The sequence below is a fragment of the Vipera berus genome (assembly GCF_964194415.1).
Source record: "Vipera berus genome assembly, chromosome: 2".
NCBI classification, from domain to species: domain Eukaryota; kingdom Metazoa; phylum Chordata; class Lepidosauria; order Squamata; family Viperidae; genus Vipera; species Vipera berus.
Genome location: NC_138203.1, coordinates 220,522,299 through 220,666,477, shown reverse-complemented (window position 1 = coordinate 220,666,477; position 144,179 = coordinate 220,522,299). Strand labels below are relative to the sequence as shown.

Genomic DNA, 144,179 nt, shown 5'->3' with positions numbered 1-144,179 from the left:
CCGGCTTGTACAAACAGAAATGTCTTGAGATCGCGACGAAAGGAGCGAAGATCGGGCGCCATCCGGAGCTCAACCGGTAGCTGATTCCACAGCTCCGGAGCGCCCACAGAGAAGGATCTCCCCCTGGGGGCCACCAATCGGCATTCTCTGATCGGTGGCACCCTGAGGAGGCCCTCTCTGTGGGAACGCACAGGGCGCAGGGAGCTTGATGCCGGCAGCAGATGTTCCCTGAGGTACTCCGGCCCCATGCCATGGAGTGCTTTAAATACCGTTACCAGTACCTTGAATCTCACCCGGAAGACAACTGGCAACCAATGCAGCTCACGGAGCAGAGGCGTAACGTGGGAGTATCGGGAGGCTCCCAACACCACTCTCGCGGCTGCATTCTGTACCAGTTGGAGCTTCCGAGTAGTCCTCAAGGGCAGCCCCATGTAGAGAGCGTTGCAGTAGTCCAGACGAGAGGACACGAGCGCATGAGTGACCGTGCATAAATCGTCCCGGCTAAGATAGGGCCGCAACTGACGCACCAGGCGAACCTGTGCGAAGGCCCCCTAGTCACGGCTCCTATATGGTCTTCCAAAGTGAGCCGTGAATCTAGGAGGACCCCCAAGTTGCGAGCCCTATCTACGGGGGGTAATAGTTCACCCCCCATAACTAGAGGTGGAATGTCCGAATAAACCCGGGACGAAGGTATGCAAAGCCACTCAGTCTTGTCGGGGTTGAGTTGGAGTCTGTTCCTCCCCATCCAGACCCGAACCGCCTCCAGGCAACGGGACATCACGTTGAGGGCATCACTGGGGTGGTTTGGGGTCGAAAAGAAAAGTTGGGTATCATCAGCGTACTGATGATACCCAACTCCAAAGCCACGAATGATCTCACCCAGCGGCTTCATGTAGATGTTGAACAGGAGAGGCGAGAGGACCGACCCCTGAGGAACTCCACAAATGAGAGACCTCGCGGTCGACCTCTGCCCCCCTGCCAACACCGACTGCGAACGTCCCAAGAGATAGGAGGAGAACCACTGTAAAACTGTGCCTCCCACTCCCAATCCCCTGAGACGCCGCAGCAAGATACCATGGTCGATGGTATCGAAAGCCGCCGAGAGGTCTAATAGGACTAGGACAGAGGAATGCCCCCTGTCCCGAGCCCTCCAGAGATCATTCACCAGCGCGACCAATGCCGTCTCCGTGCTGTACCCGGGCCTGAAACCCGATTGGTACGGGTCTAGATAATCCGCTTCATCCAGGACCAAAGGGAGCTGATGCGCCACCACACTCTCAACAACCTTCGCAAGAAAGCGAAGGTTGGAGACAGGACGAAAGTTGTTCAATACAGCCGGGTCCAGGACAGGCTTCTTGAGGAGAGGCCTCACCACCGCCTCCTTCAAGACGGCGGGGAAGATACCCTCACTCAAAGAGGCCGATATAACTGCCTGGAACCAGCTGCGTGTCCTCTCCCGGGCTGCATAAACCAGCCAGGAAGGGCACGGGTCCAGTAAACATGTGGTGGCGCTCAGCCTCCCCATGATCCTGTCCACTTCCTCCGGAGTTACAGAATCAAACTCCTCCCAGATGGTATCGACAAGACCACCCGTGTCCTGATCGTCAGACTCTGCCCAGTCAGAGTCCAAACCGGTCCGAATCCGAGCGATTTTGTCCGACAGATGTTGGTTAAACTCCTCGGCACGTCCCTGCAAGGGATCCTCCCTCACCTCCTGATTTAGGAGGGAGCGAGTCACCCTAAACAGGGCGGCCGGGCGATTATCTGCGGACGCAATAAGGGTGGCGAAGTGGTTAGACCTCGCCTCCCTAATTGCAGCGAGATAAGACCTAATATAGGCTCTTAGTCGCAATCGGTCGGGTTCAGATCGGGTGGACCTCCAACCGCTCTCTAGGCCCCGTCTCCGACGCTTCATCTCCCGGAGCTCCGCAGAAAACCATGGAGCCCGACGGGATCTGCACCGGGTCAGGGGCCGCAAGGGTACAACTCGGTCAAGGGCCTCAGTGGCCGTCCTTTCCCAGGCCTCCACTAGGGTCTCGGCCGAGCTGTGAGTGAGGGAGGCAGGTGGGGACCCCAGCGCCGCCTGGAACCTTTGGGGATCCATTAAGCGTCTGGGGCGGTACCATTTGAGTGGTTCCAAACACCCACGGCGGGGGGTGGCAAAACGGAAGACCAGCCGCAGGAGATGATGATCGGTCCATGACAGGGGCATAATAATTGGAGAGCCCCCACCAAGATCATCTAACCACCGTCCAGACAAGAAAACAAGGTCAAGGGTGTGGCCTCCTTCATGAGTCGGTCCCGTAATTACTTGCGTCAGGTCCATGGCCGCCATGGAAGCCATGAACTCCCGAGCTAACTCAGATGATCCTCCCAGCGATGGTAGGTTGAAGTCCCCCAAAACTATAAGTTTCGGGAACTCAACCACCAGCCCCGAGAGGACATCAAGCAGCTCAGGCAGGGCTGCTGCTGCGTGACTAGGCGAAAGGTACACCAGCAGCAAGCCCAACTGCGCACCAGGGCCGCATCTCAAAAAGAGAGACTCACACCCGACTGTCTGGGGAACGGTGGCCTCCCGCGGACACAAGGTCTCCCTCACAACAACAGCCACTCCCCCACCCCTACCCTGAGCCCGAGGCCGGTGCAGCACCCGGAAACCTGGTGGGCAAAGATCAACCAGAGGAACACCGCCCTCTGGGCCCAACCAGGTCTCCGAGATGCAAGCCAGGTCAGCCTGCTCACCCTCGACCAAGTCTCGAACGAGAGGAGCCTTATTAACGACCGACCTGGCATTCAAATACACCAGCCGGAGCTCAGGAGGCTGCACATCCTCACTCCCGGGACCTCGGGGCGGAACCAGAGGGTCGGAGTGCCTCACCGCTTGTAAGCAGCGGAGAGGCCTTCCCTGAGACCGATACGGCCCTCTGTTCCTACACCTGCTGCCATTCCCTATCGTCGTGGGAATAGGCAATCCCACGACTGGCCCTGGAGCCCCAGAAGCAGCCAACCCCCGCTCCTCCCCATCGCGATCAGCCTCAGCACTAGCCTGAACAACGGTAGATGGACTGCCCCCCTCGTCCAAACAACCAAGAAAAGAACCCTCCCTCCTCCCTAACCCCCAAAAAAATTTTGACAAAAAACAAATCAAAGACCTCCTGTTGGGTCTACGTCGGAGGTCCGTAAGCGTGCCCGGCCATCTCTCAGGATCCCAATAAATGGGACCTTCCTCGAGATTATACTCGGCCGGAAAGGCGGGCCGCCTCCAGGAGGGGGGAGCACCCCTGAGGGCGAGCAAGTCTGTAGAGGAGTACCTCAAACAAGGCATAAAGCAGTCCAGATATAGGCAGTCCATAATCAATTGATTTAAGGAGGAACCAAACAGAGAACAAGTAGATGTCCCGAGCCTCCACCCAGCCACTGCCACTCAGCTGGGTGTCCCCCAAGATAGGCCAACCACCGCCCTCTCACGACAGTTGGAAAGCCTATACCAGGGGGGAATAGTCCGAAATATCCATCCTGGGTACAGCATGTCCCCTAGAGCTCTCACCTCTAGGGGCAGCAGATGTAAGTTCAGGCCACCCTCTCACTGTGGCCAGTACCCAGGGAACTCTGAATCCTTTGGGGCCGATATGTGAATGGCAATAGAGAACAGTCCAAGGCAGGGATAAAATAATATAGTACATCATCAAAGTCTGAACTACTAGGTGGCCAAATCCTTTATATTTGCTCTATCAAGGTATTTATAAATATGTTGAGTAAAGCATATAAATTTAATTATAAAATAGGGAAAATAACTAGGGCAAGATTTGAAAAAAAATGTTTCTATTGATAAATGAAAGTTTCAAAAATTAAGGTATTAAAATGCATGATTCTGCTGCATATTATTTAATATATAAATTAATGAATAATATCCTTTAGAGATTAAGTATTTCTAGATTTTAAGTATTTCTGATTTCAAGTTGTTAAGACATGCAACCTATATCTCGATTTTATTAAATGCTCTTGTATTCTGAGAAATATGTTCCTTCCTCTTTAAGTCAAGGAGAAGTCTCTACCACTGAAGAGGAAATGATCCTTAGAAATGCCTCAGTGAAGACATAATTGATAAAGTTGAACAGTTACTGAGGGCAACAGCCTCAGAATTTGTATTGTGATGTATTTACGGATTTCTTTGTCATTAGCTTTGTTTTAGTTACATACCTAGAAATATAGCTAAAGGGTAGGTAAACCATGAATACAACTTTTTCAATTCAATTCAATTCAGAATACAGATGGAAGGATCCTTGGAAGTCTTCTAGTCCAACCCCCTGCTCAAGCAGAAGAGCCTATACCAGGGGTCTTCAAACCTGGCCCTTTTATGACTTGTGGACTTCAACTCCCAGAATTCCTCAGCTGTGAAGTGAATAAAAATTTGTTAGAGCATTCTGATAGCCAGGTGCTTTCACTTTGACATCTTGATTGTTACTATTCGGGATACTTTTGCTTTGTTCATTCGATTATTTTTTTTTATTGATCAATGACCAAAATAAAGCTTTGGTCTGTCTATGAAGTGCTATTTATTGTTATGCATGAAAAAGCTGTCCATATGATTAGTATTCAGTTTTACCAGTTTGCATTTAAATCACCTGGTGACATTACTGCAGTAAGAATCTGCATTTGTTCCACCTGGGTCTAAGAGGCACAAATTAAATTGTGTTGGACCATGGTAGCTTTGTTTTGCTATGATTACAAACTTTAAAAAAATCACTGCACTTTTAATGGATGGGATTGTGCAGGAGTAGGGATTTCTGTTACATGGCATGTAATTAGCCTCTTGCAACTCATTTCTACTAAGTAAATCTGATACCTGTAACTATCCTGCAATTATAAAACCATGTAATTATAAAGTCAAAACATAAATTATATAGAATTATAGAATCAGAAGGGGTCATTTATGCCACTGAATCTAATATCCCTCCTGAATGAAGCATCCCAAAAGCATAGCCCCACAATGAACACATCCACAAAAAGGCAGCCAACTAATTCCCCTAGTAATAAATTCCACTATATGCTGCTCTTACGCTGAGGACATTCTTCTTAACATTAAACTGGAATCGGCCTTTATGTAACTTGAGACCATGATTTATTTAGGCAAGAAAAAACAAATGCACAGGTATAGTATAGGTCAGGGGTGTCAAACTGCTGGCCCGTGGGCTGGATGCATCAGAACGAAACCGCACCCACCCCATTGCCGGCAAAGGAAAAAGTTGTGATATGTCATGACATGTCACATGACATTGTGAGTTTGACCACCCCTGGTATAGGAGGTACCTTGCTCAATAGTAGCAACTGTGAGAGGGATCTTGGAGTCCTAGTGGACAGTCACTTAAATATGAGCCAGCAGTGTGCTGTAGCTGCCAAAAAAGCCAACATAGTGCTAGGCTGCATTAACACAGGGATAGAATCAAGATCACATGAAGTGTTAATGCCACTTTACAATGCCTTGGTAAGGCCACACTTGGAATACTGCATCCAGTTTTGGTCACCACGATGTAAAAGAGATGTTGAGACTCTAGAAAGAGTACAGAGAAGAGCAACAAAGATAATTAGGGCACTGGAGACTAAAACGTATAGGGAACGGTTGCTGGAATTGGCTATGTCTAGTTTAATAAAGAGAAGGACGAGGGGTGACATGATAGCAGTGTTCCAATATCTCAGGGATTGCCACAAAGAAGAGGGAGTCAAGCTATTCTCCAAAGCACCTGAAGGCAGGACAAGAAGCAACGGATGGAAACTAACCAAAGCAATTAGAGCCCTAGTAGTCTAATAGTGTCTAAAATGTAGCCTGGATTTCTCTTGAATAGAATTGTGAGTTGAGTAGCTGGAAAGAACATCCTTGCCAAAGAACAAGCTGGCTTTGGACAGAGAACTAGAACTAAGGAGAAATTTCCTGACAGTTAGAACAATTAATCAGTGGAACAACCTGCCTCCAGAAGCTGTGAATGCTCCAACACTGGAAGTTTTTAAGAAAAGACTGGACAGCCATTTGTCTGAAATGGTAAAGGGTTTCCCTGCCTGAGCAGGGGGTTGGACTAGATGACCTCTAAGGTCCCTTCCAAGTTTATTATTATTATTGCTGTTGCTGCTGCTGCTGCTGATGATGATGATGATTATTTCCTTAGTTTTGGGATGTGTCAGGCTGGAATAATCTCTGTAGTATTATTTCAGGTATTAAAGAAAAGTGCCATCATATCGTCTTCATTTGTCTTTCCACAAGTTAAATATACCTAAGGAAGTCCATAGTAAACAGACTTTATTAAAATGATGAAAAGTGTATTGTTATATATTTGCACGCAATCTTGCAGTCTAAATATAAGAGGAAGAGCTTGTGTCATGACACCACAATGTATGTTTTGAATGCTCCCATGATGCATGTAGAAATAGTTCATAATTTGCAACATTTCTTGTGGTTTTCTCAGAAACTGAAATACCCACATGTAATTAGGTACCCCAAATCTCTAGAACCAGAACAGCATATAAACAGATGAAATTGCATATGTACATAAATGACACATTCTTCCGTAATGTAATACATTCTCATGTTAGGAAAGGAAGGAGTCTGACTATGGCATGCAATTATATGGTGCAATTATATGGGGGGGGGGGAGGGATTTGCATGACTTCCCTGTACGTGTGTCATCGTTCTGCTACTGTTGTTTCTGTATGACTCACAGCTTGGGTGAACTTACCATGAGGCTCAGGTTTATAGGTAAATATATGTATATATATGAATTTGTATAATTCTATAATAATAATAATAATAATAATAATAATAATAATAATAATAATAATGATGATGATGATGATGATGATGATGATGATGATGATGATGATGATGTTGGAAGGGACCTTGGAGGTCATCTAGTCCAACCCCCTGTTCAGGCAGGAAACCCTATACCATTTCAGACAAATGGCTGTCCAGTCTCTTCTTAAAAACTTCCAGTGTTGGAGTATTCACAGCTTCTGGAGGCAGATTGTTCCACTGATTAATTGTTCTAACTGTCAGGAAATTTCTCCTAGTTCTCTGTCCAAAGCCAGCTTGTTCTTTGGCAAGGATGTTCTTTCCAGCTACTCAACTCACAATTCTATTCAAGAGAAATCCGGCCTACATTTTAGAGTTCCCCATCTATCCCCTCATCCAAATCATTGATGAAGATGTTGAAGCGCACTGAGCCCAGAACTTAGTTTAACACAGCTCTTCCTAGCAATATCCTTCACCTTCTTTTACAATTTTCTTTTTCACAATTTTCTTTTCACAATTTTCAACTTAATAAAAAATTATATTGACAATACAAGCTGATTTATAAAGGCCAAAGTAGCAACAGAAATTGAAAGTTAATAAAAGATGGAAAATACCATTTTGATGAACACATTATAAAATAATTTTCCACTGAGAGCCTAATCCAGGCTACAAACACATTGTGGGTAATATTGCAATTGTAATTCCCCCCCCCCATAGGTTTACCTATGACATGACGTATATATAGGACTCTGCTGTTAGTAAAAATTATATTTTTATGCAGAAGTTTTCCAGGCACCAGCTCAACCCGGGCAAGACTGAGTGGCTTTACGTACCGGCATCTCGACTTGTCCAAGAGGTTCCATCTTTGGTTATGGGAGGAGAGGTGTTGCCTCCCGTTGATAGGGCATGCAATTTAGGCATCCTCCTGGACTCACGACTCAGTTTTGAGATCATATTGGAGTCGTGGCCAGGGGGGCATTTGCCCAGGTTCGCCTGGTGCGCCAGTTGCGCCCCTATCTGGACCGAGATGCCCTACGTACGGTCACTCATGCACTCGTTACCTCTCGGATAGATTACTGCAATGCTCTCTACATGGGGCTGCCCTTGAAGACCACCCGGAGGCTTCAGCTGGTGCAGAATGCGGCCGCGTGGGTAGTGATGGGAGCATCCCGATACTCCCATATTACACCCCTCCTGCGTGAGCTGCATTGGCTACCAGTTGTCTTCCGGGTGAGATTTAAGGTGCTGGTACTTACCTTTAAAGCCCTACATGGCTTAGGCCCGGGATATTTGCAGGACTGTCTGCTACCGGGGACGACTTCCCATCGCCCAGTGCGCTCACACAGAGAGGGCCTCCTCAGGGTGCCGTCGGCCAGACAATGTCGGCTGGCAACCCCCAGGGGGAGGGCCTTCTCTGTGGGAGCACCAGCCCTTTGGAACCAATTCCCCCTTGAGCTTCGGATGGCCCCGGACGTCTGGTCCTTTCGCCGCGACCTCAAAACTTTTTTCTTCCATCAGGCTGACCTGGATTGATGATGGGTTTTTAAATATGTTTTAATTTTTAATTTTTTAACTGTGTAGTTAATTTATTTTGGGGCTGTTATTTAATTCTTTTTTAATTTTTGTATTGTTGTTTTTTATTGTTGTTAGCCGCCCTGAGTCCTTTGGGAGATAGGGCGGCATATAAGTCCCAAAAATAAATAAATAAATAAATTTCCAGCCTTAGCATCTGTAGGCTGGGGAAAATCTGTCTACTGCCACTTTATATTAAAAAATTCCAACTTAGTGCCTTATAAATGAGTTAAGAGTATGTCTCCTAGGATTCTATTAACCATGCTAATTCAGAATTTTAATTGCAACTATACTTCCCTAAGAAACTGGAGGAGACTAGCACAGCTCATATCAAACATAGGATGGACAACTTAGTACAGAGGTCCCCAACCTTTTGGGCACCAGGGACCAGTTTCGTCAAGATTTTTCCACGGACCGCAGGGTGCATGGTTTTATGTGCTTTCTGCACCTCGCAGATGGGACTTTGCTTGTTTATGTGGACTGGTTGCTGGCATGCCGCGGCCCGGTACTGGTCCACGGACCCAGAGTTGGGGACCCCTTAGTACATGTAGTCCTCATTTAGCAACCACAAATGGGACCACCACTACACTGATATTACCTAGAGCAGGTGGATAATGAAATGTCTGCAAGCAAACAACCAAAGAGCACCAAGGACTCCCTATTTTTCCTCTAGCATCTCAAGGCAGCCCACATAGTATTTCCTTCTTCCATTTTCTTGAGACAACAAAACAGCCCTGTAAGGAAGCTTTGAATGCAAAGATGGCTCCAAAACTATCCAGGGTGTCTTTATCGATGGAAGGTGGATTTGAACTCGTGGTAGGCTCTTAAACCAAGCAACAGTATTATACCTCAGGTTAAAAGAATCGCTACAAACTTGGATGAGGTACGCATGTGAACGACCGCGTTCTCCTTCCGCCATTTAAAAATCCTTCGTTTTGTTCCTCCTCATACCCGCCCCGCCTTTATTATTTAAGTCTACTTTAAATTGTGTGTATCAGGGGTCTTCAAACTTGGCCCTTTTATGACTTGTGGACTTCAACTCCCAGAATTCCTCAGCCAGACATGCTGGCTGAGGAATTCTGGGAGTTGAAGTCCACAAGTCATAAAAGGGCCAAGTTTGAAGACCTCTGGTGTGTATGGAGAGAGAGAGAGAGAGAGAGAGAGAGAGAGAGAGAGAGAGAGAGAGAGAGAGAGAGAGAGTGTGTGTGAGAGAGAGAGAGAGAGAGAGAGTGCATAGACAACATTATTGGTCCCGCCCTTTCGTTGAGGGGAACGTGCTGCATTTGCGTGCAGGCTCTAAGATTAATGCCGTTCTTGACTGAACAGAGCCCGGCACCCGAGTTCACCTCTTCTTGAGCTTGGCAGTCGAGCGGCGTCATATATTAACCTGACAGATACCCCCTTTCCAAGTCCCGTGGCAGTTAACTCTCTCCCCCGCCCCGCCCCCTTCTTCCTCCTCGCCGGTTTCCCACACTTTCCCTGCGGAAAGGAGTAGGGAAATGAATCATCTGTACGCCAAGCCCGTCCTCGTCTCTCTCCCAGCGCGGCCCCTCCTCGCGCTGCCGGGGTTCTCGTCTTCAGACGCTCTAAGGTCACGGCGAGAGCGCGCCTGCCTGTTGCATTCCACAGAAGGAGCCAGAGGATTCCCAGAAGTGCCGCTCCAAGCCCAAGCAGCCACGCTTCCAAGAACTGGAATCGACAGCTGCTGACTCCACAACCCTTTTCCTAGAAAAGCTGGGCCTGTAATTGCCTCGGGGAGGGCGGGCAAGGAGAGAGAGAGAGAAACCCTTGTCTCGAGCAAACGAGAGTTCACGGGCGGGGCTTCCTAATTAGAGGAAGAAAAACACTCCGAATTGGCTCTACAGTAGTATACTGTATGTGTTTCTTCCTTTTGTATTTAGTTCAGACCCAAATGAAACCAATTTCTTCCCTTTTCGCATTCAAGTCAGTTTTGAGAAACTGTTCATGTTCAGAAGCTGAAAACAGTGGATTCATTGGAAAGATTTTTTTAAAAAATGATACTTTTCTTCACAATTGGAGTGGCATATGAGAGTATTCTAGTGTAGGACCATAATACTGTTACATTCAGACTCTAAGAATACCTAGTTGCATCACCACATACTGGATTGTCACTAACTTCCATAGAAGCGTGAGCTAGTAACAGTCGGTGACTCAGTCCCATAGCGGATTTTGCAAGATATTCCGCTAGTAAAGCCTTTTCAGAATTCTTTTTACTGGAGACGAGTTTTCAGAAAGGAGAACTAGTAGTGACAATCCAGTATGTGGTGATGCAACTAGGTATTCTTAGAGTCTGAATGTAACAGTATTATGGTCCTACACTAGAATACTCTCATATGCCACTCCAATTGTGAAGAAAAGTATTATGTTATTTTTTTTAATCTTTCCAATGAATCCACTCTTTTCAGCTTCTGAACAGTTTCTCAAAACTTACTTGAACTGTAACATTCTAGGTCAATAAAATAATATTTGCCTTAGCACTGGGTCAAGAAAAGGATTATAGTAGCCATCCTTTATGTGTTAAGAGATACTTTTCTCTGTTCCACTTCTAAACTTGTTTTCTGGGAAAAGTAAAATAGATTTCAGTGAAACGTATTAATTTAAATGGCTTTAAATCACAGCCTGAAAATGTCTTAAAGCATGATGCCAACATAGATGCTTTCTTAACTTTTGTAAATAATGCAAATTAGATACAGGGTGGGACAATGTTGATCCGTATCTGGGTACTTCTTGGTGCTTGGTGTACTTTCCCATTTGACTTTAGCTTTTTTTTTTAAGAACAGTTCACTCAAGGCGCCATATGCCTATAAAACATAGATCAGCTTATTAGGTGAACATAGCCTAGATATTAGGAATTTGGGGATCTAAGCAGTTTTAGGGTGAGTAGACACGGAAGGTTTGGGGATCATTCATTTCAGGAAGCCAAAAAATTGAAAATAATCCAACTTCTTTTTCTCCATTTTGTTTATCCGAAAATCTCAATGAAATGTAATTAATGAAATGAAGGATCTGGAACTGTGCTGTAACTCCACCTTGTTCTCTATGTTTTGTAGTACTGTACTAGATGATTGATGCATCACAAAGGTGCCCACAGCAGGAATATTGTAGGCTGCTTTACTCGGATGAAATTATTAATTAGAAGACAGCGTGGGTGAAAATCAGATGAGACATCATTTGTATAAGTCATGGTTCTCTTATAAAAAGTTCACCTTAAATGAACAGATGCTACATAAATTGTATTGATGCTATTGCTGATGCTTGTTCTGGAAGCCTAAAATTTGATTACTATTCTTCTGTACTTTCGCTTTTTATTTTTTCTTAGGGAGAAATAAAGGTAGCTGTGTTGACCATAAGAGAAATAAAGATTTTTATGTTCTGAAGAGAAATTATAAAAAAGAATAGAAGAATAGAATAGAGCTGGAAGGGACCTTGGAGGTCTTCTAGTCCAGCCCGCCGCTCAAGCAGGAGAACCTATGCCATCTCAGACAAGTGACTATCCAGTCTCTTCTTAAAAACCTCCAGTGATGGAGTGCCCACGATTTCTGGAGGCAAGCTGTTCCACTGGTTAATTGTCCTTAATTCCTTAATTAATTCCTTAATTCCAGGTTGTTTCTCTCTTTGATCAGTTTCCAACCATTGTTTCTTGTCCTGCCCTCTGGTGCTTTGGAGAATAATTTCACACACACACACACCCTTGTCTTTGTGGCAGCCCCTCAAATACTGGAATATTGCTATCATGTCTCCCCTATTTCTTCTTTTCTTTAGACTAGCCAAACCCAAATCCTGCAGCCATTCTTCATATGTTTTAGTCTCCAGGCCTTTGGTCATCTTAGTTGCTCTTCTCTGAACTTTTTCCAAGGTCTCAACATCTTTTTTGTAGTATGGTGATCAAAATCGGTTGCAGTGACCAAAATTGGTTGCAATAGTGTTATTATTCTGCATTCTCTTTTAAGATTCAAGCTAGATACAAATCCTATGCCTTAAATACAGTATAAGATACATTTGTCAGTTCATTTTTAAGTTCACTCTTAATTATGCATATTTGTTTTGCAAGCACAGTAGTAGTTATTGATCCACCAAATAACCAGAAAGGTTTTTCTGAAGGTTAAACTTATTCTTATTTTTCAGCAAAGCAACCAATTTCCCAATTCATATTTTTTCCCTTTTGCCTCAGTATGCCTTAGAACAGTTTATTGATGATGTTAACCAAATTGGTCACAAATAGCCTGAGTTATGATTCTTTTCTAAAAATCCTATAATAATGTTATTGAAAGGGTCTCTTAGAAGAACTAAATCTTGGAACAGTATTTCATCATGTTGCCAAGTTCAGCTGAAAGCCTGTGGGAACATTTGGGCGAAATGTTAAGGTCAAAATACCCCAGAACATATTACCTAACAGTCATTTTTGGAAAAAACACACACACAAACTACGTGTGATACAGCAAATTGGGTGAAAATACTGAATCCTATGGAGATGGTTGAAAATGTAGATAACTGAATCCATTGATAACAATTTCAAAACCCAAGGTTTTGGTTTAATTTTAATTTTCCTCTGAACTTTGTAGGGTTTTTAAAAGGGTATTTGTAGTTTTCTATCATTCAGTAAAATCATTTCTCTGAATTTGATTTTTAGAATGTATTACTATGCATTTTAGAATATTCTAGTGTAAAGCTTAAATATTTGAATTTAGAAAACTTTGCTGCACTGCTGTTTACAGCTGTTCTGGAACCTTGAAAAGATCTGAAAAAAATATGGCCATCTTATTTATTTATTTACAAACATGTAAGCGGTTTGGAACCGCTCAGGGTCCATAAGGCGTCTAGGGCGGAACCATCTTGTTGGCTCAGCAACCCCACGACAGGGAGTGGCAAAACGGAAGACCATCCGCAGGAGATGATGATCGGTCCATGACAGGGGTGAAATAATTGGAGAACCCCCCCCCAAGATCATCTAACCACCGTCCGGATAGAAAAACCAAATCGAGCGTGTGCCCCCCCCGTGAGTTGGGCCCAGAATAACCTGCTTCAGGTCCATGGCCCTCATGGAAGCCATGAACTCCCGAGCTAACTCAGATGATCCCCCCAGGGATGGTAGGTTGAAGTCACCCAAAACTATAAGTTTGGGGAACTCAACCACCAACCCTGAGAGGATATCGAGAAGCTCAGGCAGGGCTGCTGCCACGTGTCTAGGTGAAACATACACCAGCAGCAAGCCCAACTGAGCTCTGGGACCACATCTCAGGAGGAGGGACTCACACCCGACTATCTGGACCATGGTGGCCTCCCGCGGACATAAGGTCTCCCTTGCAACTACTGCCACTCCACCACCCCTACCCTGAGCCCGAGGCTGGTGCAGCACCCAGAAGCCTGATGGGCAAAGATCAACCAGGGGGACCCCGCCCTCTGGGCCCAACCAGGTCTCCGTAATGCAAGCCAGGTCCGCATGCTCCTCCTCAATCAACTCCTGAATGAGAGGAGCCTTATTCATTATGGACCTGGCGTTGAAATACACGAGCCTGAGCTCAGGTGGCTGCTCATCCTCGCTCCCGGTACCACGAGCCGAAATCAGAGGGTCGGAGCGCATCACCGCTTGAAGACAGCGGGGACGCACTCCCGGGTATTGATACGGCCCTCTGTTCATACACCTGCGGCCATTCCCTACCGCCGTGGGAATAGGCAATCCCACACCCCGCTCCGGGGCCCCGTAGGCCCCCAACCCAAGCCCCACCGCGACGCGAGCAATCCCCGGCCTGGTCTGAGAAACGGTTGGTGGAACCCCCCCAGTCTCCAACCGAACCTTTTTAGAACCCTCCCCTCTCCCTAACCCCATAAAAAATTGAGATAAAAAATGCACCAGGGGCCTCTTATTAAATTTGTGATGGAGGCTCCTGTCCTTGCCCTTGCCCAACCATCTCTCAGGGTCCCAGTAATTGGGCCCGTCATCAAGAGGATAGGTTGAAATGAAGGCGGGTCGCACCCAGGAAGGGGGGGCACCCCTGAGCGCGAGTAAGTCCGTGTCAGAATAGCGTAAGTTGAATTCTGAATGCATATTTTTTCTTTCTTTCAGCATTGCATATTTTGTATCTGATTGATTATGCTTTTTAGAAAAATCCTGACAGCAACAGAGAACAAGGTGATTATTTCTGGTAGAGATAGTCCTCTACTTACAACTATTTGAAGTTACAACTGCACTGGAAACCATTTGAAGTTACAACTGCACTGGAAAAGTGACTTATAACCATTTCTCACTTTTATGGTCGTTGCAGCATCCCCATGGTCACGTGATCAAAATTTAGGTGCTTGGCAACTGGCATGTATTTATAACACTTGCGCTGTCCCAGGTTATGTAATCACCATTTGTAACCTTCCCAGCCAGCTCCGACAAGCAAAGTCAAAGGGGGAAGCCAGATTCACTTAAGAACCACATGATTTACTTAACAACTGCAGTGATTTGCTTAATAACTATGGCAAAAATAGGTTATGAAATGGGGCAAAACTCAACAACTGCCTTGCTTAGCAATGAAAATTTTGGGCTCAGTTATGATTGTAAGTCAAGGACTACCCATACGTAAAGCAGCAACCACTCTTAGCACCAAGCTGGCTGAGATAAGTATGAGTTGGAAAGTCTTAGGGGGCAATGTGGGAATGACCTTGGGAGAATGACCTTAAAAACTTCCAGTGTTGGAGCATTCACCACTTCTGGAGGCAGGTTGTTCCACTGGTTAGTTGTTCTAACTGTCAGGAAGTTTCTCCTTAGTTCTAGGTTGCTTCTCTCCTTGACTAGTTTCCATCCATTGCTTCTTGTCCTGCTTTCAGGTGCCTTGGAGAATAGCTTGGCTCCCTCTTCTTTGTGGCGGCCCCTGAGATATTGGAACACTGCTATCATGTCACCCCTCACCCTTCTCTTCATTAAACTACACATACCCAATTCCAGCAACCGTTCCCTATATGTTTTAGCCTCCAGTCCCCCAATCATCTTTGTTGCTCTTCTCTGTACTCTTTCTAGAGTCTCGACATCTTTTTTACATCGTGGTGACCAAAACTGGATGCAGTATTCCAGGTGTGGCCTTACCAAGGCATTGTAAAGTGGTATTAGTACTTCACGTGATCTTTATTCTATTCCTCTGTTAATGCAGCCTAGCACTGTGTTGGCTTTTTTGGCAGCTGCAGCACACTGCTGGCTCATATTTAAGTGATTGTCCACTAGGACTCCGAGATCCCTCTCACAGTTACTACTATTGAGAATGGTACCACCTATACTATACCTTGTGCATTTGATTTTTCCTGCCTAAATGCAGAACCTTACTTTTTTCACAATTGAATTTCATTTTGTTAGATAGTGCCCAGTGTTCGAGTCTGTCCAGATCCTCCTGTATCTTAAGCCTATCTTCTGGAGTATTGGCTATTCCTGCCAGATATAAAGAATAAATTGACAAACTTAAACAGCAACCTATTTCTGACAAAACGTGGCAACCCACTCCAGTATCTTTGCCATGAAAACCCCATGGACAGTACCAAAAGGCAAAAAGATATGTCGCTGGAAGATGAGCCCTTCAGGTCAGAAGGCGTCCAATATGCTAGTGGGGAAGAGCAGAGGGCTAGTACTAGTAGTGCCAGAAAGAATGAAGTGACTGGGCCAAAGCCAAAAGGATGCTCAGCTGTGGATGTATCTGGTGGTGAAAGAAAAGTCCGATGCTGTAAATATTTTTTCTCCATAGGAACCTGGAATGTAAGATCCATGAATCAAGGAAAGCTGGACGTGGTCAAACAAGAGATGACAAGACTGAACATCGACATCTTAGGAATCAGTGAACTAAAATGAACAGGAATGGGTGAATTTAATTCAGATGACCATCAGGTATACTACTGCGGGCAAGAATCCCTCAGAAGAAATGGAGTAGCCTTCATAGTCAATAAAAGAGTAGGAAAAGCAATACTGGGATACAATCCCCAAAATGACAGAATGATCTCAGTTCGAATCCACGGCAAACCAATATCACAGTAGTCCAAGTCTATGCCGCAACCACCGGTGCTGAAGAGTCTGAAACTGACCGGTTCTGTGAAGCCCTACAGCACCTTATAAAACTAACACCAAAAAATTATGTCCTTATCATCATGGGGGATTGAAATGCTAAAGTAGGAAGCCAAAGGATAACCGGAATAACAGGCAAGTTTGGCCTTGGAGTACAAAATGAAGCAGGGCACAGGCTGACAGAATTTTGTCAAGAGAATACGATGGTCATAGCAAACACTCTTTTCCAACAACCCAAGAGATGGCTCTACACATGGATGGTCAACACAGAAATCAGATTGACTATGTGCTCTGCAGCCAAAGATGGAGAAGCTCTATACAGTCAGTAAAAACAAACCAGGAGCTGACTGTGGCTCAGACCATGAACTTCTCGTTGCAAAGTTTAGGCTTAAACTGAAGAAAGTAGGAAAAAGCACTAGGCCACTCAGGTATGAATTAAATCATATCCCTGTTGAATATACAGTAGAGGTGACAAATAGATTTAAGGAATTAGATCTGATAGACAGAGTGCCTGAAGAACTATGGACGGAGGTTCGCAACATTGTACAAGAGGTAGCAACTAAAACCATCCCAAGGAAAAAGAAATGCAAGAAAGCAAAATGGCTGTCTGAGGAAGCTTTACAAATAGCTGAGGAAAGGAGGGAAGCGAAAGGCAAGGGAGAAAAAGAAAGATACACCTAAATAAATGCAGAATTCCAGAGAATAGCTAGAAGAGGTAAGAATGCCTTCTTAAATGAAGAGTGCAAAGAAATAGAAGAAAACAATAGAATAAGGAGGACCAGAGATCTCTTCAAGAAAATTGGAGAGATGAAGGGAACATTTCATGCAAAAATTGTCATGATAAAGGACCAAAATGGCAGGGACCTAACAGAGGCAGAAGAGATTAAGAAGAGGTGGAAAAATTATACAGAAGAACGAGCTTAATGTCCCTGATAATCACAATGAGGTGGTCACTGACCTCGAGCCAGACATCCGAGAATGTGAAGTGAAGTAGGCCTTAGGAAAGCTCAGCAACAACAAAGCTAGTGGAGGTGACAGTATTCCAGCTGAGCTATTCAAAATCTTAAAAGACAATGCAGTAAAAGCGCTACACTCAATTTGCCAGCAAATTTGGAAAACTCAACAATGGCCACAGGATTGAAAAAGATCAATTTACATTCCAATTCCAAAGAAAGGCAGTGCCAAAGAATGTTCAAACTATCGCATCATTGCATTCATTTCACATGCTAGTAAAGTTATGCTTAAAATCCTACAAGCTAGACTCCAGCAGTATGTGGATCAAGAACTACCAGAAGTTCAGGCAGGATTTTGAAGAGGCAGAGGAACTAGAGATCAAATTGCCAACATACGCTGGATCATGGAGAAAGCTAGGGAGTTCCAGAAAAACATCTACTTCTGCTTCATTGACTATGCTAAAGCCTTTGATTGTGTGGATCACAACAAACTGTGGCAAGTTCTTAAAGAGATAGGAGTACCAGACCATCTTATTTGTCTCTTGAGAAACCTATATGCGGGTCAAGAAGCAACAGTGAGAACTGGACACGGAACCACTGATTGGGAAAGGAGTCTGGCAAGGCTATATACTGTCACCCTGCCTATTTAACTTATATGCAGAGCACATCATGAGAAAGGCTAGATGAATCAAAAGTTGGAATTAAGATTGCCAGGAGAAATATCAACAACCTAAGATATGCAGATGATACCACTCTAATGGCAGAAAGTGAAGAGGAACTAAAAAGCCTCTTGTTGCGGGTGAAGAAGGAGAGTACAAAAGTTGGCTTGAAACTCAACATTAAGAAAACCAAGATCATGGCGTCTGGCCCTCTCAATTCCTGGCAAATAGATGGGGAAGAAATGGAGGTAGTGACAGATTTTATTTTCCTGGGATCCAAGATCACCACAGATGGGGACTGCAGCCAAGAAATTAAAAGACGCTTGCTCCTGGGGAGGAAAGCCATGGCAAATCTAGACAGCACACTAAAAAGCAGAGACATCACCCTGCCAACAGAAGTGCGTATAGTCAAGGCTATGGTCTTCTCAGTTGCAGTGTATGGCTGTGAAAGTTGGACCATAAGAAAGGCTGAGCGCCAAAGAATTGAGGCCTTTGAACTATGGTGCTGGAGAAGACTCCTGCGAGTCCCTTGGACTGCAAGGTGATCAAACCAGTCAGTGCTAGAGGAGATCAACCCTGACTGCTCTTTAGAAGGCCAGATCCTGAAGTTGGAACTCAAATACTTTGGCCACCTAATGAGAAGGAAGGACTCACTAGAGAAGATCCTAATGCTGGCAAAGGTTGAGGTCAAGAGAAGAAGGGGACGACAGAGAATGTGGTGGCTGGCTGGAGTCACTGAAGCAGTAGGCGTGAGCTTAAATGGACTCCAGAAGATGGTAGAGGACAGGAAGGCCTGGAGGAACGCGATGGGTTGGACACGACTTTGCAACTAACAACAACAACAACAAATGGCAACAGTACTGTAAAAGCAACAATAAAAATCATAGCAGTATGAATTAAAAGATTGGAAGAAAAAATACCTTTGCTTGGCACAAAAAAGATAACAAAGACAATTCCAAATTACCTTCAGGGGCAGACCTACATATTGGGGTAATCAAAATGGGAAGTTATCAGATCATGGATTGCTGTAGTGATGCTGATTCCATCTCACTAAGACTATAGCTTTCACCAGCCTGATCTAGTGAAAGATGCTTAATGCCACAGAGGCCATTTATGATCTTGTGTGAAAAATGGATCCAGAATCACCCCCAAGCTACAAATCTGATCCTTTAGTGGGGTTGTAATCCATCTAGAACACATTGAACTCCACTCACATATACATTATTTGCCAGTTTAGATTGAACTTTAGTTTACATGGCCCTTGTTCAATCCATATTACAACCAAGCTATTTCAGGAATTCTATTGCCTCATTGGATGAAAAGGAGAAATACATATTGATGTCACTTGACTAAATCTCTAAATGACTTGCCTCAGTAGCTTCATGTAGATTATTTATTGTTTTAAAATGTTTAATTGTAGTATATATGTTTTGAATTGTAAGCCACTCAGAGTCATTGATTGAGATAGGAAGCTATAGAAATTGAATAAATAAATTCCTCTGATCCAAGGGGATCTACAGGGTTGCATGCCTCCTATCACTCTCCTAGCAAATATCAACAGGGTGATCTAAGTAGTTTCAATGTCAGAACTAAGTCTAAACTCCAGTGAAATGGATTAAGAAAGTCTCCAGAAAGAGAATTTTAGTTAACACCCTATAATTTAGATTATCTAGATCTAATGAGGTTTTTTTTCCATGAGAGATCTTTCTTCAGCCTCCTTAAGAGTGAGGAATTTATAACCTGGATCCAACTGTACACTCCCTTCCTACTAAATGTAAATAAACCCTGATGGACTAGGGTCAAGTAAACATGTGGTTGGCTTCAGCCAAGAACCTTGTGTGCCTCATTAAACCTTAAAACTGAAACCCATTAAAAAAATCTGATGGCTTCATACCCTGGACATTTGCTGAAAGTGCCGAGACTAAGTGGTTATAAATTAATCAATCCTTAAATTGTCTAGTCAGTATGTCACAGTGAGCTATCAAGTGTTGTATATAATCTTGTCAGCCCTCCCAGGTAAACCAATCAAGAAACACAACCAGATGAGCTAATTCTACTTTATTGAAGGATACTTTACCAAAATATTGCAGGTCCCATCACCATTTTTAACAACCTGATCCATTAGGATGGGTCTTTCTTAGGTTTCTTTCCCTAACTATTAAGCAACTGCAGGCTCCCCCCCTCTTTTTACTTCCTAGGCAGCATCTTTTCCCTTTATCTCTCAAGGTCATTGTCACATACCACTACAAATCCTTATACTTCTGCACAATTTTCTCAGAAGTAGATGCCAGTAACTAAAACATGTTGGAGGATCCAACTAATCCGTGCAGTGCAGGTTCTTTTTGATGTTTTTAGAGGTGAAGGTGGCAGGTGAGCTAGCCCGCTTAAAGCTTAATAAAATAATAAGTCCAGATGATATACATCACAGAGTTCTGAGGAAGCTTCTAGGTGTGCTCGCTGGACCATTAACTGATCTGTTTAACCAGTCTTTTCTAACAGGTGAAGTTCCCCAGGACTGGTTAACAGCTAATGTTGTACCCAGTGCTTTTTTTGTAAAAGAAAAAGGTGCCAGAACTCACACATGTCACACAACCCGCCTTGCCTACCCTATAAGGTTCCATCCAAAAAAGGTGCCGGAACTTCGTTCTGAGCGTTCTATGACAAAAAAAGCCCTGGTTGTACCCATCCACAAGAAGGGTGATAAGGAAGAAGCTGGAAACCATACGTCAGTGAGCGTAACATCTGTAGTAGTGAAGTTAATGGAATCACTCCTGAAAAAAAAAGATTAACAAACGAAGCACACAACTTGATGGGCCCAAAGCAGCATGGCTTTACTAAGGACAGATCATGTCAAACTAATCTGATTTGACTTTTAGGATTTCTTAATCCCATATTCAAGACCACCTCTACCAGGGGAGGAATGGAAACCTTTGGGTACAGGGTAGGCAATGCATCACCAGAACCCTCAATTTGTCTTGAATGTTCAATTAAAATTTCAATATTTTGTGTTGAGAGTTGAATGGAGAGGAATCCTGAGGAGAGAAATAAAAAACTTATTTATTTATCAGACTTACATAGCCATCTATCTTATGTACCCTAAAAGCTAAAAAAAAATAACATAAAAAATTAAATAAAATCACCATAAGAAAGTAGTAGGGCCTTGATTAGGGGATGCTTTAGAGGAACTGGATTACCTAGTTCCTTCTTGTTCTGAATTCCGATCCAAGCATAAGATTGGATGGTCCATCTCACTCCAATGGATGACTTTTGTCGTGGCCCAGTTGAGGGGAGAGAATGTGTTGCTTCTGGTCTTAAGTCTTCTCAGCAGTATTCACCACTGACCATGGCATCCTTCAGGATTTCTGTGGAAACAGTCTGGAGTTGCCGTGGAAACCTTGATCCAGTGTCTTGAAGCTGTTAGATTCAAAATGAGAAAAAGCAATCTTAGTCTGAATCCTCTCAAGTTGCTGTTTATTTAGAAGGCCTCTGGCTGTAATTATAGAGGGGGTGGGACTATATAGGGAAAGGTTCTAAGGGACTTGGGGCTCTTCTTAGACTCATAGCTACTATTTCATAGGCAGGTGAAGCTGTGCCCAGAAAGGCCTTTGCTCAGTTTCAGCTGGTGTGCCAGTTGCAGCTCTACTAGGAGCAGGAGGCCCTGGCAATAATGATCCATGCTTGTATCAGAACACAACTGGACTATTCCCTGGCACTTTACAACAGACTTCTCTTGAAGACCATTTTGAAGCAGAAATTGGCTTGCTGGCAAACAGGAATAGTCATAGCCATGTAGTTCCTGGTTGCTAATAGGTTTTCAAGCTCAATTAAAAGTGTTGTTGAATTATAAAGCCCAATATGGATTGACTCTTTAGGCTTCAGAAGTACTTCAGGACTGGCTTCTTTAGTTCTCTGGTGTGCAGCCCCTAGTAAAAATTAATAGTCTCCATTACGCAGAGAATAAGGAGGATTGGTCTAACAATGTTTTTCTGTGGCAGTCCATCAATTATGAAACAGCTTCTTTCTTGAGAAGACCATTCTAATGGATTTTAAACACTAGTAAAAACGAAGCTTTCCCAGAGAGCATTTGGAGAATGATGAATGTGCACAACTTGTATTGCTGTAATGTATTATTATTATTATTATTATTATTATTATTATTATTATTATTATTATTATTATTATTATTATTATTATTATTATTATTATTATTATTATTATTATTACTAATTATTATTATTATTATTATTATTATTAGGTTTTGGTTTTGGTTTTAATATGTTTTTGTTGTTGTAAACTGATGGAAGTGTGCACAAATCACAACATGGTACATAAATTGCAGAAATAAATAAAAACATACATAATGTACAAGAAACATATAAAACAAGATCATGCTAACTTGGTAAAGCAAAACAAAACAAAATAGGACAAATATTCAGCAGCAGGAAAGACAAAGAAAAGTGGAACAGTAATTTGTCTGAAATCATCTTCTTTGGAAGTACTGGAATCATGAAAAGACAAGGAAGAATTTTAATTCTGAAATTAAGAAAAAGAAGATAAAACCTTAACACTGCCATCCATCTATGTCCCACATAAGATCCAGGAACAATTTTAGGAAAGTTTTTGCAATAATACAAATCATGGAAGTGAAATAACCACTGTTGGATACATTAACAGAGTGCTAAATTTGAATGCAGCCAAATCATTTCAAGGCAAAAAAAGAGAGGAAAGCCTCTGAAAACTGTTTTTCAGTATGTGGATATATTCTTTGATAAAATGCTTGGGGACCAAAAAAAATCCAAAAGAGACAACCCATTCTCAGCAAGACATCAAATGTGCTCGAGAAGTGTTTCTTGGGTTTCCAAGGCTCTTCCACATTCTGTCAGGGAAGTGAAGATCCTTTCAATGACATATGCAATTTTATTATCATGGTTCCAAGGAGAAAATTTATCTTTTAAAAGGGGAATAGTTACTCTGAGGATGGGTATTACAAAAGAGTTAAGAAAGCAGCCATCTTTATTAAGATCCCAGCCTTCTCTGTGGAAAATGATTAGCTGTTCTGCTGTCTTTATCCTTCCCATTTTAAAAAGTAAATATCCATGCTATTGCTAGCCTAAGCAAGATCAGAACCACCCCTGATGAACTGGTGGTGGTGACTTAGCTCTTTTCACCCTGGATCTACAGGGGGACTAAATAAAATAAATCAGGGGCCTCAAAGGCCACCCTTATGGTCTCCATATAAGCATAATAGTAAAGTTGGAAAGGACCTTGGAGGTCATCTAGTCCAACCCCCTACTCAGGCAGGAAACCCTATACCATTTCAGACAAATAGCTGTCCAGTCTCTTCTTAAACACTTCCAGTGTTGGAGCATTCACCACTTGTGCAGACAAGTTGTTCCACTGGTTAATTGTTCTAACTGTCAGGACGTTTCTCCTTAGTTCTAGGTTGCTTCTCTCCTTGACTAGTTTCCATCCATTGCTTCTTGTCCTGCCTTCAGGCGCTTTGGAGAATAGCTTGACTCCCTCTTCTTTGTGGCAGCCCCTGAGATATTGGAACACTGCTATCATGTCACCCCTAGTCCTTCTCTTCATTAAACTAGACATACCTAATTCCAGCAGCCGTTCCTTATATGTTTTAGCCTCCAGTACCCTAATCCAGGGCTTTTCAACCAGTGGTACGGGTACCACCTGTGGTACATTGGCACCTGGCAGGTGGTACACAACCATCCTAGAAAAGTGGTAGCAGGGGAGGGGAATGAGCTGAACCAATGGCAGCACCGCACAAGCCTGAGCAAGAGATGGCTGGAGCTGCAGGGCTGTCAGGGCTCAGTGAAAACGCCAGGATCAGCGCTTCTTCAGGGCTGTCAGGGCTCAGCGGAAGTGCCAGGATCAGCGCCAGGCTCCAGCTGGAGCTTGGCTCTGATCCTGGCGCTTCTGAGCCCAGAAAAAGCACCGATCAGCTGGAATGTTGCAACATTTCCAGGGTCTTGCGATTTACATTCAGATGCTTGGCAACTGATTCATATTTATGACGGTCACAGTGTCCCAGGGTCATGTGAAGTGACCAAAACCTGCTGCAACCACCCAGCAGATGAGGGGAATAAAAACCAAACACCCCCCACCACAGCCCTGCTGCCAATCCTCAACAGAAATGCTCACAACAATGAAAACCTCTGACAGGAGGAAGAGCGCCACCAGGCGGGAAGGCAGGTGTCTTGCTCAGCTGTGGCTTGGGGGGCACTTTTTTCAGTGCCACTGTAACTTTGAACAGTCACTAAGCGAACTGTTGTAAGTCGAGGACTACCTTTACTTCATCACTTTTTTCCTTTTGGGGGGGGTGATCAAGTTTTTAACACCTTGCGACTGGTGGTACTCGGATGTTGCCATATCCTAAAAGTGGTACAATGGGTGAAAAGGTTGAAAAGCCCTGCCCTAATCATCTTTGTTGCTCTTCTCTGTACTCTTTCCAGAGTCTCAACATCTTTTTTACATCGTGGTGACCAAAACTGGATGCAGTATTCCAAGTGTGGCCTTACCAAGGCATTGTAAAGTGGTATTAACATTTCACGTGATCTTGATTCTATCCCTCTGTTAATGCAGCCAAGCACTATGTTGGCTTTTTGGCAGGTGCAGCACACTGCTGGCTCATATTTAAATGATTGTCCACTAGGACTCAGAGATCACAGTTACTACTATTGAGCAAGGTACCCCCTATACACAAGCCTTTTCACAAGGCTACTGCTGTTTCTGGCAATTCGAATTTGTTAGTCATCTTTTCATGTCTCTGGAAATGGATCCACAGGAGATCTGTGTAATCTAATCCTGTACTAACCAGAGCAGGACTTGAGTTAAAACTGGATTTTCTCTATACAAGGCATGTCACTCATCCACCCCTTGCAGTGGTGGGATTCAGCCAGTTCGCACCAGTTTGACAGAATCGGTAGCTGATTTTTTGTTGCCCAGGCCCAGAATGGATTTCCAGAAGCAGCATCCACACAGAGAACCGGTTGTTCACATTTTGAATCCCACCACTGACCCCATCCCCACATTTGATCTAGCTCAGCATTTCTTCTGAGCGAATTTATCCTGTTTGACTTACTTTCTCTCTCTCTCCATATTTATTATGCTCTTTATCTGTTGAATTTCTACCCTGTTTTCTCCATCAAGGCAACTTATAGAGACAAAAGCATCACAAAGTCCAAACTAAATATTGATACAGTTGAAATCAGAACTAAAATTAAGTGCTGGAATAATTTGTAGACAACATTGGAATAAGATTGGCATGTTGATTTTGAAATGGCATTTGGAATTGTTAAATTAGCAATTATTTAGAAAGGCTACGGAGACCTTTCCTCCTCCCCTCCCCTCTGTTTTGGGATGACTATCCTGACAGCAGCTGTCTACAAAGGCTGTAGAAGAATATGAGCTCCGAGAAGTTTCTCCTCTCAGCCAAAGTTTCTGCTACTAGCTTGCTGCAAAACAGGACATCCATCCCCCCTCCCTTTCACTTGTGCTTCAAAACTTCCAAGAAATTAGACAAGGTGAGAGCTAAACCACTCCTTGAGCAGCTGTCCAGTAAAGCCAAAAAGAGCATGATTCTAAGTAGCATCAGATTCTCTGCAAAGAAACAGCTGCATGATGATACTTAGGCTCTAACTTCTTGTGTGGTGGGAACAAATACACAAGGTAAGAACTTTTTTAAAATCCAGAAGGGTACAAGGAAGGCAGGTTCCGAGAGAAGTTTCCAACACAGTTAATTGTGAAGACGACATTCATAAAAATGCTTTCCTCAGAATGTCTAAATATATGCAGATAGTCCTTCCTACTTCTTGACTCTCCTAACTCTTAACACCTAACTCTGAAGCTCATAGGCAAATCAGTGTTTAATGCAAACACACATAATAAAGCTCTGTCAGATACTTTTTTTTTCTTAAAAGGAAAACTGTTTAAATATATAACTTTTCATGTGCGGAACTGGCAACAGGAGGACTTGCATAACTCTTTAACTGCTAGTATCTTTTGCCATACCCAGGACCTATGGAATTATTTTCCCTGTTTCTACATAAGATTGTAAATAATTACTTTGCAAAAGCAAATGTATACTTGAAACCACACAGGCGTAAATGAAGCAGAGGGGTGCAATTTGGCCATTAGCAAAGGGTTTACTTCTTTCTTCCACTCAAAATAGCCCTGAAGCATTTATTTTCCTCTTTTTTAAAAAAGATTATTTTAAAGAATTATATTTTATGATTTCTAAAATATTCTGATATTAATTTAAATTAAATATGACAGGACAATTTGTTTTTGGTTTTTTGTCATTAGAAGCAATAAAATGAGATCTGATAACCTGCTTTGATCCCTCTTCACAATCAGATTCTTTCTGTTTTCTACAGCTGCTTGGCCTCCTCACATAAATAAAAATAAGGAGATATGCAAGGTGAAAGGCAGTGGTTTTTTTTTAAAGCTGGTATCCATAACTGCATGATTGAAACCTTGCCAATTTTTCCTGCATGGCTTTCCTCCAAATATTCAAGGCTACACAGATACCAGTTATTTCTCTTTTCTTTTTCCCTCTGAAGCAACAACATCCAAAGTAGATAGTTCTGAGTAATAGTATTTGGCCTAAGCTAAGGTCAACAGCAAGCTTCTAAGGCCAAGAGTAAATTTGAATCTAGATGCTTTTGGCCCTAATCCAATGCTGATTAAAACTTAAGTTATAGGTTTATATATTCTTTGAAAAGTCCTTAAACTGGTGGTTCTATCCTATTCACAGAACAATATTCAATGATAAAGACCTGCATGTTGGAAAGATACATGCCATTTATTTATTTATTTAAAACATTTATATAGCCGCCCATCTTTTATCCAGTTCTGGGTGACTCCCAGTCAAAGATTTAAAAAACATACAATCATTTAAAAAGCTACAAACACAACTAGTTAAACATAAAACATTAAAAACAACTACTTTCCCTGTACATTGGTTTAGTGATGGCAGCTGTTCTATTCTACGTCACACTCTTTCCAGTGAAAGAAAGTAACAATGATCTTCCTACCTTTGCATAATTGGCCTTTGGACTTGGCCATTGCTACCTGCTTTTGCCTGGTTGATGCCCTGTTTCCTTCTGACTTTCTTTGTTTTTGTTCCAACTTAGATGGTGATCAACAATGGATTCAGAAAGGATACTTATAACGGGCGTCAAACTGCCGGCCCGCGGGCCGGATGCATCATAGCAAAAACACACCCACCCCATTGCCAGCAATGGAAAAAAAGTTGCGATACATCGTGACACGTCACATGACGTTGTGAGTTTGACACCCCTGACCTATAAGGCATATTACTGAATGTATTTTGCCTGATGAGGAATTCATAGGAATGGGACTCTTAAATAGTAGGAATGAAAAGAGGCAGAAGCCAATCATTGTGGGAATAATAAAATAGAATAATCCAATAAGGTTGGCTCAGAAGATTTATTGGGCTGAAAAGAAAACCGCAATGTGGTTAATTTAACCTTTTGAAAGTTTGCAGAAACCACAGTGTTTTCTACTTTCCGTTATGCATAAGTGAAATATTCTCAAGAACTTCTTCAGGTTTCATTCAATTCAAAAGAAAACATTTCAAGCTATGGTATGTGTTGACCCACAAAAATATAAAATATTCCATTACCTCTTATGATAGTGGAAATTCAGCTAAAGTGTACATCATAGGTTGGAAAACATACTGACAATGCAAGGGTCTGAAAACTGGTAGCAAATAGTATTACTAAACTATTAGAAAAGGGCAGCTTTGCTTGAAAGTGGAAAATGAAAAAAAGTACATAAATTTTCACAAATAGGATTTAGAGGACCCTCTGTCTAATAACATACAGAATCATATAACTGTGTTAGAAGCAGGAGAAAGGACAAGAGAGTTAAATAAATGCTAAGTAGTTTGCAAATTGTGTGAATTTGGTCTTTGCTGCAGATATATATGGCAGATTACTTTGAGATAGTGGAGAAAACAAATGGAACATTAGAATTTATTGACAAATTGAAAAAATTCTGACTTGAAATAGTCTCCATATGAGAATTCTCAACTAAGTAAAATGGCTGACCTGTCAAAAATATGTAATTTTTCCTAAGATCTTCCTTTGTACTAGAGACCTGGAGGCCATTCATTAAAAGGAGCTCAAGGAAAAAAATTCATGTAAATTATAAAATGTTTTATCTGTATTTTTATCTGTATTCTGGATAAGATGGTGAAAATAATTATTAAATATAAATTTATTCAGTATATAAAGTGTTCAGTAAGAACAAACATGGTTAAGGAAAAATAATGGGTTCAGAATTTCCTGAATGTCAACAAGACTATGGACAGAGGTAGTCCAGTAGTCATAATTTAATTGGACTTTCAAAATCTCTCACTGAAGTCCATGATTTTTGCATTCATTAATAAGAAGACAGGATTTTTAATGGCTAAATTTATACTTTTCAAGGAATTGTCTGAGATATCTAAATTAAGACTTGTGGTTTTGAATTTAGTTATGGATGAACTAGATTTGGGATGGGCAATGCCATTACAAATTGTTAATTTAAAGTGATTAAAATTAAAAAGAGAAAACATTTTAACGGTCAGATTTGTGGAATGGATAGTGAAATGGCAAATTCAGCTCAATTTATGCAAGTGTAGTGATTCATACTGAGGCAAAAGACCCAACTTCATAACTGTTTCATGAAATTAACCCCATCTGTAAAGATCTTGGGGTTTGGGTGGCCAGTTGGATCATAAAGTTTATCCAGTGTGTAGTTGTTGAGAAAAAAAGTAAAACCATATTACAGATTAATTGGAAAGGAACTGAAATAGCTGAAACTTTCATGTGACATACTTGGAATCAGTGCTTTTTTTCTAAAAAAAAAAAAGGTGCCGGAACTCTCATCTTGGCGGGGGCAGGAGGCGGGGGGGTGGGGTGGGGCGGCGCTGCTGCAGTCACAGGTGCGAAGGGTGTTGGCGGCGGGCTCACCCCCGGGGCTGGTGCCGGCACGGCTGGTGCTGTGGGAGCAGCAGAGCCCATTCTATATGGCGGGGCTGCGCGGTGCGGGCAGCGGAGGTGGTGCAGGCCAGGCGATCTTTTTTTTTTTATTTATTTATTTATTTTATTATTTTTATTACATTTATATACCGCCCTTTCCCGAAGGACTCAGGGCGGTTTACAGTGTAATTAAAAACCTGTAAACCGCCCTGAGTCCTGTAAATCTTATGATTTTAAAAATATTTTTTTTTATTGTAAGTTTCCCCAAACCTCGCCATGTGGATTGCATACAAATATTATATAATTGGTAAATAAAGGTAGAACATATGTTAAATATACATCAAATGATAATATGCTTCCCTACAAAGTCAATTCTTGCTCAATGACAGACCAAGGAGTTAACTCGGAAAGGCAAGAGGAAAATCTAGAAGAGATCTGTGCAACTTGTAGAAGGGAAAGGCCCACACTGATAAATTAAAAATCTTTGTGGTCTGCAAAGGAATGCTGGTGGGCTAATCAATGATTTGGTGACTAGAGGAGCATCTACAGTGTTGGAGTTTGTGGTCATGGTAAGCCATGGAGGCACTAGGCAACATGACTTTCAGGTCAGTGTGGTGATTTTATTACTTAAAAAAAAAAGTCTGTGCTCTGTCCAAGGGTGCTTGGTAGGCTGCATGTACAGGCCTGGTCTAGAATTTATTTTGGAGCATTCAACTATCTAGAGCAAGCATGTCAAACTCATTTTGTTTGAGGCAACTTTTTATAAAAGAATTGCCATTAATTTGTTTTAATAAAATAATTTAAATCAATTTTTCACTTGATTTCAAATTAAATGAATTATATTGGTTGACAATGAGATTATTTTTTAGTACAATTGCCAAATGCAATAAACAGGTTTTAGGTATATGTTACTGGAAGGAAAAAGCAATCCCTGTTGCGTTACTGATTCCAGAGAAATATTTGCATGTATGCAGGTATCCTTAGGGTGCCATAGTTATGGATGAGAAATATTGGTTGCAAAGTTGGCATTTCTGGATGTAATACAGATATTTTGGACTTAGTTTTGTTTCTTTGCATGTTTGATATTTTAAAAAGGCATATGCTACTGACTAAGCTTATGCACATATGTAACATGATCACTGCTTGTCCAAAAATTTAGTATACAGATAATACCACCAGAAATTATTTTAGCCTTTTTAATAAATGTTGTTATTGATGTTAAGCTCACCAGGGAAAACATCATATATTGTTATGTATATACTAGGTTAATTATTTAAAGACTGAAGTGCAACATAACTAGATTCTAAATAATCTATTTTCAAAACACACAACAGTCCAAACAGTAAAAGTAAAGTCCAAATTAAGAATATTTCATTCTTAAGAATTGTTTAGATTCAAAATAGTTTTCAAGAGTGTACAAAAGATACTATTTATTTTTCTAGAATTAGCTAAATTAGACATATTACATTGAGAAAAATGTTTCTCATTTCTTTCCTGTTACCTTTATTGATTTCATTGCAGAGATGTTAACATAGGAAATAGATTATTTTGTTATCTAATTTTACCTTCCAAAAGACAGAAGCAGATGAAAAATGTGAGGTTCTTTCCTGTTGGCTTTTTTGAATTAGCTGTTTTAGATTCTAAAAGTTTAGTTCCTAAAGAAGTAATCCTGTAAATAATTTTAATGTCCTCCTCTAGTGCAGGCTCTTTTATGACTCAAGGACTTCAACTCCCAGAATTCCTGAGCCAGCACAGCTCAGCTTGGAAACATCTCCCTTTCCCCTCAGCATGGCTGGCTCAGGATTTCTGGGAGTTGAAGTCCACGAGTCATAAAAAAGAGCCAAGATTGCTAGCCTTGCAATAAGCTTAGGAAAGCCAATAAGGGAGCTGGGTTTTTTTTTTTGTTTTTTGTTTTGCAAAAAAAAGATGCCGGAACGCCGTTCTGAGCGTTCTATGAGAAAAAAAGCCCTGCTTGGAATATGAAGTACAATTCTGGGTCAGGAAAAAAACAATCAAGCAGCTGGGTCAATTTCTCCCTTAAAGAAAAAAGCTTTATATAAACTTAGGAAAAAAAAGAGGAGATACTAGAGAAGATGACAATGATGCTAAAACATAAAGCTTTCCCCTATAATGGCAGTATTTGAATGAAACTAATTTGAGTAATGCTGAGAGATGTAGTACAAATAAAAGGCAACCTTGCTTCAGAGCATACAGTTAATCTGTGGGATTCCCTCAACAAGGTAAATTATTACTTGAAATAAGGATTAGGTAAAATCATACAAAATAACCTGCCAACAAAATACTAGGATACTCATATCTTAACCAGTGGCTTTGTAGAGCTATCTGGTTACTGTGAGATCAAAATATTGAAGTACATCAGGTTTATTTTTATATTTTTATATTCTGCTTATTCTGCAGCATCCCCATGATCAAAATTTAGATGCTTGTAAATACTGACTTGTATTTATGATGTTGCAGTGTCCTGGGGTCATGTGATCACCTTTTGCAACATTCTGACAAGCAAAATCAATGGGGAAACCAGATTCACTTAACAGCTGTGTTACTAATTTAACAACTGCAGTGATTCACTTAACAAATATGGCAAGAAAAGTCGTAAAATGGGGCAAAACTCCAAATTTCTCAATAACATAAATTTTGGGCTCAATTGTGGTCGTAAGTTGAGGACTACCTGTATACATCAAACATGGAATGGGTTCATTGTCTGCTATGCCATGCTGTATTTATTTATAACTGATTAAATGTATTAACAACTGGCTGGATTCACATAGCATCCTAAGCAAAACACAAGCAAACATGGGCCATAATGTGTGAGTTGAAATGCACCCATCAAAGCTACTCATCAAAAGAAAGATGTGGCACAGTATTTCACATCCCTCCCCCCTGTGGTTTCTGAAAGCAGATATGCAGAGCCATACTATTTATATAAGCATCCTAACCAACATTCAGTTTTCAACTTTAAAGAAAAATCTTATATTGGGAATGTTGCCAAGTAAACAGTTCTACTTGCTAATTGAGTTTCAAAGAATGTGGGCCCTTTTAATGTGGCCTTGCCAGTTCTGAGTATTAATTAATAGTATGGCAGGAAAGGAGATAACTGCATATTGGATGGCAATTTATTTGTGTAGATTGCTACTTAGCTACTCTCTTATCTGTTGATTGCTTAACCATCCTGGTGGGAAGGTTCATGGGATTGAAAGATTGTGGCACAGTGACAAAATTCCTTGGGCATATTTCCTAGAATATGACTGCCTCAACATCTTTGCATTTTATCAAATTTTAATTGAAGGTTACCCACTAGGCTATCAAAATATCTCCAAACAAGTATTTCTCCATCACAGTGAGATCTAAAATTTGCACAGTACATTCAGAAATGGTTTAGAAAACAAACGAGGAGGCTAGTTTAATATTAAACTTTATTAGAATAACAACAACATATAAGAACAATCCAGATAAATATGTTAAGGATATTTACACGGTATGTTTCAAGAAAATGCATTCACTTCCTCCACCCTATTTCACTGGTTCTCATTTATTTAACTCATTTATAGGTCTTACAATCATTCGTTTAGTGACTGTTCAAAGTTACAACGGCACTGGAAAAAGTGGCTTATGATCATTTTTCACACTTATGACTGTTACAGCATCCCCATGGTCACGTGATCAAAGTTTGGATGCTTGGCAACTGGTTGCAGTGTCCTGGGGTCATGTGATTGATTACGTTTTGTGACGTTCTGAGAAGCAGAGTCAATGGGGAAGCCAGACTCACTTAACATCTGAGCTACTAACCTAACCATAGTGATTCACTTAACAACTGTGGCAAGAAAGGTCATAAAATGGGGCAAAACTCACTTAACAAATGTCTCGCTTAGCAGCAAAAATTTTGGGCTCATTTGTGGTTGTACGTTGAGGACTACTGTAGTTAGTTGAGAAGTCCTTGATTCAGTAAAAGCCCCAGAGATGAGAGTCCTCTAGAGTCTGGTGCTGAAAACACCCCATATTGAAAATACCCAAGTTTGGATTTTGGCATGCAGCTTTTTCTGCCAGCCCCAGAGTGTAGTGAAGTCCTCTCATCTCAGGCAGCTGACAGAAAAAGCTCCATGCTGAAATCCATGCAATGCAAAACCAGCTCCATATGGCCCAGGAATGTGGTGCAAAGGGGAATTTTGGTGTGCTGCGGCCCCTTTAAGCTACTTTTGATTTTCTTTTCTTTTTCTTTTTCATTGTGTGAATCCAGCTTCTTAAGTCCAGCAGCCAGGTCGGGCACATCTTGTCAGCACTGGGGGTAAGAAGGCAGTGGCAAAAGTCAGCTAGGGTGGTGGAATGCAGAGTGGCTCTAAATTAAACAGTTGTCCTCAACTTACAGCCATTTGTTCAGCAACGGTTCAAAGTTACACAAAGTTACACAAAATTGCATAAAATTACACTTACACAAAGGGACTTGTGGCCCATGCCCAAAGTTACAGCCATTCCAGCACCCCATGATCACATGATCAAAATCCAGGCACTTGTCAATCCATCCTCACATACAACCCACAGGGGCGATGCAACTTCACCCACCTACCTATCTCCCCCTATTTGTTTCCTTTTACATCCCCCTCCAAATTCACATGAAAGGGAGCTTTAGTGTACTCATGCAGCACAGCTACGTACTGACTTAAACAATCCAGTTATCTGCTTTTCTTGCTGATTTTAATATTGGAGCAGCAGCTGGCCTGCCACAGAGAAGAGTGGGCTGATTTATCATTTTAAATGAAGAGATGCATGATATGATTTGGGAACCAGAACTAACTTGCAAGCTTAGAGAGTCCAACCTGCCTTTTCTGTTCTGCTAACCCATAATGAAACAACACTAGGAGGAAATGAGTCAGATAACTCCATACCGCTTTGAGGGGGAGTATGATTCACTGTAGTAATGGCCTAGTTCTCCAAGAGCTTTGCAGGAGGTGATAAAAAATTGTGTAATTCACCAAGACAGTTCACTGTACATCCTAAATGATCTTCCCATGGTAGGAGTGCTCCTACTTAGTACTGTATGTGAGCAGATTTCTTGGAAAAACATATTTAAGCTGAGTGAGCTCATTCAGTTGAAGGCTTTAGTGCTGGCTGTCTGCCTGTACTGACATCTCAACTAGAAACCACAGAAGTGTCAGATGAATGACAAGCTCAGCAATGATTTGGCAGAGGCCTTGTATCTAATCTCCCTTTGTGTCCAGTGTACAGATTAGAAAAGCTAAAGAGATTCATTTGTATTGACTGAAAAGATGAAATGACAACCAAGTTATGTTACCTTGGAGACATGTAAAGAATAGAGGAGAAAGAAATGAAGGAGCAAAGTCAATAGATCCTTTAAAAATTTCCCTGGTTAATGGGATTATGCTTTAATTTTGAAGAAAAGGAAACACCACCACTTCCAAACAGTGAGAGATATGACAACATCCTATTGTGGTTTAATGTAAATGTGACTGACGAGAGGAAACTTGTGGGATGCTATTTATTAGTCACAACCTAGATGTTGAAAAGCAATCACCCAGGGTGCTGGTCAGTCTATATATATAGTAATAGGATAAGCTACCATTACTTAGATTTAATCAAATCAGTGTATTCAAGCCAAACACACAGAGGTAAGCAAAGGCATGAAACAACTAGAATTGGTACCAACACTCATGACATTGAATAACTCTCCATATACTGTACCTGCTGGTTGAAGCATAGAAATACATTGTCTGAGTAAAGGATTGAATTACTTAAAGAACTTAAAGGAGTCCACTAGGTGTGTCTATCAAAATACAACTCGAATATGGCAGTCCCTAACTAGCCCTCACCCTGTGTTGGCCATAAAACAATAAAATAATTAAATAATAATAATTTGAAAGGTAATAAAAACTTGGATTTTTCTCTCAGATTTGGTGCTGGGATGATTGGAGCTTCCCATCCAGAGAATGTAATTTCCTAGTCCCTTATTAACACTTTAGATTTTAACTGAAATTGTTCATTTTTTGTTATATGTTTATTGTATTCAAATATTCAAATATTCAAGCTGGGCAGCTATATAAATTATTTTCCGACCCCCTTCCCTGAACTAATAGGCTTATGCAGATTTACAACAAATATGAGAATAACAGTGGCAATACTCTGAAGGGAAAGGAAGCTTAATAGAAAATGTGCTGTGAAAATTATTGCTTTGTCTGATATAGGCAGCTCTGTGCATACGCCTGAGCTTCCCATGTGTACATAAGGTGTAAAATACACTGGAAAGCACCAAATTGAAAATAACTTTGCAATCTTGCCATGCCAGTACTAGTATTCTCATTGTTGTGTACATAGTTATGGGAGTGGTTTCCCTTCGGCGGGAAACCTGAGTGCAATCATTGGCTGCTACTTCCCGGCGGGAGATTCTAAGCCGGGGATTGGTTATGTTTGAATGGAGTTAGTATTTAAGGCAGGGTTCAACGGCTGCTAGCCAGTTGACCCATGTGAGTTCCAATAAACGTTCCTTGTGTGACACCGCTGTCTCCGCTCGTCATTCCGGACTTAACAGTGGCGACGAAGGTGGGATTGACGGCAGAACAGCGAGAGAACCGCGGAAAGCCGACAGAGCGAAAAGCGGGAAATTTGAACCACAGTCAACCGAGCAGCAAGCAAATTAAAACAACAGAATGGCGCAAGTCGGATCCCTGAAGGAGTTTGACCCTAACTACCCTGAAGACTGGGAAGAATATGTCGGACAAGTTGAGGGGTACATGCTGGTCAACGGGATCACGGAGGACAGGAAGAAGGCGGCAGCGCTACTATCTGCGGCACGCCGGTTTACCGGGTGGCCGTCGGCCTGTGCCAACCCCTGCCGGTCTCCAGCGTATCGTACGCCGACCTGTTGGCGAAACTGAGGGTCCACTTCACCCCTAAACGGTCGGAACTGTTCTGGCGGAGGATATTTGAGAAGAGGAACCAGCGGCCGGGCGAATCAATACAACAATTTGTGGCGGCAGTCCGAGAAGCAGCCTTGCGCTGTAAATATGACAATCTCGAGATTCGCATCAGGGACCGAGTGGTTTTGGGGCTGCGAGACGAACACTTGCAAAACCGAATCATCTCTAAGCCCACCGTCAACCTCCAAGAAGTCTTAGATGAGCTACTCACGTATGAGTCTACAGGCAGACGCGACCCCCCCTACAACAGCATGGCAGCCTCAGCCAAAATTAACCTGGAGAGCCATGTGGACGGTGGGGAGGTGGACTACCAGTGGGAAGCCGAGATTGCCGAAGTAGCCAGAAGGTTCGGGAAGATGGCGCCGAGACCACTACGAGCCGAAGGCCCAGATCAGAACAGAAGGCAACCACCACCAGCGCCGCAACGACCCCAGAGGGACAACCCCGCCAGACCTCGAGACCCAGAGACCCGGTGCGGAAGCTGCGGCGGAAATCACCAACGATCGACTTGCCGATTCCGAAACGCCAAATGCCAAGGGTGCGGAAAAACGGGCCACATCCAGGCCATCTGCAGAAGCCGACCGCGCGACAACCGCCTCCACGAGCTCGACGCTTGAGCCTCAGGTGAGGTAACCCCCGAACGGAGTGGCGGAGAGACCCCTAGGCCCAAGGCACGCATTTCCAACCCGGGGACTGGGGTGGGGGTCAACCACGTGGGGATCCCTAGACGAAAATACACCCCTAGAGTCAACCACATTTTGAGGCCTAAATTAAGAATCGAAGTCCAATTGCAAAGTGTCCCTTGCAAAATGGAAGTGGACTCCGGGGCCTCAGTATCTATAATTTCTAGGGACACCCTTAAATACATCGAAACCAGAAGCGGCCAGAAAATTCCCCTTAAACCCACCAAATTACAATTAGCCGACTTCCAGAAATCACCCATAGAACTAGTGGGAGAGGCTACCATCAACGTTAAATATAAGGGGTTCAGTGGAGTATTAACTATTTTAGTCACCGAGGGCCAGAGAACTAGCCTTGTAGGCCTTAATTGGTTCTCGGCCCTAGGCATTTGGGTGGGGGGAATTAACACCATTCAGAATAAAACCCTAAAATCCGTCTGCGATAATTTCGCAGACGTATTCGATGGGTCATTAGGGAGGTACAAGGGACCCCCCATTAATTTTAACTTAGACCCCGAGGTTAGACCCATCAGGCTTAAGGCTCGGAGGGTGCCTTTCGCCCTCAAACAAAAAATCGAGGCCGAACTAGATAAGCTAGTAGGCCAGGGCGTCTTAGAACCGGTAGAAGGGGGCCTGTGGGAGACACCGATCGTCACACCCCTGAAACCGAACGGGGATGTGAGGATCTGTGCCGACTATAAAGCTACCCTGAACCTCGCAATGAAAAAACATGCTTACCCGGTCCCGTCGGTGAAGCAGGTCCTCGCGACGATCCAGGATGGCGCCATTTTCGCCAAGCTCGACTTGGCGCAGGCGTATTTGCAACTTACCGTGTCTAAGGAAGCCGCCGAGGCTCAAACAATAGTTACCCACAAGGGGGCGTTCCGCGTTCACAGACTTCAGTTCGGGATAGCTGCAGCTCCAGGCATCTTTCAGGAGGTGATGGAGAGAAACTTGAAGGGCATTCCAGGTGTATGCCCTTACTTTGACGATGTCCTCATCGCTGGGAAAACTGAGGACATCCTAGCTGAAAGGCTAGAACAGGTACTGGGGAAATTCAGGGAGGCAGGATTGAAATTAAAAAAGGATAAGTGTTGCATAGGGGTAAAATCAACTGAATTCTTGGGGTTTAGAATTGATGCATCAGGCATCCACCCTACAGAAGGAAAAATTAGGGCCATAAAGTTAGCTCCAGAACCCCAGAATAAGGCGGAACTACAAGCCTTCCTTGGCTTAATTAATTTTTATCACACATTCCTGCCTCACAAAGCAGCTATTGCTGAACCCCTCCATAGACTTTTAGATAGGAAGACCCCCTGGCAGTGGCAACAAAAACACAGGACCAGCTTCCAAACTTTAAAGGACATCCTGTCTAGCAATTCTACAGTTACTCACTTTATAGAGAACAAACCCATATTCTTAGCTTGTGATGCTTCCCCTTATGGAGTGGGAGCAGTTATTAGCCACATGGATGAGCAAGGGCAACAGAGGCCTATAGCATACTATTCCAGGACCTTAACAAAGGCGGAACGGAATTATGCACAGATTGACAGGGAAGCATTGGCCATAGTGGCAGGCGTAAAAAAGTTCCACGATTATCTGTATGGTAGGGACTTTACCATTTACACTGACCACAAACCCCTGCTAGGGCTATTTACTACCGATAGACAGACTCCACAAATAATGTCTCCCAGGATGCTAAGATGGTCAATTTTCCTTTCCGCTTACACATTTTCAATCAAACACAGGCCGGGCAAGGAGATGGGGCACGCTGACGCCCTCAGCAGGTTACCCCTAGAGGATACAGGTACAGACCCCGCATCTGTGGGACAAATCATGTCCCTACAAGAACTCTCTGAGTGTCCCCTAACTGCCAGGGACATTGCAGCTGCCACCAGGAAGGACCCCATACTCAGCAGAATAGCAGCATGGGTACAAGGTGGGTGGCCTAGCAAAAGCCCTGACCCCAAGTTCACACCATATGTTAGAAGGAAGGACGAACTATCATCACATGTTGGATGTCTATTGTGGGGCAACAGGGTTGTCATACCCGAGAGGCATAGAAACACAGTAATTGGGGAATTACATGATGGGCACCCTGGAATTGTGCGTATGAAGGCCCTAGCTAGAAGTCACGTATGGTGGCCAGGGTTAGACACAGCCATAGAGGATAAAGTTGCAGGGTGCTACCAGTGTCAGCATTCTAGACCGGAGCAAGCACACACAACGGTACACAAGTGGGAAGAGGCCAGAAACCTGTGGTCTAGGATCCATATTGACTTCGCCGGCCCTTTCCAGGGCCTCACATTCCTTGTAGTAGTGGATAGCTACTCCTGGTGGTTGGAGGTCGTGCCCGTTAAGTCCATGACATCAGCAAAAACCATACAGGTCTTAAGGGGACTCTTTGCCACTCATGGGTTACCTGACGTAATTGTCTCTGACAATGGGCCACAATTCACATCTAATGAATTTCAGGACTTCCTCAAGGCCAACTGGATTAGACACGCGACTTCAGCACCCTTCCACCCTTCCTCTAATGGCTTGGCAGAACGGAACGTCAGAACAACCAAGGACGCCCTCAGACGAATAATCCACGGTGACTGGCATCAGAGACTGGCTCAGTTCCTGCTGGCCCAACACACCACACCGTGTGCGGCCACAGGGAAGAGTCCTGCTGAAATGAGGTGGGGCAGGCGATTGATAACAAAATTGGACAGACTACACCCTGACAGACTACCTGCTGAACACGACCCGGTTACCCCAACCAGGTCTCTGAACATTGGGGACATGGTGTGGGCTAGAAATTACGGACAGGGGGACAAATGGGCACAAGGGGTCGTGATAGAGAAAACCGGTCCCTTATCTTATTTAATTGAGGGGGAAGGGAATCAGCTGATTAGGAGACACATCGATCAGTTAAGGAAAAGGGCCCCTGAAGGTGTACAAGCCAACAAAGAGAGGGACAACTCTACAACGAACTCTACACCTTCCCCAGCCAAGGGTAACCAAGCACCAGGGGGGAAAGGGAGGAGAATACATTTCAGGGCAATTGAAGCAAACCCCCAGAATTGTAACGCAAACCCCCAGAATTGTAACGCAAGGATAGAAATAGCGCCCCCTGACAGCACACCAGGGGCATCCAGTCAACCCAATGTACCCCAACAACAGCAATCACAACAACAGCCCAATAAGGAAACACCACCTGGGCCGTCCACACACACAACAGGGTCAGAGGAGGTAGTCACCGGTGGAACCGAAGGAACCCCAGCAGTTAATATGGCCAGCAGATATCCAGTCAGGCAACATAAACCCCCAAGCTACCTGAAGGACTATGTCAAATAGTAATTTCATCCAGGGGGGAAGGGGTGTTGTGTACATAGTTATGGGAGTGGTTTCCCTTCGGCGGGAAACCTGAGTGCAATCATTGGCTGCTACGTCCCGGCGGGAGATTCTAAGCCGGGGATTGGTTATGTTTGAATGGAGTTAGTATTTAAGGCAGGGTTCAACGGCTGCTAGCCAGTTGACCCATGTGAGTTCCAATAAACGTTCCTTGTGTGACACCGCTGTCTCCGCTCGTCATTCCGGACTTAACACTCATTGACCACTGAAGTCTATTATGTCATATGTGTCTAGAATACAGTATAGCCCAGAGGATCATTCAGATGTCTGAATGCATCATAAACCATACCAGTCAGAGGGAGTTTTTTTATACTCTCCCCAGCTATTCTTCTAACCAGACAACATGATCCATAGCTCACGTTTAGGTTCATGAATGATTCCCATGTTGTTTTCCCTACCCCAGATCCATGCTAGAACATTATGCTGTATTAGATGCAGTCTACCACTACTCTGTAAGAATTATGCAACCCCATTTGTATATGAGAATGGATATTCCAATTATATAAAGAGAAGCCAACCACGACTAATTCCCAATCATTGGTGTGGCTGTCATTTCTCCTGTTTCACCTTCCTCTTACTCCACTCTAGGCAGTCATAAAGGATGAAAAGTGAAATGAGCAGCGGGAGATTACTCCTAAAGATCCCATTTTTGTTTGACCATCCTAGGGCTTAATCGTTCTGCTAGCAGCATTTTAATTCTTGTTTCAACAACATGGCTCATCAAGTTAAGTTAAAGCTCATCTATTGCAATGCACTGTATATGGGGCTATCTTGAAAAACAATTGGAAGCTTCAGCTGGTCCAGAATACAGGGGCACGGGCAGTGAGGTTTTATGTTTTGTGCACTGCATTGGCTGCCAGTACATAATTCAAGATCACTTATCTGCCATAGTTTCTGCTTGCTTGGTATGTGTCAGTACAGCTGAGGGATTTTAGGTCCCTTCAACTAAAACAATGCCAAAGAAGCGTGCCTTCTTTGTCAAGGCACCTACCCTTTGGAATGAGATCTCTCCTGAAATCCATGTTCCTCCCACTCTGTTGGCATTTTAGTCCTCAAGACCTGAGTGAGGTGGCAGGGCCCCCATAGATGTGTTTCTTATTTTTGGTTTCTGTCTTTATATTTCACCTGGATCTATATTGTTTTGATTTTTTTGTGTCTTTTATTGTTATTATTTATGAACCTTCCAAATCAGAGTCTAGCAATATCCACATCAAATATATAAGCCAAAACATAAAGCCGTTTGGCTGTAACTGACTCTCTCTGGAAGTGTCATAACTTTACACAGTTATAACTAACCAATTGTAAAGCAACTATTGAAATAAAGAGGCCTTCATGGTAGAAAGGAAAAATGGAAAACAAGGCAAAGGAAACATGTAATAGCAAAATATATGCTAAAAACTGAAATTCCAGAGCCAACTAAAAGATATGAAAGAGTTGTGAGCAACTTAAGGTACAAGGCCAAAAACAGCCCTTCAGTCCCATTTTAAATCAAGACCTGGAGCGAGGCCATAAGCAGTCCCTCAGTCCCTCTTTAAATAAGACATTATTGTGGAAAATCAGTGGTATGGCTTCCCACCATTTTGAAGTGAGAAGCACCCAAAAGCAGTCCAAATGTTTCTTCAAAATCTAAAATAATAACCCAATGTACATGACACACCTTGCTCTGCCATTGTCCATGAACTGTGGATCTCAATCAACCCCAAAATAGCAGGAATGGCTTCAGCAACAAAAAGTGACAATAAAAGAAAAGTCCCAAGAAAGAATAAATCAGTTCAAGGCTTGCAGTTAACAACTACCGTGTTTCCCCGAAAATAAGACCCACCCCGAAAATAAGCCCTAGCCTGATTTTTTTAGGGTGGGGCAAATATAAGCCTTACCCCAAAATACGTTCGGAGGGTGGCCAGCACAAGTAGTGGCGTGTGTGCAGGGGCTGATGGTGTCCAACAGCAGCTGCAGCCCACCAGCCCCTTGGAGTACTGGAGGTAAGTCCAGCATGGAGGTGGGGAGGGAGGCAAAGGGAGACTGGAACCTTTGTCTGCTTGCAAATGGGGCACTTGGAAACAGAGAGATTTGCTTCGTTTCCAACTGCCCCATTTGCAAGCAGACAAAGCTTCCAGTCTCTGCAATTTCTGCGCCCAGGCACAAAGTGTTTGGGTGCCTATGGGGTGTTTGGAAATGGAGTGTGGTGGCAGTGAAATGTGATGGAGCTGGAAAGCAGGCTAGCTTTGGGGAAGAGAGGGGAGCTGTGTGGTGGTGCACCAAGCTCTCCAACTCCATGGCGGTGCAGAAATGCATCAGAGTTAGAAAGCAAGTGGCAAAGCAAACCACCCAAGAACTCCAGGTGCTGAAATGGGCCTGAGTCTCTCCAGCAGTAGCCCAGGCCCACCGGAGGGCAAGGCCGCATCTACTGAAATGTGGTGGCATTCTGGCTCTGGTAGGGAAGGGGGAGCTGGCATGGACACTGCAGCAAGATGCCTGCTCATTTCAGCATCCTCCCAGACTCTCCAAGGCTCCACTGGCACTTTGGCCCTGGGCTGCTGCCTCCCCCTCACCTCTCGGGGGGGGCAGGCCAGGAAGGTGACTGTTGTGTAGTGGGTTTGTTGCGCAGGAAAGGAGACGAGGCAAGTGAGTTCAGCAAAGCTCATGGTTTATTGCTTGCAGAGTCTGAATTGAGAATTGGGCTGCAGCCTGCAGAAATTTATAGCCTGGCCCCTAGGCGGCAGCCAATAGGTTTGAAGCAACCCATTGCCGCCTAGAGGCAGCCAATAGGGAGTCTGAGTTGCTGGAGAGCCATTAGCTGCTCCAGCTTACCACGTGGTGTTACAAGTGAGCCCAATACATAACAGTGACCCCCCCAGCATTCCTGGGGCAAAGTCCCCCTGCTCTGCCTGGAGAAGCATTGGCCTGGCCGCCCCTGCCACTGTGCCCTTCCTGCCACCACCCAGCATGGCTGCCCCGGGGCTGCAGGGGCTGGTCTGGCACAGGAAGGGCATGCGCACCCCTCTGCCTGAACTCTCTCATACTAGTAGTTGGTCCACACCCACACTACAAGGTTGGCCCAATTTCCGCTGCGCTTTGAAGCTCTGTCTCCACCCCATGGTTGCAGGCCATGCCCTGCTGTTTGTACTGAATGTTTTTCCACCCCACCTTCGCACTTGCTGCTTGCCGTACATGGGAAAAATAAGACATTCCCCTAATGGGTCTTTTGGTTACATATACATATACATATACATATACATATACATATACATATACATATACATATACATATACATATACATATACATATACATATACATATATACACATACACATACACACACACACACACACACACACACACACATACACATAGTTGAAGGAAAAGGCAACCAATTAATTTTGTTGAGGCTGGTCAGCCAAAGTACAGCTATTCACTAAGAGCATTTCTTTTTTTTTTTAAAAAAAAAACCCAGCAGCTGAAGGGGATATATATTTTAGGCTCTGTTAATTTAAACTCTAGGGGGAAGCTCATGGACCTGAATGCTTTCTCTACAAAAAAAAAAAACAACTTCCTTGGGCATAGAAACTAGAAGAAAAAGGACTTTGTAATTAAGCTTTATCCCTGATATGCTAGCTATTGTAGCATCCTGAAGATCCCAATTCTTAAAAATATAAAAATTGCATATGTACCAGTATGCCATCATTTAAGAATGGCCAAAAGAAAGCTTTTCACTGAAAAATATGAAGGACATGTTTTAAAAAAAACACCGGCACTCCATAAGGTTCTGTATGAATTTTTGGGGGGAGCTTTGAGGGAGTTGCTCTTTGAAAAAAAAAACATTGCTTCATGATAAATATGTCAAAGAGACTCTTGTTCTATCAACAACATAGCAGTTAACAAACAATTTCCATGCTTTTTAGGTCCAGGGCAGATAAACATCAGAAAAACTGGGGAAAGGACAGTAGAGGAGAGATGGCTGAAAGACTAATCTTTTCCATTCAGCAGCTTCTAGCTACTGAGAATGTCTGTTTCCTGATATAATAAGCCTCACTGACTTCCAGGAACAGAGAGCTAAACTCTTCTGCTTTTCCCAGCAGCATCTGAGGGAGTGGCTAGAGACTGCACAATTATGTTCTTGGAAAATCCAGAAAAATAAATCCTTGCCAAGGCTACAACATTTCCCCTTCCCACTCTGTCTGTCTGTGAGTTTGGCAACTCCCTAGGCAAAAACAAGCTTTGCTTAATTTTATCAAATAAACACACACAAATGTCACAGGTGGTAGGGAAGGGTAATTGCTTAAAAGAACAAAGACTAAAATGTGAATAGCAATTCTCACAAAATCAACAATGAAATCTTCAGTAGTTTCCCACTTTGGAAATGTATGGTCATGTTACTTTTTATTTTTATTATAAGACCAGAGATTCTAATGACATAAAGCATAAAACAAAAACATAATTGTTTAAGTAAAATGAAATAGGCACAAAAGATCAAATGCAGACAACTTGCTAGGAATATTAAATAGTAGCTGCCTGAGTCTGAATGGAAATCTAGGTGTTTTTATTAGAAAATAGCTTCTACTGAAAGCAGTGACACTTGCTTTTGAGTAGAACAGGGCTTCAAATTGGCTATAAATTATAAATATTATTATTGCATTGGCATTTTAAACCCTTTAAAAAATTTTTTGGGAATTCAAAGACTGGAAGAGAACTACAGCATCTTATGTAACCTCAAATACAGTTGAGTTCCTGAGTCTCTTAGGAATCCTACATAATGCAGTCTTCTGCAAATTTGTTCAGATTTAAGTAAGCATATATGGAATTCCAATCTAAATATAAGAGTTTTTCAAAAGTCTCACTGAAAAAGATCTTTGAAATGTAATCATAGTTATGAAATACCTATGCAAAGTAAACATTTTTCAGTAATGAGATTTCTGCTAGAAGCTGCTTTATGATCAATATATCATTCCAGTTCCTATTTTCAGAGTAGATCCCTTCTAAAGGAATTATATCAATTCCTTATTATTCTCCTATGGAAAAGACAGAAAGTATTGGCCTCCTCTGGTTTAACGAGAAAATTCAAGAAGTTTTCTATGTCATTCTTGCTTAAGAACCTGAGTGGGAGATAAAATGTGTGTGTATGCGTCATCTTGAATTTAAAGTTTTCTGAAATCTAAGCTGAAAATAGAGGCTAATTGTGTAATATTAGTAGACAATCCTCTGCATATTTCTAAGTAGCTGCAAATCTAAGGTTAGAATTTAAACAGGCATATGGTGTACTTGGTAGACTTCTGAATGAAAGGCACAATATGTACCAACAAGTAAACGTGGATCGCTCCCTTGAGGTGATGATCAGCAAAAACTAATTCATATATTTTGGAAAGGATGGTCTAGAAAAAATGACTGCTTGGCAAGTTGAGAAAGGTCAAAGAGGCTAATTGTGGAATATTAGTAGACAAGGCAATCCTCTGCATATTTCTAAGTAGCTGCAAATCTAAGGTTAGAATTTAAAACAGGCATATGGTGTACTTGGTAGACTTCTGAATGAAAGGCACAATATGTACCAACAAGTAAATGTGGATTGCTCCCTTGAGGTGATGATCAGCAAAAACTAATTCATATATTTTGGAAAGGATGGTCTAGAAAAAATGACTGCTTGGCAAGTTGAGAAAGGTCAAAGAGGCTAATTGTGGAATATTAGTAGACAAGGCAATCCTCTGCATATTTCTAAGTAGCTGCAAATCTAAGGTTAGAATTTAAATAGGCATATGGTGTACTAGGTAGACTTCTGAATGAAAGGCACAATATGTACCAACAAGTAAACGTGGATTACTCCCTTGAGGTGATGATCAGCAAAAACAAATTCATATATTTTGGAAAGGATGGTCTAGAAAAAATGACTGCTTGGCAAGTTGAGAAAGGTCAAAGAGAAAGAAAATGGAAAAGTGGATCGGTGGAATCAAAATAAATTACACTGCCCTTGGAAGAATTACAACTTATTAGAGACACTGATTGAGATGCTGTGCATCTGTCTATAAAGTCACCAGGAGCTGGGCCCAAACAAATGACATCTACTGTAACTAACAAAATGGTATGAATTGAGTGGTGTATGCAATTTTATTGCTGCAAAAGCACTGGCAATATGGAGCACCTTTTGGGGTTTTTATAAAGCATTACACAGATCAGAAGCATGGACACAGTATAAGCACATTAATTTTTATTAGTCTTACCAAGACATGGGGTATTGCATAACACTACAAATTAGCATGATCTGTCAGTTTCTGCGTCTGTAATCTGTTCTGTAATCATGTCTTGAAAGTAAATACCATGAATGGTTCTGACATTCAAGGAATAGAAATTGAGAAAGACTTTTCAGAATTTTGTGAAATGATAGCTCAGATGAAAACTTTTTTTTTGCAGTCCGCAAGAAGTTGTTAAATCATTCTTTCTTTAAAAGTTTTCAGTGCTTCTCTGTTGGTAAATGTTAATAATGGAAAAAAATGTTCAGAAATCCTTTTCTTTCATAGCACCATGGTACCTCCCTGAACACAATCTTGCTAATCGTTCATAAAGCATAGAAGACCAGGGTCTTTGTCAATTGTTTGGTTTAGGTTTCTCCTTAGTGACCATTGTAGATTTTTGATTGTTTGCTAATAACAGTTTTTCTATTGTTCTTTTGAGCCACTTAGAGTCACATTCACAAGATGGGCAGCCAAATAAATAGATTAAATAAATAAATGGACAAATATCTCCTACACATTTATAAATCTTATGATCCCAGAACACTGTGGTATCACTTTTTTGGAAAAATGGTGAAGAAAATTCTCTTTAAAAAGGAAGTTAGGTTAAATTAATCATAAATAAAGGTTGATTGGTGGAGAGGCCAAGTCAGTATTTGGGAAGAATATGTTTACATTTCTTAGCTTTTAAAATGACAGCAATTTTTTCTTATGTCTGAAATACTAATAATAAAATTACTAGTTTTTATAGTCATGTAGAAGAATATTTTTCCCCTCAAATATTCTCCAAATATTAAATATTGCTAGGTCTTTGAACTGCATTGATTCTATAATACTAATACTTTATTGATTAGCCATATTTGGCCATATCAGAATACAAAATATATATTATAGAACAGTAATAAAGCCATGTTGAAAACAGACTAAAAATAATAATAATAAGAAAAATAAGAAAAATAAAAATAAGAAATGCAGATCATATTTCTGTGTCACTCCTACAATTTACCCCAATCAGATCTGCACATGCTTTTGTTCAGAAAAATGCTGTTTATATGTAATTTATTCTGACTGCACATATATGTGTTTTATATGTGCTTCAATATAAGGATCCTAGTATGTCGTTCATCTAATGTACAGTGCAAGATACTAATCTCTCTCTTATACAATTGACATTCAAATATATATGTGTTGTGTCTTCTATCTCTGGGGCTCTGCAAATACAAGTCCATTTATTATAAGGGACTTGGTTAAAACATTATTTAACCATTGTTTCCAGATGTTCAAATCTTGCTCAAGTAATTACCTCCTCATTAGGGCATTTTTGTGATTAGATACTTGGCAGTTTGAAGGTATATTTATAGCGGCTCATTCATTTCAATGTGCCAACCTTACTGAGGATGGCTATATCTCTGTGACATTCAATATCCAAAATTATCTATGCAGCAATACTTTTGTGTTATATTTGTGGAGGGAAGATAATATAATTGCAATTTTCAAGTTAAGACAGAAGATTGATCAACATCCTAAAAACACCCCGATTTCTAGGAACCCAGACTCAGATGGTGCAAGAATAGATTATCATTTCACTTTTCTGCAGAATTTGATGACAACTATTAGTTAATCTCGATATTTATTTTACTGTACTCTATGTGAAACAATCAAAACGAATCCTCAAATAAGCATTTAACAAAAAGAAAGGTATTGATTACTTTGTTGGAATCAAAGACGCTTGGTGGAGCGGTGGGCTAATGCCTCCTTAAGTAACACCAGCTGCCTGCAATTAGTGCAGGTTCGAGTCCCACCAGGCTCAAGGTTGACTCAGCCTTCCATCCTTCCGAGGTAGGTAAAATGAGGACCCAGATTGTTGGGGGCAATAAGCTGACTTTGTAATAATGCCGCTTGGGGGTGTGTGTGAAAGCCCTAATAAGCAGGCATATACATATACATAGAATGAAGGCTATTGCTAAGCACATTGATTTGTGCTTTAGATTGTAAGCCGCCCTGAGTCTTCGGAGAAGGGCGGGATATAAATGGGATTAAAAAAAAAAGACAAAATCATGAAAGAAAAGAAGGTGGAAGGTTGATAATAATACACTTTAACTACAGTCACTTACTGTAAGCATACTTTCTTAAAGCCATTCACAATGTGATTGTGCCCCAAAAGATCTGTGGTTATATGACATGTAGGAGGCCTACTAAAAACCTTAATAATTCCAAGATATTTCAAAATTACAGTTTATGCTGGAGGAATTAATGCCTATATACACACTGTTATGTTTTGCCTCGTTATGGGCATTTAAAGAGTTGGTTTCATAACTCCCATGATGGATTTCATGGGAAATGCAGAAGTTAACCAGTTTTATGAATTGTCACAAAGAACTAGACCAGACAGTGGAATTCTTATAATTTCTTAGGCTTCCTGGAAAGCTGTCTGCTGGGTCACGGTGAACGTTCAAGCATATCATTAAGCCAGTTATTCGATACATCAAATCAAGGAGTTGGAAACGACTTCAGAGATTCAACTTCCTGCTTATGCAGGATATGTTAATGCATTTCAGAAAAATGACTAGCCAGATTTTGTTTGAAGTCCTCCAATGAAAGAAAACCATTGGGTTCTTATCATCAGAAACATAGTTATAAAAGCCAGTCTGAAATTATTTCTCTATGGTTCTACCCTCTTGGGCAACACAAAAACATTTTCAGAGCCTAATATATATGATAACTGTTTAGAAATCTGAAGACTGCAATCCTCTATTTGCTCAGTCTTCTCTTCAGCCGGCTAAACATAATTGTTTTTCTTACAACTTGGCTTCCATATCCTGCATTATCTGGATTACCCAGAATTTGCTCGAGTTTGCCAATGCCTTTTTTAGACTGATGTTCCGAGAAACGGACATAGTATTTTGAGTGGGGCTTTGGTCAAGGAAGAGTGGAAATCATTTCTTCCTATTCTGATTGTATATCAATGCATTACAAAGTACCATTTTCCTTTTTAGTAACTACATCACAATGCTGGCTCCTTTTACTCAATTTTCCACAAGTATACCCAGATTTCTTTCACATGGAATCAACTACTATCAAGCCAGTTTGCCCTGATCATATAGTGCTGATTTTATTTTTCCTCTCTAAAAACAGAACAGTGCATTGCTAAATTTCATCCTGTTCATTTTGACCAACTGCTCAAGCATGTTTAAATAGTTTGAATCCTTTCTTTCTCTTCTAAACTGTTAACTACTCCTTCTAGTTTTGTGTTGTCTGAAAATCTGATACTCACCTTCTCGACCCTCAGGTAATTAATCCAAATATTGAACATCACAGGCCAGAATTGCTCTGTGGCATTGTACTAAATACTACTCTCCAGTGTAATATGAAACCATGTTGTTTCACTTCTCTTTAACATATATCTTAAACCACGCCATTAAGCCCTGGGAAAGAAATAATTCTAACAGAAGAAAATAAGTCAATCTATGTGATCATCTTGCAGCTGCTAATCAGGTGGTCTATTGTTTCTTCTTTGTAGAGGTGGCATTTGCTGTCTGTTGCTGTCTTCTCAGTTCTGGCTTTGCATGCATTTGTTGAGTCTTCCTTGTTTCAAATCAATACATCTGCATTTTTGGAAGAAATATTATTGTTAAGAATATTCTTTTAATTATTTTTGGGGTTTGTTACTTTTAATTCATTTTATTTACAATAATATATTTTCCCCACTCTGTCAATACCTAATGTGGACTCTTTTCTTATATGTTTTATCATTTTTAGTAAGAAACAACTTTCTCTGATTCTAATTAAATGAAAATTGATCCAGTCATTTTAGGAAGAAATAACTTTCTCTAATTAAATGAAAATTGATCCAGTATTTAGAAGTTCAAATATGGTGAGTAAACCTTCTTTATGTATGCTGCAATTCTTAATTGTTTACATACACATCACAGGTTTACAACCTGAATCTATTAAACTAGATTACAATGTGATCTGAACAGATTTGAAATGTTTTGGTTTCTGATGACTCAGTGATCTCCTAGTAAAGAAATATGCAGTGTGTGAACAGCTATGTAAAAATTGTGATATGCATGCACTCATTATCACAGTTATCCTTCATTATCTCTGCCTTAGAATCTCATGTAGGCAGAGCTGGAGAATGTAGCTCAGTTTCTTTGTTTCTGATTTGAGTTCCTGTTAAAAAAATTACAACATACTGTCTAGTTAAAAGAAGGCAAGTTTAGATCATGCAATCAAAAATATAAGGGCTGGTTTCATCACATTGGGAGTATCATTCTTTAATTCTTTAAATTTACGACATGCCAGTAATTATCTTAATATGAATTCAAACTTACTTTATGAAAGTTTATCTTACCTAGTGGGGTTAAATAACATGCTTGTTAAGACCTGAGATGTGGTGACTACTTAGTAGATTCTAAGAACAGGCATGGATATATACTTTATTGAAAGTATTACTTTATGTTTTTACATTAATATGCTATAATAGTTAATTTCCTTTACTTAGAAAACATTCTTCGATCTTCATTTAAAAGAAATATTTATTCCCTCACCAGTCGATTAAGTTCAAGCATCCCTCTAAGCAAAAAATGCATTATGCCTTAGAACAGACATGTCAAACACAAGGCCCGGGGGCTGGATCCGGCCCGCAAAGTGGCTTCATGTGGCCCACGAAGACATCCTGGAAACAGTGAGGGAACGGCCCCCACTGCCTTGGCCCTGGCCCAGAGACCTTCCTTCTGCCAGAGACCCTCAGATCTGTCCCACTCCTGCCCAGGCCCCCATAGGCACCCTTGATGCGAACGATGTAGAGCTGGCCACGCCCACCCAGTAGGCCATACGCACTCTAGCCACGCCCACCCAGTAGGCCACACCCACTCTGGCCATACCCACCCGGCCCCTTGAGGGCAACGGCAGTGCTGATGCGGCCCTCAATGAAATTGAGTTTGACACCCCTGCCTTAGAATTATACATAAATCCAACTACACAGTGAAGCAGAAAAAAAATTGTGTGTGTGTTAGTCCCATCAGATAGACCAGACCTAGAACTCAACTCCTCAGGAAGGCTAAAACTACCTTTATTAGATTGGCTATATAACAATAAGAAACCTTTGCAAATCTGACTGTGCTGTATGTGTTGCCCATTCTTATATTCCCATGAATCACAGTAGTGTCTGTCTGAGCTGTTTCCAAATATTCTCTCATTTCTCTGGACTGAAAAAAATGTGTCCACCCCCTTTTCCCTAGGTTTTTGCATTTTCTATTGAAGTCATATTTCTTTTTTTTTTAATTCCATTTATATCCCGCCCTTCTCCGAAGACCCAGGGCGGCTTACAAGCTTAGCAGTAGCCTTCATTCTATGTATATGCCTGCTTATTAGGGCTTTCACACACACCCCAAGCGGCATTATTACAAAGTCAGCTTAATTGCCCCCAACAATCTGGGTCCTCATTTTACCTACCTCGGAAGGATGGAAGGCTGAGTCAACCTTGAGCCTGGTGGGATGCGAACCTGCACTAATTGCAGGCAGCTGGTGTTACTTAAGGAGGCATTAGCCCACTGCTCCACCAAGGCTCAATATTTCTTACCTTCTACAATACATAGGTGTATGTATGTATGTATGTATGTATGTATGTATGTATGTATTCATGTTTTTATGCTGCATCTTTCACCTAACTCTATGTTGATTACCATAATAAGATGAAATACATACAATAACTATTGAATTATCAACATAACAATCAAATCATAATATAAAAAATGTCTTAAAACCCAGCCTTGAACACTAAGATGGGAAGCATATAAATTTAATTCATAAATAAATAACTAGATTCAAACTCCCATACCTTGCCTGTTCAAAGCTCAGTATATAAACACTTATTGGAAGAGCTATCTTTTACAAATCTTCTTAAGTATTAAAGTACATTACAAAGTACCAATACCATGTTTATTATGTAAAATTCTGGAAGTTATTACAGATAGTCCTTGACTTGTGACCATTTGTTTAGTTACTGTTCAAAGTTGAAAACAGGGACCTATGACTATTTTTCACACATATGGTCATCACAGCTTCCCCATGTGTACACTTGGCAACTGGCTTTTATTTACGACAGATGAACTGTCCCAGGGTTGTGTGATCCCCCTCTGCGATCTTCTGACAAGCAAAGTCAATGGGGGAAGCCAAATTTACTTAACAACTGTGTCACTAACTTAACAACTGCAGTGATCCATTAAATAACTGTGGCAAGAAAGGTCACAAAATGGGGGCAAAACTCACTTAACAATTCTCTTGCTTAGCAACAGAAATTTTGGACTCAGTTTGGTTGTGTGTCGAGGACTACTGGTAGAAATTCCACCATGTTGTTATTCTTTCTGTTTTTGTTGCAATAGTTTTCCCATTAATGCAGAAATGATAACACAGCCTTTAAAGGCTTGGAGATTTTCACGGGACCTCTCACTGTATTCTGTAATGGAGAAGACAGTATTATTCCTCCTTCAATTTTGTTTCTGATAAACATGTTCCCCTGGCTGAGAATTGATAGCTTATTTAACAGAATGAAATGTGTAACATGCTTTTCCTTTTATGCCAGTTGAGATAATACTCAGCAAGCAAAGTGATTAAGGAACATATTAGGAGAGACATTTTTAGCATGACTGAGCATTGGGTGAGATTTTTGGAAGAGAGCAATAGGCCTTTTTCAGAAGGAAATGGAATGAGGGTAGGAAGGGATGAAGACAGAAAGGAGTTAGAGTCTATTTTTTCATAGAAGACATTATAGTAGTAAAACCAAGACAAAGTTTTCCAGTGTAGCCAGTGCTAATTGATAAAAGGAAAAGGAGATACATTGACCCTTTGTCTATATTTGTATGAAGGAGAGAGGAGGTAGGGTCAGTGTCTGACACACACCAGACACAAATTTCCCTGATGAATATCCATTCTGTGTCTACAAAACTCGCCAGGTATTAATTATGTAAATTGAATATTTATATCAGGACACTTTATATAGCAGTTTTTCCCTATCCTAAGATAATTAGAGAGTAACAGTAGTAGTGTAGTAGTAGCAGTTTTATTTGGACATATTATCAGTATGTAGGTTATCGCTTTTAGTTAGAGCTCTGTAAACTCCTACTTGTTTCACACACCCATGTTTCACAGTTTAAACACCATAAAGCCTTCTTCATTATAAAGACTGATGCAACAGATCAGTTAAACAAATGGGTTAACACACTTTCCCAACCAAATATTATGTAGACATATGAGGATTGCAATTCCCAGAATTTCTTGCCAGCATTGCTGAAAATGCACGATGTTATTAAAGCTGAAGTATGCAAAGGTTGATGAAGAATTCATTTAGTTGTCACTGAAAACATGGCTTAAAGTTGATAGATACCATTAAAATATTCAGATGAATTGGAACCTGCTAGCTCACTTAATGGTAGCTATAAAAGAAAATTGCATGCTTATTTATTTAAGAAAATTAGTATGGCCGCCCACTCACTCTCAATGATTCTGGGCAGCTTACAAAAGTGTGTATGTTATATGTTTATTAATAGTTCTGTATTTTTGTTAACTTTAAACATGCTTCAAATGATGCTGGTGAGATTACTGGAGCAAACTATATATGGTATTTACCCTGTATGCTTGTATAAATGTGGTTTGAAGTGAAGGCACTGATGTTTAAAGAACACTTCAAGTTTTTATTTTCAGCGCTATGAAAGGAGTGATTGTGAAAAATGTTTTTCATTGACCTACTCGTCCCAGCTTCTGCCAACCTAGCAGTTCGAAAGCACGTAAAAATGCAAGTAGAAAAATAGGGACCACTACAGTGGGAAGGTAACAGCGTTCCGTGCGCCTTTGGCGTCTAGTCATGCCAGCCACATGACCACGGAGACGTCCTCGGACAAGCGCTGGCTCTTCGGCTTTGAAATGGAGATGAGCACCGGCCCCTAGAGTCGGAAACGACTAGCACGCAAGTGCGGGGGAACCTTTACCTTTACCTGATCCACCAACAGCAATCCTTTGGATCTTAAAAGTCATGCTTAAATTATATTGTGGTTAGACTGCTGCAGATACACTCCCTTTTGGGTGGAGTATACCGGCTCCACAGATGCTTGTGGAGAGTATAAGATATGGGTCTCTTCCATTTCACTATCTAGGCCTGGAGAGCGTCTCACTGCAGGATAATGCCAGCTATTCTAGTTGTCTATTCATTTTTGTATGCAGTGCTGCTTTTTAAAAATTCCTTTAGTATATTAGGACTTAATGTATGCTTGAACATAGATGAGACTGTCTGAGCCAAAAACTGGCCTTTTTTGAATGTTCAGTATTTTTTGCATAAATGTGACCTAAAACATCTGTTTGTTCTCCATAGAAGTCTTAAAACTGGGTAAAGAAAATCCAATTAAATGAATCAAAAATATTATATTGTTCATAAATAGAGGAAAACTAAATATATGTGGCAATATATATATATATGTGAACCTTTGCTTTCAGTAACAAGTGTGCATTAAAAAGTAGCACTGCATACAAAAATGAATAGGCGACTAGTGTGCTCCCCTCTCCTGGACAGCAATAATTGCAACTAAATGTTTCCAATAACTGTTGATCGGTCCTGTGCAACTATGGTTTAAAGCAGAGGTCCCAAACTTTTTGGGCACCAGGGATTGCTTCTGTGGACCGGAGGGGGTGTGGTTTTGTGTGCTGCCTGCATCCCACAGATGGGTCTTTGCTTGTTTGTGCGGAATGGTTGCTGGCATGCTGCGGCCCGGTACTGGTTCATGGACCGGGGGTGGGGGACCCTTGGTTTAGAGGATTTTTAGCCCATTCCTTCTTACAGAACAGCTTCAAGCCAGGAATGTTGGTGGATTTCCTTACCCAAGCTACCTGCTTCAGGTCATTACATTTCTTCTGTTTTAATAATTCTTTGCTTGTCTATCATTACTATGTTGATATTTGGGCAACAAAATAGGATCATATATTACAACTCATTACAGATAGTCCTCAACCTATGCCCACAATTGGGTACAGAACTTTCATCTGATTTTATTAACTTTTTCCTCCCCGTGAACATTACGCAAATCTGGTTTCCCCCTTTGACTTTATTTGTCAGAACTCCCCTAGGAATGACGATCACGTGACCCTGGAATGCTGAAAAATTCATGTTGGTTGCTAAGAGCTTGTTCATGTGACTTCTGGGATGCTGCAATGGTTGTAAGTGAGAGGAGCAATCATAAGTGACTTTTTGGAGCAGTGTCATAACTTTATAAGGTCACAGAACAAATGATCATAACGTTGAGGACTACCTGTATATTACCTGAGGAGGACAATAATTATCTCAACCCAAGGAGGCCATTTCAAAGCTTTTCTTTTTTTAGGTTTGTAGATATTTACTGATTTTTGAAATTTGGAGATCACTATAACATAACCAATAGATCTGAATTCATGTTGCTTCCTGCTGTATGATATTGGGCCAGTCTTTCCTTAATTTGCTTTGATGTGAAAGGATATTAATTTACTAAGAAAAAGAAGAGAAGACATAATTAACATTGCATCATCTTTCCCGTAAGGCATGATGGCCTCCAGAACTTTTGACTCATGTCTGTAAGGAAGAAAGGAACAGAATTACTTATGATCTCTAAGCCTAAAGGATGGGACAGAAATTCTAGCAACACTGTAGTCTATTATAGCATGGATATTCCCGTAAGATGAATGGTAGGAGATCTCAAATGTCCCCCTCCTGGGTCTGCACTCAGTCTTGCTCTGCCTCTTGTGTTTTAGTGGCTTAGCGATTACTGTTGGCACCACCTCTTCCAGGGTGGCATCTCTCCTGCTGTTTTCCCTGTATCACTGGCATGTGAGAAAGACTGGGCTCCTACAAGCTATACTGCTTTCCTGGTAGTTACAAGGTAAAGGTGAAATAAGTAGTACCATTCCTAGCTATACAGCATGGAGCTGTGCGATTGGGCTATTAACTTCCTCCTCTCCGACATCTTGGATGATAGATCCTACTCACAAATGATAAATAAAATCAAACTTTATTAAAGGAAAATAAATAATCACACGTAAAAGCCTTAATTTTAAATATCAACATGCAAATAATCAAAGTTAAACTACCATGTATGCTGAATGGCTTCACAACTATTATTTTTCAGCACAAGAACATACAACCATGTTCTGCAGCTGCCAAAAAAGCCAATGCAGTCCTCGGCTGCATCAACAGAGGAATAGTATCAAGATCATGTGAAATATGAGTACTGCTATACACCATCCTGGTGTATAAGTTTTTAAGAAGATATTGGACAGTCATTTGTCCAGAATGGTACATAGTCTCCTGCTTGTACAGGGGGTTGGACTAAAAGACCTTCAAAGTCCCTTCCAACTATGTTATTTGTAGTCTAAGCCAGTTCCAATAGGAAAGGTGATAAACTGGCATGTTGAGCAATAATTGCATTGTTGTTTAGATAGTTTAAATCAGTGTATCCTGCATTCTGGATAACATAAAACAGATCTGTTGCTGTTTTGTCTGATCCGTCTTAAAATGTAATACCTGGAATTGGATATAGTGCTTGGGATGGGGTCTGACCAATACAAAATATAATAGAACTACTCCTTCCTATTCTTTGGAAGCTATACCTCAATAGTGTAGCTTAAAATTGCATTTGGCTGTTTCAGCCATATTGTTCCTGATTCATATTTAGCTTGTAATCAATTACTACTCTAAGCAAATTTTCACACATATTGTTACCAGGCCAAGTACTGCTCCTCCTATAGATGTGAATTTGATTTTTCCCCATTACATTTGCCTCTATTAAATTTAATTCTGTTGTGTTTAGCCAATTATCATTTTGAATCTTTTTTTTTTAGAATACTAGCTGTTCCCTCTAGTTTTGCATCATCTGCAAGTCTGATAAGCCTTTAATCCACCACTTTCTCTGAATCCTTACAGAAAGTGTTGAAGAGTACTGGGCTCAGAACCAACATCTATGTCATCTCACTCCAGATTTAAAGAGAAACCACTTTTTAACAATTTACGTATGATTTTAAGCCACTCATGGAATAATAATAATAATAATGATGATGATGATGATGATGATGATGATGATGATGATGATGATGTTGGAAGGGACCTTGGAGGTCATCTATGCCAACCCCCTGCTCAGGCAGGAAACCCTATACCATTTCAGACAAATGGTTGTCGGTCTCTTCTTAAAAACTTCCGGCGTTGGAACATTCACAGCTTCTGGAGGCAGGTTGTTCCACTGGTTAATTGTTCTAACTGTCAGAAAATTTCTCCTTAGTTCTAGGTTGCTTCTCTCTTTGGTTAGTTTCCATCCGTTGCTTCTTGTCCTGCCTTCAAGTGCTTTGGAGAATATGCTATCTAGGTAATATTCAACTATTTTGTTAATCAAAACGTTGCTATACAGTATAATGTTTTGCTGAATTGCAACATATTATGTCTACACTAATCCCAGATGCTACTAAGGAAATTATCTGATGAAAAATGTAATAAAATTAGCCTGACACCACCTGTTCTTGATAAATCCATCACAGATAATAGCTCTTACTGCATTATTTTCAAGATGTTTCTAATCTATTCTGTGGTTCCCTAAATCCATCTTAGCCTGCTTTTTGAAGAGCAGCATTTGTCATACTCTAGTCATCTGGTATGTCATCAATTCATGAGGTTTTCTTAAGTGGATTGGTTAGAGATTCAGCAAGACTTAAGCTCTTGGAGATATGAATTCCTTCAAGGTCAATACATACTCCCTGACTATATTTCTATCAAACTCAGGCTACAATCCCTCTCTCCTGCCAACATGTCATAAATACTCCATGGGACACATATCCTGGATGGCAAGGATCTCATTGTTGGATTGTAAAGACTGACTGCAAATTAAAACTGGGGAGCATGTGGCTTCTGGTTTGTGCGCGCAGCACCAGCGGACGCGCGGTAAGAAGCCTCTCCCCGCCGTCCGATCTATCGTCCTTGAAGGACCCTGAAAAGGGTCGAAAGTCACCCTGGAGGGGTGACCACTGTGAGGAGGCCCTTCTTGTGAACACGGAAGGGCGGCAGCCCTCTGTTTGATCCAGAGCAGCTCCTCTGGCCCAAAGAAGAAGAGATTGGCCATTAAGATGGCCGATCATTAAGCCGTTCCCTGCCGAAAGCCAAAAGCACCATCAAGCACAACGAAGCAATCTGGAGGATCTGGGTGAGACCTTACCTTTCTTATTCCCCTAACTACTTTACTGTGGGACCTTTTTGAAAATCTCCTCCCCCTCTTTTGAAAGATCGGCAACTGCTTACTTAGGGAACAAAAATTTTAAAGCCTTAAAAGAAACCAAATGACTAAGCTAAAAAATTAAGCGACCTTATTTGTACCTTTGAAATTCCTGGGCATTTAAAGAGCTTTTATTTCTGCGGGGACCTACTACCCTATTTTCTGCTTAAGCTGTGAAAGAAGAGGAAAAGAAAAAATACTGATTAATTGGATAAAAGCCTCATATCAGTCTGGAAAAAGATTTTACACATTTTATATGCTATTGATGACATTTTGTGGCAAAACCTGATATAGCAACTAAACCTTTTCTTTATTGTGAGAGCTGGCTGAAACACAGATTTGTCCTTGACACTATCTTTAAAGATAAGAATTGGGAACACCTGGCACCAAAAACAATCTCTAGGAATAGTGGAGGTGGACACTCACTGACTCTTATTAAAATAGCCTCCACGAAAGACCTACCTGTAAACATCAAAGAAATGGAGGATTATATTCCACCACTTAACTATAAACTGATACTTGAAACAATTCTGGCACTGACTGCAAGATAAATCTGACAGCTTAAATCTACCAAATGAAACTTTGATTTTAAATGATGAATTGACAATCCAAAAACAAATAGAAGAGGAAATTAACATCAAAATAGGAGACCCTAAAGAACAATAAATACAATCTATTGAGAACCTTGATGCCTAAATCTCGATTTTAACTATAAAAACTACAATTCAAAAAACAATAGAAGCCGAAGAAAGCAACACTAAGACGGAAGATACCAAAGGCTTTCAAATACAGTATGTTGAGAACCTAGCCAACCAAATAATAACTATAACATCGGTCATCCCCTCTTATCTAAGCCAGATGGAATTGGAAGAAGAAGACCAGACTGAACTAATGACAACTATACCATACCAAACATCGAGAATTGATCTATTAAAGCAACATCTTAATGATTACAAAGGGGACATTTTTTTGCAAAATTGACAATTGGATAGTCTCCCTGGATTTAAACTATGTGTTGGAAGAAAGGGAGACACATTTGAGAATCTAAAGGCACTGATATGAAAACCTGATTGGCACAAAAAGAACACGAGAGTTAGATTTAAAAGATTGGATTTGTCTTTCTGTTGGGACTTGTAATGATAGAGCTTAAAATTTCTTTTAATGGGCTAAGGGGAATCTTTAAAAGATATAAACTGATTCTATACTTAGGTTTTAGATCTTTAAGGGAAAGCAAAATTAGCTATCAGAACATAACTTTGAATTATAGAATTTGGAATGATATAATAAAAACCTTATTTTAATAATTGATGAACTATTAAGATGATAAATAGAATATATTTGTTGTAATGATAGAGATTAAAATTTCTCTTAATGGGCTAAGGGAATTTTTAAAAGATATAAACTGATTTTATATTTTACTTCTAGACTTCTAAGGGAAAGGAAAGTTAGCTATTAGAATTGATTTATATTATAGAATCTGGAAGGATACAACAAAAGATATTTTTTTAATAATTGGTGAACTATTAAGATGATAAACAGAATATACTTGTATAAAATAAGAATGCACTGAAATGAACAATGTATGTATTTTAGACAGGATAATTACTATATAATGAAATGGGGGAAATGTGGGTTACCTGAAAATTAAGTTTTCTTCTATATATTACAGGCTACTTTGAAATATTCTATTGCAATTAGGTAAAATTCAAAAACAGGACATGGATATGTATAAGTGAAAATATATTGAAAATTGTTCTAATTGATTTTGTCACAATTAGAAATGTATTAATTTGATTAATTTGATTATGTTACCATAACTAAGGGAATCGGAGAGGGAATTCTTGTTGATGTAACTTGAGCTATCTACAAATGATTTTGTTATTTGCTATTGTTTACTTTTAACTACCCAACCACTGTATTGCTTCATAAATAACTGGATGTAAAATTAAAAAATTAATAAAACCTGTATTTAAAAAAAACAAAAACTAGGGAACATGAAGCTTCAGCTTAGTGGAAACAAAGAAAGTTCATTTGAAAATAAATGAAACAAATTAAAAAAAAACCAGGTAATTCAAAAGCAGGCATGTCAAACTGCCGGCCCACGGGCTGGATGCGTCATGCCAAAACCGTGCCCACCCCATTGCTGGCAATGGGGAAAAAGTCACAATACGTCATGCGATGTCACGTGACATTGCGAGTTTGACATGCCTATTCTAAAGGATAGATCAAAGCCTGGTATCAAGTAGCTTTTCTCCTCTTAATCAGTTTGTACATCATATGCAAATTCTGCTTGGTGTCTAACTCTGAAAAATGCATTATAACATGACAGAATTAGACAACTGATGCCCCTGGCTTTTATATTCTCGAAAGTGATAAACATACTACTAAACCATTCTCTAAAAAGGAAGTAGTTATAATATTACAGTATTACTGTGGGCAAAGAGATTTCTTTTTTCAGTTTGTTCCATTGTACATATCACTAATTGTTTATTTCTGAAAAAGCCAAAAGCAAAGCAAGCATGGCTCGGTCAATCTGTTTTCTGTTTGTAGCTTTATTTTATTTTATTTTATTTATACACATACATACATACATACATACATACAGTACATACATACATACATACTTGTAAACTGCTTCAATTTAGATGAGTCTGGGCAAACCAGTACAAAATTAATATTTCCATACTTTAAAAACAGCCTTAAGATTATAATAACATTTTTAGAGGGATGGGTGGAACACACAAAGCAGACCAGAAATAGGTAGTTAACTACAAGCCAATCATGTTTTCTCATTTGTTAAGTCACAGTTGCAACTAGAAAGCCAACAACGTCTTGTTTTCAGATTGTACGTTACTTCCCTAAAAAACCCTCAGGGTTTATTCATTGAACAATACACCAAGTAAAAAACAATACCACTTAGATAAATTCAGTGTTTTTACAGCTTAGATGAACTCTATCACTATTAAAAAAAATTATGACAAAAGAACTGCCTACACTCTCCCTTCTTTGATTTTCTCTTCTTTGGGAGACTCCTACCTTCGCCTATGCGACCAATATTTTGCCTCCAGGTGTGTTTAAACAATAAGTGCAATAAGTGACATAATTAATCAGCAGCTGTACAAACTACATGTGATGGGGCAGAGAATTTCAGTCCAATATTGAATTAAGATCATTGTGGGGGGGAAAAAACCGCTACAAGAAATGGTGAAGTCAGGCTATGCTTCCTTGAAAACCGCCAAAATCAATTACAGGTAGTCTTCGGCTTAGAACAGTTCATTTAGTGAATGTTTGAAGTTATAACATAACTGAAAAAAATGTGACCATTTTTTCACTTACGACCACTGCAGCATCACTATGGGCATGTGGTCAAAATATGGATGCTTGGCAACTGTTTCATATTTATGACAGTTGCAGTGTTCCGGGATCATGTGATCACCTTTTGAGACCTTCCGGCAAGTAAAGTCAATAGGGAAGCCAGATTCACTTAACAACCATGTTACTAAATTAAGCACTTCAATGATACATTTAACAACTATGGCAAGAAAGGTTGTAAAATGGGGCCAAATTCACTTAATGACTGTTTCACTTAGCAACAGAAATTTTGGGCTCAATTGTCATAAGTGGAAGACTATCTGTAGTCTGATGTTCTTTAATCCTTCCTTCACCTAATTTTTTTTTAAAAAAAAATATCCAGTCAATTAGTGCTTGCGGGTCTGCAAGAAAGTAGGATTGCATTATCACAAACACAGGTCCTCTGGCTTTTAATCAAGCATTTCAGGCAGTAGACTTAGCAGAAAATACAAAACTATTTTATACAAGACCGTTTCAAGAGTAGTTAGAATCTCCAAAAAGTTAATTCAGTAACCATATAATAACTCTACAAAGTCTTGGATTTAGTCTAAAAAAGCAACTTGCCTACCGCCCTTTCAATTCTATGGTTTAGATTGTTATTTTTCAACCTTGGCAACTTTAAGACAAGTGGACTTTAACTCCCAGAATTTCTGCGAGTTGAAGTCCACCTGTCTGAAAAACACTGGTTAGATGAAATGAATTGAGGATATCCAATCTCTCACTTTGCCCTCTTTACTGCTAGATCAACCAATCTTTGACTTTCAAACAGGGAAGACTGTCAGGGTGAAACGGAACAGAAGCAGTTGGCAGGGCAATATTTTGTTGAAGTCTTCCAATCCTAATTCTGGGGATAAGGAAGTATAATCCTCATATGGTCTCTTATTAGAGATTAGACCTCTGATTAGTCTGGAATTTCATTTGCACCCTTGGAGCAAAGTACCTCTTTCTCAGGTCAGAAACCACAGCGACTTTCTAACTCTACTTAAGTTCCTCTTGATAATTACAGCCCGGTATCTACCACTGGAAGCATTGTGCCACCACTTGGAACCAAGTCCTTGTTATTTCTAAGAAAACTGACACTGCTGAACAGCTATAGTATACTCATCTACTAGCAGCTGCAGGGCAAACAAAACCCAACCTCTGCACATGTATTGTTGAAAACCACGACCTACTTTCTTACCCCTGTTAATTCTACAAGGAACTGAAATCTGTGCCAACTTGCACCAACAGCATAACATGGTTTATGACACAATTACTTAGTTTTGGAGAGCTCGTAGTTAAAGGCTTTCCTGGTTAGAACCTCCCCTCAAGGGTCATCTGATGAGTTTGGGAATGTCACACGACTTATAGGGTGCCATGTTAATATATCTTATGAAAGGCATTTGCAGTCTTCTTGCCAAAAGTGTATTAAATGTTACGGTACACACTGTAATGAAAAAGACAGGTTGCTCTTTAACAATGTACTTTGGCAAAGAATCTCACCTTGTGCAAGAAGAAATGGCAATTCCATTTGTATCCTTAAAAGACAGGGTCAGCATTTGTGGTATCATTTTACAGATCCTTGGCACAAGGTTGAGGAAATGAATGTTACCAGAAGGAAGAAAACACAAGAATGCAGTGCAGCAATACAGGCAGCATGTACCAGTGGAAAGTTACATTTGGATCTAGCTTCAAATATGCAATGAACCTATTGGGCAATTTTTTTAAAAATGCAAACAGCTCAATACAACAGAGTACTTTTTTTCATTTCTAAAATAATGCACTGAAAAAAAAACCAACATGCCATTTTACAATAGTATCTATGAAAAGGAAAATTAAGCAGCAAAATCCAATACTGATACATTATCAAGCATAGAGTACACTTTGAAGCTTCCCTCTGATATGTACTAATTACAGATACATACACACTTTGTTCAGCAAATTAAATTCCTGCTTCTCAGAACCTAAATTACAGATCAAAAACTCTAAATAGGCAAATAATTAAATAGTTATTAGGGGACAATGGAATGGAAAGGAAAAACAATCTCTTTCTAAGTTTCTAAGTTTATTAGAACAAGATTTGTTAGAAGAACAGGTAAAAGAAACAATGTTAATCTGGAGCAAAAATTTCAGTTACAGTATTGACCTAGATAATTGAAAATCACTATAGGATAGAAACAGGAGGTTAACACTAGCCACCTCCTATAAAGAAAATTTATACAAGATGTTTTATAGCTGGCACCTTCCCCCTACAAGGCTAGCAAAAATAGATAAAAAAATCTCACCGACATGCTGGAAATGCAGAAACTTCCAGGGACTTACTATCACATGTGGTGGGAATGTCCAAAAGCGCGAAATTTTTGACATTGGATAAAAAATTGGTTGGAAGAAATATTACAAAAAAATTGATTTAAAACCAGAAACCTTCTTATTAGGGATTATTAATGATAAACTTAGCAAAGCATCTTTCTACTTACTATTGCATATTTTAACAGCAGCAAGATTGGCCTATGCCCAAAAATTGAAAAAAAAAGGAAACCCCCACTGAAGAAGAAATAATAAATAAAATTTTATCCAGCGCTGAAATGGACAAGTTAACTTTAGAGATTAAAAATAAAACTGAAACAGAGTATTATGAAATTTGGAAAAATTTGTACGATTGGTTAGAGATAAGGAGGATCGTTGAGATGACTATCGATTGATTAGTTGATAATGTAAGGACTTCTTATTAGCACCTATATCAGGACACAACTGAAAGATATGTAAATACAACATTGACGACTGAAAGATGGTCTACCAGAAAATTTACAGATGTTATATGTACATTTTGTTATACTCTGTCCCATCATAGAATGTATTTTAAGTTTCTGTTTTTCTTTCTGTAACATAAGGTAATACTAATAACAGTGTTGTAGCCAGGGAAGTTGAATCATGTCCACTTTTGTTTTTAAATGTGCATTTAATAAAATTTAAAAAAAAAGAAAGAAAGAAAATTGGAGATATGAAGGGAACGTTTCATGCAAAGATGGGCATGATAAAGGACCAAAATGGCAGGGACCTAACAGAGGCGGAAGAGATTAAGAAGAGGTAGCAAAACTACACAGAAGAACTATACAAGAAAGAGCTTAACGTCCCAGATAACCAGAATTGAATGGTCACTGACCCCGAGCCAGACATCCTAGAATGTGAAGTGAAGCCTTAGGAAATCTGAGCAACAGCAAAGCAAGTGGAGGTGACAGTATTCCAGCTGAGCTATTCAAAATCTTAAAGCACGATGCAGTAAGAGTGCTACACTCAATTTGCCAGCAAATCTGGAAAACTCAACAGTGGCCACAGAATTGGAAAAGGTCAGTTTACATTTCAATTCCAAAGAAAGGCAGTGCCAAAGAATGTTCAAACTATCGCACCATTGCACTCATTTCACATGCTAGTAAAGTTATGCTTAAAATCCTACAAGCTAGACTCCAGCAGTATGTGGATTGAGAACTACCAGAAGTTCAGGAAGGATTTTGAAGAGGCAGAGGAACTAGAGATCAAATTGCCAACATATGTTGGATCATGGAGAAAGCTAGAGAGTTCCAGAAAAACATCTACTTCTGCTTCATTGACTATGCTAAAGCCTTTGATTGTGTGGATCATAACAAACTGTGGCAAGTTCTTAAAGAGATGAGAGTACCAGACCATCTTATTTGTCTCTTGAGAAACCTATATGCAGATCAAGAAGCAATGGTGAGAACTGGACACGGAACCACTGATTGGTTCAAAATTGGGAAAGGAGTCTGGCAAGGCTGTATACTGTCGCCCTGCCTATTTAACCTATATACAGAGCACATCATGAGAAAGGCAGGGCTAGATGAATCAAAAATTGGAATTAAGATTGCTGGGAGAAATATCAACAACCTAGGATATGCAGATGATACCACTGTAATGGCAGAAAATGAAGAGGAATTAAAGAGCCTCTTGATGCGTGTGAAGAAGGAGAGTGCAAAAGTGGACTTGAAACTTAACATTAAGAAAACCAAGATCATGGCATCCGGCCCTCTCAATTCCTGGCAAATAGAGGGGGAAGAAATGGAGGTAGTGACATATTTTATTTCCTTAGGCTCCAAGATCACCGTAGATGGGGACAGCAGCCAAGAAATTTAAAGACACTTGCTCCTGGGGAGGAAAGCTATGGCAAATGTAGACAGCATACTAAAAAGCAGAGACATCACCCTGCCAACAAAAGTGCATATAGTCAAGGCCATGGTTTTCCCAGTTGCAATGTATGGCTGTGAAAGTTGGACCATAAGGAAGACTGAGCGCCAAAAAATTGAACTATGGTGCTGGAGAAGATTCCTGCGAGTCCCTTGGACTGCAAGGCATTCAAACCAGTTAGTTCTAGAGATCAACCCTGACTGCTCTTTAGAAGGCCAGATCCTGAAGTTGAAACTCAAATACTTTGGCCACGTAGAGAAGGAAGGACTCACTGGAGAAGAGCCTAATGGTGGGAAATATTGAGGGCAGGGGACGACAGAGAATGAGGTGGCTGGATGGCGTGAGTTTAAATGGACTCCAGAAGATGGTAGAGGACAGGAAGGCCTGGAGGAATGTTGAGCATGGGGTCGCGATGGGTCGGACACGACTTCGCAACTAACAACAACAAATTCTTACCTCCATTCTATACCCTTAGTTTGAGGAATGCAAAGTGATTATAAGGTAAAAGAAAAATAGCAACTATACATTGGATATAAATGGTATATCTCACGTAACAACTGTAATAATCACAAAACAACTTTAAAATTTGAAATCAATCAATCAATCAATCAATCAATCAATCAATCCTCGGCAAAATGCGAGTTAGCAAATGAGAACATACCTTTAGAAAGCACTGTAAACAATCCAGGGTTAGGAGACAGAACTAGTCATGATCTTCTTTCCTACATTTTTGAATATGCAGAAACCTTGGCCTGGATAAATGTAAGACAATCACAAAATTAAATCTTACTAAAAAGAGTATAGAAGTTAAAAAGGGAGCTTTGTAGCACTTTAAAGACTAGTACATTTTACAGTATGAGCTTTCTTGGAATTTATTAAATGTTGAAAGTTTTATAATCCCTTAATAATATGTTAGAATGGTTTTAACTAAGAACTGTAGGTTACAAAGAGTTCATGGAATTGTTTGTATCTGGAGATAAAGATGTTAATTAATTTTTTCATGATATAAATAAATTTCCAAGCTATTCTTAAGTTTCACAAGAGTCATTTTAATACTCCAGGTGTTCAATGAAAAGAATAAAGTACAATATTTGGCCCAGCATCTGCATAATATACAAATAAAGTGAAACATGTTCAACAACATTTCTCTGTATTCTACGCAGAAAGCAACATATCTCTTCAATGTTTCCTATGCTTCCATAAAACTCTTTGATGCACAGCATTTATATACTCAACTCAACTTTGGCTTCATAATATACAGGTAGTCTTTGACTTATGACCACAAGTGAGTCCAAAATTTCTGTTGGTAAGCAAGACATTTGTTAAGTGAGTTTTCCTCCATTTTTATTATCTTTCTTGCCACAGTTGCTAAGTGAATCACTGCAGTTGTTAAATTAATGACATGGTTGTGAAGGGACATGATCTGTCTTCCCCGTTGATTGTGCTTTTCGGAAGGTTGCAAAAGGTGATCCCATGACTTTGGGACACTGCAACTGTCATAAATATGAATCAGTTGCCAAACATGTGAATTTTGATCACCTGACCATGGGGATACTGCAATGGTCGTAAAACGGTTATAAATCACTTTTGCCAGTGCCGTTGTAACTTTGAACAGCCACTGAATGAACTGTTGTAAGTCGAGGTCTACCTATATTGTGGGCTGCCAATAGAGCTTGGTACAAGGGTTCTATAAGACGCTTGCTGCATTAAGAAACAAGAAAAATGAAAATCTAGGAATCTTCCCCATCTTACTTTCCACAGAAGTCCTTGTGTGTAGCAGATACAAAGAGGAACAAATCAGGATGATCGGACAGCCAATTTGTTACCATTTTGGGGTGCCTGGGGTCAACCTCCAAATACACACTCCTGAAAGAAGAAAACAACAACCATCTTTATTAAAACTTGCTTCAATGAAAAATACACAAAATAGCATGCTGTGAATCTGGTTCCAGTGGAGTTTTGTAAAGGCATACTGGGGTGGGTTTTGCAATGATTCAAAGACCCTAAACTTCCAATTTAACCATATTTATGGCTTGCTTTTGGCAGCTTTTTGGTTTTATTATGAGTTAAATGAAAAATTGGATAAATGCTGATGCAAGCATATGCCCCTTAGGTGGAGGTCTCTCCAATCAGACTCTAAGTTATGAGAAAGAACTCTCCCAGTTCATCACGCAGTGGATCCTACATTCTTGTAGAGAAAAGTTCATTTAATGCAGTATGTGAAATCCATTGTTATTAATCTCTTTATCAGAGAAAAATAAACCCTATTTCTTTTATTGTATAAACTGATGAATATTTATATGAATAGTATCGGTTTAAAGTTTGGTCTGTTTTCAGGAGCAGCTTTGCCCAAGTGACTTCCCCAATTTTTTTGTGTGCTAGCTTCTCCCTTCCATCAAAGCAATTCAAGCATTTTTTTTACTGTAAGTCATTTCCTCATTTATTGAAATGTGAACATTATTATGTAGTCATTTCTATGTAAGTTAGTCAGTTTTTGGTTTTTCTAGTTTTACTGTTTCTTTTATTTTATTGTTGCATATATTGATTTATTTTTGGATGGTAAGCCACCAGAGATTTCCCTGGAGACCTCAGTAACTCATCCTCTTTTATCTTTGTATCATTTAGAATCATTTGCATCTCTTCTTGTCTTTTTGTTCATCATTTTGTTCTGCTGAATAATTGCCTTTGCAAGAATGCTCTACTGGCATCCCATACTATTTTATTATCAGTGTACTTATTGAAATTATTCTAAAAAAAATAAGACACTTTTTACATTTTTTCACTATCAATATACATTGTAGTAATATTTCATTTGATCTCCATCTATAGATCCAACTTTCTTCTTGTATATTAAAATCACTAAATTATGGGCACAGAACATTTTTGGCAATATTTCAACTTTGTTAGCATAAGTGGCCAAATTTTGATTCTATTCTGGAGAAAGAGCTAAGTCAGGGGTGTCAAACTGCCGGCCCATGGGCCGGACGTGTCATCCGGAAGCCGCGCCCACCCCATTGCCAGCAATGATTAAAAGGCTCCAATATGTTGCGCGACGTCACGTGACATCGCGGGTTTGACATGTCTGATCTAAGTCTTTCTGAAAAATAAGTATATTTTTTAGAATCACCACTTTTATGTCTCCATATATTAATTAATTCAAGTTTATTCATCATTTTGAAGAATATTCTTGGTAGTTTATCTTGCATCATTTAAATTCTCTTTACTGGTGATCTGTTTTATTGTGGGCAGATTACTCCATTCCAGTCTCCCTCAAGGCACCAGTTTACATATGACAGCTCTATTAATTTTCACTTAGGTCCATAGAAAAATACAGATTTATTTTGGTTTGGAGCATAAATTTCCACTAAAAAGATCTTACTTTTATTTAAATGGTACAGATAGTCCTTGACTTACAACAGTTCATTCAGTGACTGTTCAAAGTTACAACAGCACTGGAAAAGGTGAGTTGTGACTGTCTTCATTTAACAACCATGATATTAACTTAATTGCCATGGTTCACTTAACAAATGTGACAAAAAAGGTTGTAAAATGGGGCAAAATTCATTTAACAAATGTCTGACTTAGCAACAGAAATTTTGGGCTCAATTGCAATCGTAAGTCGAGGACTACCTCTACATTTTTATTTCTATGTCTTGAAACATAAGCTGGGCGAAAGAAATCCTCTTAACTTTTTTCCTTATCAGATGCTACCAATATATTCTTAGGTGCTCCTGTCTCTTTTGAACCTAGTTTGTACATCCGGCAAAGTGTATTATTGAAGTATGGGTTGCAAAATCATGATCATTATTATACTAGCATAGGAGATAAATGAAAGTGCTTTATAGTTAAAGTATCCTTTAGCACTGACTTTTCTAGTATTGGAATATAAATTCATCCTTGTAATGAGTTTTTTGAATAATTGCCTACAAATGGCTTACAAAAATTAACTGCATCAACTCTTAAGTTCAGCTGACATTTCACCAATTCCCACAACATCGTTGTTAGCAATATTTTCCTAGGAATAATTTAATTTTACTTTTCACGAAGTCTGCTCTAATTCAGAGATCAACCCTTAGAAGCAGTGGTCTCTCTTTACTTTTATACCTTGTATTTAGCTCTGGTAAGTCGGGGAGGGGGGAAGGGGAGGGTGGGAGGGTTGGGCTGGGTTGGGAAGGGGGGTGGGGGTGGGGAGGGGTTGTTTTGTTAAAGATAAAATGTATTGAAAAACATTTCAATAAAAAAAAAGAAGAAGCAGTGGTCTCTCCAAGCTGTGCACCTGTGTGGCCACAAGCAACCATTGCACAGGAATCTGTCTCCTGTTCACTGAGATGATGCACCAGCAAAGGAAGGAGAGAGAAATAGAGAGAGGCCCAGAGAAAGAGGGAGGAAGAAGACAGGAAAGCTTTTTGCCCAGCCCTTGGGAACTAGGTGGAAGCATGCAGATCTTCTGTTGAGCTCCAGGGCAAAGAAGGGACTCAGCTGTAGCAGGAAGAGGGTTAAGGTTTTGCCGAAGACTTAGGCTGAAGCCAATGTTGCAATAGCTCAATAGTGTAAATTTGATCCCGTGAAGATGTCAAAGCGTATAACTCAAAGATTGGTGCGAGACTATTGTAATATATCAAGGCAACTGAAAACTGGCAGGAAGTTTTAAGTTATCAGGGCTTCATGGCATAAATGTATTAGCTGAAACTAAGGAAAATTCTGAACGCCTGCCTGAGCACGTTCACTAAATATTTTCTTATATTGAAACTGGAGATGTAGTGCTCCAGAGGTCCCCAACCTTTTGGGCACCAGGGACTGGTTCCGTGGAAAAAGGTTTTTCCACGGACTGGAGAGTGCGTGGTTTTGTGTGCTGCCTGCATCCCATGGATGGGACCTTGCTTGTTTGTGCAGACTGGTTGTTGGCATGCCGCAGCCTGGTACCGGTCCATGGACTTGGAGTTGGGGAGCCCTATAGTACGCCTTCAAGTGCAGAAGTCAAAGTTTGTTATTTTTTTTAAAAAAAAAGATTTTATTAGATTTTATAGGGTTAAGAATAACATTTTAGAAGGCAATGTGGTAATTGGGTTAAACAATAGATCATTAATACAGTCATTAGTATCTCAGGTTACACCATCAAATATTTTTTCCCAGTTTCCCTTAACATTTGCTATTTCATATTTATGTTAATAAGTTTCTAATTATATCAAAATTCAGTAAAAATTTCATTATCCCATTTATAAATACATTTTTTCTTTTTGCTTATACATATTGGACTAGATGACCTCCAAGGTCCCTTCCAACTATTATTATTATTATTATTATTATTATTATTATTATTATTATTATTATTATTATTATTATTATATCTTAATAGTTCTCAACAGACAATCAATGTCTTGTTATAAAATTTTACCAATTTTAATTTTTAATTACAGTATTCCAATTTAACCTTTAATATCCATAGTATTTAACTTTCAGGTAACCCAAATTTCCTTTATCTCATTTCATAAAAATTATAACATCTAAAATACACCTATTAAAACTTAAATATGTTCTTATTCTATTCCATAAACATTTTCTACTTCCCATCCTAATAGATCACCGCCTTAATAATAGAGTATCTTTTATTAGTTCAGATCCATAATCTATATACACTGGGCTAATCAATAATTCAAACCTATTTTCTTATAGTTAATTTAAATTTCCTTTGTTAATCTAAACCAGGCATGTCAAACTCGCAATGTCATGTGACATCGCGCGACGTTATCGGAGCTTTTTCCCCATTGCCGGCAATGGGGTGGGCGCGGTTTTGTTGTGACACGTCCGGCCTGCGGGCCGGCAGTTTGACACCCCTGATCTAAACCTTCAATATTCAACCAATTAATCCCGTTTTTTACTATTTTCTGACTATTTTAAATCTAGTACTCAAATTTCCTTTTATTTCAAAATCTCCCTTTAGCCCACTAACTGACAGTTTAGGATCCTCTCTAATAAATCAAGGGGCCCCAGTTTTTCAACCTAATTCTAGCTTTCTTCTTTTGCCAGCCAGGTTTCCATATCAATGCTTTTAAATCATCAGAGAGGTCTCTCTTCATTCTTGTGAATATTATGTGGATTAAAGGAGACCATCTAGCTGCTAATTTTCTAAGAGGACTGGCCCATTTATAATCATTAAGTCGCTTTGATCTCCTAGATCCCCATGTTTGTTCCGGTATAGTTCTCTTCAACTTGATCTGGTCTTTTTCTTTCTCAGGTTTCTTCTTCTGGTTTTCATTGAAGGTTATTTCCAGTTTTGCAATTATTGTAATTCTCTGAATTTTCAGTAGACTGTGCTTGTTTTGTAGAGCCCTCTGCGATGACGTTCACTTGTTCCACTTCTGTTGTTTTTTTGGGTTAGTAGTTTTCTAGTTGCAATCAGGGTTTTGCCTTCTGGAGGTAAGCTGGCACCTTTATCTTTCAAATTAGCTTTAAGTTTCTCAATATTTGCAAGAATAGCTTCAAGTACAGGTTTAAACATATCCCGAAACTGGAAATCGTCCTCCATTTCTGATGTAGTTAAAAATGATCTTTCTGGTGGAGGCTATTTATTAAGGAAGTCAGTAAATGTTCACCTCCACCGTTCCTAGAAGCCAGTTTCACTCCCCAGCTGCTCTCTCAAAGCTAGGTTTGTCATAGATAAAACCAAGGTCAGACCTGGGCAGTAAATAAGTCTCTTCGTTAGAAGTAATAAAACTGTTGTGCCAAACTTGCCACAAAATATCCCCGATAGCATTTAGAGTCTTTTTCAAATCCCAGACTAAAATCTTAACCACTTTAAGTTCTTTTTTGCAAATAAAACAAAATGTCAGATTCCAATAAAAATAGGAATTTTTTGGGTTGCCAAGTTCCAGACAGAAAATAAATATCCAGTTGTCTTAAGTTGATTTTTTCAAAGCTTTGTTTCCTCTAAGTAATCAAACACTGCCATTTTAGAGGGTGGGGAATGATTTTAGGTTATGATTTTGCTGATGGAAAGCTGTGAGATCCACGGCAGATTGAGTACCTGAATAGACACTCAGTCAAAAAGCCCATCTTTTTGCACTCCAAGCAAATTATGAAGAATTCCAGAAGGTAGTGGAATAAATCACTTAGGAATGGTATCAAAACTAATAGGAAAAAGCCTGAGTTGCAGCCTATGATGTAGTCCCATACAGACAATTCAACAAAAGTTAGATGGATGTTAAATCATTTTGCAATGAAAGAATGCATTAAAAATTACAAAACACTAGTTCAGTATTTCTCAAAGGAAGTTGAGGATGGAATTGATCTTGCTCCAAGTATTGTTTGACAATATTGCAGAATCCATAACTATGCTTTTTTTACTGGAGCTACATTGTGCCACCTGAGGCTTTTGAGCTTGCTAAAGCCAAGGCAGGGAAGCTGAAAGCACAATATTTCAACTCTGAAGTGATTATTTTTGCTATTATGGTAACCAAAATAAATAATGATAACATGCCACAGTATTGAACCATCTGGCAGACAGATTCACAGATGGTAAAGTGGGTTGCATTTGAAATATTAATCTTTTAGCAAGATAGTATTTTTGACAATGAAGAAACACAATATTTGGTTTGTAGGTACTCAAACATTCTCATAAAACAAATTTCTGCTATAAGAAAGACTTATAAGTAGCAAAAATAAATATAATGAAAAAGACAACCTCCAATTTATCAGCTTCATGTTAATAGCTATTAAACTGAAACCTGGCTTAGCTTTTGCATTGAAGCCTGAAATATGGCACACAGATTTATTTAGTAATCCAAAAAGAAATTTGTATAATTTTGGTATAATTGTATAATTCAACTTTGTATAATATAGATCACAATGTAAGTGATTGATTTTTGGATGCAAATTTTCTTATTTCCTGTACAACAAAACTTTAATTTACTTGTAAGAAATTATCTATTTCAGTTACTTTTTAACATTGTTTTGATGTTGTGTATTGTATACATAACAGTGTAATTATTTTTTCCATTTGGACAAAAATGTGTAACTTCTCATTTGATAAATAATTTTGAAATTTACATTTTATACATGTGAAGTATATTATGTGCTTGTTCTGAAAATACTTTAGCAGGGACAAAGGAATCACAAAATGCAGTGATGACGATTTAATCATTTTGTATCCAAACTCATGCCTACATTTACTCACAGCATTTTGCAGTCTACAAAATAAACCGACAACAAAAGAACTAAAACAAGGTAAAAATTCTATTTTTCACCCCAAATGCTGAATCAATCGGGCTATTAAATTTACATATGGAAGTAGTTCACATCAGCAAGAAATATTTTCCTCTCTGTGTCACTGACTTCTCTATCTTGAAGATAGAGAAGATGAGAGAAAGAATTCATTTTGGGGGGGAAAAATAATAGTTAATGACTCAGGTTACAAATGAAAGTTCTCTCAATGAAATTGGTTCCTCTTTCCTTTAAACTGGTCTTCTAAGAGAGGGGGAAAGATCTTCTTACCATCTTTTACTCTCCTATGCTTTAGAAAAAGCACTGTATTTTCTCTTCAGTGGAAATTATTTGAAATTTTCAGTCTTATACCAAGCTTGACAAGAGTTTTCTGTGTATGTTCTGTGTTGTATATATAAAGAATTCCATTCTGTTCTTCTTTATGAAGCATATACTAGAATACTATAATAAAGATATACTGGACTGAAATATAGCAAGCATTTTGTTTGCTGGTTTGAACTGAGTTTGACTTGTAAACAATGAAACCATCTAGAATTTCTCATCTCCCAATCTGTTTTCATGCAGATCACTAACAGCAGAGCAGGATTTTCTGGTAAACAGGTGTGTCCATAATGACAGGATAGCACAGGATGATACTGGGAGAAGCTGCCTTTATCTTCCCCAAAGGAGCTCTTGCAAATTGCTATAATTGTTTATGAACGTAGTCCAAGAACATAGCATACTTCCATCCAAATGGTTTATCCTCTTTTAATGTTTCATTTATAAATTCCATCTCTTCCACTATAATTTTCTTCAATTATATAATCCTTAAATCTCAAAGATCCACAAGCATTCTTGGAAACAGCAGTTTCAGTCAATATTACTGGTAGTTAAGGGCTATGTGAGAAGAAAGTTTTTTATTCTTATAATTTCACATTTTTAAAATTGCCCAAATTCTCAATGACGCTGGGCAATGTACAAATTGAAAACAAAACAAAACAAAAAACAGAACAACAATACTCAAGATGGTCACCCTGGTGGAACAGACGTAAGAATCCCTCACAAAAAGAATCCACATTTTGTCCTAGCCCAGGGGTAGGCAACCTTAGCTCTTTTATGACTCGTGGACTTCAACTCCCAGAATTCCTGAGCCAGCCAGGAAGTCCACGAGTCATAAAAGAGCAAGGTTGCCTACCCCTGTCCTAGCCTAAAGTCTGGGGGAAAAGCCTGTTTTCTGGGTCTCATCAGATGACATTGTTTAATGAACAAGACCCAGAGCATGATGATTCCATTTAAACTTATAGGATGGGCAGAAAAAAAGCGATGGTCCCTCAAATAACTAACCTGATGCCATACAGTGCTTTGCAGATGATAACTAGACTTTAAATTACACTCATATGTATATCAGTAACCAGTATAGGTTGCACACCGTGTTGGTGATAATTTTCATTTTGTGTAACTTGCACAGAATAATACTTCTGACAACAAAGACAATGAATGTAATTTAATAGTTCGTCTAAGATATATGGTAATGCATGCTTGTGAATAAAAATGGAAAGCAGAGGAATATCTGTATGTATGTATATATGCATGTATATATGTATGTATGTATGTTTGTATTTATAATACACCTTCCTCCTCCTATTTTCCCCACAACAAAAACCCTGGGATCAACTTATGATCTCTTCCTTTCTAGTCTGTCGCCTGAACCAGTAGATGAAGCTGGCTCTCATATAAGATCCTACATGATTTTTTTTTCCTTCCCTTTCCTACTCAAAAGGTGATGGGGAAGGGCACAGAATTCTACCCAGAATTAAAAAAAAATAGTTTCATTCTCTATCTCAGACATGTCAAACTTGCGATGTCACGTGACATCACGCAACATATCGGGACAATTTTGCCACTGCCGGCAATGGGGTGGGCGCGGCTTCTGGATGATGCGTCTGGCTCGTGGGCTGGCAGTTTTGACACTCCTGTTCTATTTGTCGTCTTTCTGATTTGCAGATTACTAAACAGGAAGACAAAACTAAGACAAGACAAACTTCTTGGACATGTGGGAACCTTTTCAATTTTGGAAATGTGATAGAAAACCTTCCCATTCTAGCACTCCACAGAAGCACGTCACAGGCATCCTCATAAGTGGATGTCATATCTCACCCATTCAAAAAAATGATTGCCATGGTGATCAAGAACAATCACAGAATAATCATTTATGAAAAAGCATTTATGTATATTCCTCAGTTTTGGAGTTTGAAGGTTCTGCACAGTGTCTTAGCTGTTCCCAGCACTGCACTGGTTCTGCACAGAGAGATCTGATGTTGATCTATTGGAGCCACTCTCCCAGCTTAAGAGTTACAGCCCCAGCTGCTCCTACCACCACTGGGACTACTTTGGCCTTTACTTTTCACATCCTCTCTAGCTCCTGGTACGTTTCCAGCTTCTCATACTCTTTCCAGATGTTGCTGTCACTTGGCACTGCTATATCTAGCACTACCATTGTCTTCTGGTCCTTATCTATTAACACGATGTCTGGTTGATTGGCTAGTCCCTTCTTGCCATTTTACACCTTGTCACTAATGTGTTGGAGAGACTTTGAGGCCTTTCTGCATAGTTTCCATTCTGGGTCCTGTCTGGTATGGTAGACCCCTGCTTCTATGGATCTGGTGCTTAATGTCAGGTGTAGGAAATCAGAAGCCAGATTAGAGTTCAAAAGCACTAAAAATTAATTTCATGCTACATTCACTACAATCTGATCAAGGCAAATTGGTGCCAGATAAGAGTCAACAGGCTTCAAGGGGGGGGGGGGCTGGACTTAGGTTTTTTATGGGGACGTAGCAACTCCAAAATAATGTGGTGTTCTGACCCCACCCCCAAGCTCAGCCTGGTCATTTTTACATTTAATGCCTGTTCTTCTACTGCTATGTTTAGTATCTAAGTGCTGTCTTTTAGTCAGCCCTTTCCAGCCACTGGTAGGATTTCCCTATGTCTGCCACCTCCGCCATCTGTCAATGGTATACCTCATTCAGGATCTTATTTTGCAATGGCACTTCCTCTGTTTGATCTTCCTTCCAGGCATTCTGGAAGGCATTCTCTTAGCAGCTCATCTTTGGCTGTCATTTTATTGATGCACACCTGCTTGCTCTGTATTTTGTCCAGGACAACGCGTTTAACACTAGCAGACTCCCTCTGCTCTCTTTCCAGTTGATGTACAGTCTCTGAGTTTTGACATGAGGTGAAATCTCTGTACATTGTGAAGAGCTCTCTTCTAGCATCTGGTCATAGTTCTCCAGTCCACATGACATCCTGATGTTCTCACTGTATATCCATATTGGGTAAATCAGTGAACGAATATCTTGTTCACTCTTAGCATACAATTTGATGTCATTCATATAGAGGAGATGGCTGATGGTAGTTCTACTCTTTAATTTGTATCCATATCTGGTCCTTAAATATCTAAAACTACAAACCATCTTTAAAAAATATAAAATAAAATTTAAGTGGGGCAGGAAATCCAAGTTGCTTATTGCTGCTAAACAAGCACCTTGCATTCTAAGATTTGAGTACACTAGCAAAAATAGGACTTATTCCACCAGTTATATACATTTTCTCTATTTCTTCTCTCTCTAAAATTGGGAAACAACTGGAAGAAAAAAGCAGAAGTTGCTCTCTGATGAGCATACTTCTGTGCAACTCTGCATAGATGATTTTGGCTGCAAAGTACAAGACAGAAAATGTCATTTTCATTTCTTTGATGATGCTATCTGTTCAATTGTGTCTGATTCTTCGCAACTCTATGCATGAGCTCTATTTTTTCTGGTCTTGAAAGGTTTCTTTCAGTTGTTTTATGTTCTGGCTGGTGTCGGCTTTTATACCGTCTAGCCACTGTGTTTGTTTGGCAGCTTCGTTTTCTTTTATCATAGAACATTCTGAACATAATGCTTTTTCCAGAGAGTTTGAGTACATAACAAGGCCAAAATAAGTAAGGTGGAATTTTGTAATTTTGCCTTCCAGTGATATGTCTGATTTTATATGCTTCAGTACTTGCTTGTTTGTCACCTTTGTTGTCCAGCGAATTTGCAGAAACCCTCTCTAACATCACAGCTTGAACAAGTTGATTTTTCTCTGTCCAGTTCCTCTGTCCAGTAGACCAATCCAAAATTCATAACTGTAAATAAATATGGGAAACCCAATAATGCAGACTAATCAGGATTTAGTTGCAAAGCCAATGTCCTTGCTTTTCTATACTCTATTTATGCTCACAATTGCTGTGTGATCCAGTGCAACTGTTAAGTTTATTTTTGGACTGCATTCACTGCTTTTAATCAATCTACGTTACTAGAAAAAGAGAATTCTTACAGGCATTCGATTTCTTTACCATCAATTGTTATTTTGACATTTTTATTGCTCGCAGTGATTATAGGGTTGGGGTTTTTTTATGTTCAGAGAGAGGCCAAATTTCTCACTTTTTTCTTTAATCCTTTTGAACCAATGTTTTAGACCTTTTTTGGTTTCCAAGAGGAGAGTTGTGTCATCAGCTTCCTGAAGATTTTTGATGTTCCTTTCCCCAGTCTTTATTCTGATTTTTGATTCTTCACGTTCCAGCTTCCTCACGATCACTTCAGCATATAGGTTGAATAAAAAAGGTGGAAGAATGCAACCTTGCTGCACTCCTTTCTCTATTTTGAACCAATCAGTGTCTCCACATGCACAGTGGCTTTGTATGAAGCAACTGCACCAACTTAACCAGATGTGTTGGCTTTCCCAAGTCTTTTAGAGCTCTCCATGGCTTTTCATAATAGACACACTCAAAAGCTTTCTTGTAAAAGCAGATGTAGGTGTTCTTTTGATATTTTTCTGTGATTCAGTGCAGATTTGCTACATGTACCAGTACTGTGACTCCTTCTGAAGACAGTTTGAACGCCTGGTAATTTCTTTTAAATGGTCAGCACCAAATGTTGTTGTATGATCTTAAGAAGAATCTTGACAGCGTGAAGGATGAGGGCAATTGTACAGTAACTGAAGCAATTCTTAGAGTCACCCTTTTTCACAACGGAATGAACAATGATATTTCCAAACCTGTAGCTATGTATTTATTTCTCAGATTTTCTGTCTCATGATTGTGGGTAGTACAGGCCTTGGCAATTCTGCAGGGATCATATCAACAGCTGGGACCTTGTTGTTTGGCAATTGACTCATTGCCCACATCTTACGGAAGGATGGCTGGTTCTATTTCTGTTTTCCTTTCCTCACAGTTTTGAGGAGGTTGGGGCCTCTTTGTTACTCTTCTGTAGATTCTTGGAACCAGTTCTTGATCAGATAGTTCTGCCCCTCGCTTGTTTTTGATGATGCTTTTATGAGCAGTAAATGGTGTTTGTAACTTTCTGAGTAGCACAAATGCATTCCTGGGACGGCCCTTCATGCAGCCTTCTTTTATCTGCTTGCAATGCTAGCCCCAGTAAACTCTGTTGCCTTTCTTGGCTGCTCTTTGGCAATGTGCTGTCAATCTCTTTGCTTCCTCCTGTTTGCCTGCTGTTTTGGTTGGGGTTTTTTCCCTACCGGTTACTTAGTCCCTTAAAGCAGAACTTATTTCAAAAGAAGCAGTCAGTATCAGAACTTACCCACAATTCTTGAGAATGTAAGAGGCCATTTTCAGAATCTCTTTGATTATGCTCATCCCGTCAGTTCCTCCATCCAGGGCACTGAGCTCCTCAAACCTATAAACCAAAGACACTTCTAAAAACCAGGTCATATCCTGGCTTTACAGACGACAGAAAAGCATACTACTTCAAAAGATATGCAAAGGCAAACATGTCATTAGATTTGGTCATTCGGAATGAGAATGGGAATTCCTGGTACTGAATTTTTACTGGAAAACCTAGGGGCTTTCCAGTAGATTATTTTGGAGATGATAACCATTTACTGCATTACTGAGACCACTGTCAACAAAAGTATTTACAGAAAAAAGTTACAGCAATACCAGCTTTCACGTTTAACAAAACTAATGTGCCTAATTTATCCTTACTCTTTTATATGGAGGTGCTATAGGGCAGAGGTCCCCAACCCCCCCGCCTGTGGCCCACTGCTGGGCCATGGCCCATTTGTAGACAGGCTGTGGAAGTGGCGGGTGAGCGTACACAAAGCTCCATTTGTGTGAGCAGCAGGTGTGCCTGCCTGCCCCTCATGCAAATGGAGCTGTGCATGCTTGCTTGCTGCTTGTGTGAAGCCATCCCCTCTCCCTCCCCCGCCAGTCTGCAAAGCCAGAAAGGTTGGGGAACACTGCTAGAGGGGACTTCCTATTAGGCAAACTAGGTCCATTCATTCAAATACCTATCTTTGAATCACACTGAAGATAGTGTTGGTCTGATTTTTTCCAGTAAAAGAGATGAACATAAATGGAGGACCTGATCATGCTTCTTTCCAAACTGAGCACTTTGCCCTAGGCATGGGACTAAATAAGAACAGGCCTCATGAGGACTGACTAAGGAGAGGTAAGCTGAAATCTATTATTTGTCTAATATGACAAAGAGAGAATTATAAAGTCCTTTGATGAATTATTTACAGTATCAATAACAGCAAATCCTTTAGCCAAAAAGAACCCAAAATCCTAGAATGCTTTGTTTAACCTAATATTTAACTGAAACGTTAACTGAAATATTCTTAGTTTCCTAGAGTCTGAAACAGGTTTTTTTTTTAAAAAAAGTCCTAAATTTCCATGTTAATAGATTTTGAAAAGAGCCAAAAGGACAGCAAAGGACACTCATAAAAGAAATCTGACTTTGTTTTTCAACTGCTAACAGCAGACATAAGCTGCCTGGATTATGACATCAAAGGAAGGCTTTTGCTTTTTTTTAGAAAAACTTTCTATGCAATTTTCTCCTTACAAATTCTCTTTGCCACGGTATAAAAAAAAATCCAATTATCTATATGGAATCTAAAATCAGGAGGCATCGGCTAGCACTTTTTCAGATTAACCAAATTTATTAAAAAGCGTAAGCTTTTGTTGAGACTTTCTGAGATGAACATAAATGTATTCACCTGAAAAAGCGCTTTAGATTCCTTCTGATTTTTTTGGGCTAAAATCGACTAATACAACTTCCTTTCTACAATGTCTATTCTTCCTCCCGTGCAGAAAATAACATTGTCAGAGGAAGGGAAAACATAGCTGAATTCAGATTGGGGAGAGATTGAAGTTGCCATTATTTCCTTAAAAATTGTAAGAGACTGTATTAATGCCAGGGCTTTCAACATCACAGTCTTTGGCTTTAAAAGTTACAGCAAAGGAAAAACAGAACACAATGTGGAAAATAAAGAAAAGATGAATCTACCAGAGAATTTCTGCCGCCAAGCCACTCATATCTTCATGAAAAATGTAAGGTGGATTACTGATGATAGTATCTACCAAACCCCAAGGCTGTAGGCATTCCCAAGAACCTGCAATGAAGAAAGCATGAGAACACTTTTTAGACATTCAAAGTAATAGGCAAGCATTTCTTTTATTTTAAAACTTCACAGATGCCCATGAAAAAAAAGCTTTTAATATTCTTTTGAATTTTAAGCAATCCGATTCTAAGCATAATCCTAGGTGCAGTCTATTTCAAGAACTGGAATCCAATAAGAAAAAAAAACCTGTGACAGGATTATTTTCATGTATCATACTGTATAATAAATCTTATTGAAAAGAAATACCTATCCAAAAGAAAATTGCAAAATATAATGGAACAGCTATAGTTGATTGAATTGAAAAGAGAATATATGTAAAGTATGTTAATTATACAAATATTAACAATCATGATTACAATGTATGGGTGAATTTCCATATAAACTGCACAATTAATTTGATAATCCTCTGGATTCAGTCCTTAAAATGATGAAGTAGCTATAGCTCCATCAGTACTTGGAAGTTTCTTAAACAAAACTTGTGCTTCAGGAGGGTCTTCAAGTGAAACTGAATGCATTCAAACATAGGTTAGACTTTAATCAGCAGAATTAGACTTGATAGCCTACATCACTCCCCCCATTTCCACTGATAGCCCTGTTATGCACTTAGAAGAAGGAGATGGGTGGCTAAGAAGTATGAAATATAAAAAGAACAATACCTTTGATTTACACACATCTCACTTATCATCTTATGATTAATTTTAACAGTGGTCTCAATCATAGTAAATTAACATTTTTGATTGCATAATAACTCATTGCATAGATCTCCATAGCACTGAATTCTATGATGTTCTCCATAGCACTGATTTTATGATATCAGCAATAAGAAGCTGTAGAAAATCATTTACAAGGAGAGCATGAAACATTTAAAACTGGGACAGAAAAGGTCTTTCATAAAGCCTAAAGCCACTAGACATCCAAAAGATAACACTAGCTAAAAAGGAAATGGGAATTTCCAGAAATTAAGGGTGGATTGAAAAGGCCCTCTGTTATCCATTTAGAAGGAGATGGGTGGCTAAGAAGTATGAAATATAAGAAAGAAAGAAAGAAAGAAAGAAAGAAAGAAAGAAAGAAAGAAAGAAAGAAAGAAAGAAAGAAAGAAAGAAAGAAAGAAAGAAAGAAAGAAAGAAAGAAAGAAAGAAAGAAAGAAAGAAAGAAAGAAAGAAAGAAAAGGAATTTGTTAATGCACATGTAGGTTGATGTGGAAGATGAAATTCCCTCAAGTATGTCATTCCAAAATTATGGAGGGCTTTAAATTTAAGTGCTACGATTGTGCAAATCACCAACAACCAATTCAAATAGTTGAGTCACTGATTTATTTTGAGTGGTTGAGTGTATGCATGTATCCACAAGTCTTATTATATTGATGCATTGAACACACTCCATTGAATATATCTATTTGATTAAGATTCAGTTTGAACTGGATCACTGAACTGAAGTTGCATTAAAGCTCGCACCTCTTCCCAGTGTGTATCTTGTTCGATTTCTTCCCATCTTTGTCAATTTTATCATCAATTTTAATGTTAATATTGTTTTCATGTTTTTAATGTTATCTTGTTTTTACTGATCGTTAGCCACCTAGATTCACCTCTAGGTAATACAGGCAGCATAGAAGATAAACAAACAAACAAACAAAACAACAGTTATGGACAAATGGTATTCGTTCACATGCCACTGTAGTCCAAACACCTTTTAAAATTGAAATGGAAAGACTGTGCATTTCAACTGGTAAGCACTTACACTTGGGAACGCATTCAGAAATGGACCAGCAGCCAGAGAAGCTGTTTATATTGTACATCACTGACAAGATAAATTCCCAGTGCTTAATCTCATTTACCAGCCTAATGTTCCTGTTCTGAGCCCAGCACTATTTCTGAGCACATTTTACACTTACAAAATTGTATGTAAGAACTTCCCATGCTCTATCTCTTTTCTTTAACACTGTACAATGCACAGAAAAATGTGCAGCCTGACCTTGTAGTAGAAGTATTCATTTAAAACATGTACCAAGCTATGAGCATATACTGGGGAATAAAAAATGTTGGGAGATTCTGAAGCCATCACTTCATTTTGCAGTCATTGTGTGATTAAGTAGATTAAAGACCTTTTCAGCTTTCTTGTATATTCTTGTAAGAGAATGTTCTTCTCTCAAACCATTTACAAGGGACAATTAAATATATGAAGAGAACTTACATGAAGATATATCATGGTGAAAGATATGGATTCTATCCTGAAGATGTAACCTATAGGGAGAAGATTTGACACAATACCTTTGATTTACACACATATCTCATTTATCAACATGATTAGTTTTAACAGTGGTCTCAATCATATAAATTAACTAACATTTTTGATTGCATAATAGCTCATTGCACAGATCTCCATAGCACTGAATCAAAACACAATAACTTGAGGTTGCTGCAAGCCATCAATTATGTACTTTTATTATGCAACAAATGTTGCACACATTCCTGCAATCCCTGTTTTGAAACATGAGCCATTTTTGCTCAGTTCCTTTCTTATATGCAGCACATTTGATAGTAGTCTTAACAGAAAACTTAACCATAAATAGTCTTAACTTATGGTGGCAAACAACAATTAAGAAAGACTAGAAATCAAAAGTCCAAAAAGGCCTCTTTGTGTTGTGGATGCTTCGTTGTGTGTGTCTATCTATAACTACGTATATCTAGGGAATTAAATTTAGACTTAATCATCTCCATTCTACCTTAGCTTTAGATCCATGCAGTCCACAGTTCACCTGCCCTGAAAATGTGCATAGCTGCACCGTGCAGGGGCACAAAGTACTTTCTATTACTCCAAAGCATCAAACTCAAATTTTCCCGAGATTTTTTTCTATTTGTAACCCGCCTTTATTATTTTTTTTTACAAATAACTCAACCATCTAATCCTGACAAAAGACACATCTGCTTTAAGAAATTGCATGAAGCAGCTGTGTGAACACCCCCATGGGTCTCAAACCATCTTCCAAGCTGATGCATTACATTACTCCAAAAGAAACCATAAACTTAAGTCCGGTATTGCTGATGCTGGTGCAGGGCTATGCTAGCCTTGCAGAATATGTTTGATTTGGATTGTTGAAAAAAATCCTAAAGCTTTTGCACAGATCATTCCATCAGTTTCCCAGGGTTATTGTGACCCTATTCAGCTCACTGAGGGAGCAAACAGGAGAGCAACCAGCTTGGCAGATGAAGCAATTTTTATTGATTTTACTCTTCCTCAGAAAAACATGGAGAGAACTGCTCTCTGAACCTGCAAAGCACATTATGTTTATTTTCTTCTATGAAGTCAACAAGGTCTTTACATGCCAAAAGTACAGCTAATTTTTAAATTTAAATTTTATATTTGGGCTATTGTTATTTAATCCTATTTTAATCTTAATTTTATCTTAATTTTTGTACTGTTTTAACTGTTTTTAACCTTGCCCTGTAAACTGCCCTGAGTCCTTCGGGAATAGGGCGGTATAGAAATCTAAATAATATAATAATAATAATAATAATAATAATAATAATAATAATAATAATAATAATAATAATAATAATAATAATAATAATAATAATAGCAGCACTACTAAAAAAGGAAAAAAGGTCTAGTGGCAAAACTTTTCATTTTCCACCTCATCTGTGGATTTTTAAATAGGATATAGGAAACACTGACAGAGAAGCATCAAGAAACCTTCCAAAAGACGGAAGACTCCAACTCTTGGAGCTGAGGTCATGGACAGAGAGATAGAGGATCATGACACAAAGACTCAAGCCCGACAAGAAGAGTTCTTATACTCGGTAGCTAAGAAATAAATTCCAGGAACTTACTATTGTTAATAATGACTAAGGAAGATGATTCTGCAAAGGGAAGATTGCTACCTGTTTTCTCAACTGGAACCAATGATAGATGGTCGTCATAATTACAGGGTCCCTTCTGAGAAAGACTGAAGCAACAATCTGTTTGTCAGAAGCTGTCAAAAGAAGTATACTGCCTTTCTGTGGCATGCCTTCAGAAGGTTACAGACAGGCTTCCAAGATGCTTTAAGGCCACAGACAAATATTCCTTTCTAGAAATCTATATAGGAATGCACGACATAACTATAAACCCTCTTGAAGATACTGTAAGGAACAGTAAGGCACTGAAAGAAATAGAATACAAATGATGTTTTATTCACATTTTTTTTGATTGAGGAACATGGCCCAGGAAAAGAGAGAATACTGGAAATGAACACATGGATATACAGATGGTGCCAATGGGAATTGTTTCAATTCTCTTGTAAAAACACTTTTAAAAAATGAAGATTTAACAAATGTGGGTTACTCTTGAAAAGAACTGGGAACAATGTGTTCGAAAGGCACCTGGCAAATTTGACTTAAATCTGATCCAATGGGGGCCAGAAAAGAGAATCCAGACACTATGTGGGTACATAGCATGTTTAATTGTGCTCTCAAGTTGGTGATGGCCATTGTAAAATCTTAGATTTTCTTCATAATGATCCGTCTCTAACCTGGTCTTCCAACAATGAACTCACTGCCTCTGTAAATCACTCTACCCACATTGTTTCTGGTCATTTTCTTCTTCCAAACTTAACCCAACATTTGCATTTGGGTCAATATAAAAGGGGGAAAAATGACATTGCCATAGGTGTATACTATAGGCCGCCCAACCAAGCAGAGGAAATAGATGAACTTTTTGCTAGTCAGCTAACTAAGGTATGTAAGAAGCACATCACAATAGTAATGGGGGACTTTAATTACCCTGATATCAACTGGGAGACAAACTCTGCACCAAGTGGAAGATCAAACAGATCCCTGACAAACCTAGCAGACAACTTTCTCTCCCAAAAAGTAGAGAAGGGAATTAGGGGATTAGCCATATTGGATTTAATTCTCACAAACAGAGATGAAATGATAGAAAATGTCGAAGCCACAGGAACCTTGGGGGGAAGTGATCATGCAATATTGGAATTCAACATTCTGGAGGCACAAGCAATAGAACACAGCCAAACTAGAGTCTTGGACTTTAAAAGAGCTAATTTCAATAAACTTAGAGAGACCATGGGAAGAATTCCATGGATGAGAATCCTAAAGGGGAAAACAACTCAAGAAGCTTGGGAAATTTTGAAAGGGAGATAATAAAGGCCCAGTCTAGTACAATACCAAGAAAGAAGAAAAATAACAGCTCTCAAAAGAAACCAGCATGGCTGCATAAAGAACTCTCTGATAAATTGAAAGATAAAAAGGACAAGTATAAGAATTGGAAAGAGGGGCACATAACTAAGTCAGAATATCAGCAAATAGCCCGTGCCTGCAAAGATGAAATGAGGAAAGCTAAGGCTCAAAATAAGGCTTGCAACCAAAGTCAAAAATAACAAAAAATGCTTCTTTCAACATATAAAAACAAGAAAAAAGTTAAGGAAATGATTGGTCCATTAGTGGGGGAAAGTGGCAAGAAGGTGACAAGCAATAGGGAGAAAGCAGAACTATTTAAGTCGTTTTTTGCATCTGTCTTTACACAAAGGGAAAAAACAGTCCAACCTACCAAAACCAGTGCCGTAAAAACAGAATAGAATAAACGCAAGTTAAGATAGGCAAAAAAATGGTAAGTGAACACCTGTCCAGCCTAGACGAGTTCAAATCACCAGGACCAGATGGATTACACCCCAAAGTTCTCAAGAAACTGGCAGACGTGATCTCAGAACCACTGAACTATATTTTTCAAAGATCCTGGAGCACTGGGGAACTACCAGAGGACTGGAAGAGAGCTGATGTAGTTCTCATCTTCAAAAAAGGGAAAAAATAGATCCAGGAAACTACAGACCTACCAGCCTGACCTCAATACCTGGGAAGATTCTGGAAAAGATAATCAAACAACAAATCAGCGAACACCTTCATGCAAACAGTCATCACTAAAAGTCAACATGGGCTTGTCAAAAACAGATCATGCCAGACAAATCTTATTACATTCTTTGACCAAATGACAAAATTAGTGGACCAGAAGAATGCTGTAGATATAATTTACTTGGACTTCAGTAAGGCATTTGATAAAGTAGATCACAACCTACTACTTGATAAGATAGAAAAATGTGGGTTAGATAACATCACCACCAGATGGATTCGTAGCTGGCTGACAGGCCGTAATCAGCGTGTGGTCCTCAATGGAACTGCATCTACATGGAAGGAAGTGTGTAGTGGGGTGCCCCAGGGCTCTGTTCTGGGCCCAGTGCTCTTCAATATCTTCATTAACGATTTGAATGAGGGGATAGATGGGGAACTCATCAAATTTGCAGACACCAAGCTGGCAGGAATAGCCAATACTCCAGAAAATAGCCTTAAAATACAGGAGGATCTGGACAGACTTGAACACTGGGTGCTATCTAACAAAATGAAATTCAATGGTGAAAAAAGTAAGCTTCTAGATTTAGGCAGGAAAAATCAAATGCACAGGTATAGTATAGGTGGTACCTTGCTCAATAGTAGTAACTGTGAGAGGGATCTTGGAGTCCTAGTAGACAATCACTTCAATATGAGCCAGCAGTGTGCTGCAGCTGCCAAAAAAGCCAACACAGTGCTAGGCTGCATTAACAGAGGGATAGAATCAAGATCACGTGAAGTACTAATACCACTTTACAATGCTTTGGTAAGGCCACACCTGGAATACTGCATCCAGTTTTGGTCACCACGATGTAAAAAAGATGTCGAGACTCTAGAAAGGGTACAGAGAAGAACAACAAAGATGATTGGGGGACTGGAGGCTAAAACATATAGGGAACGGTTGCTGGAATTGGGTATGTGTAGTTTAATGAAGAGAAGGGTGAGGGGTGACATGATAGCAGTGTTCCAATATCTCAGGGGCTGCCACAAAGAAGAGGGAGTCAAGCTATTCTCCAAAGCACCTGAAAGCAGGACAAGAAGCAATGGATGGAAACTGGTCAAGGAGAGAAGCAACCTAGAACTAAGGAGAAACTTCCTGACAGTAAGAACAATTAACCAGTGGAACAACCTGCCTCCAGAGGTGGTGAATGCTCCAACACTGGAGGTTTTTAAGAAGAGACTGGGTAGCCATTTGCCTGAAATGGTATAAGGTTTCCTGCTTGAGCAGGGGGTTGGACTAGATGACCTCCAAGGTTCCTTCCAACTTCTTCTTCTTCTAACCTTCTATTTTGCCTCACATCAAGATTAGTTAGTAGCCTCTCCACGAGACATGGGTAATCTAGTATCAGATATGCCTTGGAACTAAATTGTTATCAATTGATGATCACTATCCTCCCTCACATGGGTTTTGATGTCTGTAAACAGCTTAGTCTTGTTTTGTGTAACACATATAATCTTAAAAAAAACCTGCTAGTTTCCTGAATGGCATGTAGAAAGATTATATAGAACCAGTTTCTTCACTTCCTAAAATATGGAGGTTACATTTATAGATCATGGAGACCAGTTGTGAGCCTCCCTTGTTTCTTTTGCGGTCCCTAGAGGGCCAGATTAAGTCATTTATATGATAATCCACAAACATAAAACTCAGGTTACAGTAGCTTTAGGATGAATTAAGCTTTCTAGATTCACAGTGTAAATGGTTGTCTAAGAGGATACCTCCTCATAATGATGTTATTCTAGCCCCAATGCATCTAACTTCTATGTCAATGTATTCCAGGATTCTTTCAGACACTCGTATACCAAATATCCATGATAAATTTATTAATATCCTTTTATATGCTGACATTATTATTCCAATGGCATATTATCAAATAGGCTGAGGAGACTGTTGTGAAAACTAAATGCCTACTGTGTTCTTAATCCTTTAAACATCAATAAAACCAAATCTAACATTTACTTTAAAAAGTGTGGAATATAAATGGCAGATAAATGGGGAGTCCATTGAACAAGTTAATTTGTTTACTCATTTAGGAGTGTTTTTTTTAATCAACCCATGGCTGTGAGCAAATCATTTAAAATGAAATTTGTCAAGGGCTAAGACAAGCACTAAAATATTATGTAAACTATTTAATTATAATTAACTAGACATCTGGGGCCCCTGAAAGTATTCAGGCCAAAAACAGTTCCAATACCAACTTATGTGCAGACTTGTGGGGCCTTACAAAAGCTATCTTTATTGATCAAGTTCAGACCTGTTTTTTAAGAAACAAACTGGGAACTGATAAGAACATCTCAACCCTTGCAGTCAGAGCAGAAACTGGTATCCATTCCATACATAACCAATCAATAATTAAAGTTTTCACACACTGGCAGAAGATCCATTCAATGGATCTTGATAGACTAAATATGGTTAGCGGAATAGTTAAGGATGGTTCAGCCCAATTCCTGGATAAGCTGACTTTCCAAAGTTATTTCACATTAGTTTTCCACCCAGTTTTTACTCTCAACTGCCTCCCAGGCAAAAGAAATTTTTAAACAAAGTTCTAAATATCAATGCTTAAACTAGCATGGAGTTATTAGCAAAAAATAGATGTCTACATTGGTTGGCTAACTGAAAAACTATTTTCCAAGATACCTGGCAATGAGTTTGACACAACTATTAACAAGGGCCTGTCTTAGAGCAAGATTTGAGTATCTATGGCCAGATACGGGTGCTCCCATAACCTTGTCATATCATGAGAGGATGTATCATATTTTCTTTAACTGTCAACTGTATGCCGCTTTTAGGCTTAGATATTTAACTTCACTAAAGGAGGCACAATGGCCCAGCAATTAAAGACACTGAGCTTGTTAGCTGGAAAGATGACAGCCTGGGTTTGAGACCCGAGCGCAGCACGACTGGGTGAGCTCCAATTACTTACCTCAGCTCCTGCCCATCTGGCAATTTGAAAGCATACAATACAAGTAGATAAATAGGTTCCACTTCGGTGGGAAGGTAACAGCATTCCTTGCACCTCAGTGTATAGTCATGCTGGCCACATGACCACAGAAGCATCTTTGGACAACGCTGGCTCCCTCAGCTAGTTTATTTAACCTCATTACTTAAAAGAAAAGCTCACTGGGATCTGAACGGCAGATTATCCTATTTCCTAGTGCTATGTTTACAGTTAAGGCACTTCAGTTCAGAACCTGAACAAATCAGGATATCATGTAAAGGTGGGGTATTTATCTGATTTTTTTTTGTATTTATCACATATGTATTTTATTACTGTATTTTCTTTTATCTATTTTACTCTGGAATTAGATTCTGTATTTGGTTGCTATTTTATATTATGTGGTCATAAGCTGAATCAGTTAATAAGCTACTATTATTTTCTTCCTTCCATCTTTCTCAGCATTAGAGCCCCCTCTCCAGAGAGTTAGGTCTTTGCACAGCATGTTCATACTAGGTCATTTGTGCCTTCAGTGAGAACTCTGATTTGTTTAATGATCTGTTTGGTTGTTTGTTTTCCTGGATGTCCGTGGTATTCTCAGAAGTCTTCTCCAACATCAAAGTTCAACAGTTAATACTCTTATATTCCTCCTTCAAGTTCAACTTTCACTTCTATAGAATATCACCGGGAATACCACTGCTTGCACAATTCTGATCTAGATGCATCACGGCATTTGAATATAGATGTAATTGCCAAATTACCAAAGATATGTACTAGCAAGTAGGTAACGGCTGTGGAAAGAATATTTATCCTACAAAAGGAACTTAACCTGGCAAGGGAAATGATAAACAACAAAAAAGTCATTTTTAGCTATGTAAATTGAAAAAAAAGGGAGAGGTGAACTCAAAGCTGTAAGAAGATAACAAGCAATGCGGAGAGGGCAGCACTTCTCAATGCCTGCTTTGCTCTGGTCTTCTCCAAAGGGGAACTACAAGTAATCCTTGACTTACAGCCATAATTGAACCCGGAATGCCAATCAAAAGCCATTGTTGCTGTTAAACGGATTACGGTTGACCGCATCTAATTTTATGGCCTTTTTGTGGTGGTTGTAAAGTGAACCCCACTGTTGTTAAGCAAATCCATTATACCCAATGGGAATTTTTGCTGGAAATGGAAAGTAAATGCCAGTTTCTGGCCAAAAAAAAAATGCCAAAAGTCATGGTCATGTGATTGTGGGATGCTATAAAAGGCCCCCAAAATGCGACCACAGGACTGCAGGCATGAAGGTAGCTTTTGGAACTCGAAAACTGCATTACAAATAGCTCTGAGGAGGTCCATTGTAACTTTGAACAATTCTAGAGCGGATTAGAATATAATTGTTTTATAAGCATTTAGAAAAAGAAATGCATTACTGGCAGTAAATAGTGTGGGTTCATTAAGGGTAAACCATTTGTAAACAACCTGATCTTTTTTGATAGTGACCAATTTAGATGATCAAGGCAATGTGATGGACATAACGTGGTTTGCCATCAGCAAAGATTTCCAGTAAAGATAGCCCAATGTAGGTTGCATTGTTAGATGGATACAAAAATTGTTTGAACAATCATGCCTAACAAATGCACCCAATGGCTCCATGTCAAGATGAAGGAAAGTGTTAAGTAGGGTATCACCAGGCACCAATCTGGACTCCGCATTGTTTACTAAATTTACAAGTGATTTGGAAGCAGAGTTCTTGAGAAAGAGATGTCAAATTCCACAGCCGTGCCCAGATATGACTATCGAAGATTCTTAAGCCTAAGGCAGATCATAATTAGGAAAATAGGACCAAAACAGAAAATTTATTCTGTAACCACAAGTCTTTGAGACATTCAGGTGGGGCATCCCATTAGCACAGAATGACTCTTATTTGCTTTGCCCATGGGGAGACACTGACATTTTCACATGTAGCTGAAGAGGCAGGACAAACCTATAATTGCCTTAGATTGGAAGATAACATGGCTTAACATGCTGGTCTCAGGGAAACAGCTGCAGGGAAATGTGTTTGGCAAAGTTACAGCTAGAAATTAAAAAAGGTGAATGTGTTAAGTTCCATGTTGATTTTTCACCAGCAACTCTTTATCAGATTCTGTTACTAGCAGCTCCGAAGACAATTTGCCAAACTGTAACACCAAATTTGGGGTTTTGCCTTGAGCACCAGTAATCCACAAGACATGAAGCATAAGTAAGAAAAATATGCCATCTCCTCTTCTAAAACTACCTGATGTATTAACATAGTTCAGTTTTTTATCCATTGATATTAATAACTTAGTGATCTATTTTTTCCTAGTCATGACAAAAAACGTGATATAAATTTAAAACAGTAAAAACAAGCATACTGCATTATTAATTCACCAGAGAAATTCAGACGAATTATGCTGAGATTAAAACCGCTGAGTATACAAAATAAGAAATATGGCATTTGGCATACTCCCTTCCAGCCTACACTTCAAAGTAAAGAGGACCTAGATTGAGAGCAAGGGTGGGGACATTCAAGTCCTTTCAGTAACTGATTTAATCATTCAGCACATTTACATAATATTAAACTTAGTGCAAGCTGATTATATCACCATGGAAAGAGATCTGTTATGCTTGTATAAAAGGGCTTTGTGTGTGTGGCTTCATTTACAGGTGGGTTATTCTGTCTGTAAGTGGAAGAATAATTTCCATTGGCAGGAGGAACAAGAAGCGCAGCAGCAAGCAGTGGCCTTCCACAAAATTGAGCTTTTCCATGAATGGAAAACAGTTTCTCTCCTACAGGTATGAGCAGATGAGGAAAACACTCATAAACATTACTGAATTTACATCCATGAACAATTAAAGCACCACCCATCAACAAATGCTAATACACTGATTTCTGGCTACCAATGTTAAGACATAAGAGTGGCACAAGAGAAGAGGCCATAGCTCTAACAGTGCTTCCCATATATAGCATGAAAAGAATTTCTAGCTCAATATCTATGGGAAAGGACTTCGGGTTACTGGCAGAAAAAGCCCCACTTAAATTGGGGTGCTTCTGGAATTGGAACTAGGTTGCATTTTTACACAGTTAAGAAAACCCAGTGACTTTACAATGAAGAGGGCAAAAATATACGTGGAAAAATCCTTGCTTGTGCTTGCTCTTGCCCCCGCTTTCCTGATCAGTTACTTTTTTTTTATGGCCAGGGAGGCAAGGCATTTTCAAGTCAAGGTAGGCTAGCAGGAGATCTTCACTCTTATTCTGCAGGATTTGTATTACTCCGGAAGACAGTACTGGGCAGAAAGGCTTTTTACATTTGCCCAACAGTATTGTCAGTAGGCTCATGTTAGATCAATTCTGAATACGCTTCAAGTTTTTAGCTGGAAAGAAAAAGAAATATGCGTATCTGCCTTATGTCAAGTCAGATTATTAGATTATCCTGTTCACTATTGTTGAATTAAGTTTCCAGGCAAATGTATTTCCTCAGCTACAGCCCCAAATGCATATTGTGCTGCTCTGGCATTTTGTTGCTCCAATTCAGCTGAGCACTAAATGACAGCAGGGACTGGTGATTAAATTCAGGAGACACATGTGTTCCACTGCAAATTGTAATCTTCTGTGTAAGGGTTCTTTGCTAAATTATTATGACTTTTAATAAACAGACTTTTCTTTCTGTGGCAGTCTTGAATTATTTTGCTTAAAATTAATTGTATTTGTAAATCAGAACGGACGTTCTCCTACACAGATACGTGATCCTACAGTTCTGTTATTCCCATAGTTAGGCACTGGTATTGCAAAACAGTCTTTCAATTATTGTGGCATTACTTCAAATATGTATGAATGCATTAACAGAAGTATAGGTGAGGAGTTATCATTCCTCTTTATTCTGTGTTGGTCATACTGTATCCAGAATACTGCATACTGCATTTTAGGATAAATTTTAGGACAAATGTAAAGTCTATTTCCAGAAGAGCAACCCAAAAAAACAGCATGGAAGCAAACATGTATGAGGAGGTGTTCAATTGGTTTAGTTAGCCCCCAAAACAGTAGATTATGGAAGATACCAGAACTCCATGGTCCTTTTGAACGTTTATATTTTATGATACTGAGAAAAAACTACTTATTTCAAAAATTAACGCCAATGAGATTAAAACAAGTCAGATGAATATTGTTCCTTTCCCTCATTCTGTCATATATATATCGACTAATTGACTGTAATCAGTATAGGTAGTTCTAACATTGATTGCAATACGAATTGGCAATTCCACTGCTAAGCAGTCATAAAGTGAAGTATCATGTGACCGCACCCAACCTACCAGTCAGTTCCAGCTGCAATTGTTAAGTGTGGTGTCATGTAACCACAATTTGTGTCTTTGTGCTGATTTCCCCATTGACCTTGTTTATTGGAAGCTGGCTATGAAAGTCACAAAAGGTGATCATGGAACTGTGAGACGCCGTGACCATTGAAAATGTGTGTTGATTGAAATCATGCGATCACTGCAATGGCTCCAAGTTGAAGGACCAGTTATAAATCAACTTTTTCAGCACTATTTGAACAGTCACTGAATGAGCAGTCAGCAAGTGAGGACTAATTTAATTTGGCCAAAATGACTTAGGTGGACCATGGCCTACAGTCAAGGCTTGTTCAAAAATCTTGATAAATTAAATTTAGCATTTTTTAAAAAAAATATCAGACAATAATTATGGGGTGGTTTTCTGACTGCTCATTTTAGACTCCTTAGTCATTCAAGTATTTATAAAACCAAGCCTGTCTGAAATTTGGAAAGCAATCCATCTGTTGTGGTAAGTTCCGTAACTTTCAATAAACTGTTGAGAAATAGCTAAGATACCACAGGTGCACTATTTCCCCCTACGTATTTCTTTGAAATGTGTCCAAAAGATTGAGAAAATTTTTAGCCTCTTGCTTTCAATGTTTATTCAAAATCTTTTTAAAAAAATTGTAAGTTCACACTCTTGAAACTTTAAATGGAACCAAATTGTTTGATAGTTTCATTGCAATGTTCATTAGAATGTGCAATTAACTCTTTCAAGGAAGTTCTTCCATTAGGAAAGATTACTGCTGCCATGTCTGGAGTACCAGTTGCATCACATGTTTGAAAAGATGACTTATTATTATAATAATAAAATGAAATTTATAAAAAATAGCAAAACCTATGCTTATTCTTTGCATTGTTTCACGAGTCCCACGGTGTCTTATTGGATACTTGATCAACACACAAACTGCACAAAAGAGAGCACAACAACATGGAGTGTTTGTCTGAAGCTCCAGTTATTTTTTGCAAATCCTGGGTTTTCTCAAACCTTCTGGCAACAATCTTCTTATCCCCAGAGAATGCTGTTTTGGCTACTTAAGGATCCAATTCAAAGAATGTGTTCACTGTAACATACATGATAAAATTTTTTTACCGTTCAGCATTTTCCTTGGTGAGATTAACAGCAGCTTCTAATTTATCGATGGCAATGAGCTGACTCTAGGAACAAAAGAGACAAAGCATAATAAAAGCAAACATGAAAACATTTCTCAGACACAGTAGGATATCCTTGGGGGAAAGCAATTTGAAGTGAGCGATGTTAAAGGTTTTGGAAATGACCTTTTGTTAATCTATATCAGGGAAGGATACACTTTTAAAATGCAAACTACCAGTAGCAAATTTTACCTGGTTATGGCTTTCCATGTGCTTTCTGGTAAAATTGTACAATGGTATAAACCTTGCTTAACAGAATAAACTTTGATTGTTGGGAACATGCAACATGCTAGGCCATAATCCATGGTTTCCAAATTACCCTATGTCCATGCACTGTGCTAACTTATTAAATAAGCAAATCGCACTAAGGATTATCAAGCTATAAAAAACCACTTTCTTGTATGATCACAAATCTGTTTCTAAGAAAACAAGAAGAACCATGCTGGACCAGATTAAGATAAAGCTAATCCAGGATTCTGTTCACACAATCAGCAATCAAGCCCACAAGTTTCATATAGGCCAAGAGACCTACTCTACTGCAACTGGTGTTTAGACCAAGTTGCTCCTGATTCTGGGGGTAACACAAAGTCAGCTTACTCAGTAAAAGAAGAGAACTTCAAATGGGACTTTGAAGTCAAAGTGGCTCATCTTTCTTCTCCTTGTTCATTTTTGCTCCAAGAAAAAAGGACAAGGTTAGCATTATTTATAGTTTGGTGTATGGATTAAGGCACCAGGCTAGAATCTGGGAAACTGTGAATTCTACTCCAGCCTTGGGCACAAAATCAGTTGGGTGACTTTAGTCACTTTCTCTCAACCCTAGGAAAGAGGCAACGGCAAATCACTTCTGGAAAACCTTGCCAAGAAAACTGCAGGTACTTGTCTGGGCAGCCTCTGAGAATCGGACACAACTGAATGAAAGGGGGGGAAATCCATCTAATGAAATGTCACTTACGTGAGGAAGATTTTTCAGAAGACTTAAACCAATTGCCCCTGAGCCACAGCCAACTTCCAAAATAACTGGACCACAGGTCTCCGGGAAATCCGGAAGGTCCTTGCTGCATGCAGAAGTCAATCTCTTTCTGTGTTCTTCATCCAGAACGAGAGAAACCAGTTCCTAGAAGATACAACTATTTATTTACTAAAATTTGTATGCTGCCACAATCATTAGACATTGGATGACTCACCAGTACATAAAAGCTATAGTCCATAATCAAAATCAAAACTTAACTATTACACCAATTCTACATAGATTCCAAAGCTGAGAAAGATGGATAGTCTTTTTGCATTTCAGTGCCAAATGGCTGCACAAGACAGACAGAAGACAGTAAGGAAAGTTGCTGGGAAGTGGTGAAGATACAGTACTCGAATTTTAAAAACTAAACTGTGTGTTAAAATTTAAGGGCACTAGTAGAAAAGTATAAGGTCACTACAACCAAAACTGCATTTCAACAGATTCTATGTAATACTGTAGCGCAGCATTTATTTTTACTCAGAAACAAGTTCTACATTTCTCTGATAAGCCCTTGTCGGCCTGCTGCCTTTGTTTGTCAATGGGTCACATTTACTTCATAAAATTTTCTTCCTTCCTCCAACAGAATTTGAACTCCTGGCTAGAGGAGTAGGAGGCAGCCATGGCTAAGAGGGCCTGTGCACACCTTTGGGTTGTGTGTCTGTTATTAGTCCATTCTTGGACCAGTAGGCTCATGCCCTTGTGACCTCTTTGAACTATTGCTATGCACTTTAAGTAGGACTGCCCTTGAGTATCCAGAAGCTTCAGCTGATGTTTAGTCCTGTTGCTCCTGATTCTAGAGGTAACACAGAATCGGCTTAACTACTAGCTGTTTAGTACCTGACTGTTAATAAATTTATCTAATACCTTTTTAATGCCTCTCAAACAGACAATCATTGCTAACTTTCTGGAAGCAAATTCAATAGCTTAATCATTTTATGTTTGTAAATGCTGTCAGCTCTTTGGCTTATGAAACACCACTGCCTCAGAGGTTACACTGGTCTCCAGTGTGCTTCTGGGTGCAATTTAAAGTGCTGGTTGTCATCTGTAAAGCCCTTCACAGCCTGAGACTGGATTACCCTAGCGACCATCTTCTCCCAGCTGTTTCTATCTGTCCAGTCTGGTCTAGCAGGATGGCTATGTTCTGGATCCCACAAACTATTGGATGTCGGCTGGCAGGGACCAGATGGGCCTTCTCTGCCATAGCACTTGCCCTCTGGAACATTATTTTTCCACAGAATGACTCTGTTGGCCTTTGGAAGGCCTTGAAGGCCTGGTGATGAGCCTGGGCCTGGGATCCTGAGTACGTGAAAGGCCTTGTTTCCCTGGTTATGCTGTCATCGACAGATTATAATATCTTCTGGCCTGCTATTTGTGTTTAATTTATTCTTTGTATTTTAATTGTTTTCTTGATTGTTCATTGCCCAGAGTCACTAGTTTGAAATGGGTGGCTATACAAATTGAATAAACAAACAATCAAATTAAAAAATGCTTGGTTCTAGTTTCTCAAGGTTTCTGTATATTTTAAAAATCTGAATCTAACCTTTATACATGAACAAAATCCACAAAGAGCACAAATGTCTGTAGGTATGAAAAGATAAAACCAAAAAGGCTTTTCTTTAACTCTGACAACCACCTCTAGTTTGTAAACAATGAACTGGCGTGAATAAGTATGTTTTTTCTCTCTCTTATTTTTGCATTAGGTGCTGAATGACTCGAAAAGCAAACTGTGTACTCGTATACCTGGTGTTCACAAACCGCTCTTTCTCCTCCTCCTTTTCCAGCTAGCAAGCAATACAAAGTAGGTCATAGTGAAGCAGAGGCCACAGAAACCTAGAAGGAAAACTTTCCCGTCTCTCTGGGATACTCAAAGGGAGTAAATGCAATTGTGTGGCACTCTAAGTGACCACTGTGGAAATATTTCAGACATTGTAAAAAGGTACTAAAATAAAGCAGCTGGCACAAATGAGTTCTTGAGAGTGCAATTACACCCTATAAGCTTCTTTAAGTGAGAGTGCCTATCACCACCCATCTCTGCCATTTTGGCCACCCTGTGCCTTTGCTCTGCTGCCCGTTGACCTTCATCATCATCTTCCTCCCACTGCTAAAGTTCCCACAGAGAGGGCCTCCTCAGGGTGCCATCGGTCAGAGAATGTCGGCTGGTGGCCCCCAGGGGGAGGGCCTTCTCTGTGGGCGCCCCGGCTTTATGGAATCAGCTGCCGGTTGAGCTCTGGATGGCACCTGACCTTAGCTCCTTCCGACGCGGCCTGAAGACCTACCTATTTGAGCAAGCCGGCCTGGCCTGATGGGGGATGTGCTGGGGTTTTTATTGGGGATTTTTATTATTCTACTGTTTTTAGCTCGGGCTCTTATTTAATTCTTTTTTAATTTTTGTATTCTGTATTTTTATGTGCCCTGTTCACCGCCCTGAGTCCCTCGGGAGAAGGGCGGTATACAAATATAATAAAGATAAAGAAAGATAAAGATAAAGTGCATCTGACCCGTCTCTTTGTGAGGCTGTGCAAAGCTTCAGAGTCTTATGCAGCCAGCAGCTGCCTCAGAAACTGACCGGTGAAATGCTCCTTGTCAGCAGTGGGAGGAAGAAGTCTATGAAGGTCAGTTGGGGTGGGCTAGGCAGTGGAGCACAAGGTGGCTGGAGTGGTGGTGGTGTGGTGCAGGAAGAAGGGAGCCCTGGGTGGCCAAAATGGCAGAGACGGGGGTGGTGGGGGAGAAAGGTATGGAAGGAGTTGAGGCCGAAGTGAGCTTGGCAGGGCAGGATGAGGGTGAAACCTCGGTCAAACTAGTACAACTGGGACTGCTGAAACTGTTGTTGCCAATGGTACGTCCACATGATGTTTCATTTAGCAGCGGAAATTCCAATCCCAATTAGGGCCATTAAGCAAAGACTTCCTGCAATTTGCAACCCAGTATAAATTGTCTCTTATATGTAAATTCTAGAGTTCCAATAAGGAGCAAGATGTTAATACATGCATACAACTCAGATTTCTCTGGTCAAGATAAAAGATCAGCAGAGGTGTGACAGGACTAAGAGATGCTTTCGGGACAATCTAGCAGACCACTGTGAACTTTTTCTAATCAACTCTGGGTAGTTTGTAAGCAGTGAAATACTAATTTTCTTATTAAATGATCAATGAAATTGAATCCTGTATATGTGTCTTTGTATTTGGGTTTTCCCCTCTTCTCCTGAAAACTAAAATAAAGTACTAAAAGTAAAAAAAAGACCAATCTCTTGTATAATTAATAATATATCATCATCTCCCCTTTTCTATTGCTTTGAGGGATAATATAAAGAAAACTTTGATCTGCTATTGGTTTCATTGATTTTAGTCAAGTCATCATTAAGGGATCGTGATAATTTTTCCATTAAAAAATGCCCAAGATATTCAACATTTCTTCTTAGGAATAGCAAAAGCTATTTTTAAAACTTAAAATGGTTCTGTTAGGAGTTTTGCTAAGATTCAACGGCATGTTTTTACAAAAACAGTCCAATAGCTATCCAATGTTTTTCAGAAAACCTGTAATATTGGAAGTGCATTGCAGTAAAACAGAAACTGCAATCCAGATAGGATGCAGCCCAAAGGAGTCAACGGACTAGAAAATGTGACTGTTTGCTTCCCTCCTCTCATCAGGTAAAATAGTTTGGCCATGTACCGAGGAACCAAACAGTTCCATGACATTTTATACTGTAGAACCAAAGTACACAGATGGAGCAGATATTTGGAAGAAGGAGAAGGGATTGAAGTATTGTAACTATTTTCACCATCAAGTTATGGAGGATCCACAAAGCCCAAATACGCACAGAGAAGGCCAATTGCCATGTCACAGGAAACAACCAAGTAAGACATATCATAGGGATCACCGCTTGGGGCATTCTACGTGAAGAAGGCCCAGGTTTTAATTCTAGGCACATTCTCTCCTCTCCATTTTTCTGCCCGTTCTACTTCTTTCATGCAGAATTTAGGCTGGAATTGTAACCGTATTAAAGAAAGAATCTAAGACTAGCTCTGTTTTCTGTCTTCTGAAATGCTAAAGATCTGAAAAACCTCTGACCTGGTCCAAGCTGTTTCGGGGAAACCTTCTTTGTTATCAGCTAGAGCCTGACTCGTATGAAAAGAGTTACCACTGTAATTCACCCAAAATTCACCTCTCATATTCAGTAAACCACTTATTTCAGTCATTTGTTGTGGAAAAGCTATAGTCCTGTTGTAAAAAAGACAAAAGTACCCTGAATGCTTCAGAAAGGTTTTTGATATATATTGGTTCATTTCTCTGAACCAAAGGAACAAAGAACAGGAACAAATATTTCCTAGAAGAAAAAGTAGGTTGTAAAATAAATACGAACTTTGACCAAACTTACTTTCCTTTTCTCTAAAAAGCGAAACATCAATAGGGAAGAAGAAACACCAGGAAGCCTATTAAAACAGCAAAGCAATAATTCCTAGAAGTCAACCCAATAAAATAGCTGATCTCTGAATTTAAAACCAATCTGCCCCCTAGTGGCCAGCCCTTTTTCTTTTTTCTTTTAACAGATATAAGCACTAACGGGACAAAGCATACAAAAATCCAATTTTTCTACATCGCCCATCACTTTATTCTTTTTGTCAGGAAAAGGAATGTTATAAATAGTAGAAAACAGTAAGCTATATAAATTAAGGGCATTACATCTACAAAAAGAAGAAGAAAGAAACATAGCTGAAACTAGTTTATACTAATACGATTCACTATTTGGAACCAAAGCAGGCAAAGACTTCTTGGATCTGTTGTGGGCACCCTTGCTGTAGCTGTTAAGAACTCCTTAAAGGAGCTGTAGCTTCACTACATGGGCTCATAAAAATAGCAGCTGAGTTCAGGAAGCATTAGGGAAGCAGTGGTGGGCATTAGGGAAGCAGTGGTTAGGCAGCAAAGGAATGGGGCTCCTATTGTGCCCATCTATAAACAGAAATTCAATATTGTAAATAAGTTTCAAGCACAGCATTCCAAGTCTAGCAAAAGAGAAGTGCAGTCATTTTGGAAAATGTTAATAGCATAACAACAACATAAGAACAGAGTTGGAAGGGACTTTGAAGGACAGTCCAATCCTCTACTCAAGCAGGAGACCCTATACCACTTCAGGCAAATGGTTGTCCAATCTCTTCTTAAAAACCTCCCGTGTTGGAGCACCCACAACTTCTGGAAGCAAGTCGTTCCACTAATGAATTGTCTCACTTCCAGGAAATTTCTCTGTAGTTCTAGGTTGCTTCTCTCCTTGATTAGTTTCCATCCATTGCTTCTTGTCCTCCCTTCAGGTGTTTTGGAGAATACGTTGACACTCTGTTCTTTGTGAAGATATGAATCCAAGGAAATAGCTAATCTTACAATAAATACACACAACACTGGACTGCAATACCATGTTTATTCCTTTACCTCTTTAGAAACCCAAAGGAAGCTCTGTTGGGTTACTGTTCTTTCCTTATTTCCTTTCCTTCTCAATCCGCACTGGGATACACATTAGCTAAGGAAATAAGGAAAATCTTCCATGTACATAAAACACATTATTAACCATTTTCATTTGGAAGACTCACTGCAAATTTCATCAAGCAAATGGGTTGATTTATTGTAATTTTCATCAGGTTTTATAACTATTCTCAAGTGTAAAAAAAGTTATGGCCACCCAATTAGAGAGCAGAAAAAGGCTGTATGTTCTTCTGGTAAACAAAAAAAAAAGAGAAGCATTTTGTAGCTGCAGTTTCTTTCATCATCTACCATTTAAATGACATTCCTGGAAAAAGACCCACAAGAAAAATCCCGTTGTTTTGAAATAAGCAAAGTGACCTCACACAGCCTATGAACTTTGAGTGATTAAAAGACTGGCCAGCCACTCAGCTTGTGCAACAAGATTTATATAAATACTGTGCTAGTGATTCTTGGAAGACACACAGTCATGTAGCTCTGTCTTGCTAGATGCTGCTTGGGCACTCAGTTTTTCTCTATGCTTTTTGATCATGATGGTCTTTTGATTAAGCTGCATGAAACTTGCTTGTTCGCTTTTATTACTCTTCTCTGATTGCACAGGCGCGTGGTCATGAGGTTCTCTATGTCAGGGCTTTTCAACCTTTTCACCCATTGTACCACTTTTAGGATATGGCAACATCCGAGTACCACCAGTCACCTAGCAAGGTGTCAAAAACTTGATGACCAAAAAAATAAAAGGGAAAAAAGTGATGAAGTACAGATAGTCCTCGACTTACAACAGTTTGTTTAGTTCACTTCAGATGCCAAGCATCTGAATAAATCACAAGACCCTGGAGATGCTGCCACATTCCAGCTGATCGGCGCTTCTGGGCTCAGCAGATGTGCCAGGATCAGCACTGAGCTCCAGCTGGAGCCTGGCGCTGATCCTGATGCTTCCACTGAGCCCTGACAGCCCCCAAAAGCGCTGATCCTGGCGCTTCCGCTGAGCCCTGACAGCCCTGCAGCTCCATCCGTCTCTCGCTCAGGCTTGTGGGGTGCTGCCACTGGTTCAGCTCATTCCCCTCCCCCACTACCACTTTTCTAGGATGGTCGCGTACCACCTGCCAGGTGCCAACGTACCACAGGTGGTACCCGTACCACTCGTTGAAAAGCCCTGCTCTATGTGGCATAATCCTTTCCTTTTCCCCATCTTGTTTGTTTCATTTTAATTTCAGCATGGGGGAATTATTCATCTCACTTTCCAATGCCTTCACAGCCACAACTGCCCCGCTGTCTCCTTTGCCACCATCCCCCTTCCAATGCGAGCACGTACTTGGGCCGTGCTTCCGTCCTACATCTTTTGGGGGTGGGGGTGGATGAGAAGGGGGCTGCAAATGGCTCCAAGATCTGGGGGCAGATTGCTGCGAAAGAGGAAGTGGGATCAGAGGAAAAAGCAAAACTGGGGCTAAGCTGGCATTGGCTGACCCAAGAACGTGTCAGTGCTGGGCCAACAAAATTGAGGGTGGGGCACGGGGTGCTGGTGGTGGCGGGGAGAAGACGGGAAGGAAGTCAGAGTACGATGATGATAATGATTACCAATACACCCAAAACTAGCTAAATACATTAAATCCAAGATATGGTAGAAATACCCAGAATCATGGGCCACATCATCCTCTGCCTCACTACCTGCTTTCAGTTTGATGGACAAATATTACCAACAAATCAGAGGCTTCATAGCAAAAGCCCTTATACAGTCTCTAGAAATACTACTAAAAGTATGGATCCAGTATGCAGATATGTCATAATAAAAAAGGGAGAACTAGAGGAGACACATGAAACAATCAACATCTTCAAAGGAATAAAATTCACAATGTGAGAAGAAAATATAACATGCTACTCTTCCTGAATATTCTCATCAGAAGAGGAAATGATAGCAACTTAGAAATGTAAGTCTATGGAAAAATAATCTGCATTAATCAAATGCTCTATTATCAAAGTAATAACCCTATCTTCCACAAGAGGAGCTGTGCAAGAACATTATTCAGACAAATGCGCCGCAGCAACACAGAACACCAGAAAAAGTAACAGGCTGCCTATACCAGGGGTCAGCAACCTTAAACACTCAAAGAGCCACTTGGACCTGTTTCCCAGAGGGGAAAAAAACACTGGGAGCTGCAAATGTGCGCGCGCACAAAAGGGGGGAAAACTTGATTGAAGAGTTTAAATAAAAAGAAATAGAGGCTGCTGTGCATGAGTTCTCTCTCTCTCTCTCTCTCTCTCTCTCTCCCTCTCTTTCTCTCCCTCCCTCTCCTCCCCCCCCCGTCTCTCCCTCTCTCCGATCTTCTGCTCACCTGGCAAGCTGGCACACACTTATTGGGCTGGCTTTCCTGCTCTTGAGAGCTGTTGCTTTTTGCTGCTTCCTGCTTCCTGTGGAGACACAGCAAAGGCAGGAGCCACCCCAATAAGCTTGTCAGCTTCTCGGAGAACAGCATGAGTTACACAAAAACACAAACACACACACACACACAGAGAGAAGGGAAGTGCAAGTGCCTGTCTCTGTCTCTGGAAGCAGGAGAAGGCTGAAAGAGCCGCATGCGGCTCCAGAGCCACAGGTTTCCGACCCATGGCCTATACAACAGCAGTCCCCAACCTTTGTGGCTTGTGCAAGTGGCGGGCCGGTGTGCATGCATGTGCATGCAGAACTCAATTCACATGAGTGGTGGGCCGAAGCTGTTGTGATTCAGTGTCAGCCTGTGCTCCCAGCAGCTGAGTCCGATGAATTTGAGGAGGAGGAGGAGGAGGGGTATGGAGAGCCTTTGGTGTCAGAGGAAGGCTCTGATGCACTGCAGGACTCTCAGCCTGGCCCCTCCAGTCATGTTCGTCATGAGGCTCAGCTGCGTGAGTACGAAGTGTCGGACTCAGAAGAGTCACAACTGAATCTGTTCAGAGACGCTAGAAGCAGAAGGCAATCCAGCAGAGCAGAGTAGAGCAGAGCAGAGCAGAGCAAATCAATGAGGCAACTCAGTGAGAGGAGAAGGCAGTGAGAAGCCACGCCTTGGGACTGATAATAAAAGGGGAAGGTGTGGGCAGGGCTGGTTGCTGAAGGCAACCGTTTGGAGACATTCTAAGAGAATCCTAGTCTGTTCTTGCTAATTCTGTTTAACTCTTGTTTGTTGACTCTTGTTTGATATTTTGATTCATTTATTGAAGGAAATATTCTGTTGCTTTTTTGTTTGAACTGTAAATAAATTTGGGTTGGGTTACAGCCTATTGACTGTAAAAAGGAAAAAGGGGTTGTCCCTGACACACAAACAGGGCTGGTCGTAGGCTGGAACAGAACAGAAGCGCACACACATGCACATGATTGCAAGTTGAGCTATGCATGCATGTGCGTGTGTGCCAGCCCACTGGTTGCATGAGTTAAGCTGTGCACATGCATATATGCAAGATTTCACCACAACAATGATAATGGAAAAGATATTTTATCTTTCAGGACTTCAAAACAAACTTGAGGATAAGACAGAAGATCTAACAAAATGGATTATAGAACAGTCAGGAGAAGCATTAGAATTTGGAAGACAAAAAACGTACATCCTACTTAATTTGTCTTTTCTATTCCCAAGAATACTCATAAAAATACAGGAAGAATCCCCTGGCAAGCAGAACATACTGACATGGAAAGATACATGGCAAAAGAAGAAGCCCAGAGTCAGATTCAAGAGATTTGATTCAACTTACCAGATGGAGATCTATATGGTTAAACACTTGTTTGAATATGATTAAAGGAATACCGGTAGTTAAATTTTGGATATAAAGGGGCCCTACACTAAGAGGTAGAAGATATATGTAGTATAGTACTTTTTATAATATAGGAGATGTAAAAATATTGGGATGGTATTTGTGAATGAAAAGTTTGGATATTTAAAAGTAATTAAATTTGAGAAAATTATTACTGATAAGAATGGGTTTTTTTATTGAAAAGTTTTACAGTACATTTTATCTTTAACAATCCCCCCCCTCCCCCCACCCCTACCTAACCCTCCCTGTCCCTCCCCCCCATTTCCCCCTCCCCCCCGACTTCCCAGAGCTAAGTACAAGGTATAAAAACAAAGAACAATCATAAACATCCATATGCTAACAACAATAAACTATTAAATCTATCGCTCTCTAGCTCATATAACTACAAGCAATATTAATATTACATATAAAAAGAAAAAGAAAAAAAGAAAAAGAAAGGAAGACTTATTCAAATGCTAAATGAAACTTTTTAGTCCTATATTTGTTCTGGATATAATCAATCCATTTTTTCCACTCCATAATATAACGTTCTTGCGAATGATCTTTCAAGTAAGCCGAGATCTTTGCCATTTCCGCCAGGTCAGAAACCTTTAGAGTCCATTCTTCTATAGTCGGTAGTTCCTCCTTCTTCCAATATTGACCTATTAAAAGTCTTGCTGCTGTAATTAAATTCAACATCAACTTAGTGTCCACAACAGTAGCATCTGTAATTATGCCCAACAAAAACAATTGCGGACAAAACTTTATCCTTTGCTTGAAGATCTTCTGCATATTCCACCAAATTTTTATCCAAAAAGCCTTAACCTTTTTGCAGGTCCACCATATATGAAAATATGTTGCATCTTTGCCACCACACCTCCAACATTTTGGCTGATAGTTCGGATACATACTTGCAAGCTTTTTAGGATCTAAATGCCATCTATAAAACATTTTATAAAAGTTCTCTCTTAGATTTTGGGCTTGTGTAAATTTTACGTTCCTCACCCATATCTTTTCCCACATGTCCATTGTAATAACTTCTTGGATATTATGGGCCCATTTTATCATACAATCTTTAACAAGTTCTGTTTCTGAGTCAATTTCTATCAATGCAAGATATATCCGTTTAATATGTGCTGGACCCTGATTTCTAATTTGCTTTATCAAATTTTCGTCAGTCATTGCAAAACCAATTTTCTGATCTTCTTTCCACCTGGCCCGTAACTGAGTATATTGAAACCAAGTTTGAACAATCTTCTCATCTCGCAAGAGGTTGTACGGCTTTAAACACCAGACATTTCTTTCCAAGCTTAAAATCTCCTTATACGTAGTCACATCATGTTTGAAGCCAACATTTATGTTTTCTATTGCGTGTTTTGGAATTGCCCACAACGGCATCTTATAATCTAGCTTATGTCTGTACTTCTTCCAAACTCTCAACAATGCCTGTCTTAAAATATGCACTTTAAACACATTATCTACCTTATCATACAGCAAATATGCATGCCAGCCAAATAACAAGTCATGGCCCTCAAGATTTAATAATCTCTCTTGTGTCAAATTAATCCAATCACTTATCCCTGATAACGCAGCAGCTTCATAATATAATTTAAGATTAGGCATTTTAAGACCACCTCTTTCACGAGTATCCTGCATAATCTTAAGTTTAACTCGTGGCCTTTTCCCTGCCCAAACAAATTTATTGATACCCCGTTGCCATTCTTCCAAATTAGAATCTTTTTTAAGGACCGGTATCATTTGAAATAAAAATAAAAATTTAGGCAGGACATTCATTTTCACTGCTGCAATTCTTCCCAGCAAAGACAATTGCAATTTTCCCCAGCTCTCCAATTCTTTTTGAATTTTTCCCCATAACTTTTCATAGTTATTTTTATATAACTTTGTATTAGAGGGTGACAAATACACCCCCAAATATTTGACCCTTTTAACAATCTCAAATCCAGTTAATCCTTCTAAAAGGGCCTTTTGCGATACTGTCATATTTTTGGCCAAAATTTTGGTTTTTTGTGCGTTAACCTTAAATCCAGAAACCTTCCCATATTGCATTATTATCTCCATCAGGTCCACAACAGAGTTTTCCGGCTGAGTCACCGTAACAACCAGGTCGTCTGCAAACGCCCTCAGTCTATAATCCTGATCTCTAATTTGAATACCCTTAATTTTTTCCGAGTTCCGTATTTTTATCAATAATACTTCCAATGTTAAAACAAATAATAAAGGTGATAACGGACACCCTTGTCTTGTGCCCTTCTCAATATTGCATACTTCAGTCAAACTATTGTTAACTATTATTCGGGCAGTTTGTTTTTGATATAATGCCCTAATTGGTTGCAAAAATTTATCCCCAAAATTCATTTTATCTAAAACTTTCATCAAAAATTGCCAATTCAATTGATCAAAAGCTTTTTCAGCATCTAAAAAGATTAGCGCCGCAGGGATCTGGTTGTTCCTTTCCAAAAACTCCACCACATCAACTATGTGCCTCACATTATTTTTCAGTTGTCTACCACTTATAAACCCAGTTTGATCCCCATGAATCACCTGTTGCAGAACCCTCATCAATCTGTTAGCTAACACCTTGGCAAATATCTTGTAATCTGTATTTAAAAGTGATATCGGTCTATAGTTTTTTACTTGAGTAGCATCTTGATCTTCCTTCGGAATCAAAGAAATAAAAGCAGTTCTCCAAGACGGAGGCACCTTTCCCCCTCTCTGAATTGTCTGGAACAGTTCCTTTAACGGCTTTATCAGCTCCAATTGTAAATTTTTGTAGTAAGCCGCAGTCAAGCCATCCGTGCCTGGCGCTTTATCCACCTTCAGTTCCTTAATTGCTATAAGAATTTCTTCTTCTGTTATCAATTGATTAATCTCCTCCTTTTGTGCTTGCGTAAGAACCGGGATGCTAGCATTCTTCAAATATACATCAATATCTTTTTCATTAATCTTCTCCTTAGCATATAATTTAGAATAAAAATCCACAAAGGCTTCCTTAATAAGATCCTGTTGAAACACAACCTTTCCCTTATATTCAATTTTATCTATATTAGAAGCCCTTTGCTTTTTCCTTAACCTGTAAGCTAGCCATCTACCTGGCTTATTAGCATTGCAGAAAGTATTATGCCTAGCAAACCGTAAATTGGTTGCCACTTGATCAGCCATCAACTTATCAAATTGTCCTCTTAATAGGTTAATAACCTCCTTAATCTTCATATCCAATGGGTTCAAAATTAGGGCCTTTTCTTTTTCCCTAATTTCATTCTCCAGTTCTTTCCTTCTAACTTCCAAGGTACGTCTGTATTTATTATTCATATATATCAACACCCCTCTCATGTAGGCCTTGCTAGCATCCCAAACCATGTCCATAGAGGTATCCTTATTCATATTAATTTCAAAGAAATCCTTCATCTGCTGTTTACATTCTTCCACATTTCTCTGATTTCTAAACAAATTCTCATTTACGCGCCAAGAGCGCCTATCCCTATTGTCCCTATTGATCTCTAACCAAACTGGGCTATGGTCAGAAATAGTTCTTGCACAGATCTTTACCTTCTTAATCCTAGAAAAAAAGTCATTAGTCAGCAAAATAAAATCAATCCTGGAAAAAGATTGATGTCTATCAGAAAAAAAAGTATAATCCTTTTCATGTAGATGTGTATCACGCCAAATATCTCGCAGTTCCAAATCGTCCTTCATTTCAAAAAAAGATTTAGGCAATCTAGCATGGCTCGGAACACGCTTAAAAGAACCAGCTTTGTCCATCTGTACGTCTAAGACTCCATTCCAGTCTCCCATAAAAATAAAAGATTTATAATCCAATTGGGTAACCTTTGTGTGAAGTAAGTTAAAAAAGTCAGCTTGTTGTTGATTAGGAGCATACAGTCCAACTAGAAGCGTCTTTTTACCTTCTAACAGCAAATCTATCATGACATATCTTCCTTGCTTATCTACTTCAATTAGTTCCGCTGTTAGAGTACTTTTAACGTAGACAACCACTCCATTTTTCTTGTTGATCGCAGAAGCAACAAATTGCGTACCCAACCTTGAGTTCGATAAGTACTTTTGGTCCATAACCCTAATATGCGTTTCTTGCAAACAGATAACATCAGTCTTAAATTGTTTTAAATATTGAAAAACTTTCTTTCTCTTCTGTGGTGAGTTTAATCCATTAACATTCCAAGTTAGAAATTTAGTCGCCATGCTTGGCGTCCCGAAGCTTTTGGAGCACATCTGCAATGGCCCCTGTAGTTTCCTTGGGCCGCGCCCCTCCCACAGCTTCACTGTAAGTGCGCTTTGGAAGTTCCATAACTTTCTGCTGGTCTTGCTCTTCTTGTCTCGCTCGTCTTAAGGCGGCACGCGTCATCCTCTGCTCTCCAGCAGCAGCTGATGAAACTGTAACTTGATCCCCTCCAGCACCATTCTCCTCTGTCTGTCTACCTTCAGCATCTTGAGGCTTTCCCTCTCCAAATCCCTTTGCAGCTTCCAGAAGTGATAGAGGGGTTGCTTTTAACACATTGCTGTAAAAATCACGTGCCTGAGTCACGGTAACCAGACGATGTCTTTTACCTTCATGCATCACCACCATTCCGACTGGAATCTCCCATCTAAACTTGATATCACATTTCTTAAGATCCTGTGCAAGGAATGCAAAATCTTTCCTTCTCCTTAAAATCTTTGGAGGGATCTCTTTTAGAACCAGGACTTCTTGCTCAGCAACCACAAATTTAGTATCATAAGCAGCTTGAATAACTTCATCTCTAGTTGCTCTCTTTGTAAAATAGACCACCACATCTCTAGGTAACTTCCTCTGCCTTGCAATCCATGAATTTACACGAAAGATTTTATCCATACTTCCCTCTATTTCAGATGCTGGCTGGCCCAGTACTGCTTCCAAAGCCTCAGAGATCAGCTGCTTTAAGTCTTCTTTAGGATTCTCTTTTAAGCCCCTGATTCTAATAGCATACTGCATCTGATGGTACTGAACAAGGCTCAATTCTCCGTCCATTTTGTCCCTTATATTTTCATTCTCTAGTACCTTTACTTCTAATATAGAGTTCTTTTGACTAAGATCCTCCACTTTTTCATCCAAACGTTGCACACATTCAGCCACACTTTCAATTGTAGACAAAATGTCTACCCTCATTGCACTAAACTTCTCTTCCATCTTCTCCTCCAGTTTCTCCAATTTCTCCTCCAGCTTTGCCATCTTATCATCCATCATATCTGACATTACTTGCGATTGCTTTGCAAAGGCATCTTGTAAGTCCTTAAGCGTCAATGCCAGAGGAGGTGCAGGAGGAAGCAAAGCTTGCAACGAAGTCTGTTGCACCGGGGAAGTTCCCGCACTCCGAAGAACTTTAGAAGATTTAGCCGCCATCTTTCCCCACTTTCACTTGTTGCGTACTTTCACTTTAAAGCTATAAAATCCATTGAGCTAGGGAGTAAAAATAAAAGTCCACTTCACCTTGACCTCCTGTACCGCTCTGCCTGCTCCTTAATACTCGAGAGTCTTTCCTTCTGGCAGGGGTGGTTGCTAACGCCTGGCTCTGCTCCAAAAATCACGGAGCAGAGACGCTGCGCAGCTCGGAGCTAACCCAGGCTTCGGGGGGGCTCAATCCTTCAGCCGCCCAAACTTTCAGCTCAGGCGGCCCCGGAGAGCTCAACCCCTACCTGGGGCCTCACCCCCTCCTCTTCTCCCGAGGAGGGGGCTTCAAATCCACCTAAACAGCTGATCGGCGCTGTTTTAGATGGATAAACACAGCTGCGGAGCGGACAGCCCGGAGACGGCTATCTTCGGCGCCGCGTCGCCACCGGAAGTCAGATAATCGGCTTATGTTTCAATTGTATGTGTAAAAGTTATCTTATTAAGTCACTATATGTCCTGTTTTCAAGATTCTTATTTAAGCTTGATTTCCCCTCAGTATTCAAACCATTCTTATTCTTCTGATAAGAATGGTTTGAATACTGAGGGGAAATCAAGCTTAAATAAGAATCTTGAAAACAGGACATATAGTGACTTAATAAGATAACTTTTACACATACAATTGAAACATAAGCCGATTAGAAAAGCTATTATATGTGGATGTTACTGTTATTTGTACAAACACAAGAAAAATGTTTATATCCAACCTTGTATGCATCAAAAGTATTAAGAATTATATTTGTTCAATGTTGACAAAGGAGAATACTACTGGAAGAAGAGAAGATCAAAGAAATATATCATTAACTAATATACTGATTATGGAATTACAGAAATTAATTATTATTGTTTTAAAATATACGAACACAGACAACACGCTGTTTACCAAGCACTAAATATTGCTATTGTAAAAAAAAATCAATAAAATCTATATTTTTAAAAAAGAAACTCCTTCCTCTCACAATGCACAGAGAGACTCACCCATCAACTCCCCATCGTCCTGTGCGCTCCCTCAGGCTTTTTGAGTTAGATGGCCTGGACTGAGGGGTTTTAAGGTTTTTAAATTCTAATTTTAAATTTTGGGGCTATTGATTTTATTTTATTTTAATTTTTATATTGTATTGTTTTAATTTTGCCCTGTGAACCGCCCTGAGTCCTTCGGGAAAAGGGTGGTATATAAATTGAATTAAATAAAATAAATAAATAAAACAAATAATTTGAACTGGGAAACTGTGAGCATTCTAGACCTAACTTGATCTAAAAATGCTAGGGAATTTCTGCACGAGTAGCATTCAAATTCAAATCAGCTTGCAATAGAGACGTAGAGATAAAACTACATTTACAGACTATTCAAAAGAGACAATTAAAAAGAATGAAACAAAAAGATCGGAATCCTCCTCTCCAGAGCTTACACCCAGACAGGAAGGGATTAACATCAGACGAACAATTAAGAGGAAACAATACCCTAATCAAGGAATTCTCAGAGAGAAAGCCCCACTTCTGCCAACACAGGCAGGGCAAGTATACAAACAGGGAGCAAACCCAAACTCACTAGGACTGATGGTTTTACTGAATAAGGTGATGAAATGTCTGCAAGCCAAACAACCAAGCTCAGAGAAAACCAAGGACTGATTGTTGTTTTTTCTGTATCTCTGATTATCTACACACAAACAATAAACTGAGCCAGTGATATGGAAGCATTTTTAAAAAGAAATGTTAAAATAGCACTTACTTAGAGAATAGCAAGTGTTTAAAGTAGCTGTAGTATTCCAGGAAGATAAATGAAGAAATATCTAGTTCTAACATTAAGTTAAGTAACACCTTAAGTAACACCAGCTGCCTGCAATTAGTGCAGGTTCGAGTCCCACCAGACTCAAGGTTGACTCAGCCTTCCATCCTTCCGAGGTAGGTAAAATGAGGACCCAGATTGTTGGGGGCAATTAAGCTGACTTTGTAATAATGCCGCTGGGGTGTGTGTGAAAGCCCTAATAAGCAGGCATATACATAGAATGAAGGCTACTGCTAAGCTTGTAAGCCGCCCTGAGTCTTCGGAGAAGGGCGGGATATAAATGGAATTAAAATAAAATAAAAAATAATAAAAAATTATGCTCTTCAGACTGTCAGTCTCTGTTACCCATTACATTAAATGCACATTTTATTGGTAAGAAGATCATTCAAAAATCCAATACGGTATAATATCAGTAATAACTGATAACAAACTGACAAATTCCATACATTCCTTACGTTCAGTTCAGGTCCATTCAGGAATTTGAGCACAGAGAGGGAGAAGGATAGAGGGTCAGCTAAATTAGGGCATGAAAAAAGAAGCCCACTGCTGTGCTTTGAAATTAGTCCCACATAATATCTGATACGTTGGCAAACACAAAGATAGAACATGACAGTGTACTTAACTATAAATCAGGCTGGCCTAGGTAGATTTCAAAACAGTGAGAATACCATTTTGTTTTTCTTTTCCCCATGACTGCTTGCATCACATACTTGTTTAAAAACCAGGTGGGCAGGCTGCAGCTCTGTGACAATGAGAGCCTGGCATAGAAAGTAACATTAGGATTGTTACTTTGGGGTTGGGCTATTACTTTTAAGCTCCTTTTGCAAAGGAAGATTTGGCATCTAGATCAGGGGTGTCAAACTCAATTTCATTGAGGGCCTCATCAGCATTGCAGTTGCCCTCAAGGGGCCGGGTGGGTATGGCCAGGGTGGGCGTGGCTAGACTGTGGGCGTGGCCAGCTTGGTGGGCGTGGCCAGCTCTACATCGTTCGCATCAAGGGTGCCTATGGGGGCCTGGGCAGGAGTGGGACAGATCTGAGGGTCTCTGGCAGAAGGAGGGTCTCTGGGCCAGGGCCAAGGCAGTGGGGGCCGTTCCCTCACTGTTTCCAGGATGGTTTCGCGGGCCACATGAAACCACTTCGCGGGCCGCATCTGGCCCCTGGGCCTTGTGTTTGACATGTCTGATCTAGATTATTAAGGGATGTACTGAGGTTCAGATCTTTTGTTAGAATTTGGCATCTATAAGGGATCACAAAATAATTCATCACTATGTTCCATAGTAAGGCGGAAACTGTCCTTGCCCAATGGATAAAGTGTAATTTCCAACCTGGAAAACCAGAGCATCTGGAAACTGTTAAAACTTTTTGGTAAACATCCACACACTTGAGTCTAGACATCAGGTTTGTGGAAAAAGTGAGGAATTCAAGAGAAAAACTGCATCGCGGGGGATAAAAAAATGGCAATTAAACTTATTCTGAAATTTCTTTCCAGTCATCGGACAATGAGACCAACATACACATGTAAAATTCCTATGCTTATGAGAAGGCACAAGAAGAGCCCCCTGTTCCTATTTATGTTCCCTCAAGCTGGCTGACCACCACTGTGCTTCCTTCAAAACAAAAGGTTGCAGGCACTTATATGCATGTAGAAAACAGCTGCAGTTTTCCCTTTCCAATCACTTGCCTCTGTCTCTGGTCGAGGAATGAAAACTGGAGGCTTCATCTTGAGTGTCAGATCTTGGAAATCCCATTCACCGAGAACATACTGTACTGGCATCCTGGAATAGAAGGCGAGTTGTGCGATACTTTTGGCCAAAGTTGTACAAATGTAATTATCACATTTAACTCACCACCATGTGCTAAAACACAAACCGCACTGGCAGTCCTTTCCTCCGTGAGTGAAATGGGAAGCAAGAACATCCAGTACCACCAGAGAGCATTTTATCATAAATAATTTCTAAATGTACCTTGATGTCATTAAGAAGCTCTTTTATTTCTGAAGCAAAAATATCGTCACCGCAAGCTTATCCATTACTCTGCCAATTGTTCAATTACAGCCTCCTGCAACATGGTTTTACTCAACCTTTAGAGAATAGTTTAGCATTCAAGGTTCCCAAGGTCTAAGACAATTCTTCACAAAAGAGTTCTGCTTCTCATCAAACAGAAAGTACAATAAAACTTTAAAACTTCATAAGCATAATATTGTAACTTATTTCAAAGTACGACTATGCTAGTAGCCCAGATGCTGTACTTTCTTTTACTGTAGAAATAGGGCTTTAGTAACTAGCTTATGCCAATTGCCACATGACAAAACTTTTCCCATTGTTATGGTTCCTTTGAATTGCTCTATTTGCTGTGAATCTCACATATATTTATATAGCTATACCTACAGATTTTGATTGTAGGCTTCTCTTAAACTTTTGCATTGGGTGGATATCAACTAAGTAATTCTGTCACTGCTGTAATTTATATATATATATATATATATGTTTAAGTATTTGTCAAGGCTTTTTGAATGGACCTTGCTAATTAACTCTTTCATTCCTGTTTTGGCCCGGCTCAGGGCTTATCCACAGGAACTAGTCAACTTATGACAGCTCATTATTTGTGCAAATTATTCAAATTGCTAATAAAGAATTTGGGAGGCTAAGATGATCATTTCGAACTCATTTATGTTCTCATCAGTTAGTCATACCCTTTATCTGAGATTCGAACCCGGACTGATTGTATATCAGGCAGTGTTTTAACCTCCTGAGCCACAGGTTCTGTCTCTCTTATATTAGCTGGAAGGCAAGGCAAATGTATGTTTAAGTATTTGTCAAGGCTTTTTGAATGGACCTTGCTAATTAACTCTTTCATTCCTGTTTTGGCCCGGCTCAGGGCTTATCCACAGGAACTAGTCAACTTATGACAGCTCATTATTTGTGCAAATTATTCAAATTGCTAATAAAGAATTTGGGAGGCTAAGATGATCATTTCGAACTCATTTATGTTCTCATCAGTTAGTCATACCCTTTATCTGAGATTCGAACCCGGACTGATTGTATATCAGGCAGTGTTTTAACCTCCTGAGCCACAGGTTCTGTCTCTCTTATATTAGCTGGAAGGCAAGGCAAATGTATGTTTAAGTATTTGTCAAGGCTTTTTGAATGGACCTTGCTAATTAACTCTTTCATTCCTGTTTTGGCCCGGCTCAGGGCTTATCCACAGGAACTAGTCAACTTATGACAGCTCATTATTTGTGCAAATTATTCAAATTGCTAATAAAGAATTTGGGAGGCTAAGATGATCATTTCGAACTCATTTATGTTCTCATCAGTTAGTCATACCCTTTATCTGAGATTCGAACCCGGACTGATTGTATATCAGGCAGTGTTTTAACCTCCTGAGCCACAGGTTCTGTCTCTCTTATATTAGCTGGAAGGCAAGGCAAATGTATGTTTAAGTATTTGTCAAGGCTTTTTGAATGGACCTTGCTAATTAACTCTTTCATTCCTGTTTTGGCCCGGCTCAGGGCTTATCCACAGGAACTAGTCAACTTATGACAGCTCATTATTTGTGCAAATTATTCAAATTGCTAATAAAGAATTTGGGAGGCTAAGATGATCATTTCGAACTCATTTATGTTCTCATCAGTTAGTCATACCCTTTATCTGAGATTCGAACCCGGACTGATTGTATATCAGGCAGTGTTTTAACCTCCTGAGCCACAGGTTCTGTCTCTCTTATATTAGCTGGAAGGCAAGGCAAATGTATGTTTAAGTATTTGTCAAGGCTTTTTGAATGGACCTTGCTAATTAACTCTTTCATTCCTGTTTTGGCCCGGCTCAGGGCTTATCCACAGGAACTAGTCAACTTATGACAGCTCATTATTTGTGCAAATTATTCAAATTGCTAATAAAGAATTTGGGAGGCTAAGATGATCATTTCGAACTCATTTATGTTCTCATCAGTTAGTCATACCCTTTATCTGAGATTCGAACCCGGACTGATTGTATATCAGGCAGTGTTTTAACCTCCTGAGCCACAGGTTCTGTCTCTCTTATATTAGCTGGAAGGCAAGGCAAATGTATGTTTAAGTATTTGTCAAGGCTTTTTGAATGGACCTTGCTAATTAACTCTTTCATTCCTGTTTTGGCCCGGCTCAGGGCTTATCCACAGGAACTAGTCAACTTATGACAGCTCATTATTTGTGCAAATTATTCAAATTGCTAATAAAGAATTTGGGAGGCTAAGATGATCATTTCGAACTCATTTATGTTCTCATCAGTTAGTCATACCCTTTATCTGAGATTCGAACCCGGACTGATTGTATATCAGGCAGTGTTTTAACCTCCTGAGCCACAGGTTCTGTCTCTCTTATATTAGCTGGAAGGCAAGGCAAATGTATGTTTAAGTATTTGTCAAGGCTTTTTGAATGGACCTTGCTAATTAACTCTTTCATTCCTGTTTTGGCCCGGCTCAGGGCTTATCCACAGGAACTAGTCAACTTATGACAGCTCATTATTTGTGCAAATTATTCAAATTGCTAATAAAGAATTTGGGAGGCTAAGATGATCATTTCGAACTCATTTATGTTCTCATCAGTTAGTCATACCCTTTATCTGAGATTCGAACCCGGACTGATTGTATATCAGGCAGTGTTTTAACCTCCTGAGCCACAGGTTCTGTCTCTCTTATATTAGCTGGAAGGCAAGGCAAATGTATGTTTAAGTATTTGTCAAGGCTTTTTGAATGGACCTTGCTAATTAACTCTTTCATTCCTGTTTTGGCCCGGCTCAGGGCTTATCCTGAGTTAATTAGCAAGGTCCATTCAAAAAGCCTTGACAAATACTTAAACATACATTTGCCTTGCCTTCCAGCTAATATAAGAGAGACAGAACCTGTGGCTCAGGAGGTTAAAACACTGCCTGATATACAATCAGTCCGGGTTCGAATCTCAGATAAAGGGTATGACTAACTGATGAGAACATAAATGAGTTCGAAATGATCATCTTAGCCTCCCAAATTCTTTATTAGCAATTTGAATAATTTGCACAAATAATGAGCTGTCATAAGTTGACTAGTTCCTGTGGATAAGCCCTGAGCCGGGCCAAAACAGGAATGAAAGAGTTAATTAGCAAGGTCCATTCAAAAAGCCTTGACAAATACTTAAACATACATTTGCCTTGCCTTCCAGCTAATATAAGAGAGACAGAACCTGTGGCTCAGGAGGTTAAAACACTGCCTGATATACAATCAGTCCGGGTTCGAATCTCAGATAAAGGGTATGACTAACTGATGAGAACATAAATGAGTTCGAAATGATCATCTTAGCCTCCCAAATTCTTTATTAGCAATTTGAATAATTTGCACAAATAATGAGCTGTCATAAGTTGACTAGTTCCTGTGGATAAGCCCTGAGCCGGGCCAAAACAGGAATGAAAGAGTTAATTAGCAAGGTCCATTCAAAAAGCCTTGACAAATACTTAAACATACATTTGCCTTGCCTTCCAGCTAATATAAGAGAGACAGAACCTGTGGCTCAGGAGGTTAAAACACTGCCTGATATACAATCAGTCCGGGTTCGAATCTCAGATAAAGGGTATGACTAACTGATGAGAACATAAATGAGTTCGAAATGATCATCTTAGCCTCCCAAATTCTTTATTAGCAATTTGAATAATTTGCACAAATAATGAGCTGTCATAAGTTGACTAGTTCCTGTGGATAAGCCCTGAGCCGGGCCAAAACAGGAATGAAAGAGTTAATTAGCAAGGTCCATTCAAAAAGCCTTGACAAATACTTAAACATACATTTGCCTTGCCTTCCAGCTAATATAAGAGAGACAGAACCTGTGGCTCAGGAGGTTAAAACACTGCCTGATATACAATCAGTCCGGGTTCGAATCTCAGATAAAGGGTATGACTAACTGATGAGAACATAAATGAGTTCGAAATGATCATCTTAGCCTCCCAAATTCTTTATTAGCAATTTGAATAATTTGCACAAATAATGAGCTGTCATAAGTTGACTAGTTCCTGTGGATAAGCCCTGAGCCGGGCCAAAACAGGAATGAAAGAGTTAATTAGCAAGGTCCATTCAAAAAGCCTTGACAAATACTTAAACATACATTTGCCTTGCCTTCCAGCTAATATAAGAGAGACAGAACCTGTGGCTCAGGAGGTTAAAACACTGCCTGATATACAATCAGTCCGGGTTCGAATCTCAGATAAAGGGTATGACTAACTGATGAGAACATAAATGAGTTCGAAATGATCATCTTAGCCTCCCAAATTCTTTATTAGCAATTTGAATAATTTGCACAAATAATGAGCTGTCATAAGTTGACTAGTTCCTGTGGATAAGCCCTGAGCCGGGCCAAAACAGGAATGAAAGAGTTAATTAGCAAGGTCCATTCAAAAAGCCTTGACAAATACTTAAACATACATTTGCCTTGCCTTCCAGCTAATATAAGAGAGACAGAACCTGTGGCTCAGGAGGTTAAAACACTGCCTGATATACAATCAGTCCGGGTTCGAATCTCAGATAAAGGGTATGACTAACTGATGAGAACATAAATGAGTTCGAAATGATCATCTTAGCCTCCCAAATTCTTTATTAGCAATTTGAATAATTTGCACAAATAATGAGCTGTCATAAGTTGACTAGTTCCTGTGGATAAGCCCTGAGCCGGGCCAAAACAGGAATGAAAGAGTTAATTAGCAAGGTCCATTCAAAAAGCCTTGACAAATACTTAAACATACATTTGCCTTGCCTTCCAGCTAATATAAGAGAGACAGAACCTGTGGCTCAGGAGGTTAAAACACTGCCTGATATACAATCAGTCCGGGTTCGAATCTCAGATAAAGGGTATGACTAACTGATGAGAACATAAATGAGTTCGAAATGATCATCTTAGCCTCCCAAATTCTTTATTAGCAATTTGAATAATTTGCACAAATAATGAGCTGTCATAAGTTGACTAGTTCCTGTGGATAAGCCCTGAGCCGGGCCAAAACAGGAATGAAAGAGTTAATTAGCAAGGTCCATTCAAAAAGCCTTGACAAATACTTAAACATACATTTGCCTTGCCTTCCAGCTAATATAAGAGAGACAGAACCTGTGGCTCAGGAGGTTAAAACACTGCCTGATATACAATCAGTCCGGGTTCGAATCTCAGATAAAGGGTATGACTAACTGATGAGAACATAAATGAGTTCGAAATGATCATCTTAGCCTCCCAAATTCTTTATTAGCAATTTGAATAATTTGCACAAATAATGAGCTGTCATAAGTTGACTAGTTCCTGTGGATAAGCCCTGAGCCGGGCCAAAACAGGAATGAAAGAGTTAATTAGCAAGGTCCATTCAAAAAGCCTTGACAAATACTTAAACATACATTTGCCTTGCCTTCCAGCTAATATAAGAGAGACAGAACCTGTGGCTCAGGAGGTTAAAACACTGCCTGATATACAATCAGTCCGGGTTCGAATCTCAGATAAAGGGTATGACTAACTGATGAGAACATAAATGAGTTCGAAATGATCATCTTAGCCTCCCAAATTCTTTATTAGCAATTTGAATAATTTGCACATATATATATATATATATATATATATATGTGTGTGTCTGTGTGTGTGTGTGTGTGTGTGTGTGTGTGTGTGTTGTAACTGTGACAGTAATAAAACAGAACACCCAAATGACCCATTTTTTTTTCTTCCATTATTTCAGTACACCGGCCTCAATGAAGGTTTCCGATCAGCTGATGTTGCAATTTGGCTGCTTTAGTTTCTATGTGTTCCATGTTTATAAAGAACTCCTAGATCAGGGGTGTTAAATTTGCAACAACACATGACGTGTTGCGATGTATCGTGACTTTATTGCCATTGCCGGCAATGGGGTGGGCGCGGTTTCTCTATAATGCATCCAGCTCGCAGGCCGGCAGTTTAACACCTCTGTCCTAGATGAAGGAAAAAAGTCCAGAGTGCCTACCTACCGTTGCAGTCGTTTAGCACAGAGCTGTTGGATCTGTTTTTGTTGCTTTGCTGAAAGGGGAGCAGATATGCTGCTGGCATCCAGACTCTGGAACTGAATAATAAATATTTTATTTTAAACTAAGAATCCACATTCTTTGTAAAATGGTCAACTACCCACCATAGATATATGGTCATTATTAAAAAAAACTATGGAAAAATTAAATCTATTTAATCCAGCATGTTGGATGCCATTCTGACATGTCATCACAATCTGATGTCATCTGGAAACACTGGACTTTTTACAGATGTCAATGCGTCTTCCCCCATAGAGGAATTACAGAGATGGCCTTGAAGAAGGAATTCAACCACCATTACATAAACATCAGCTTAGCCCAGATAGCTCAGTTTCTCTCCTTTGGAGAATTAAAGGTAAAGGCTGAATTAACATCAACAAAGGAGGATAGCCACAATTCCAGCATTGCAAATTGCTTTCAAGGCCATATTGCTTCTAAATGCAAGAGGCTCATAATAACTTGTATGGTAGATAAAGAGTATACAAGTCTAATTCCCTTTTTAAGTAACCACTGTCAAACAAGAGATTCAAAGCTGGCAATATGAAGGCTGACAAAGGATGAATTTCTCATCTACTAGCCTTCTAATGGTCATGTCCAACTGAGTTTTCAATACAGGAATCTAAATTAAAAGCATATTTGACAGATGCCTCTCCAGCATCCAATGAAGGGAAATTCAATGTCTGCATAAATGGCTCCACTAACCAATTGCTCCCCCTTCATGGATTACTGCCTTGTCGTGACGAAGGGGCTTGCGTAATTCAATGAAGCTATGAGCTATGCTGTGCAGGGCCACCCAAGATGGACAGGTCATAGCAGAGTGTTCTGACAAAACGTGATCCACTGGAGAAGGAAATGGCAACCCACTCCAGTATCTTTGCCATGAAAACCCTATGGACAGTACCAAAAGGCAAAACGATATGACACTGGAAGATGAGCCCCTCAGGTCGGAAGGCGTCCAATATGCTACTGGGGAAGAGCAGAGGGCTAGTACTAGTAGCGCCAGAAAGAATGAAGAAACTGGGCCAAAGCCAAAAGGACGCTCAGCTGTGGATGTGTCTGGTGGTGAAAGGAAAGTCCGATGCTGAAAAAAAATTTTTCTCCATAGGAACCTGGAATGTAAGATCCATGAATCAAGGAAAGCTGGACGTGGTCAAACAAGAGATGACAAGACTGAACATCGACATCTTATGTATCAGCGAACTAAAATGGACAGGAATGGGTGAATTTAATTCAGATGACCATCAGGTATACTACTGCGGGCAAGAATCCCTCAGAAGAAATGGAGTAGCCTTCATAGTCAATAAAAGAGTAGGAAAAGCAATACTGGGATACAACCCTCAAAATGACAGAATGATCTCAGTTCGAATCCAAGGCAAACCATTCAATATTACAGCAGTCCAAGTCTATGCCCCAACCAGCGGTGCTGAAGAGGATGAAATTGACCGGTTCTTATAGAACTAACACCAAAAAATGATGTCCTTATCATCATGGGGGATTGGAATGCTAAAGTAGGAAGCCAAAAGATAAGCAGAATAACAGGCAAGTTTGGCCTTGGAGTACAAAATGAAGCAGGGCATAGGCTGATAGAATTTTGTCAAGAGAATACGATGGCCATAGCAAACACTCTTTTCCAACAACCCAAGAGACGGCTCTACACATGGACATCACCAGACGGTCAACACAGAAATCAGATTGACTATGTGCTCTGCAGCCAAAGATGGAGAACCTCTACCAGGGGTCTTCAGACCTGGCCCTTTTATGACTTGTGGACTCCAACTCCCAGAATTCCTCAGCCAGTGTGCCTGGCTGAGGAATTCTGGGAGTTGAAGTCCACAAGTCATAAAAGGGCCAAGTTTGAAGACCCCTGCTCTATACAGTCAGTAAAAACAGGACCAGGAGCTGACTGTGGCTCAGACCATGAGCTTCTCATTGCAAAGTTTAGGCTTAAACTGAATAAAGTAGGGAAAAGCACTAGGCCACTCAGGTATGAATTAAATCATATCCCGGTTGAATATACAGTAGAGGTGACAAATAGATTTAAGGAATTAGATTTGATAGACAAAGTGCCTGAAGAACTATGGACAGAGGTTCGCAACATTGTACAACAGGTAGCATCCAAAACCATCCCAAAGAAAAAGAAATGCAAGAAAGCAAAATGGCTGTCTGAGGAAGCTTTGCAAATAGCTGAGGAAAGGAGGAAAGCGAAAGGCAAGGGAGAAAAAGAAAGATACGCCCAATTGAATGCAGAATTCCAGAGAATAGCTAGAAGAGATAAGAATGCCTTCTTAAATGAACAGTGCAAAGAAATAGAAGAAAACAATAGAATAGGGAGGACCAGAGATCTCTTCAAGAAAATTGGAGAGATGAAGGGAACGTTTCATGCAAAAATGGGCATGATAAAGGACCAAAATGGCAGTGACCTAACAGAGGCAGAAGAGATTAAGAAGAGGTGGCAAAATTACACAGAAGAACTATACAAGAATGAGCTTAACGTCCCTGATAATCACAATGAGGTGGTCACTGACCTCGAGCCAGACATCCTTGAATGTGAAGTGAAGTGGGCCTTAGAAAAGCTGAGCAACAACAAAGCTAGTGGAGGTGACAGTATTCCAGCTGAGCTATTCAAAATCTTAAAAGACGATGCAGTAAAAGTGCTACACTCAATTTGCCAGCAAATTTGGAAAACCCAACAGTGGCCACAGGATTGGAAAAGATCAGTTTACATTCCAATTCCAAAGAAAGGCAGTGCCAAAGAATGTTCAAACTATCGCACCATTGCACTCATTTCTCATGCTAGTAAAGTTATGTTTAAAATCCTACAAGCTAGACTCCAGCAGTATGTGGATCGAGAACTACCAGAAGTACAGGCAGGATTTCGAAGAGGCAGAGGAACTAGAGATCAAATTGCCAACATAGGCTGGATCATGGAGAAAGTAGAGAGTTCCAGAAAAACATCTACTTCTGCTTCATGGACTATGCTAAAGCATTTGATTGTGTGGATCATAACAAACTGTGGCAAGTTCTTAAAGAGATGGGTGTACCAGACCATCTTATTTGTCTCTTGAGAAACCTATATGTGGGCCAAGAAGCAACAGTGAGAACTGGATATGGAACCACTGATTGGTTCAAAATTGGGAAAGGAGTCTGGCAAGGCTGTATACTGTCGCCCTGCCTATTTAACTTATATGCAGTGCACATCATGAGAAAGGCAGGGCTAGATGAATCAAAAGTTGGAATTAAGATTGCCGGAAGAAATATCAACAACCTAGGTTATGCAGATGATACCACTCTAATGGCAGAAAGTGAAGAAGAACTAAAGAACCTCTTGTTGCAAGTGAAGAAGGAGAGTGCAAAAGTTGGGTTGAAACTAAACATTAAGAAAACTAAGATCATGGCATCCGGCCCTCTCAATTCCTGGCAAATAGATGGGGAAGAAATGGAGGTAGTGAGAGATTTTATTTTCCTGGGCTCCAAGATCACTGCAGATGGGGACTGTAGCCAAATTAAAAGACGCTTGCTCCTTGGGAGGAAAGCCATGACAAATCTAGACAGCACACTAAAAAGCAGAGACATCACCTGTCAACAAAAGTGTGTATAGTCAAGGCTATGGTCTTCCCAGTTGCAATGTATGGCAGTGAAAGTTGGACCATAAGAAAGGTCGAGCGCCAAAGAATTGAGGCCTTTGAGCTATGGTCCTGGAGAAGACTCCTGCGAGTCCCTTGGACTGCAAGGCGATCAAACCAGTCAGTCCTAGAGGAGTTCAATCCTGACTGCTCTTTAGAAGGCCAGATCCTGAAGTTGAAACTCAAATACTTTGGCCACCTAATGAGAAGGAAGGACTCACTGGAGAAGAGCCTAATGCTGGGAAAGATTGAGGGCAAGAGAAGAAGGGGACGACAGAGAATGAGGTGGCAGGATGGAGTCACTGAAGCAGTAGGTGTGAGCTTAAATGGACTCCAGAAGATGGTAGAGGACAGGAAGTCCTGGAGGAACATTGTCCATAGGGTCACGATGGGTCGGACATGACTTCACAGCTAACAACAAACCAATTGCTCTATCATTTCCTTTAATGAGAATAGCTCATGAAGGCTAACTTTCATTGAATCAGTTATAAACACAGAGGATAGATGGTATGTGCCCATATACAGTAAGGAAAATAAGTGAGTACTTTAATTACTCTTCTGTATTTCCCAATTCAGCACTCTTAATTTCTGTCTTTCCTCAATCCTCTTCCAAATAAAATATTAAAATTCATGTTTGGTCATATTACACACATTCTAACAATTTACCTTCCTGCAACTTAAATCCATTATTTAGTATTACCATACTCTGAGACAAAGCAATATAATTAATGCTAAATATCCATAATAAACAAATATATAGCATGGGGAATGATAAAATCAGAGCTTTTATTTAAGCCATCACATCCAAGCAATGGATGGAAACTAATCAAAGAAAGAAGCAACCTAGAACTAACTAAGGAAAAACTTCCTGACAGTTAGAACAATTAATCAGTGGAACAACCTGCCTCCAGAAGCTGTGAATGTTCCAACACTGGAAGTTTTTAAGAAGATACTGGAGAGCCATTTGTCTGAAATGGTATAGGGTTTCCTGCCTGAGCAGTGGGTTGGACTAGAAGACCTCCAAGGTCCCTTCCAACTCTATTGTTGTTATTATTATTATCATCCAATTTCCTGCTCAGTGCAGGAATCTAATTTAAAAGCATTTCTAAAAGATGGCTGTTCAGCCTCTGCTTGAACACATTTAGTAATACAAACATCAGTATCAATCTTAGTAATTGGTTCCTTTTTTGATATAGCTGTTAGGATATTTTCTTAGTACTAATATTTACCTGTATTTCAGTCTTCTGCAGCCAGCAAGGAAATTAAAATTATTAGCTATATAAAATTGTATGCTGATTATTTATTTTTGTTAAATTTTTATGCTGCCCATCTTCCCCTATAAGATGACTATTTATTTTTGTGGGTTTCTTAAAATATAAAGGCAGTTTTTAATGAGCATCTTTTAAGAAGAAATTGTATTTTATATATGTAAGCTACTTGTGGCACAGGTAGGATTACGGCTGTTTACACTTTTTCTAATTTAAAAAAAAATCTTTTATTTACTACACTATTTATTATTTACCAAAGCACTTATAACTGATGACAATGCTATAAATGTTAGAATCCAAGAAAAAAAAATGTTGCTATGTAAAGGTGAAGAAAAGGAAGTAATAAACACTTTAATAATGCCAAAAATGCTAAAGCTGCAGGTAAAGAATATATAACTGGATAATGTGGGTTTGGATGGCTTTTGAGACTTGCTTAATAAGTATGTATGAAAACTGCATGATTGGAAAAATATCATTATTGTTTTATTATGGAAAGAGAAAGATAATACGAATGTATGTGCAAAATGTAATGGGGCCACTTAATTAAATGCTATTGGGAAGATATTTGACAAGTCCTGCTTAAAAAAGTTGAATTGGTGACAGTGAGCAAAATTTGGAAAGTGCACTGTGACTGTTGGGCAGGGACTTGTGCAGAAGAGATTTTAATTCATTTAGTTTGCTGAGAAAGATACAAATGTGAGAAAAAAATGGGGAACGTGGTACAATGATGGAAACAATGAAGTGAATAGACAGAAAGCTAGGGAAAGTTGGAGTTGATGATGTTGGTGTAACCTAGCTTCTGCTGCTTTCTTTTCTTACCTCATGCCTTCACTGTAATTTCATTATCTAACTATTTATTTTTCCTTCTCAGCACTCTGCATATTACTTACCCCCAAAGGGAAGAGATGAATGTTCATGTATGAGCATGTCCTTCTAACTGCTGATTAAGCCTAATTTCTAGTAAAGAAGCAGGAGCAGTGGTTTAATCATTATAACTATGGCAAATGAAGACACGTATACATCTGAGGTACTTAATAATCAAGAAAGATATATTAAAAGCCAATGTCACTGCAAACAGTGAACATTTCCATGTATTTTGACCAGCACAATTCTTTGGAAGCATGCCCAAGCTACAACGTGCCTGCAAGAAGTGCTACTTATCTCTTAGGGAGATTTGTTATGTGCCAAAGGACAGGTAAAATTGATCTTGAGGGATCCATACACATATTGTATTAGATCATCCAGTTGTGGGCTGAAAATATTTGGATAATCACCACAGTGTAGAAGAGAGATAGAAAAACATAAAATATATTTCAGTTACTGCATTTAATGTTAATCTATAGTTTTACAGATCTTGTATTATAGCTCTAATTTTACCCATAGCACTTAACTGTTTTTGCTCCCAGGACATAAGAAACAATATATTCAGAAGATGTCTGCGCTTCTGGGATGTTGTTCATCTCAAACACGGCTTGCCAATACTTGACCACATCAACAGCTGAGACCAAATTGGGTTTATAATAGGAGTATTTTCTCAGCCGTCTGTGCCAGGGATTTAGAAGAGTATCTTTAATTTGATTCGTTCTAAAATATCCACGGTAAGAGAATAGATGCAAAATCTTCCTGTAATAAACACTACCGAAAGTTGTCATTGCTTCAGAAAAATATCAGTTTTTAGGTATAAGCACCGATTCTTCTTTGCAGGACTATTGAAGGGCCTGTCTCAGTAGTCTGGTAAAACAGTATACATCACCATGGCACAATATTCTGAACTCATCATTTTTGTAGAGAAGAACATCAGTGTCAGATTCAAATGCCATATTGTCCTAGTAGATCACTAAGAGATGGAGAGATAAACAAATGAATCTTCTCAAATTCAAAACAGGTTTGCTTTGCACAGAAAAAAATAGACCATTATAGTATCATATATTATGTTAACATGGAATTTTATTTTTGCAACTGTATCTCTAACCATGTTTTTCTGAGTGTGCACCACTCGGGTGGCAAAGCTGTTTTCACTGAATACAGCACATTAAACTCTTTCACTTTTCAAATAATTTCATACATAAAACACAATTTCTCCAATATAGACACATTATATATTTGAAGTTATTGTCAACTGCTGCTTCTTAATACACTTAGGCAGATAAATTATGGTGAAATAAAATCAAGCATGATTAGCTCTAGCAAATCCTTTTGAACCTTAGCAGTGTAACTCGTTTGAATCCAATGAGATAAAAAGCTTTTGCAGTCCTAAGTAGTCTCTGCGCATACAAAGTTGCAAATACTATAGTAAATTTATGCTGCATATAATACACTGCTGAACTGAGCATGTGAAGAAACTTCACCCTCATCACACAAGGCTGTTATTTAATGGTAGATGGCTGCATAGACAAAAAACAGAGGCTGCATAGACAAAAAACACTATGCATTATTTCTGAATCATAATAGTTAGATTCACATAGTTTCCAACAAAACAATTATACAAAATTGAGTCTCCTAGCTGAACAGGGTTAGTTAGACCAGACGAAAAAAGAAGCTCCTTCCTTGTATTTTCCTCATTCTAAAGGGCAGTTCGTTTATTCCATAAAAAGATTACTTATCCTTTGTCCTTATTCATTTGCATGGAACTTATAAAATCTGTTTAATAAATTGTTTATTACAATGGGACCTACAATTATATAACCTTAATTTGAATCTTTAGTTATTTGGAAAAAACGTTTTGAATCTTTTCTAAGAATCAATCCACATTTTGAAAACTTTCCAGCTCTCGCAGAGCATTTGCAAGTACGCAATACAACTGACCAAAGTGTATATGAAATCAAACACCGACGCCTTCCTAATGCGGATTTTTTTTAAAAAAAGAAGTCATTTAAAAATGACTTCGTATTGAACGAAAGGAGGAAAAACGCCATATACGTTTTCTTTTCAGATGCCAGGATCGGCACGACAGAGACTTTCAGCTTTTACCTGTAAAAAAGGGAAAATTGCCAGTCCTGGTGGAAATAAGATGCTCGGGAGGGAACACTTCCGGTGCCAGCAGCAAACGCTTCAGCTCGACCGCCAACAGCACCATCGAACTGAAGTTCCTAGCGAGCCAAAGTTCCACCTTCTAAACTGCCTCCATCCATTTCAGAGCGCGTTGAACGAGACAAGGGAGACGCCGCGTGGAAACCGGAGGTACTTCTGCTAAAGAAGTTCAGAATTACGAAAAACTGACTCCACCTTTGTATCGAGCTTGAGTCTTGTAGACCTAATCGGCAATTTTCTTGGCAGTAATATAGTACAGAAGTGGCCCCATCACATATCTATTTCCAGCCCTAAACTATTCTGTAATTTGTTTGGCTGAGTTCAGAGGAAACTAAAACCATTTTTTTTCCTAGTAAATCATTGTTAAGCACGCTAGAGATAAATGTGATCCCAGCGTCTTATTTAGCAAAGCATAAATAAGCAAACCATGGCTTGGCAATATGCATTCTCAATCCACGGCTTGATCAGATAGCATCCTGGTAAGTTTTATGTGTGGACTAGGATTACCTTGTTTCAAAACAATTTTTAATGACTTTCATTGTAATCCCGAAAGGAAACTTCATCAAAGTAGAAATTTCTTATTAAGTGATTGCCACTTGCAAAAATGCGGGGACGGGGCTGGGGGAGGGAGCAGCAATGCTTTTCCCACGTCCATCACACGAGCTATTTTATGAAGTACATATATGTTCCACACCTTGAACATATGTAGACGACCGATTTCCAAAAGGTAGTAAAAATCATCGTCTCTTCGTGCAGGATGGTGGGTGGATTCCACAAAGAAGGCACAAGAAGGGAATCCTGGGGAGTGAACCATAATCCCTATAAGATCGTGCACGTCCCAAAGTATCACTTTCACCTGGCCGAGCGCGCGACGCTCCTTCGGCTAAGAGCAAGCCTGGACCACATAAATCTCATTTTGCATTCCCGGACTTCGGAGCTTGCAGCAGCCATCCTCCTCTTTCTGAGTGACATGTCAACCGGCCCAATCCTTAACCAAAGCGCTGTCCTGTGTTAGCCAATCCTGGGGAAAGGAGAGATCAAAGCAGGAGATTAAGAGGGGCAGCGGCAGAAACGCGGTGAGGCTGCTTGTAGCATCTTGGAAAGCACAATGGCACGTAAGACCGTGCTAGCACCCTGGCAGCTATTCATTCCTCTCCGATGCAGGTAATCCGAATTGCAGCAAAGCGGTAGATACCCGAGGCAGCCCAGCCTCCAGCAAAACAATCCGATTACTGCTGTCCCTTCGGACGGCCATTGAAAGCCTGCTTTAGTGAAAGAGGGCCGGGCCAGAGTCTTCCACTCCCTGGGATACGCACCCACACAACCCATCCTCCTCACTTGACCTAGTAGTCAATGTCACTCCTTAAGTTATAGGCAGGAAGTGAGGCAGGCTGTCTCTTTCCGAAGGCTCCAAAAACAACGAGGGAGGGGGAGCTGTGGGAAGAAGGGTTACTCTCTTCCCTGTGTTGCAGCGATCTTGGCCTGGAGGTATTTTCTGGATCTGAGGTGGACCCCTGGGACAAGGGCAGGGCTTAATTCCTCCACACCTAGGCATCATCTCAGTAGGTGCTGATGCCCAGGGCTGAACTTGCATAGGCAAGGCACACCTAGCAAGGAGTTGAAGGCATGGGTGGGAAGAGAGCAAGTCAAAGGGAGCAGGAGCAATAATGGGAGAGCAATCCCCTACATTCTACTCTGGGGCTGTCCCCCCCCCCCCAACAGTCCATTCCAAGTTTCTTTTCCTCCTGCCCTGGGAAAGAAGATACTGCTTCCCTCTGCAGGCATTACAATATGGAAAATTCCTTTTCCTTGGGTGGGGAAGTCTGAGCAGCCAAAGGATCCTCATGTTCAGCAGTACTTTAGGGATTAAATTGGACTGTTCTTTTTAATTACTCTTATCCAGTCTGCCTGCAACAAAACTAATCTGGCTAGCAAGAGAAAGATATAAACTTGGTCATGATCAGTTTTTGGCATCTTTGAGCCACAGAGGGATTGCATGTTGGGAAAAACTAGCTAAGACAATTGTCCAAATTGCTTTTTGTTTTACAGTTTACCTTTTTTAGGATTAAAGTGCCTAAGTTGAATTAATTTTGTGGATCTTTAGTTAAAATAAAGGTACACCAAAGTCAGAGCTTATAAGTGACGGCTAAGAAGCTCTAACCTTATATGTACAATGGTTGCAGAGTTTGCAGTAGCACTGACTTTTGTGTGAAGAGATGTTGCGATCATGGTTGAAAGTTCTGTGAATGGTTGACAGCTACAGTGACAACATGGGAATGACAATGTTTAGATAATAAATATGAAGAAATAAATATAAAATGTAACCAAGGCTACATCACATGCTGGCAAAATAATGCTTAGATTGTTCAGTAAACATTAGAATCTTACATGCAAAGGGAGATGCCAGATTGTCAAGCTGATTTTGGAAAAGGCTGAGGAACAAGAAACATTATTGTTGATGCACAAAAAATACAAAAGAGAAGGTAGTATGTGCTTCGTAGAAAGTCCCTCAGTTGTGTCAATCATGCCAATGTTAGGGTGACTTTTGGAAAATGGGAATTCCAGAACATTTCATTGTCCTCACGAGAAATTAATACACAGGATAGGAAACTACAATTCAGACAGAAAGTGTGAAACTGATTGGTTCTAGAGTCTATGATTAAATATAACGAAGACCAAACTAATGACAGCAGATATAGTAATTAGACTTAGAATCAACAGTGAATCAACCAAGCGGTCAAGAAATGGTTACAGCCAGCACATAGAAGAGTAGCATTGAAAGCCTTGGAAAAGATATTCAGATGCCATGATGTGTTTCATCCCCATACAGATTAGAATTAATGAGACACTGGTTTTTCCTGTGAGTCTATGAAGAATAAGGATAGTGTTAATATTTTTGAATCTTGGTGTTTGGAGAGGACTGTTGAGAATGCCATGGACAACAAAGAAAACAAATCGATTATTGGACAAATCATCCTAGAATTCTTGCTTAAGGCTCAAATGACTAAAGTCATATTATCCTATTTTGGACACGTGTGAAAACCTAGTTTTCTTGAGAAATCTATAAAGCTGGAAAAGGTGAAAGGTAAGAGAAAAAGAGGATGCCAATATCAACATAGATGGACTCAATTATTTCAGTGAGTGGTACACAATGGTTGGGGACAGATCATCCCAGAAAATGACTTGCTGGCACATAATTGTAAGTTGCCAGTCATTGTGTCAGGACCCACCCCAATCCACATCTTAGGAAATAAGAACTCCTGGATCCAAGTTTGTCCAAAAGGAAAAGTTTACTAGGATGAGATCGGTTGTGGCAATACAAGACAGGACCTGACATTGAGTTACATTTCAATACTATATAAAGCATTCCCGTTTCAACCCCCTCCCCTCAAATCCATTTGGTCAGGCTCACATCATTTACTTAGGTGTCAGGCCCTTTCATGGGAAAGGGAAATCTCCTTGTGTTTATTGTTATTGCTTTCTTCCTTTCAGTTACAAGCATGTTTCAAGTTACAAAATGCATGACTAAGCCTTACTTTCTCCTTACTGCATCTTTTTCATCATCCTGTATTTTATAACTGCTTTTCAGGTGATCCTCATAGAGCAAATCAAAGAAAGTAGCTTTGCATTGGGTAGATAAAGAAATACACTGGGATGTTCTGTTGTTCAACTTGTCTTGATCCTTAAAAAGGCCTCCTTTGCATGAGTTCCATTTTCCTATTTTTAAAAATAAAATACAGTGAGCATTTAAAACCATACATATACGTCTAATTAATCACCCTAACAATAAAATGGCATTTAAATTGGATGTCATGGAAGAAGGCTACAGTGCTGGTCATTTGGACTCTCTGGAGTATTATCCTTGTCTATATTGATAGCATTAATAGATAAAAATAAAATTAAAATTATTAAAAATCCAACAAATAAACAGAATCTGTAACAGGGCAATAGAATAATGTAATAAATAAATCCAGTTACATATCCTTTGTTTCCCTTTCCCTGACCCTAATCACACTGCAGCCTACACAGTAACTCGGTCATATCCTGTAAACACTAGCAACCTTATAAATACAGATAATCCTAGCAGGTTAAATATCTTCCTCGGTGAGTGTTTGGCTTGGTTTGAATAACTGTAAATGCACTGATAGGATATAATGGAAATATTAAAAGTCTTCAGAGCTTCTTTTAACTCCCAACTCAAAGAAATACACTGCATATGTCAGCCCTTAGAAATAGTCCAAGAAGAAGAACCAACAAGAAGCACCAACCATGAGTACTAACGCTACCCTTATTATAAGGTACAGTGGTAGAATCTTGCAAGTTTAAAAATACATCTCTTCCCCCTTGTTTTCACCATCCAAGTCCCATTCCTTCTGTGGGCTCAGCTGCTTCTTATCTGTTGCCTAGTTCCTACTCTGCGTCCTATCCCTCAAGGTCCAAGACATTTTCACAGACTTATAGTATTCCTAAAAATTAATCTGTTCTTGCTTGCAGACAAAAAGACGTATATCAATAATAGATCACTTTATTTCTTTACTCTCTTCTCTGATTCTTAGCCCTTTGATCATTTGAAACTTGAAATCCCCACTCATCAACAATCCCAACAGACCTTAGAGCAGTTTCTTTCTTTTTGCAGGTCCTGCTTCACAGGGTGGTCAAATTAAAATTCAGGAGTGAGGATGCTTTGTTTTTCTAAACATCTTGGAGGAAGAGTGAAATATAATTAATAATAAAGTAGGATGGGAATGTCATCACTATTGTCATCATTTGTTTTTATAGTTATTACTTATTGGTTGAGCACAGGATCATGACACTGTAATATTAGTGCGAATCTTGGCATTAAACTGAACCCTCAAATGAAATTTATTTAGAAAGAGGAGAGTATCCATTGGTCCAGCAAAGGAGGATGGAAAAGATCAACTCAGCAGGACTTTTGAACAGAAGAATGGAATTACATTGTTAGTGTTGTGGTTAGGAAGTCCTCAGTTCAATTTTCATCTTGGTCAGGAATAAATTTGCTTGACTTTAGGGAAAAAGTCTTCTCCTGAGGTTTGCATCTGTGATGTGGATACAGAAATGTTTGCATCTGTGGTGTGGGTACAGAAATGTTTACTAAGGTAACTTGGGAGGCAAATTATCCCTTCTCTCTCGCTCTCTCTCTTTCTATGCCTAGGCATTAGTTAACACGACTTCATTTTAGACGAGCCATTAAAGATAATAAGAGAAAAAACTTTCCCATCTTGACAGAAGAGAAATGATGAGTTCATAGCTGAAAGAGAAGAACATTGTGGTTGAAACCATCATTCAAACAAACAAACAAACAAACCAAAAAGTAATAAAGCACTCTGGTTCAAGATGAATTATAGAACACCTACTGTAAGCAATCTGTACCTCAGTGGCACTACCAGGCCTGAAGCAGACCATGGGACAACTGTTGATGAAACTGGATCAGAAACTGTTGCAATGACACCTGAACCCAGCAGCTTTATCAGCACCAAAATTCCAGATGTGGTCAGCAATGGCCCAGTCATGGAGACCATGCTATTATCGTTTGGCATCATTACTGTTATTGGATTGGCAGTAGCAGTGGTAAGACTGGGACTATGTTTGGGAATGTCACTACCAAATTTTATACCAATTGACCTCTTGAGCATAAGGCTACAAAAAATTCTGTGGAAGGAATCTAGTTCTTGCCTTAACAAAGAATTACAGTCCCTTTGCTATAATTGTTAAACTAGTACATGATTTAACAAACAGATATAGTTGTAAACAGATGTACAGATTATTTAAAAACTTGCTTGCATCTGTTTTCTCCTACTCGGGACTGACGAGGTGGGCCCTGCTCATGCCCCTGTCAATAAAATCTGTGAAAAGAGACAGAGACTTTCTTGTGGTGGCTCCATTTTAAGAGACAGTATGCTGGATTGTATCCCTCTGGTTTGATTCATTTTATAGTCTTAATTTGTAGGTGCCAGTGATTCAATGCAGCTGTTTTCATCAGTTGTTTTAGATTGCTATCATTTTAGTTTGTAACCATGGTGAGAAAGCCTATTTGGAAAGGCAGTAAAATTACCTTAAATGATTTTGGCTATTCAGTAGAATGAATATACTTATGCTAAGATCTCAAATACCGGTAATCCCTTTCCTCTCAATAAGAGTAAGAACTGGGTGACAGTAACATCCTTCCCAGTGTGTAAGTCCACCATACAAGATTACACCCCAAATTAATTACATTAAAGCAAGCCAAATCTATTAAGTGTGAGCAAGACCCAAGTTCAAGTCCCTTGTCCCTTGTCTACACAGAAGCCCACTGGGTGACTTTGGCCAGTCAATTCTGTTTTCAGCCCAGCCTATTTTACAAAGTTGCTGTTGTAGGAATGAAGAGCAGGAGGGAATACCATCTTGAACTTTTGTATAGGAAGGGTGTTATAAATCTAACAATTCATGTTTTCCCAAACCTTATTGCTTTTTTCATAAATTTGCGCACATGCATTTACTTGTTACTTTTATATTCTGCCTTTCTGTTCAAGAGCAAAAAGCAACATAATCTTTGTTCCTCTTACTTTTCCCCCCACAACCTTTTCAGGAGGATTGAGAGACAGTGATTGACTCAAAGTTAACCCATGAACTCCCGTGGCTAAGGGCACGTGAGACCCAAAGCTGGTCTGACCCTTATACAACTATACAACTTCTCCCTTTTTCAAGTACACATTACAATTATTTGATGCAAAAGATCCTGCTGGAAAATAATGCTTACAACAATCATATTTTTCTAATTTTTCCCCTCTAGGTTTTGTATATTCGGAAGAGGAAACGGTAAGTGTTCAGTACATATGAATTAATCAGTTTGTTTATCTCTTGTTAGTTTTTGTTTTCTAGAAAGCTCCCTCCAAAATCTTCACATTTGAAACACATTTGAAAAAAGACTGTTTTTCTTTTCCCAACTTTAAAAGTAACAATGCATTGATTTGCATTGATATATGTTCTTTGCTCAGGAGATTTGGTTCCTAAATAGTTACTGAGTAATGCCTGGAAAGTTTAAATTTTCTCTTCGTTTGATGCTTCATGGAGTGGAACTCTCTCTCTCTCTCTCTATTTCCTGAGTAGATTGGAAAAGTTACGACATCAGCTCATGCCCATGTACAATTTTGATCCTGCAGAAGAACAGGATGAGCTGGAGCAAGAACTGCTAGAGCATGGCAGAGATGCTGCTTCTGTTCAGGCTGCCCAAAGCAAGGTAATACTTTTTCTCCCTATCAACGAAACCTCTGAGGCAATTTCTCCTACTCTCAAATCCTGAGATTTGTGTGTGGCCCAAAACAATCAAAAGAGAGCTGGAAGGGACCTTAGAGATCTTCGGGAGAAGGGCGGTATATAAATAAAATTATTATTATTATTATTATTCTCGTCCAACCCCTTGTTCAAGCAGGAGACCCTATACAATTTGAGACAAGTGGCTGTCCAGTCTCTCATTAAAAACCTCCAGTGATGAAGCACTCACAATTGCTGAAGGCAAGCTATGCCACTGGTTAATTGTTCTCACTGTTAGGAAGTTTCTCCTTAATTCCAGGTTGCATCTCTCCTTGATTAGTTTCCATCCATTGTTTCTTGTCTTGCCTTCTGGTGCTTTGGAAAGTAAGGTGACCCCCCTCTTCTTTGTGGCAGCCCCTCAAAACACTGGAATACTGCTATCATGCCACCCCTTGTCCTTCTTTTCTCTAGTCTAGCCATACCCAGTTCCTGCAACTGTTCTTCATATGTTTTAGACTCCAGGCCTTTAATCATCCTAGTTGATCTTTTTTGTACTTTTTCCAAAGTCTCAACATCTTTTTATAATGTGCTAAAAACTGGATGCTGTATTCCAGGTGTGGTCTTTCTAAGGTTTTATTTATGATCAAATTGTAATTTGGAATATGCTAGAAAGAGACAATTAGTAAACCTATGACTGGAGAGTAGCCATATATTTGGTTGTAATTGTTCAAACATAAATCAAATTAGATTTGAATTTTTTTTTCTGAACCTTCCTTCCATTCACTTTTCAAATTCAGCTCCTGACAAATTATTCAAAGAACAAGCATGGCCCTCAGCCTGGAAAAAAATTGTGCAGTATTGTGTTATCAGTTATATTGAATTTCAGCTTTCATAAATCCCTGCTGGTATGAGCACTGAACCATTCCCACCAGGCTGAAATTATGAGAGTTGAAAACCTATACATCTGGAAGACTAGTTTGAGAGGATAATATAGACTAGATGATGTTGAGATTCTGTCTCCTGGACTTGAAGCTACAGCTGTTCTCATATTGCCAGTTTTAGAATTAGATTTTTTTCTAAACTAAAATATGAAATACAGTAAGAGAATCTGGAGGAGAATTGATCTCTCACTAACAAAACTCAAACCGACGTTTGTATTGGAAGGAACTTCTTACAGTCAGTAGATCTATTTTCCTGTCCTACTTATTACACACAGAGGTTATATTTTGAAGGGTGGATACCCTTGGAAGATTTGGGTATACTAGAGCTGTTTGGGGCCAGAACATTTAGAGAATTTACTGCCTAATTCTGACAGAAATGGAAAGTTAGAAGCTCAGTTAATTTCCATTAAAACATGTATGATGAAACCTCCAGATGTTGCTCAACTCCAACTTCCAGGAGATCTCTCTGCTGTGACCAAGCTATGAGAAGCTAAGAGTTGAAGATCTACCACATCTGGAGGGCTATAGATTCCTTGGTGGTCCAGCAGAGCAAATATTGTAGGATTACACTTTCTAACAAAAGGTTAGCTTGAAAAGTCTTGTAGTCAAAAATACCTGTTCCCTCTTATTTCATGTGAAATGCTGTTGTGATATAAAGGGATTGAGTCTGGTTCCTATTAGTAACCTAAAAGAAGAATGGGGTAAGAGGACAGAGCTGCTACCTTATTAAGAAATAGATTATAGTTTATTATAATATATAATATAGTACAAATATCAGAGTTACCAGATCCTAGGACCTTCTCTATGGAGAGTCATACTATAGTTTAGATAGGTTTTCTGGAAATCTCTATGTAATATTCTTGCTTTCCCTCTCTTCCTTATCCTCTGTTGTAAAGCTCCAAAGCTATGAATTTAGAGCTTTATTTACAGAAATATTTACTGATTCAGATGAATATGCAGTAATCAATAAACTGGCTCCACATAATACCTCTAAAATTAACCAAGATGGGCATGTTGTGCCAATACAGCATAACTAAGTCTCAGATTGACTTTGTTAAGCATTATGGCCAACCTAACTTCTTGACAGCTGTTAGAATGATTCCTTCTTGCTAAGGGAGTGAAAGATGAATTTCAAGTTGTTTTTTTATTACTACAGGTGGTCCTCGGATTACAATGGCAATTGGGACTGGAATTTCTATCTAAGTGATGTGGTCGTTAAGTATGACATCATACAACCACACCGTTTAGCTCTCACAATCCTAGCAATCCGAGTTGCCATCATAATCCTAGGACTATGAGGATCATTAAGCAAGGACCTCACATGACCACAATGTGGGAAGGAGCAGCAATCCCAGACAAGCTGGCTGGCAGGTAGGAGTTAACAAGTGGGTGGGTGGATAGGACAGGTGGATGCTGCGGGGATGAGTTAGTGTGTGGGTGCCTGGGTGGGTGCCATGGGTGGAGGTGGGTGGGTGGGTGAGTGCTGTGGGCAGGTGTTACAGAGTAGACCTGTGCAAATCCTTTTCATTTAGCATTGCTATAACTGAACAGTTGCTGAACAAGTCATAACTTGAGAAATGCACATCATGCTAAAATGCATCTATAAAATATATACTTCTATCAATAGGATTCTTATTATTGTTAATCCAATAGTGGCATATTTATTGTGCAATACTTTGCAATCTTGGGAGAATCATATGAAGATAAAATATTCATGCATTTCTTTTCCCCTCTCCATTTTTTTGCTTTGTTTTTGTTGTAGGCAAATCAAGGTGTTCTCCAGAGACCCAGTCGTCTTGTGTTCACAGATGTTGCGAATGCCATCAATGCATGAAGAACGCTTCCCCTACATGAGATACAGAAAGAGGACACCAGCCAGTTAGCAAGCTACTGTGGGTAGTGACTATCAATTCTTGCTGGGGGAAAAAGGCCAAGAACCAAGACTGGCAGCGCTCCTGTTGCCAAGAAACTGCCCCATGCTGCAGAGTTTGATTGGCAATGTTGAGGGACCAAGTAACGTATGATAGAAGATGAGAGGTTATTTATAGATACATTGATTAGAGTGAATATAGTAACAGGCTTTGGAAATATAGCATCAATTCCTAAGGCCTTCCTTCCTTAAGATATTGATAAAGGTATCTAGAGTTTGAGACTGCAGATACACCTAGTACATACTGTGCAGTAGACCCAAAATATGATCCTGTTGGTTTAACTCCTAGGAACCTGGAATGTATGAAGTTGTCAACCCATCTCATGTTCTGGTGCAGTAAAAGCTGCTCTTCAGTATAATCATAACAGTTAGCCATTGTCTTTCCATTAGATTTCTACAATGTAAAGTGTTCTACTACCTGGTTCTTTGAGGAGGGCTAACCTGCAATGAAGGCATTGCTAATAGTAATCTCTGTGTCTTATGGAGGCAGGTAAACTTCACAGGGCATAAGGATCACCTCTTCTAACACTAATTCTTACTACAGGGGAAGAATCTTAGAAATAAGAACAATGAAGCTAACTTGTAAATCCTGAGATGATTTACTTCAGCCAGCTTTGGCTGAAATGAAATGAAATGGAAAAAAAATATGAAATCATACAGGTGAAACTTGAAAAATTAGAATATTGTGCAAAAGTTCATTTATTTCAGTAATGCAACTTAAAAGGGGAAACTAATATATGAGATAGACTCATTACATGCAAAGCAAGATAGTTCAAGCCGTGCTTTGTCATAATTGTGATGATTATGGCGTACAGCTCACGGCTTGAACTATCTTGCTTTGCATGTAATGAGTCTATCTCATATATTAGTTTCCCCTTTTAAGTTGCATTACTGAAATAAATGAACTTTTGCACGATATTCCAATTTTTCGAGTCACCTGTATTTGGAAAAATAGTGTTATATGCATGTTCTTGCTTATATTAAATAATCAGAGATCCCCATATCTCCATATTGAAAGGGCTAATAATTCAATTGAAATCCATGGGAAAGTCTCAACACTTTAACCTTGGCAAGAAGAGCAGTTCTAAATGGAGGAAATAAACTTATTTTACAATTTAAGGGGAAAATGCATCTGCTTACTTAGCTTATTTGTTCATTAGATAAACTGGGATACCACCCCTACGGTGAAGATTATTTATTTTGCTTATAGCATTTGCAGCTGGGTGAAGTGCTTAGTTATCTATTTATTAAGCTAATTTTATTTTCTTCTTGTCATTTAAAAATGAATATTTATTTATTTATTTCATTTGAGTTCAGTAGCTGCCCAGCTCAACAAATGACTCTGGGCAGCGTACAATTTACAAGAGATTTGGGCACAGAATTTGGATTCTGTTTTCTTCCAGTTTGGAAATGGGAGGCAGAGGCTGTCGGGAATTGGGTGCAAGGAAGAAAGGCTTGGAAGTGATAATTGAGCAGATGCCAAGAAACCTGTCCTAAGCAAAGGCCCATGTTAAAGAAAGCTTTGCATTTTTTTTAACAGATTAGCAAAAACAGTTTGGAAATAGTTTTATTTACATCTATCTCACACCAGTGATGGCACAGATCCTCAGTAATCTGCAAGAGCAGCCAGCCTCTGTGTTCTATTTTGCTTGGCAGCATGACAGTGACTCTGCTTGTTTCTGAACCCCCCCCCCCTCTTATATTTATGTTTACGTGTCTTGTCTTTCTATTGCTTTGTCCAGGAAGGCAAACAAAAGAGCCACTACCATAAAGGGAAAGAGGAAAAAAATAATAATAAAGAAAGCTAGGGCGCACAAGAAATCACTGTAGAAAACATAGTTCCTGGTGAAAAATTGGAAGGCTGGGTTAACAGTTTCAGCCTAATTAGGTGTTCAAGAAAAATACAAAGAAAATACAAAATTTCAGATCTAGCAAGTCAACTTCCCCACCCTGTTAACCGTTACTGCTGTGAAAACTAATGTTAAATATCTATGCATGTTCATTGTAGCTTCAGTGAAAAGGAGAGGGGGGGGGAGCTCATTCCCCTCTCCTCCTTGCAAAGAATCAGACCACGGATGTTTTGGCGTGTCCCATCCTTCAGAGCCCGGGCAGGGGTGCATGCGTGATATAAAGCCATTTCCTTTGGCAGTCGCTAAAAGAAACCACCTGGTGAAGAATCAGTAAGGATAACAGGCCACAATAATGGGTTCCAGCTGCAAGAGGCAAATGAAAAAACGGGACCAAGAGTGCTTGTGGGCACTCACACCCTTTCCAGCAGATTTTGGAACTCAACCACAACATGCTGGCAGAATGCTTACGTTTGTCTGCTGTTAATCAAGGCAGAAGAAAGTGCAGATAAGTACTAATGGGAGTTCATGCAGTGATATGTCTATGTGTCTCTGTATGTTTTGCTGGCTGTTCCTTTTAGTGTTCTCAAGATAGTATACTATCTGCCATCTCTTTTCAAAAGAAACATTTTAAAAATGCTTCTCAATCCAGTTCTTTCCTGAATTGTGTGGGAAACTGTAAATCACATAAGAGCAGATCTGTATGATGTATGCATAACTTTTGGCTGTCATACCAATGAGTTAATGGCATGATATATGTGGTGCGGGTATCTATATATATCAGGGCTATTGCTGTCCTGTCACCTAATTTTTTTCCTGTGGATGTATTTTGACAGAAGTGATTTTCTCTGCAAACATAGAGCAATTACATAGAATTTATTATACCGTACATGTGGATGGCTGTGTTAATACAGTGATTAACTCCACAAAATATACCTCTTAACCAAGTTAGCTCCTCCTCCTCCCCCATACCACCGCCTCTTGAAAGAAAGTGATCACACATAAGGAGGAGATTGTGATAAAACCTTCCTTAGCCAAAATGAGTTCTTTAAGAGCAATCACACAGATATGATTAACAATTCCTTTCATCCCACAACTGCTCATTCTTAAAAATAAATAAATAAATCATATGACTCCAAAGGACCCAGATGAATCTACAATCATCAATTGACAGTAATTCAGTTTCTACAACTCAAATCAATAAGCCAGAGCCCAGTCTTTGAGCAATTCTTCAGAAAAAGCCTGAGGAAATTGTGGGCTTCTAGACATTAGCAGATTCTATTTCCCTTTGTCCCTGGCCATTGGCTTGGGCTGACGAGCATTTGAGTAAATGTCTGGGGAGATTCCTTAACCCTGTTAGAGAAGCTGCTGGTAAAAAAAATAAAAAGTATGGTATATCAAAGTCCTTACTTTGGGCAGCGATAAAGTAATTTTGTTCCAATGACTACTGTGCAGTTGCTGGTCCCCCATACCTACCTGCGCTAGATTCTGCTGTTTGAGACCTTCTAGTTTGCATTCCAATTAGTTGGCTGCTGGTAATCCCACATGAAACTTTTGGCCAGTTTCTTTATAGGCAGTAGCTATGCCAGTCATCTCTAAACTTGCAGCTGTCAGATATGGTGGAAATGCAACTCCCTGGAAATTGTGGGAGTTTCTGCCCCAAAATAATTGATGTGCTCCAGGTTGCCAGAGGCTGCACTGTGCTTTGCAATGCTGCCACTGCTAAATAATATCAGGTTTATTTTCTTCTGGTTTCTGTTTCTCAGTGGCAGCATTGTCTCTCTTTCAACGCTATCATTAGCAATGCAAAAGATGCAAAAAAACAAAACTGGAAAATACATTTTGTAAATGCAATGAGATGTTCAATGAAGTGCCATTAATGGAAATCCTTCAGTTCTTGGACACTTTAAATCATAGAAACTGAATGATTAATTTACTGAGTATTTGCTACAAACCTGCACTTTGGTCCACAGATTATTTTTGTATGTTTCAGTAAGTCTGTATGAATGAATATGAGTAGAGAAAGGGCTCTTCCCTTCTGTGTTGCAGCCTCTCTGATTGTGTTGTATCACGAATGACTAAGAGAGGAATGCAGAGATTTGTTAAGAGTTCTACCACAGTATTCTAATGCAATAGCTCTTTCTAACATGTACTCGGATAACTGTTACAATATGTTCTTGTATTTGAAATGTTATTAAAATATTTATGTGAAATCAAGAATTTTATTGGACCCCCTTCACTTTGGTTGATCCTACAAACTTTCACTCAGGAAGAGGGCACAATTGTTTTGTCTGGGGCATAATTGTCTTTTCATGCAGCAGAATGTCATAAGCTAGCAGAAAGGCACATCCAGAGTTACCCAATCTTTTGGGCACCAGTGGCAGTTCTGTGAAGAAAGGTTTTTCCATGGACCGGAGTGTGTGGTTTTGTGTGCTGCCTGCATCCCACAGATGGGGCTTTGCTTGTTTGTGCAGACTGGTTGCTGGCATGCCATGGCCCAGTACTGGTCCACAGATTAGGGGTTGGGGACCCCTGTACTAATCCCATCAGTTCTAATCAGCATGGTCAATAAGGATTGTTGTGCAGCAGCATCTGGAAGTCAATACACAATTTTATTTTCACCCTAAAAGTGAGAAAGATTCTGATCCCTGTAGGCAACAACAAGCAACAATTCGTTGGGATCTTTTCCTAATTCCATTGCTTCCTGGGAGAGAGAAACTAGAACAATTCACTTTGGTATAAAAATATTAATCATACCAGGTGGAATAACAAAATGAAATTCAATGGTGAAAAAAGAAAGGTTCTA

At 39.7% G+C, this 144,179-nt stretch overlaps 2 protein-coding genes and 1 long non-coding RNA gene across 5 annotated transcripts; 1 reads left to right on the top strand and 2 right to left on the bottom strand.

The window, feature by feature from the left end:
• Nucleotides 1–47,882: 47,882 nt before the first annotated feature.
• Nucleotides 47,883–129,335, bottom strand: HEMK1 (HemK methyltransferase 1, mitochondrial release factors N(5)-glutamine). Of its 3 annotated transcripts, none has more exons than XM_081316812.1 (11): nt 129,180–129,335; nt 127,766–128,211; nt 121,430–121,521; nt 115,137–115,230; nt 96,944–97,105; nt 95,933–95,997; nt 83,895–83,944; nt 81,590–81,695; nt 79,883–79,978; nt 67,818–67,931; nt 47,883–49,868 (listed from the first exon to the last, which is right to left on the bottom strand). In XM_081316812.1, the coding sequence occupies exons 2-11, from the start codon at nt 128,024–128,026 to the stop codon at nt 49,814–49,816; spliced, it is 1,095 nt and encodes a 364-aa protein (XP_081172938.1). In that variant the 5' UTR covers nt 128,027–128,211; nt 129,180–129,335; the 3' UTR covers nt 47,883–49,813. The 3 variants fall into 3 exon arrangements, with proteins under 3 accessions (XP_081172938.1, XP_081172939.1, XP_081172940.1); XM_081316813.1 differs by lacking the exon at nt 47,883–49,868 and adding an exon at nt 78,321–78,429 and having other exon boundaries at nt 67,824–67,931; XM_081316814.1 differs by lacking the exons at nt 47,883–49,868; nt 67,818–67,931 and adding exons at nt 75,112–75,161; nt 78,321–78,429.
• A 1,113-nt stretch (nt 129,336–130,448) lies between these two features.
• Nucleotides 130,449–140,399, top strand: LOC308661691 (uncharacterized protein C3orf18 homolog). Its single transcript, XM_081316816.1, has 5 exons — nt 130,449–130,568; nt 134,578–134,993; nt 136,195–136,220; nt 136,512–136,641; nt 139,359–140,399. Exons 2-5 carry the CDS (start codon nt 134,760–134,762, stop codon nt 139,428–139,430), a joined length of 462 nt encoding a protein of 153 aa, XP_081172942.1. The 5' UTR covers nt 130,449–130,568; nt 134,578–134,759; the 3' UTR covers nt 139,431–140,399.
• Nucleotides 132,994–134,586, bottom strand: LOC308661693. The gene is made up of 3 exons (XR_014024999.1): nt 134,360–134,586; nt 134,014–134,104; nt 132,994–133,121 (listed from the first exon to the last, which is right to left on the bottom strand). It is a non-coding gene; the product is annotated as an uncharacterized lncRNA (long non-coding RNA).
• Nucleotides 140,400–144,179: the final 3,780 nt, after the last annotated feature.

Excerpts from the sequence above, each read along its gene's own strand:
- HEMK1 (XM_081316812.1), bottom strand. The coding sequence starts at position 128,026 with ATGACAACTTTCGGTAGTGTTTATTACAGGAAGATTTTGCATCTATTC. Across the intron at positions 95,998-96,943 it reads TTCTGAAAAATCTTCCTCAC|AGTCAGCTCATTGCCATCGA; the intron begins GTAAGTGACATT and ends TTTTGTTCCTAG. Across the intron at positions 67,932-79,882 it reads TACATTCTCAAGAATTGTGG|GAGTGTGTATTTGGAGGTTG; the intron begins GTAAGTTCTGAT and ends TTCTTCTTTCAG.
- LOC308661691 (XM_081316816.1), top strand. The coding sequence starts at position 134,760 with ATGAATTATAGAACACCTACTGTAAGCAATCTGTACCTCAGTGGCACT. Across the intron at positions 134,994-136,194 it reads TTGGATTGGCAGTAGCAGTG|GTTTTGTATATTCGGAAGAG; the intron begins GTAAGACTGGGA and ends TTTCCCCTCTAG. Across the intron at positions 136,221-136,511 it reads TATATTCGGAAGAGGAAACG|ATTGGAAAAGTTACGACATC; the intron begins GTAAGTGTTCAG and ends TTTCCTGAGTAG.